Source organism: Diabrotica virgifera, chromosome 3, assembly GCF_917563875.1.
Source record: "Diabrotica virgifera virgifera chromosome 3, PGI_DIABVI_V3a".
NCBI classification, from domain to species: domain Eukaryota; kingdom Metazoa; phylum Arthropoda; class Insecta; order Coleoptera; family Chrysomelidae; genus Diabrotica; species Diabrotica virgifera.
The window spans coordinates 179,214,146-179,358,324 of record NC_065445.1 but is presented as its reverse complement, the minus strand read 5'-3'; the positions used below and the strand labels follow the sequence as shown (position 1 = coordinate 179,358,324).

General features: G+C 32.8%; 2 protein-coding genes across 2 annotated transcripts in view; one reads left to right on the top strand and one right to left on the bottom strand.

The window, feature by feature from the left end:
- The window catches only part of LOC114344544 (growth arrest-specific protein 2-like), a 389,075-nt gene extending 346,590 nt beyond the window's left edge, over positions 1–42,485 (top strand). The window contains exons 7-8 of the mRNA XM_050647073.1: positions 1–155; positions 27,233–42,485. The exon at positions 1–155 is cut by the window's left edge and continues 84 nt beyond it. Coding sequence (XP_050503030.1) covers positions 1–155; positions 27,233–27,430 — 353 coding nt within the window. The 3' untranslated portion in view covers positions 27,431–42,485. The remainder of the gene's footprint in view (positions 156–27,232) is intronic.
- Positions 42,486–84,370: 41,885 nt separating this feature from the next.
- On the bottom strand, positions 84,371–130,492 carry LOC126882247 (uncharacterized). Its single transcript, XM_050647072.1, has 3 exons — positions 130,268–130,492; positions 105,284–108,742; positions 84,371–85,597 (listed from the first exon to the last, which is right to left on the bottom strand). The coding sequence occupies exons 1-3, from the start codon at positions 130,292–130,294 to the stop codon at positions 84,446–84,448; spliced, it is 4,638 nt and encodes a 1,545-aa protein (XP_050503029.1). The 5' UTR covers positions 130,295–130,492; the 3' UTR covers positions 84,371–84,445.
- Between the last annotated feature and the right edge of the window lie 13,687 nt (positions 130,493–144,179).

Sequence of the window (144,179 nt, the reverse complement as noted above, 5' to 3'; positions counted from 1 at the left end):
CAACACCAACGAATGAACTGGACAGGAAAGTACAGCTCGCTGCTAGACTTATGCAGAAAAACTGCAATTGTTCTAGTGGCAGATGCGAAAAGTTGAAAATCCGAAAAGTGGGCGAAGGAAAATATAATATTGCTGGCAAAAACGTATTTGTTAGGGTGAGTATATTAAATTGGAAAATTTTCTTTCAAATTTGTAATAAATGAAAAATTATATACGAAAAATTAATCTATTTTATACGATATTTATATAAGTAATTGGCTGGAATTTTATTCTCCACTATGTTAAAAAGATACCGTCGATAATCAAAATAATAAATAATACAGTAGCATAAAAAGACTACCACTACGAGGTACTTAAAGGAAATAAAATAAAATTGCAGGGAACGTCGTTATAAAACTACAAAAAATTCAAAAAAGTACTAGATGACAATAAAGTAAAACGACACGCATATACATTAGAAGAAAATAAAAAATTCAGATTGATACTACGTCACCTGCACCATATCATTAATCATAATTAAAATAAGAACTGCATTCTAGGAAAAAGGACACATGGTGCAGAGTATAAACAGCACATACTTAAAAAACCAGCAAAGCTCTCCAAGAAATCTTTTCTGCGTTGATCTTGAAAAGAAGGGAAACCATAATAAGACATTTAATATCACCTTACTGATAAATGCAGTAATGAAAATTCGAAGAACCCAAGAAAATGTCCCAAACTGGTACAATGCATGAGATGTTGCTGCTATGGATACACTAAAACCAACTGCACACGTCCAATTAGATGCTACAAATGCGCTGGAAATCAAGATTACAAAACATGTGAAAAGAAAAAAGAGGATAGTAGAGACCCGAAATGCACATTATGCAGTGGAAACCATCCTGTCACTGCAAAAATTTGCAACGTGTACCAGGAAATAATAAAACGACGTTTCTGAAATGAAAACATCGTACCAGTGGTATTACAAACACAACGACAACAACCACAATAACAACAAAAGAAGCAGCTTATGCCTGTACCCCCATCACATCAAACAATCCCGCAACAAACTAGTCCACAGATCCCACAACAAACTAGTCCACAAAATAGACAGGCTACACCAACACCCCAACAACAATACGGGTCAACACATGCGCAAGTTGCCAGTGACAATAATATATTATCTATTCTTCAAAATACAATTACAAACCAACAGCAAACAATGAACCAAATTGCAGCAGAAATAAAATCACTTGGAGAACAACTCATACAACTAACAAATCTCTTAACTAGAAAGGGTCCAACAGTATAAAAATGTCCTTTGGAACGTAAATGGCCTTACCAAACACAAACAAGAATATTTAATGTACCACACAACACACCCTGAAGCTGACAGGTTAGCCAGAGGAGGAACGGCAGTGCTTTTTAGACACCAAGTTAAACACTATAAGTTACCTAAATTCAGAAAAAACTTTCTACAAGCAACCAGTATCGTAACTGAAGATTGGCTAGGTTCATGAACAGTATCAGCGGCCTACTTCCCACCAAATTATTCACCAAATAAAGAAGAGATGGAAAAATACTTCTTGTCTTTAGGTCACAAGGTTCCTAGCAGGCGGTGATTACAATGCGAAAAACATAGCATGGGGCTCTAGACTAACAACGCCAGGTAGAGGTAGAGTACTATATAACATCATCGAAGAACTGCAGTTGAGTTACCTATCCATATACCCTCCAACGTAACGGCCTAAGGATCCAGCAAAAATACCAGACCTTCTTGATTTCTGCATAGTTAAAGTCATAGGAGCTGGTTACCTAAATGTAGAATCAAATCTCGACCTTTATTTTTATCACACACCAATAATATAGCACAAGTTAGTGTTAGTGCCACAATTGTAAAAAAAAGAACTTCCTGTGATGCTCTTCAACGACAATACCAATTATTGGGAACAATATAGAAACCAAATTAATGCAAAAATTGACTTAAAAAATTTGCAAAAAAATTTTACATTAAATCACTTAAAAAACATCATCTACACTGATGTGAAAAATGCAATATCAGAAATATCAAATCACAAAAAAATCAAAACTTCCCAATAATAATTAAAAAGAAAATAGTTGAAAAAAGAAAACTCCAAAGGATTTGGCAGCGTAATAGACACCCGAGACCCCCGATAGGGGCTTCACGACCTTGATGTTGATTCAAGGGGTTAAGCTGACTGTTCAGATAGGGCTGTAGTTTGGAGCAGGAAGTGGATCAAGTATGTGTGTGTGAATGAATGGGATCTCCCTAATAAGGAGCTCTCCGTTGAATGAAGGCACCCCCTATAAACGGGTAATGCCTGGTGAATGGTAAGTATGAAAGGATGTGAAACAACCTCGCTAGACCAGTTCCTGTTACGACTTAGCTCTCTAGAGTATCTGGGAATCTTTCCTAGGTACACGAGAGACTAGGAATGTATGAACTGCTTCAGCGACCAAGAAGTAGCCCACACTAAGTTAACCCACCCATATCTGGTTGTACCACTACCCTGGCGTAAATTTAAGTAGAAGACCCTCTGGCCTTCACTGCCACATCTCCAGTCTACGGCACTGCTCACATCGCCAATATATAGTCAACCGACCCGCTATTATCTACCAGTTGTATCTATCCTACACTCAGAATACAACCAGAAAAGGCCATCCCTCCTTTATCCCTTTTCCCACTAAACCTACACCCCCAACACACAACGTAAAGGTGTACTTGTACCGTGGCCAGGCCTGCATGGCAGTTGTGTGCCTAAATTGAACTGTCTCAAACGGTCGACTGGGGGAACCAGGCCACACCCCCTTTCAATTTAAGGCCTTATACCGGCACAGAGAGCACTTCTGGTATAGACAGTTTATTTTTCCCAAACTCGTGGGATCAATATGGAACAATGCAATAATTTAAAAAATTTAACCCTAGGGGTTTCACAGAAGAACCCAACAAACACTCAAACTTCCACTGAGACTGTTCGGCAAAATCTGGAAGAAAATATACCCACCACATCGGGTAATAAAAATACTGAAGACGCAATGCGGACTATTTTAAAAGATACTAAGAAGGATGAGGTTTCTCGGCCAAAAATATCTGAAGCACAGAGAAGGAAGCTTCGAAAAATGAGTGAACAGGGAATTGACACTTCTAAGGTCAAATTACCTCCTAGACCTCAAAATAAGTCTTCTGGGAATGTTGAAATCACACAAGCTGTTAAGCGGACTGTATCTGATAGAAGCACTTCTGAGGAGAAATTAACAAAAAAGAGCAGAACTGCTGCTGCCTCTTTCGAAGAGCTTAGCAGCAACTACAAAGCTGCTCTTACGGAGGAAGCTTACTGGACTGAGTGAGCTGAAATTACTTGGAGAGGTACTGGAAAGAACCAATGAGGTTAAGTATCTAGGAGTAACCCTGGATTCGAAACTCAATTGGAATACTCATATTACCAATATAACCAATAGAGCTAAGCGACTCTTCTGGAACTGCAGACGAGTTGTAGGTAAAACCTGGGGATTGAAACCAAAGGTGGTCTGTTGGTTATACACATCAGTGATACGACCGACAGTCACTTATCGGTCAGTACTCTGGTGGAGAAAGACGGCTTTGCAATCTTGTGTCGCCACTCTCACCATCCTACGAAGACAAGCGCTTCTAAATATAACAGGAGCCTTGAATAGTACAGGAACGGCTTCATTAGAGGTTATTACAGGTCTCCCTCCGCTGGAATTATATATTTCGGCTGTAGCCTTTATGACCATCCTGAGACTCAAAGCAAACAATACTTGGAGGCCGAATTATGTATTGAATAGCCACACAAACATTACTGGGACTATACTGGAGGAATCCATCTTTATGATGAATTCAGATATGATGACACCAGGACTAATCTTCACAATTATACCATCTAGAGAACAAAAATTCCCAAATAATAATGGGGACTTTATATAGTTCACTGATGGATCTAAAACTGCCCATGATACTGGATCAGGAGTCTTTGAGCAAACATGTAACTACAATAAATATTACAGCCTAGGTCAACATACTACGGTGTTCCAGGCTGAAGTTTTTGCTTTGGTGGCCTGAATTGATGAAATTATTGATGAAGACCCTAAAGCTAAGAGAATCAACATTTACACAGATATCCAATCGGCTATTCTAACTGTAAATAACCCTCTCATCAAATTAAAACTAAAGAGAAACTGCAAAGACCTCCTCAATAACCTGGCAAAAGACAATAAATTGTCATTAATATGGGTGCTGAGTCATGAAGGGGTGCATGGGAACGAACGAGCAGATATGTTAGCGAAACAAGGCTCGAGAGAAACTTTTGAAGGCCCAGAACCTTTCTGTGGCATCACTAAAGATGCTACGAAAAACGAGGTTCAGAAATGGCTGATAAAGAATCATCAAAATAAATGGAGAACCACTCAAGGGCAAATCCAGACTAAAAAAATAATCAAGAATATTGATAAAAAAAGTCTCGAACAATTTGATGAACCTCAAGAAACGAGAGATTATAACCATAGTGCAGAAAGTGCGAAATGGAAGAAGAGACTGCCATACACATACTATGCCATTGCAGTGTGCTAGGTGACGTATGGCAGGACTTCACTGGTCAAATGAGGTTTGAACCAGAAGAGATCCTAAAACTACCAATAAGAAAACTGTTTGCCTTCGTTGAGGCCACAGGACTTATTAGAGTTTAAGGAGAAGAACAGGGTTTGATACAAAGGTCTAATAACCATGTGCTAGAGACTAACGAGTCTCGCCTGAGTTAAGAAGAAGAAGAAGAAGAAGACAACCGAGAAACAGGAAAAATTATGACAAAACTTCTAGAGAACTAAAAGAGCTCATAAACAATATAAAGAATTGATCGTTTAACAAATACTTAGAAAATTTAACAAGTGGGTACAGAAGATACAGACTATTCGTTATGGAAAACGGTTAAGAACTTGAAAAGTCATACAAACTCAAACATAAAGACATTGGAACGCTTTCATTCGAAGGTACTACGGGCCGTAACAAATGCACCTTGCTTTATACCAAACAGGGAAATCCGAGACAATCTCCAAGTAGCTACAGTTAAGGAAATAATAAGTGGATACAACAGCCGCTACTTGGCAAAATTGGAAAACCACCAAAACAATACTGCACTAAACTTGCTAGATAATAGTGAGCAGACTCGGAAACTGAAGAGGCACAAACCATTGGAGCTACCACATAGGTTCTAAACAGCAGCAGTGAAGTACTTAGCGTTAAAGGCACATTTCAATAATCAAAGAGACTAGTGGAGTTTATGTTATCACTGGATAACAAATCCAAATTTATAGGTACATACACCCTTTTGTACAAACAAAAAACATGCTTTGCATCTATTGATTGCACGTAGTAAATAAACTTTAATAAGCAAATCACGAAAAACAGTAAGGCAGAGGGGAAATGAAATTTTTGTGAACAATTTTGCAAGTCATTAACCATATTTGTAAAGGGTTATCACTAAAACTAAATTAGTATTCGATAAATAAATAAAACATAGGAAACGCTTTACTGCAACCAATTTTTTTTGCGTGTTGGTATAAAAAACCATATATTATAGAAGCTAATTACTGATGTTTATTTTGAAATAATAGTAGAAATTAACGAACTCTGCCATACTCTATCTAGTAGGTAGCTATCAACAAACAGTCAACAGTAGGGGAGACAAGTATGCTAAATTTGCAGTTACTCGGGCGTTATGGTGACCTATTGCGTTGTGAAGATTAGGTCCAAAAAATAAAAAAAGTTATGTTAAGTTTTCCATTTTAGTGGGGATTTTCCATTTTTTTAATTTAATTTGCCGTTTCCAACAATCGTTTTTTTCCGATTATAGCGCTATCTATTCATAATTAGAAAAAATATATTATCTAATAATAGTTACTTATTTTTACGTAAGGAATCCAAATCTGGCATAAAAAGTGGGGGCTGTTATTGAAGATTTTAACACGTTGACGGACAGAACTTATATAGACGTCTAATTTCCATTGATGATTTGTGACAAAAATCTGTAGATTTTTTGCCATATTACATCTACAGATGCATATGAAATATGACACGACATCCATGGTTGTCGTCGACATGTTTACAAAATATGTTAAAAAACTTATTGTTTCCAAAAACTATAAGCGCTAAAAGAAATTCAGCAATTTTCCTATTCTACTTTGCAAACTTCATATAGTGTCACAACACTTGCTTATACATTTGACGTACTATCCGTCAACGTGTTAAAGTAACTCTCCACCCCACCTCCGTGGGTGGTCGTGTTTGATGTCATTTGATAGATTTTAAAAAAATATTGAACATGTATTTTTCAATTTTTTGATCTGATGTTCATTTCGCGGAATATCGCTGAGTTTCTATTTAAAAGTTTAAAGTTACTCCCCACCCCTCTCTGTGAGGGTCGTGTTTGGTATCATTCGACAGATTTTTAAAAAATATTGAATATGTATTTTTCATTTTTCCGATCTGAGGTTCATTTTGCAAAATATTCGCTTTTTTGTGAAACTTTATGACTCACCCATTTCAGATTTTTGAATTAGATACTGTTCTGCATGTAATTAACTTACCTTATCTTAATTTGACGATTTCTAGTCGGTTTTTCTAAGGATAGTTTTTTTTTTCGGAACCCCCTTAACGAACTCCCCCATATTAAAAGTCCATATATGGTAGGGGTACATTTACGGGGTACAAGGTTTCTCCCCATGTGATTTTCTGACGCGCTCGAGTAACTGTAAAAATCCCCGCTTGGGCTCCCCTACCATTATAATTTATGGAAATAGTTTGTACGATTAAATAGTCTAAGAGCTAGTGAACCCTCCGACTAACGGTCGTCCTGTAAGGCTAGAAATTTGTCTAGTGATAAAATTCATAGCACACCAAGGCTAAAAACCATGACCTGACAGGCATCAGCCGTGCACGTGTATCTACCAGGTGAATCGAAAAGTGCATAGTTTAGGGGTAAAATAAATTTTCTCCTGTAAGGTTTAAATTTAAGTATGTGTTTGAGTAAGCCATTTAGAAGAAATGTGTACAATGACAGGCGATTCTGAAGAGCATAAGACCTTGCCAGGCGAGGGGAAAGATTAGGGGTTTTTCCTAAAATTATTTTTCTTGCATCGAACAATTATTTTTTTAGGTTTTTTGAGTCCCTCCAAACAGAAAAGGACTTTAGTGATTTTTCTCTTAAGTTAATAGTTTTTGTTATATAAGCGATTGAAAATTTTGAAAATTGCGAAAGCGGCCATTTTTAACCCTAAATCGGACAATTACCTAAAAATTTCAAAGTTGCCAAGGTAGATAGATATTCTTTAAACATTGATTGATGAAATCCCAAAGAGTTTTTTGCAATACAATATCGGAAACCCCTTTGTTTTTTAATTGCTAATCAAGCGGGCGCGACACTATAGTATAAGTGAGGACGTTTGAGTTGGCATAAATTCATTATCTCGAGAATGGGCAAATTTCAAGAGAAATCCTCAGACAGGTCGATTTTTATTTTTAAATTAGGACTTTTTGGCATATATATAATAATATTGACGTCATCCATCTGAGCGTGATGACGTAATCGATGATTTTTTTAAATGAGAGTAGGGGTTGTGTGATAGCTCATTTGAAAGGTTATTTAATTCTCTATTCAATAATATAAACATTAATATAATTATTTATACAGGGTGTACAAATTTTTTTTTATTAAATTAACTTTGATTAAATTTGACAAATAGAAGAAAAATTTTTATTGTACACCCTGTACAAACATTTATGGAAATGTTTATATTACTGAATAGAGAATTAAATAACCTTTCAAATGAGCTATCACACAACCCCTACTCTTATTTAAAAAAATCATCGATTACGTCATCACGCCCAGGTGGATGACGTCACTAGTATTATATATATGCCAAAAAGTCCTAATTCAAAAATAAAAATCGACCTGTCTGAGGATTTCTCTTGAAATTTGTCCATTCTGGAGATAATGAATTTATGCACACTCAAACGTCCTCACACTTATACTACAGTGTCGCGCACGCTTGATTAGCAATTAAAAAAACAAAGGGGTTTTCGATATTTTATTGCAAAAAACTCTTCGGGATTTCATCAATCAATGTTTAATACATTGATTGTTTAATACATTGATTTATACAGAATATCTACGTACCTTGGCAACATTGAAATTTTTAGATAAATGTCCGATTTAGGGTTAAAAATGGCCGATTTCGCAATTTTCAAAATTTTCAATCGCTTATATAACAAAAACTATTAACTAAGAGAAAAATCACTAAAGACCTTTTCTGTTTGGAATGATTCAAAAAACCTAAAAAAAGTTTGTTCGATGCAAAAAAAATAATTTTAGGAAAAACCCCTAATCTTTCCCCTCGCCTGGCAAGGTCTTATGCTCTTCAGAATCGCCTGTCATTGTACACATTTCTTCTAAATGACTTGCTCAAACATATATTTAAATTTAAACCTTACAGGAGAAAGTTTATTTTACCCTCTAAATTTGCACTTTTCAATTCACCTGGTAGATACACGTGCATGGCTGATGCCTGCCAGGTCACGGTTTTTAGCCTTGGTGTGCTATGAATAATCACTAGACAAATTTCTAGCCTAACAGGACGACCGTTAGTCGGAGGGTTCACTAGCTCTTAGACTAAAAATGATAGAGTTATATTAGCGAAAAATATCGAATTTAAATAAAATATATTAAAAATGATCGGTTTTGGAGATCGTCTTAGAACTCATGAAAAAATATTTAATATAATTAAACGATTTGTATGCTGAACAAATACATCACATTCAACCGTTCACGTACGATTTTCAAACATTTTCCAAAAACTGGAAATGTACAAAGTTGTAGACAAAGCGTTGCCATTGAATTAGAGGAATCACCTCTCGAAATTGATTACTTAACTCATCAACTTACAGGCCTGGATCCCGCGTACCAAAAAAAAGTTGATTAATAGCAAGCTGAACAGGTTAAAAATTTTAAACGTCAGACTACGAAAACGTCCCATGTATTTAGTCGGACAGAACTTCCAATTGATTTGCTACCATTTCATTAAACTCTCATGCAAAAATCAGACTGGTATTTATCACCGACATATTTCCTGTCATTTAACATATTCTACGTGGCGGACTTGTTAAAATGCCCCGTTGGTGATAAATATCAGTCTAATTTTTGCATGAGAGTTTAATGAAAGAGTAACAAGTCAATTGGAAGTTATGTCCGACAAAATACATGTGACGTTTTCGTAGTCTGACGTTTCAAATTTTAACCTGTTCCACAATTAAAACTTCCCCTGTTCCGGTGTTCCCATACATCAAAGTTTGTCCGACTAGACACCGTTAAACTATTAACAAATTTTCAACTTGCTATTAATCAACTTTTTTTGGTACACGGGATCCAGGCCTATTGGATCAATATGAGTTGATTAAATAATTTCGCTATTCGTCTTCCACGCTTTTCATTTTCAAAAATATGGAATAATTTCAAATGAAAAAAAGACTAAGTTTTCACTCTAATGGCATATAAAACAACATAATGCAATTATACATCCCACCAGAATGAAAACAATGGGAACATTGGGAAATTGAAAATGGTTATTCATTTTTAATTTTTAATTTCAAATGAATTTAAAAAGTACTTATTGAATACCTATTGCTATTAAGAGGCTACAGTAGCGATCAACAGGTAGCAACAAACGCGTTCCAAGATTGCGGCTGTAATTTTGAATATTTTGTCGAGATATTTGGCACACATATTCGTAATATAATAAAGAATGGCGGTACAGAGCCCAATTTTAGAAATATGTGAGTACGTGGAAATTACTCTATAACTAATAGGTCTGGATCCCGCTTATGACAAAAAAGTTGATTAATAGCAAGCTGAAAATTTGTTAATAGCTTAAGGGTGTCTAGTCGGATAAACTTTGATATATGGAAACACTGGAACAGGGGCAGTTTTAATTGTGGAACAGGTTAAAAATTTGGAACGGTCAGACCACGAAAACGGCACATTTATTTTGTCCGACATTCAGAAGAAAAAAAAAATAAACTTTTTTATCCCACGCCTAGATTTTGTGTAATCTTGGAGCTACTAAAATTTTTTTATTTCTAACAAGAAATCGAATATGTTATAACTAATTAGCCAACATAGAGAAATTATCACTGTCATTTTGACAAACTTGCGTCAGATTTTCTCTAATCTGTTCTGTCATCTTTATCGATATCTGTTCAGTGCAGTAGTGTGTTAATTTAAGAATTCGTTTTTGTTGTTTCATAGGAAAGTAGTGTTTACTGATAGTTAATTTATTATACATTCGGAAAAATGAAAGAATACCCGTGAACGATCACATCAATCAATTATTTTGTATTTACTATCTATTTTTATAACAAACGTTTGTTGTTTATAGAAAAAGACAGCAAATATAAAATAAGTGATTGATGTGATCGTTCATGGGTATTCTTTCATTTTTCCGACTGTATATTAGTTGTTGTTGTTGTTGTATAAGTTGTTGGCCTCATAAAAGAATAGATTGTTGTTAGTTGTGAGTTTTAGTTATATGTAGGTAGGTAAGTATATTTTACTTAAAAATATTTCGAATTCTAATGCGAGTATATAAAGTTTTAGGAGGATTTTTTATTCTAAAAATATTATCAATAGTTTAACAAAATGGAAAAAGTAAATCAAACGAAAAATAAAGTGACACCATCCAAGAAAAAGTCCATTAAAAACCGTGCCAAAATTATGCGAAAATCGAAATTTGTTTCGCTTCACAACAAAAAATGATTATTTATTATTGTTTTATTATTAGATATATAATGCAAATACCTTTCTAAATACCTATCTTAACATAAAATTTTCACCCATTTTGGTTTATTTTTATAAATGTCTATTTATTAATAATAAAATCGTTTTCTATTACTTCCATTTAGCGCGACTATGATATTGTCAAAATATTAATCTTAGATAATGTCAAAGATTACCACTGTTGCCAAAGTTTATGATACTATCTCCCGAAGTTATATTTTGTTGCTACCTGTTGATAGCTACTGTTTATTCTTAAACGCTACAATTCAAATAACAAAGGTTTTTGCAAATTTCTTTCAATGTAGTACAAATTCTCTCACTGTAGTTTTTGTGGTGACGAAAAGATTTTTTGTCATTATCAGTAGCAAAACCTAGAAGAGGTGTATCGCTTTTAATAAATTGACACTTTTTCAAAAGAACAGAGGTAATATGAAAATAAATATCATGGATGCCTGGATTATCGAACGAAATACCTATCTAATAATTTGCCACATATTATGGTATAATCCCTATTAAAAAGGCTTTGGGTGCTGCAAGAGAATGCGTTGACAAATAACAAATGATAGATTTCTACATATATTGTTAAGATGACCATTTTAGAATAAAAATCGACCTGTTTAACTATTTTCACAAAATCTAATAAATATTACGTAATATCCCGGTGGACTCTTTTGAATGCCCAACCCTGTATATTTTACGTTTGATATTTCCTGGCTAAGTTTTTAATAATAACACCTACTTTTATCTAAATTACTTGGTTGGGTTGTCAGTCTGGGATTAATAATAATATCTATCTATATTATTTAACAAGCATGATAATAGTGAATGTTATTCACGCGTATGAAGTTTATAACACGAGCCGTAGCCTAGTGTTATAAATCATACAAGTGAATAACAGTCATTATATCCGAGTAGAATACTTTACTTTATCTAATACTATCAAATAATTTTGGCTAAAATTTATATAAATCAGACCAATAAAACCGATTCTGAAAAGGTCACGTTTTCTTGTCAGTTCTCCATTGTGTGAACGATTCATACGCAGAAATATAGAGTTTTCTCGATTTTTCAGGTACTAGCAATTTAAACTAGCAATTTTTGCAGCTTCCTGTATATCTGGAGGTATACAGGATATCTGAGTTTCACTGTCTGTGTCCATTTTTTCCAACTAAATAGTTCTTCTTCTTCTTCTTCTTCTTCTTCTTCTTCTTCTTCTTCTTGTATGCATGACTCTGTCTGTTTTTCCAGTGTGCCTCTAGTAAGTTGTCGTTCCATCGTTTTCGTGGTCTTCCCACTGATCGTCTTCCTATTGGGGAACCATCTCTCGCTGTCCTGACTACCCTATTTGTTGTCATTCGGCTTATGTGGTCATTCCATTCTATTCTTCTGTTTCTTACCCAGTTATTAATGTTATCCACCTTGCATCTCCGTCGTATATCTGTACTTCTAGCTCTGTCCCATAGAGTCTTACCATCGATTTTTCGAAGGGTTTTCATCTCCGCTGTTTCCAGCAATCTTTTTGTCCTCTCTCTGTCGGGTCGTGTTTCTGCCGCGTATGTCATTATTGGTCTGATGACTGTTTTGTAAATTCTGCCTTTCATTTCTTTTCCAATGTTTTTATTTCTCCATATTGTGTCATTCAGGCAACCTGCGGCTATGTTTGCTCTATTCACTTGATCTTCCACTTCTGTTTCGAGCCTTCCGTAACTAGATAGTGTGATGCCTAGATATTTAAACTCCATCACTTCTTCTATTATCTGACCTTCCAGCTTCAATTTACATCTTATTGGATCTGCTGTTATAACCATGTATTTTGTCTTTTTTGAGGATATTAACATGTTAAATTTTCTGGCGATTATGTTGAATTGGTGCAGCATACGTTGTAAATCATCTTCACTTTGAGAGATTAGTATTGCATCGTCCGCATAGCAGATTATTTTAAGTTGTTTTTCTCCCATTTGGTATCCTCTTTCAGTTCTTACTTTTTTTATTATTTCGTCCATGATCAGGTTGAACAATAAAGGACTCAAGGAATCCCCTTGTCTTATCCCATTGCCGGCTTCAATTGGGTCAGTTAGTTCATCTTCCACTATTACTAAATAGTTTAAAACTGATAAATAAATCCAACAACTTTTTGAGGTTTTAAATTAAAATTAACCGCTACATTGCTTTGACGTGACATTTCATAGCAAGCTTTGCATTTTATCTTGTACCTACACAACGTTATTGCAACCAGTGAGTAATGAAATCATTATTCACTGTAGCGAATAATAGTTATTTATGTACCAAGTCAGTAAAGTGACTCTTTATTGAACGAGTCTGATATTACGAGCAGAGGGAGCGAAGCGAGGGAGGCGAATAACCGACAAGTTCGATAAAGAGTCTTTATTGACGTGGTGCATACAAAATTTTATCGTTAATCATAAAAAACAATAACACTTACTTAACACTTACTTAATTACGTCCTTCTAATGAAAAAAATTAAATTAATAAAAAGAAAAATTAAACAGGCCAAAGAATCAATCCTGGCTCGAGAATTCATGTAAAGAAATAGAAGACCTCCAAAAAAAGCATGACACTTTCAACCTCCACAAGAAACTTAAATATACCTCCGGAATTAGAAAACAGAAAAATGCTCACGTACTTAAAACCGCAGACGGAAAAATTTGTGATCACGAACAACACTGTAAAGAATGGGAGAGACACATCAGTGACCTTTTTGACGATGCTTCTCGAGAAAATACTCCAAATACTACCTGTGACAACCAATTAGACAGAGGTCCCAGTATACTGAAGTCAGAAGTCATAAAAGCAATACAACAAGCCAAAAACAATAAAGCACCTGGACCAGATCAAATCCCTGTTGAGCTACTTAAACTTTTAGGTGAGGAAAACATTACTTACTTCACTACTTTCTTTAACAAAATTTACAACGAAGGAAAAATACCAGATGATTGGTTGGAGTCACTGTTTATAACATTACCAAAGAAAAGCAGGCCCACCAAATGCAGCGATTTTAGACTAATCAGTTTGATGAGTCACACACTTAAGATACTTTTACGTATTATACAAAACCGAGTATTCCTTGTGTGCGAAACTAGAATGGGTAATAAGCAATTTGGATTTAGAAATGGTCTAGGAACTAGAGAAGCACTATTTTGTATGCGCGTTCTATTACAAAAAAGTTGTGAATTCCGAAAGAACGTTTATGTTTGTTTCATCGACTTCGAGAAGGCATTTGACCGAGTACAACATGATACACTTTTCGATTGCCTGAAGGCAGCAGGACTTGACCACTACGATATAAGACTGCTGAAATACTTATATTACAATCAAGTAGCCTCTATCCAAATTGGAGACAGTCGTACTGAAAAACTTCCGATAAAACGTGGAGTACGACAAGGTTGTGTTTTATCACCCACCCTTTTTAATCTGTACTCTGAAGAAATCTTTAGGGAGGCTTTGGATGACAGACAAGAGAGAGTAAGGCTAGGCGGAGAAGTAATCAACAATATTAGATACGCTGACGATACAGCCATTCTTGCTGAAAATTTACAAGATCTTCAGACACTACTAAATCTAGTCAGTGAAGCAAGTTATCGGAGAGGCCTTAAAATCAACATTTCAAAGACAAATTGGATGGCAGTTGGAAAGATTAATATAGATCAAGGTCAGCTTTCTCTTGATGAAGAGGAGTTAGAACGGGTAAATCATTTCAAGTACCTTGGCAGCTGGTAAAATGTAAATTGTGACTCTGATGAAAAGATAATAACTAGGATCGAAATATCACGGAAGGCTTTTATGACCTGGAAACCAGTTTTATGTAACAGAAACCTGTCGATGAATATTCGAAAGAAGGTGCTGAAAGGTTATGTGTGGTCTATCATATTGTATGGTTGTGAGACATGGACGTTAAAAACCACAATGCTAAACAAAATAGAAGCATTCGAATTGTGGTGCTATCGACGAATCCTAAAGATATCGTGGGTTTCGCACACTTCCAATGAAGATGTTCTTCAAATGCTGAATTCAGAACGTCTGCTATAAGCATCATAAAGAGGAGAAAAACAGAATACTTCGGCCATATAATTAGAGGACCTAAATACCATCTGCTTCGCCTTATAATACAAGGAAAAGTGGTGGGAAAGAGATGGATTGGTCGAAAGAAACTTTCATGGCTGCGTAATATTAGACAATGGTGTGGCTGCACAGTAGAAGAATTATTTCGCGCAGCAGCCGATAGAGAGAGATTTCAAGAAATTGTAAACATGATGACGGCCAACGTCTGAATACAGACACGGCACCTAAAGAAGAAGAATGAAAAAAGAGTGTGTGTACTTTGTACGCACGTAAGAAGTTATAGGTACTTCTATTATTATGATTTCACCGAAATAAATACAGTCGAATTAGCTTATTGGAATAGCCTTCGTGCCAAGAAAAAGTATTCCTATAACCAGGATATTCTAATATAGTATTTTTACTACAAAAACGTTATTACGTAGGTCAAAATTTTTGACGTAAGAGAACTGTCAAAACATTAGAATGTGACTTTTCATTATTGCCGTGTTTATAATAAACGTAGCAATAATGAAAAGTCACATTCTAATGTTTTGACAGTTCTCTACGTCAAAAATTTTGACCTACGTGATAACGTTTTTGTAGTAAAAATACTATAACTGATCATTAGTGGCTAGTAAAACCGTTTCGGGACGTCAAATTTCTATTCCTTAAACCGGGATATTCCTATAACCGGTATTCTAATTAGCGGGTTCGACTGTATATTTTAAACAGTTTAATTGTATTTTTATTTAAATACTAAACTAATTTTAATACTTAAAATATTACCAAAAATTAAAAATAACATTAATAGTTACAATACGTCATTGCTTATGAACTGTAGCCTCCCCGCAATGACTTTTCCCTTGATGAATCGTAGAAAATATAAATAATATATTTACTGGCAAATTATTGTCAGTAAATATTTATCACCGTTCTATATATAATCGAACTAACAAAATGATCATTTCACACTTTATTTGCATTAATACCTAACTTAAATGATTTAAGATTTTTTTAAAATTTTACATAGACGAAATATAAATTTCGTATGACATTAATGGCAGATGGTTTTGTGCATGATGGCCGGTTTCGATGTTTACCCGATAGTTGTTATCAAATTGAATACCTAATTACTAAATCTGTAATGTTGTGATTTATTTTGTATGAATATAATTGCAAAATACTACAGAATTTCACTTTTTGCCATTTTAATCAACAGTAACGTCATTTTTGTACAATATTTTTAATAATTAAAGTAAATAAATTTTAAGTTCACTCAAATAAATAATCGATTACTGCCATCGACCACTTACATTCAATCTCGGTTAATTTGATTAATAATCGCGGCAGGTAAAACACTTCTTCTTTCAGTACAATAAAGTGTTACTTTACTGCGGCAAATGTGGGCAAAAGAGTACAATAATGAATGACTTTAGTGACGGTTGGCTATAATAGATATTATTATTATTATTTTGTTAACTCATGTACAATGAATCAGTTATAGATTAGTCTTAGATAAAACACTTTATTGCTGTTTAACACGTTGGCTGCAGTGAGACATAAATGTTGTGTCTCATGTTGTTTTGAATAACAGCCGCGTGACACACCGTACGTTCATTTAACCAACTTACACCTCTAAGTAACATTCACAATGTATGTAAGTAACATTACATTCACAATGAATGTAATCCGTTAATCCTTTAGAGGTGTAAGTTGGTTGAATGAATTAAGTTGTCTTGTTAGCATAGAAACGGGTGCATTGTGGCCGTAGGGACTCAGTTTTTTAACATTACAGCAGCCAACGTGTTAAACGTTTCGGCGAATTTCCATTTTCAATTGCCACTTATTTTTATTTTTTATGCTATACAGTGCGCTTTAAGTTATGATATTTAACACTAAAGTGATCTTGTTTATTGAAAATGGCAATTCGCTAAAACGTTTGTACAACAATGAAATATTTTATTAAATCCCATACCCATGAGCCAGGAAATTCAGACAAAAGTATTTTTATTATGTATGCTTTTTTACATAAAAAAAGTTATTTAAAGTTGTATTATTTTTAAGTGTGTCAATGGAATCAGAAAGCAGTATGAGGTAAATTATTGACAAAAATATTCTTTTCACGTTTAAGTAGACTTATTATTAGCTTACATTTATTTAATGGAACACATTATTTTTCAGTGACTACACGGTCAATAACTTTGCACGTAACGCTTTAAGCACAAATTCAAATGCTTTTGAAATTTTCAATGTATTAGGGTAAGAACATAACAAGTAAGTCGAGGTGGATGTGTAGGTCGCGGTAGATGCCACTAGTTAAGTCGCGGTCGATGTCGACAGCACATAGCAAGGAGGTCACCTGCGCTGTCAGTCGAGCTAGAACCACTATCAAGTGAAGTAGTTTAATGAAATTTAAATGACAAAAAGACTGTGCTTTTGCGATGTTGTGTCAGTCAAGTGATGATAGTGATCATCAGCTGTAAATAATCAAATCCTCCTTCATATTTCAAAAATTTACTGAATTTAATTACTTTACAAATTCAAAAACAAACTGAATACAAAAAAGGGATTATATTATAAAAAAGTATAAACTCAGATAGCGCAGTTAATGAGAACTTGGCTTCGAACGGACCAATCACAGAAAAACATCCTTGTAGGCCGCGCAGTAGACATCCATGTAAAACAAACTCATTTTATTTTCAAAAGCATCGATGTAAACCTCCTAGATGGCATCGCGCTAAACCTCCACCGCGACTTACTTGCTCTGTTATCTTTTATTTAGTACAATGTGTTTGTTTTACATGGATTTCGACATCGACCGCGACCTCCGCATCCACCTCCACCGAGACCCACTTGTTATGTTCTTACCCCTTACGTTTGCTTTTATTTCGTCTAATATGAACCAGGGATAAGGCCTCTTACTAACTGGGGGCCAAAATCTTTGAACTACTCGCCATTTTTGTTGTCTTGAAATATTCCTTGGAATATTTAATGCAGTGTTTCCTCTGGTCTTCCGTGTCCATATGCTGTTGGTAAAAAAATTTGTTCATCTGCCTTTTGGGATATTTTCTTCGGCACAAATGAGTGGCCTATTACTTCTATACTCACCAGGGTATAGCGAAAAAATGATTCAGATATAATAGAACCAGCATTACACCAAATGTATATAATAGATATGAATATACGTCGGTAAACTGGTCATACAGTGAAGATTGATGACTATTTGCCAAGAAGCGATCTAGCGATCTCTATTAACATCGCTCTTTATATTTTTGTTATTTTTTTTTCAATGGTCTTTAATATATTTGATTTTTCCTACACGTTGATCTCTAGTCCCCATTTCCTGTATTCCTCTATCAGGTTTCTTGTCATGTTACAGATATCATCGTAGTCTTGTGTTAAATGAATTTCACTTCTACAAAAAGCTTTATAATCTTTAAACCTTTAAGTTTAGCTAAGAATATTTTGACAATGGGTCTATTGAATAAAAAGGAGTCTTTGCTTTTACTTCCTCGTATTTAAGTATTTACTTAATAGCAATTGAATAAAGAATAAAGCATTAAAGAAATGACTTTATTCAATTAATATTAAGTAAATACTTGTAAGTAAAAGCAAATACTTCCTTTTATTCAATAGACCCAATGATAAGTGGAAATTATTAAAACCGTAAAGTAGGGATGGGAAAAACCTACCGGTTTAAACCTAAAACCGGTTTTTTTACTTCGCAATAACAGGTTTTACCGGTTGTTTTTTGTCCCGGTTATAACCGGTTTTTTCTTTTTAAAGTAAAAACCGGTTATTAGGTTTTTACGGTGATTAGGATTAGGTTAGGTATTATTTTGGATCCCATTTATAATTATTATTCTCAAGTAATTATTCCAAACAAAACCATAATTCAAATTTTATTTTATTTTATAAAATACCGAAGCAATCTGAAAGTGCATTCTCACATCAGCCAGAAACAATTATTAAGTTTTATTATAATATTTCCTTGAAAAGGTATTTGTAATCATAATATTTACATAAGAAGTGATCTAGTTGAATTAGACGCCAACATCATCTATTTTTCACACTTAACTCTTGACATTGAAAGTGGGTGAATGACTTTTTCTGATTGCCAAAAATAATGCTCTGGCTATGAATATCGAATTACTGATTACGAATACGAATCTCCAAGAATTTCGCTACGTTTTCAAAATGATACACTCATATAGGAAGTATTAAATGAGTTAAAATGTATCTATTCTACAAATATAAAAACGTGTTAAAAGTAATACTAATATACAGGGTGTCCAGAAACTCTACCTACAAACGAAGACAGGAGATTCTTCAGATAATTTTAAGATAATTTAACCCAATTCACTTAGTCCGAAAATGCTTCCTAAGGGAGCTAGAGCTCTTTGAAGATGGCGTCTTGTAATTAGTTTTTCTTAAATACCTCCAGAACGCTTTTATTTAGAAAAATAAAAATTGGTACGCGTATTTATCTTCAAGATATAACTCTAATCCATCCATTGCAAATTTCTAGTACAGATCATAGGCGTCCGTTTTGGGTAGGGCAACGGCTATTTTACCGCATAACTTTTTTATCTTTAACTTTTATGCATTTCTGACACTGGATTATTAAATTGTGAAGTATTCTAGTACAAAACGGTACTCTTGTTTTAAATCGGTAGGACACACCGTTTTCTAGAAAAATCGATTTGAAAATTTTTCGCTTTCTAAATTAAAAAAAAAATAAAAAAAAACTATTTAGAAAGACGAAAACTGGTACGTTTATTTATATTCCAGAGATAAATCAATTTCATTAATTGCGAATTTCTAGTACTGGTCATAGGCGTCCGTTTTGGGTAGGTCAACAGTTATTTTATAGCATAACTTTTTTGTCTTGAATTTTCGAGCATTTTTGACACTAGATTATTAAATTATGAGGTATTCGAGTACTAAAAGTTACTCTTAATTTATGTTGTTAAAATACTTCGTTTTTTGTTGGAAAGTTCTTTCAATTTTTTTTCAAATTCCAAAAACGAAAAACTTTCAAATCGACTTTTCTAGAAAACGGTGTATCCTACCGACATAAAGCAAGAGTACATTTTAGTACTAAAATACCTCACAATTTAATAATCCTGTGTCAAAAATGCATAAAAGTTAAGGGCAAAAAAGTTATGCGATAAAATACCCGTTGCTCTACCTAAAACGGGCGCCTATGACCAATACTAGAAATTTGCAATGGATGGAATCGATTCCTCTCTGAAAAGTAAATATGCATACCAATTTTCGTTTTTCTAAATAGAAGCCTTCTGGAGGTATATAAGAAAAACTAATTTCATGACGCCATCTTCAAAGAGCTCTAGCTCCCTTAAAAAGCATTTTCGGACTAGGTGAATTGGGTTAAATTATCTTAAAATTATCTGAGGAATCTCTTGTCTTCGTTTGTCGGTAGAGTTTCTGGACACCCTGTATAATAATAATACCTTTCGATAGTACTAATTTTGATCATATTGATATTAAATGGAATGGAGTATCGCAAACTAAATATTGTAAATAGTGTATTGTAAATGTAACTTTGTAACCTAGTGGACTAAAAAAAACCGAAAACCGGTTTTTCAAAAACCGGTTTTTTTGACCGGTTATAACCGCCAGGTTAAACCGTAAGCAAAAAAACGGTATAACCGAAAACCGGTGTTTTGTCAAAAACCGCCATCCCTACCGTAAAGTACAGAAAAGTGGCTTACTTCGGCCACATTATCCGTAATAGTAATTACCGATTTATACAGTAGTTGATTCTAAAAAGCTAGATTGAGGGCAAGAGAGGTCCTGGACTATATATCCTGGCTGGCCAATCGTAAGAAGTGGACTTGTCTAACGTCTACTGATCTATTTCGAGCTGAGGTGAATATAATAAGATAGGGCAGGACTGTATCGGCGTCCTTACAGTGCATTGTACAACCGCATATTCGAAGTATTTGGCTACATGTTTTCAGCAAGATAAAAACCACTTATCCTTGTCAGAATTTTCTAATTTGTACTTAAAGGTTTAAAAATTATAAAGCTTTTTGTAGAATTTAAATTCCGGCCAATTGGAATTTTTTTTAAAAATACATTTTAACTTTGAAAAATATATTTTATTTCCACGAGGAAAAATTTCCTGTAGTTGGCTGTATACCATTACAAAAACATAAAATCCTTTATAAAAGGTATATTTGTTAAAATCCCTATACAGGGCTACATCAAAGACAGAACTAGTTTTCGATCGGTTGACCGATCATCATCAGTGGAATCCTAAAATGTGTTCAACCAGATAAAATGATGCAAAGTATTTAAAATGTTGACTAAGGTTATAAAAAGTTATAGGTTATACTCACTTAGAATCTACATGCAAGCCACCAAAGTAAAAATAACAGGGTAAAAACCCTTTACAATTGATCCGTCATCGGAACATATGACAAAGATGTGAATTATAACATGGATGATTAAGATATCCGATGTTTTTCGCCCGAGGTACCAATGAGCTCTATCTGACAAGTTCACATCATGACTGTACGGAAGCAAGTGATTTTGATAACGGAAATTCTGAATGGTGACATGACAGGAATGACAGTTCCACAGGAAGTTATAATTTCCCTGTTGTTTTGTGGTATTTATTGTAAAATTTGTTAAATTAATAACAATAAAAACAGTCGTTCCCACTGTGGTAGATAGTCTGTAAAAATGGAAATAGACTTGATGTAAATGTTAAAATATTGTAACGGAGGAAGTAGGCAAACCACATTACACATTTACAGAAAACTTAATAAACATTATCAAACCCTTTATATGTGATATCTAGGGCTTAGAAAAGCAGTTGTGTGTTTATTTAAAAGTTATCAATTATATTACAATAATTGGAAGTTGTTATAATATGTGGAAGTACCATAAAAATCACTGTGTGGGTGACAAAGGTGTAGAACTGTTTTCTGATCTGGGAGGGATATATAATACAAGCTAAGATACATGCCACCATTTCTCAAGATCCCTGCATATCGCCTGGAACTCTAAGGGTTCGACAAAACAGACCAATATATGAGATAGCTAACATAGGGGAGAGGGGTGGTGTTATAAATTTATGAGAATATAATTAAAATGTAACATGAACGGGACCCAGAAAGAGTAGTGAGACTATTAAATTTAGTTGCAGTGTGATTATATGGGGTGGATATAATTAAATTATTGATGAAAGTTTAGAGATGAAACGGTATGTATGTGGGTGATGATAGCAGCTATTGGTTTGTGTGTGTATAATTGGATAGTGATAGTGGTTGATGGATAGAGATGAATAAAGAAAGAAAATCATTATGAATTGTGTCAAATCAACTGTAAATGTGGCTATGTGAAAGCTATAGAGTAATAAAGAGGTGAAAAGTACTATTGTAATTAAAAAGAAGTTAAGAAAAAAGTTGTCGATGAAGTAGATGGAAGTCCCGGTTAAACGAAACATGGCGGTTGACACAATTTGGGCTTTTTTGTTTTTCTCTGACTATTTCTAGGTCCTCGTACAAGTCCAACTTCAGAAAGTCTCTTTGGGGGATATTGCGTAGAAGAGAAATATCATCTGGGATGTTCAGAGTATGATTTTTCTCTTTGAGATGTTGTGAGAAGGTAGAGGTATTCTCTCTTCTGATGTGTTCAAGAGAGCGAGAAGCAAGTGATCTACAAGTTCTTCCTATGTAGGTGGCATCATAGTCAGAACATTGTAGTTTGTAAACACCACTACGATTCATATAGTTGATAATATCTTGGGTGTTAGATATTTTCTTTCTTTTTCATCTCTATCCATCAACCACTATCACTATCCAATTATACACACACAAACCAATAGCTGCTATCATCACCCACATACATACCGTTTCATCTCTAAATTTTCATCAATAATTTAATTATATCCACCCCATATAATCATACTGCAACTAAATTTAATAGTCTCACTACTCTTTCTGGGTCCCGTTCATGTTACATTTTAATTATATTCTCATAAATTTATAACACCACCCCTCTCCCCTATGTTAGCTATCTCATATATTGGTCTGTTTTGTCGAACCCTTAGAGTTCCAGGCGATATGCAGGGATCTTGAGAAATGGTGGCATGTATCTTAGCTTGTATTATATATCCCTCCCAGATCAGAAAACAGTTCTACACCTTTGTCACCCACACAGTGATTTTTATGGTACTTCCACATACTATAACAACTTCCAATTATTGTAATATAATTGATCACTTTTAAATAAACACACAACTGCTTTTCTAAGCCCTAGATATCACATATAAAGGGTTTGATAATGTTTAATTAAGTTTTCTGTACTATGTGTAATGTGGTTTGCCTACTTCCTCCATTACAATATTTTAACATTTACATCAAGTCTATTTCCATTTTTACAGACTATCTACCACAGTGGGAACGACTGTTTTTATTGTTATTAATTTAACAAATTTTACAATAAATACCACAAAACAACAGGGAAATTATAACTTCCTGTGGAACTGTCATTCCTGTCATGTCACCATTCAGAATTTCCTTTATCAAAATCACTTGCTTCCGTACAGTCATGATGTGAACTTGTCAGATAGAGCTCATTGGTACCTCGGGCGAAAAACATCAAATATCTTAATCATCTATGTTATAATTCACATCTTTGTCATATGTTCGGATGACGGATCAATTGTAAAGGGTTTTTACCCTGTTATTTTTACTTTGGTGGCTTGCATGTAGATTCTAAGTGAGTATAACCTATAACTTTTTATAACCTTAGTCAACATTTTAAATACTTTGCATCATTTTATCTGGTTGTACACATTTTAGGATTGCACTGATGATGATCGGTCAACCGATCGAAAACTAGTTCTGTCTTTGATGTAGCCCTGTATAGGGATTTTAACAAATATACCTTTTATAAAGGATTTTATGTTTATGTTGAAGATATTTTATTTATTATCCCGGCTTGTTATAGCGTTCTCCGCCTTCCGGTTCCTAGTTCCCAGCTTCGTCGGTCGTTACATTCGCCAGAGTGAAGGTTCCTTTCCTACATTGTCTTTTGAGTGCAGCCTTGCCAGGATTGTTTCGGCCTTTCTCCCTTCCTTCATTCCCTTGGCGTCAATTTTAAAATTTGTGTTGGCAGCCTGGCGTCGTCCTTTCTTTCTACATGACCATACCGGATCAGTTGTCTCCTTGAATTTCATCTATGATGGTTGTCCCATTATGTTTTTGATTTGGTCATTTTGTATTTTTTCAAGCCTTGATTTTCTAGCTGATCTTCTCCAGAAGTCCATTTCCAATGCAAGTAGGCGTCGTTCCAGGGATTTGGTAAGATACTTTTAAAGATGGAGTTAAAGATAAGATGTTGTCTTTGATTTGATAGTTCTTTTGACAATAGCATCAGCTTTAGGCATCCAATTACACTTTTTCCTTTCACGATCTTTTGCTCTATCTCTTTTTCGGTGCGCCCACTCTTTTTGATTATTGTTCCCAAATATACATATATTCCTCCTCTGAAAAATATACCTACATATAGAATTAAAAAAAAAGTTTGGTGTGGTAGAAATGCTAAATAAATTAGTCGGTATATTCCGTTTCTAAGCATCTTTTCAGAAGTAAACCGTCTCGCCTTAAGTCCATGTTTGCAGTAAGATACAAATCATATATATTTGTCAAAATATTCTTACTTGTACTTCAAGGTTAAAAGATTAAAGCTCTTTTTGTAGAATTAAAATTTATTTTGTAGCTCTTTAGAAAAAAAATCCCAAAAATCACTAATTTTGAAATGTTTTTCTAAAAAACTACTAAATGAAATGCACTTCTACAAAAACCTTTATAATCTTTAAACCTTTAAGTACAAGTAAGAATATTTTATAAATGAAAATTTTTAACACAGTAAAGGACAGAAAATGGGCTTTCTTCGGTCGCATGAGGCATTTTTTCAACAACAAATTGGAAAAAACTCGAAATATAGCATTTTTCGAAAAATTGTTTGATTTTTCTGTCGGATATTCGTAAGTTAAAGTTGATTTCATGTAATCGAATGAACTATCTTTCCAATCTACCCGTAAAGTAATCTACAATCTACCTGTATAAAATATATTATAATGGTCAATATGAATGAGACAGATAAAATTAAACTATAAGAAGAACTTTTTGCCCAGCAACAAAAACAAAATTTGTTTAATTTATTAATGTTTTTATTTTGATAACCATTTCCGGAGTGAAATCGAAAGGTCTAATTTTACTTTAACTTAATTTAAAGTAAAATTGTGGCTCATTCTATACCAAAATAGTAAATTATATGTTAATAATAATTTCCATCCCCCTTGGAAAACTAAAAAATACATTTAAACTTTGAAAAAAATTAATAGAATGGAAAAAAAAAGTTTTGGTGCCGTAGAAATGCAAGAAAAAAATTCAGAGAAATGCAAGAGAAAAATTAAGACAAGCGTCTTTTCAGGAGTAAATCGCTTGCCTAGTAAGAGCCGATTTCTTATATTGAAATAACCTGAACTTTTATTGAACGTCAGTTAAAAGTCAAAATCGTCTTTCTCAATTCTCTTTCAACTGGTTTTGGTAGTTTAAACCGCGTTCAGTTTGATCGCTGAAATTCGGGCGTTCAGAACCCAGTTCAGATTATTTCAAGGATTACGCATGCGTTGTGGTATTGCAATTTGACATGAAACGCTGTCATAAGATAAATATAACGTATAATATTATCAAATACTATGGACTATCTAATGTATTTGATATTATATTAAGCATAACGATAAACGATGACATTATTATTATTTTTATTATATTTATTGAAGTTATACTTCTTTACGATCGAGAGTGAAATTTTATAATGCCGGGCGCATGCGCACACAGACAGTAGGTATTTCGTTGCTAATCTTTCAAGATATATGTATTATGTATGTATCAGCGCTGTCAGCGCAAATAAGTCGTATTATAGGTATCATAAGTCATATTATAGGTATAATATGATTATTATAGGTATAATAAGTCATATTATAGGTATAATATAATAATATTATAGGTCATATCAATAAGTCATATTATAGGTATAACTAAAAGGATATATTAGTATTAGTGTTCTTAGTAAATGTATTATTTATTATAATTTTTGTGTCTTTGGATTTGTCTTTCTCGGGAATAAGATATTTTATAATAATAGTAAGTATATTTAAAGTATTTTTGTATCCTTCACTTGGTCTATTAAATTTGTCAGTATGTATGAGAAATCTTGTAACCTGTCAAAGCGAAGGGAATATAGCTCAGTGGGAGAGCGTGTTACCGGATATCAAGAGGTCCTGGGTTCAAATCCCGGACGATTCATATTCTTTTTTTTTTATATACATTTTTGGTATCGTTTTAATAAAATATTTTTAATAGTGGTGTTTTAAAAGTTAGTTTAATATTTAAATAAAATACAAATAACCTGTTAAGTATATTAATTTCGTTGAAATCATAATAAAAGAAGTATAACTTCTTACGTGCGTACAAAGTACACACACATTCTTTTTTTTATAATTATTAAAGTGACTGACTATAAATATTTAAATTTAACTTTATTCAGAAACAGCATAAAAAAGGTCATACAAAACGGCGATATTTTTACCTTTTGTCATCTACTGGTATTTCTCGAAAGCTACTAAGATCTAGGGATTTTTGTATTGCCAACAAACATTAAGGGGTAGAACGTGCAATGACAATGATTATTTCATTCATAGGAGATTCTGAACAATAAAAAGCTAGAGAAATGCAAATTAAGCTGATAATTTTTGATAATATCCCGTCGTCAAGTATGTTACGTCAGATGCCCTTCGTTGCTACGAAAAAATACATTCAGTGACATTAATGACAATTAATGTTTTAATTTAAAAGTTATAAAAGCGATGACTTTCAACCGTAAAATATTTTATATCAACTGTGTGTTTAACAGTACTAATTTGTACTTACATAAATAAATTACAATAAAATTTTGGTTTTGAACAGTTTTATTCATGAAATAATCGCAACAAATTGCACTCGATCTCTAAAATTAATATAGAATTTTAGAGCTCTTGTGCAATTACTACTGATAATTTCATTTCCAAATAAAACCGAAGTTCAAGAATGAACCTGAGTAACTATAGATTAACTTAGGTATGAAAAATCGGCCCTAAGGGGGTCACATGCGTTAAAATAGGTACAATTTACAAATCAAAAGATTGAGGATTTAACTCCTCAGCAACATTTACCTAATGATAAAAAAACACTAAATATGTAAGTTGCATTAAATGTTGAAAATAATATTTTTTTTATATTTCTTTTTAGTTACTCAAAGGTCGCCATATGATGGTACGAGTGGGTGGTGGCTGGGACACTCTCGACCATTTCCTGCTTCGCCACGATCCTTGTCAAGTGAAGGTTGTTTCGAGGGAATCCCAAGACCGTCCAAGCAGTGCTTCCAAGTATTTACATATTCGCGCCAAGTATAGGAGTCCACCTCCTAGAGAGAGTATCACGCGCTAGGGTTTAGTCACATTGTTGTATGTACTGTAGGATTAAGGGAATTATTGAGTACTAGAAAATTTAAACATCTATACTAAAATCACAATAACGATGCACTAGAAATAAACAAACCAGGAGACGGTGAATGTTACAAAGAGCACTCCCAAATCATGATTTATGCCTACATTGTAAATCCCAAATCATGATTTACAAAGTTTATACATTGAAAATCATGATTCGGGAGTGCTCCTCGAAATATTCAACGTGTCTTGGTTTGTTTATATCTAGTGCATTTTTATTATGATTTTAGTAGATATAATGTAATAGTCTGAAGGAAAGTTGATACATTGATACTTATTTGCTTTCCACTTGCATTACTGAATGAATTGCCACAATAAGTTTTACAGTGAAAACAAATGAATAATTATTGTATGACTGTAAATACTGAAAACACCCTTTTGTCTCAAGTAAACTCGACCGAATTCGTGGCCATAAAGCTACTGCATTTAGAAATGCGTTAAAGGCAGTTTTCTTTGTTCATTTTGATTGTGTCTTATAATCAAGCATCATCTCTTAATACGTATCTCAAAGCATTATATCTAAAATGACAATGGTATCTAGACTACGTATTTGTTAATTTGAGAGTATTATAAGGTAGGTATGCATGTAAATTAATGATTTTATGTAAGATAAGTCATATCGGATACTAATATATTTTACTATGCCAAATAAAATTGCTGTAAAGTGTATTTTTATTTTCAGTGGGAAATAATGTTTCCTTGGGGTAATCGAGACTCTTATCATATGGCTCCATATTCTTATTCATTTTCCAGTTCTATATATTTATATATTTTTATATATAAGTATATAATGTATATAGTATATATGTAAGTATAGGTTTCTGATCTCTGAATCTACTCTTTCAATTTTCCTTCTTAGCCGCACTTATTATTTTTATATGGTTCACCTCAACTACGCCATTTACGCTCAAGAGAAAATTAATTCTGATATATTTAAATAAACACATGCTAGTCCTAGTAGTACTAGTTGATGCACCTACATATTTAGTACAATTATTAAGTAGACTCGCTCTATAACGATAACTGAAATGGCAGACTAATTACCTCGTTATAAGCCGATCTCGTTATATCAGACAACAAGTATATTGCGCATACATATTAACATGTAGTTTTTTCAGAGCTTAACTTCCTATTGTGAAGCCGTTCCGAGCAATATAAGATGCTAATATTGTTTAAATGGAGCTTTTGAAAAAAAGAATCGGTGGATGAACAGGAAGAAATTGATAGTGGAGTTTACTACATCACTGGCCTCGATAAGCACACAGATTTTAGGCATTTCTGTGTACAGGCAGCTGGAGTATTTATTTATAACCGTCACCTCGAAAAACAGTAAAGAAACATGTTCTTCGATTTCATTTTCCCTCGTTGTAACCAAATATGCCTCGTTATAGAGGGTTATAGTTCAATATGTATTTCATGGAACAGCTAATGTACCTCGTTATAAACGAAACCTCGTAATACCCGTGTTCGTTATAGAGAGAGTAAACTGTAGTAAATTACTTTAAAAGACCGGAAAGTGAAAGTTTTTTAGGTCAAAACAAGCAGATTCTATCGCGAGTCGTGGAAACTAAAGGAGACCTGAAAAACACTAATTTTCAGTCGCGTGTCGCATAGGTGCACATACCCATGGGCAGGGGGGCGTGGCAAGAGCCTCCTCCATTCTGTTTATTTCGTTATTCCATTATTTTATTTTATTTAGTGTCCATTCCTTTATATACTGTACGTTAAATTTTCTTCTAAGGATGTCACTCTTCTTACGATCTCTCCCTCGTTTCAGTAATTCTCCGTAGTATTCTATCTCTACCGTTTCCAGTTGTCTTTATGTTGTTGCTGTGTTAGGTCTTGTTTCTGATGCATATGCCATTATTGGTCTTACATGGAATTTATAAATTCGTGAATAATTCATCTCAGTATTAATATGTCGGTTCAGGATGAAGGTACCCTACCAGTCCATTTGCTTTTTGTACTTGATTTCTCACTTCTTTGTCCAGGTCTCCATAGCTGGACTTTGTAATTTCCAGGTATTTTGTTTCCAGTACTTGTTCAATACCGATGCCATCAATTTATATTTTACTTCGGATTGGGTCTTTGCTGATTTTTTTTTTTAGTTTTCTAAAATGAGATTATCATATCAAATTTTATAATATTGTATTTTATATAAAATGATTAGCACATACTAAAACTAGATACTGAATACAACTGCCTAAACTGAATAAATACATCACTTTTGAATATTAATGATAACTGTACAATTATAAACGTTAAATATCTGAAGTGAAGATGTATCTAAACGCGGGGAATATTTTTTGTAGTGGTACTAAGAAAATTAGCTTCCTGTATTTTGTTTTGGAACATCCTGCATGGATTTTGTGTGCTATATCAGCTTTATTTTATTTTACTTTCAAGATGGCCTTTTGCTACAGTAGGTAAAGCATTTCCATCCTACATTTCATGTTAAATTTATAATATTACCACAGAATGCAATCCTATAACTTGGGTTGAAAATTCTCATTTAAGAAAAATAAATAGCTTTTCAAGGTTTATGATTTTATTGACAATAAGCAATAAGTATATTGTGTAAGTCGCTTTCCTTGCTGCTTCCAATGTCTCTTCTGGAATTTCCTTTTCTGTGTCGAACAATTTAACAACAACATTGGACAACATTCGACAACTTTAAATTGGACAACAAATTAAAAATCAATTGTCACTTCATAATAAACGGCAACGTTTCTATAATAGTAACGAAACCAAGGAAGACTATTTTTATCCAACATCAATTGGATAGATAAAACCTAGGAATCGGAACACGCTTTAGCGGTCTGTAGGCCATTTTTTTTATTTTCACCGCTAAAACTTTATTTTCTGGAAAAAATTGTCCAAAATATGTCTACTTTCTGGTCGGTCTTAAAAATATATTTTTGAAAAATACGTGCAAATTTACACCGCACAACTAAACAATAATTTTAAAAAGTTGGATTCAAAGTATATATTTATTGTGGCATATTTATTTAAATTATTTATTTACAAAGAAGCAATAGTTTGTTTTTTTATTAATTAGCATTAAATTTTCTAGTGCTTGATGACAATCTTCTACAGCTGGGGTAAAAGTGTTTTATTTGTTAAGTTGTATTTTCGTTATTGTACGACATTTTTTGTAAATATATTTATAAACGTAAAAAGGATGGCTGAAAATGTCAAAGTCAGAAATATATTTCAAACTGAAAACGAATAAATTTCATACTTCTTTTAGTATTCAACACCTTTTATATTTTTGTTATAAACTAGATTACTTAATGACTTCTTATATCTTAGAATGTATTTAAAGTATTTTTACTTTATATAGGTATATCTAATGAAAATTTTACTTCGAAATCTATCTAGTGATCATCGATGTTTATGTTTGGTCTATTACCTATTTTTCTACTATCCTTGGTTCATTTAGGATCAGAGCACGTTAGTTTAATATGTCTGGCTATCTTGTTTAACACTGTTTTCCTTCCTTTTCTATCTTCATACGTAAACTTTTTCTTTATGTTTAACTTAAGTAGGTAACACTTTATATCCATTTATTTCTTTGTTGCCTCTTTATCTTGGGAAGTACAAGCTTTAACGGTATCCAGGTTAATAGTTTCCAGATTAATCATGCTGCGTTGGTTTACTTCCTTGTTTGCTTCATATGCTTCATATTCTTAGACAATTCTTGTCCCACGACAAGTTGGGAAATTGATGGCCACATCCGGCAGAGCCCCACATATGCTGTGGTTCCCATCCTCTTGGTCAGCCAATTAAGGCAAGCCACCACTTGTGTAAACACTTCCTTTTTACCAAGGACCTACTAATAAGATATAGTTATACTTGATTCCTCTAGCAGTCTTGAACAATAATCTAACACTGCGGCATATTATGCTCTGGCATAAAAGTTACACTCCTCGCTGTAAGTCCCGGTGTTAAAGAACGATATAGAGCTTCTTTTGTCAGAATCAAGATTACCTGCTTAGAGACCTGGATATCCACCCCAAGTCTAGAACTAGCGTGGAGAAGTTCCTCACTTCTCTTTTTGAGGAAATGGTAGATATTATTTCAGTCTGTTTGCGGCATAATATATAACGGGAAAGTACTATTAGTTGAGTTACTAGTGACTCCACTAGTGGACTCCTTCACTGGAGTGAAGGTGGATATGAGCTATTACCTCCGATTTCGTTCAACCTTCATCGATTTGCATGAAAATTGGTGAGTGGTTAGAGGATATCTCAAGAAACAAAGGTGACATGGTGCCAATTTGCGCTTTTACCCTGGGGGTGGATACCACCCCTTCTCGGGGTGAAAATTAATTTATTTAAAATAACTCCATAATTAGATAGGGGGACAAATTCTAAGCAAAATTTGTTATATAAAAGTTATTAAAATAAATTAAAACGTTTTGAGTTATTAAAGATCAAATTTTTTAATTTTTCGTAAGAAAAATGCATGTTTTTAACCGATTTTTCATAGATAACTCAAAAAATGTACGTTTTTACAAAAAAGTTATTATTACCAAAATTGAAGCTAATAAAAAATTAAATAAACTTCTTACTAAAAAAACCTCTTGATATTAACTAAAAGTGAGTTATAGGTAATTGAATGCATATTTTTTTGGCGAGTGCCCAAATCTAAGTGTTCAAGCTTAAATTACGGGAAAATGATGCATTTTATAACATAAACTTATTAAACATTTGTGAAAGTACTTGGAAATATCTATCAAATGAGATACCGAACAAGTTAATAGCATTAAAATTTATGATCCAAAAATTTTTCAAACTGTATTTTTTAAAAAATTTTCCAAAAAATGTTATCGTTTTTTTTTTAATAACTCCGTTAATTTTTAAGATATCAGGTTCACCTAAATAAGGTTTGGAAAGTAATTTCATAGGCTATTAAAATGCGTTGAATTTAATCTTACAGACCCATTACTCTTTTAAAAATCAAAGATTAAATGGCCACGGTTACATGGTTCTCGCAGCAAAATTTAAGCTTTAAACGTTTCTATCTCGGTTATTTTTCACCCTACAGAAATGGTAAAGAAGGTATAATATTTGATATAGAAAAAACTAAAAAAAATTTATTTACCTTTTTTTACGTATATTGAGTATTTTTATAGTTATTATCAAAAGAAAATGAAAATGACGATAATTTTAAAAATTATGATTTTTTTAAATTATACCTTCTTTTCAAAAATATGCATTCTAAACCGGTGAAAATTGTTAAAATCATTAGCTATGCTAATAAAAACAAATTTTTGTAAGGATTACTATAAATTATAATTTTTGTGGAAATGGCGTATGTTTAATTTTTCACTTTTTCCTAAGAAATTCGAAAGGGTTCTCTTAGCTTCATCATAACTTGCTTAATTTTGATGCTATTAACTTCTTCTGGAGCTCATTTGTTAGGTATTCTGAGATACTTTAATAAGTGTTTAACAGGTATATTTTATAAAATGCATCGTTTTCCCGTTATTTAAGCTTGAATACTTAGATTTGAGTACTCATCGAAAAAAATATACATTCAATTACCTCTAACTCACTTTGAATTAACATTAGTTTAGTACTTTGAGTGAATGTGTATTCATTTTTTCATTATCTTCAGTTTTGGTAAGAATAACTTTTTTGTAAATGCTAATAGTTTTTGAGTTATACGTGAAAAACAGCTATAAAACATGCATTTTTTTCGAAAAAATAAAATTTTTGATCTTTAATAACTCAAAAAGTATTGATTTATGTTAATAACTTAATATAACAAATTTTGTTTAGAATTTGTCCCTCTATCGATTTGTGGTATTATTGTTAATAAAATAATTTTCACTCCAGAAAAGAGGTGGCATCCACCCCCAGGGTAAAACCGCAAGTTGACATCATGTCTCCTTTGTTCCTTGAGGTATCCTCTAACTGCTCACCAATTTTCATGAAAATCGATGGAGGTTCAACAAAATCGGAGGTGAAAATCTTCAGTGCCTGCACTATATTCTGACGATCCAACGACAGAGAATAAGTAAAGTAAGATGAGAAGTTTCTATAAACACTGGATTTAAATACGTATAGGAAAATATATACATTATTTTTACGAGTAATGGTATAATATTTTCAAGAAAAATTAAATATGTGGTGTGGTGTAATATATTGGAAAATTTTAAGGACATGAGAAACTATAAATTAAAGGTAGGACTGAAGGTTCCTATTTTTCAAAGAAAATACAACGTTTTACGATTAAGTAGTTGTGGATTGTACTATAATTAATCCTGGGTGATTTCAACTCAGCCAGTAACAGAACTATTTTCCTGAAATCTTAGTAATTCGACTCTCATCAGATGATCTGTGGTTATTATATAAATTTATAATTCCAAAAGATACGAAATCTTGTTTGATAATGTTCTTCTGAAGCTATTTTCTTGTGGAATTTTTGCAATTAACTAGTTTTGATTGGAAATAAGCCACAATTTTACTAAAAAAATGATTTTATTAACATTTCGACGCCCAAATCGGGTGTCGTTGTCAAAATACAAAAAATATTAATGAATTAAACAAAAATGTTGTTGCTTAGTACAAAAATAAAAAAATTCTTCTAATAATTTATTTAATCTTACTCATTTATATCGGCAATTCAGACATATATTATACATTTTAAAGTAGGAGACTTTAAAATGATTTTGCCAATATTTATGAGTTGCGTTCATGGGACGACTTTATTGAAAGATAGTTCATTCGCGAGAATTTTACTGTCACCATTGCATGTGGTTGTCTTTTTAAAGACAGATCACATGTTATGATTTTTTTGTGACGGATATTCTTGAGTTGGGGTTGATTTCATGTAATCGAATGAAATATATTTCAATAAAGTCGTCCCAGGAACGCAACTCATAAATATTGGCAATATCATTTTAAAGTCTTCTACTTTAAAATGTGTAATATATGTCTGAATTGCCGATATAAATGAGTCAGATTAAATAAATTATTAGAAGAATTTTACTAAGCAACAACATTTTTGTTTAATTCATTAATATTTTTTTTATTTTGACAACAACACCCGATTTGGACGTCGAAACGTTAATAAAATCATTTTTTTTAGTAAAATTGTGGCTTATTTCCCATCAAAACTAGTTACTTCTTTAATAAAAATTGAATTTGAAAAAGTGAGATAACTAGTGAGTAGCAATAAATTAAAAAGTTAGCGTAAATATGTGTTTACAGAAACTTCTTAGAATAAAATGTACTAATGAATATCCTAAAACAATGTTTTAGTAGATTATTGTATTATTGCGTAGAAATAGGCTAAAAATGAAGATTTACTGGACAAAAATAAGATAACAGGAAACTGAATGTCAATCATATTTCGACATGCATATTATAGTGTTCCTCAAGATTCACCAATGATTCACTGTTGTTGATAAGAAGATGATGGCAAACAAGAACTATTATTTACTACCTATCAAAAGTTTATCATAGTAATAAGCAGTCAATATGTAAAATAAAGTAATTGTGCAAACAAATATAGTTGAATTATTATGAACATAATAAAGATAAAACGTATAAAGTAAAAGAAAAATATATCCTAATAGGAAAGACAATACATACATAAGTGATAAAAATCACAATATATAGGTATATAAAAACATAGAATAACGGTCTGTAAGCTAATAATTTAGTAGCAAAAATGGAAGACCTTTGAAACTATGGATATAAATGTATAAAATGACCTGATTTAAAATATTATGGTACTTATGACTTATAAACCATCCCATTTAATTTTCATCTGTAAATTTTACAAGAGGAGAATGTTAATGATAGTAACAAAACATTTAGGAAAACTGTCCAGTGACAGTTTCTTTTACTTTTCTAATGATGAATTTCTACTACATAACACTATACTATAGAACAGTACTAAGATTCGAAAATCTGACAGATAGATCAAATAGAAGATGCCTTCTTAATCTTCGCTGGACGGGATGTCTCATTAAGGGTTGAGCCAATGCATTGGGATGATTTTCTTTGCATTCGTCATATTTCTGGGAGAAGTAAGATAATTTTTCTTCGACAGATTTCATTTTAAGGTCACGAGCAATAACACTCTTGGTTACATACAATGGAGCATTTATGATAATCCTAAATATTTTGGACTGCAATCTTTGTAGAATTTCAATATTTAGTGGGAAGCTGTCACCCACAATTGAATTCCGTAGCTCCATATCGGTTTTAGGACGACTTTGCCAATAATCATTATTGGTAACTGATAATTTTGATTTACGATCTAATATCCAGTACAATGTGCTATGTTATAAAACCAATTGCTTCCTCTCAGCAAATATATGAGTCATCCAAGTTAATCGTCGGTCCAGATGGATTTCCAGATATGTTACAGCTTGTTTTTGTTGCAAGAACTAGCCATTTAATGCCACAGTTGAACAAGCACCTATTCGTAAGGTGTAGATGACATGGATAGATTTAATTTTATTAACTTTAATTAAGAGAATTAACATCCAAGTCAGTCAAGCAATATTGTGTAAAGAGTTGTCAAACTTTGTCGAACGCTTGTGAGAGGTCTAAAAAGAGCAGTATTCTTTAATCTTAACAGTATTTGTACATTTTTTTATATAAAAAAAAATACTACTACCGTAAGTCCATCCAAGAATCTAGAAATCAATAGTTTCTATATTATTTTTCTCATTTTAGATCCTTTAGTGTTTAGAAATATGTTTCTGATATAGATGTTGTCACCATCATTACATACGTTTAGATGTTCGCAGAAACGGGAAGACTTGCCATTTATATATTATTATCTAATATTTATCTTAATTAATACTTATTTAATCGTTACAAATAATTCTAGTAGCTTGACTGAATATAGCAACTTAGCCAATTAGCAATAAACAATCAGGCAATTTTAATATAAAGTAGTTGGTTCTATGATAGTAAAAGGGGGAAAACAATATTTAAGAGTATATCAGCATTTACTTTTTTCATAAAGCATTGTACAAACAATTCCCACTACAATTAAAGCACATAATTATACCGTTTCAGAAATTGATGTATACCTACCCTACATAAAGAATTCTTGTGAGTGTTACTCGAAGAATAATTTATTTTACAGCATTTTGTACTAATTCTTCATCCGACTGAAATCAATTATCTTTAACACCTTTAAGTGGCCCAAAGATGTGAAAATCGCAAGGTGGTGAATCGGAACTATAGGGTGGTTGCTCTAATATCCTCCTTTTATTTCTTTGTAGATTTTCTTCCACTACTTTGACAACATGAGGCCGAGCATTGTTGTGTAGAAGAATAGTACAACCTGAGAGCTTCCTTGGACGTTTTCATCTTGTTACTTGATAAAGTTTATTCAATCTTTCATTTTACAGATTTGCATTGATACTTTACTGCTTAAACCTTGTCGTTTTTTAGTGAAGAATTATTTCTATGAAAACTATGCCCTAACGTAGTATAAAAATTGCCAAGTGTGGGATCTCTCTCAGTGAAAAATCCAAGGTAAACGTGATCCTGGTAGAAAAAGAACATCATGGCTGGAAAATCTAAGGCAATGATATGGAAAATCGACTACCTACATCGTTATTCAGGGCTGATGTTAATAAAGTTACGATAGCGAATATGGTACCCAACATAATATCCAACGATCAATAATGGTCATGGAACCAGAAGATTAAAGGGAAATCTTTATCATTTTGAAGATACTGTGGTCGTAAACTTAAACAAAGATATACCTCATTTTTTAACATATTCGGCTTCTCTGTTTATGAACCGTATATTATAACTGTAGCTTACTGTTTGTGTTAGGTAGCTAAATTTTTCGTTTACTATTTCTCGACTTTTATCTTTATCCGAATATTTAAGCTACGGAGCACAAAAGCGTTCTTGTTCTTTCTGGACCGTGCTTGTTTTAAATCGCTGGCTATCGTGGTATGTATTAACAAGCTGATGAAGTGTTTATCGGTCGGCAGTTAGATGAAACAAATCCTCGGCCGTTCGAACTATTCATTGTCTAATGTTACGCGGCCAGAACAGTTGTGTTCTTCCCACCTTCCGTTTGCTTTCGATTTTACCCTGAATGATTTCATCATCATCTTGATGATGTTGGTCAATTCTTGCTCTTTGTGCATGGTGTCTAGCACACCTTCGTTAGATATGTGTATGTTCACATCCATAAAACAAAGTGGACCAGACGTAGCCTAGCACTTTATTACTCTTAGACGTGTGGTCAATGACAGACTCCCACTGTGCAATAATGCTTTTTACTCTGCAGTCAATCCAGCTAGTCAGATATCTCAAGTGTTCCAATATTTCCAGGAGTTTGTTATCTAATTTTAGTACTGAGTCTTCGATATTAATATTTTCGACCTTCATCCATTTTGTTTTCTTTGCGTTAATTTTGAAGCCCTTTTTAGTGCATTCTTTGTTTACAGCGTTTAACAGAGTTTTAAGGTCTTTTGGACTCTGTGCCATTGTAGCGGTGTGTAGCTGGTGTAGCATTAAAAGCATTGAAGGCCTGTAAATTCAGGATATTTAATTATTAAAAGTAAATTTTGATATACGATTAATAAATATGTTCTTCAACAATTTCATAAAGTTTTAAAATTTGCGACATACTAGCTACCAAAACTGTCGGAAATCAACAGCTTGATTTATTAAATAATAATATTTAATATAATCTTTGCTTTTGCTAGTACCAAAAGAATGATTTATTGTATTAAAATCGACGTTTTGGTATATAATGTCTATTAGACACACAGAAGTAAATTTTAGAACTTGATTTACTTACATACATTTGTGGAACTACTCTACTTATATTGGTTTTGCACATTTTTGAGCATACAAAAACTTGGTGCCTGTAATTAAATAGAATGTGATATTTTCTATCACCAAATGTGATCACCAAAATAACCGTATATATCTTTTTCACAATATAACAAAGTATAACAAATATATTACTCATAGAGAATAAGACAAAGAATATTTTGAAGAAAAAAATGTTGGCATTTTTCGCCGATTAAGAGCTAATAAGCCAGAAAATCAAAATCCAAAACTTTTATGCCATTTTAAAAGAAACGGAATACTTACTAATAAACCATTCTAAATATTTTTAATGTTGCATACTTTATTCTAACTATAAATCCACAAGATATTACATAATTATATAATACTAGGGCGGTTCGGTAAGTATTTAGCCTACAACAGAAAAATGAACATTTTGGGAAAAGTGATGATTTATTTCTGAACACAGTTTCCTTTTAGCTTGACATACTTGACGCAGGGGCTGAAAAATACGTTTTCTCGAGGTCTGTCAAGTAGGCTTTCGTGGTGGCGATTCGACTACAATTTCTGCCCAGCGAATGACTTTTTCAAGTTTGGTCGCACAGGGCCAAATCTGGAGAATACGAAAGATGGGACAACAGTTCGTAGCCCAATTCGACCAATTTTGCCATGACGACGCGCGACGGTCATGGTGGAAGAGTATTTTTTCTTCGCTAATTCAAGCTGTTTTTCTGCAATTTGGAGACGAATCGGCATAGTAAAACACTGTGATCGTTTTGTCCGTTTCTAGAAAGTGATATAAATCACACGTTGTGAATACCAGCAAACGGTGGCCATCACCTTTGCGGCCGATAAGACAGTAGCTATTTGACTTCTTCGGAAGATGTTCGCGGAGTGACATCAACAACTGTTTCGCTTTCCTTGGTCTCTCGTGTATACCAGTGCATCCATGTTTCGTCAACGGTTATGAAATAATATAGAAGCTCCTTCGCCTTACGCTTAAAGAGTCTCAAACACTGCTCCTGAAGTGATCTCATGGATGCGCTTATTGTCCTGAGTGAGATAATGCGGCACCCATCGCGTCGACAGCTTTCTCATGCTCAAAATTTGACCCACGCGATCTTTTGGGATGCCTACAGTCTTAGCTATCTCGCGCGTCTTCAGTCGTTGGTCCGTAAATACCAGATCGTGGATTTTTTCGCGTTATCCTCCTTGGTAGCCGTTTTCGGGACACCTGGCCAAGACTTACCAAAAACCGACTTGCTAACCTGTTACGACTCGGTAAATCATTTTTTGACGTTCGCTATGGAAGGAGAAGAGTCACCGTACACGGCATTCTAGCGCTCTTTGATTTGATTTCCCTTTTAAAAACAAGATTTAAATCACCAACAGATATTGCTCTTTTTTATTTTTCTAAAATCTTAAATACGCTCACTTGTGAAAACAAAACTACTAGGCCGATTCCGCTGAGATTTTGACACAGGCCGTCAACCCGTCAATTGCGATAGTGGCGCTCTCTAGCGGAGAGGCTAAGTACTTATCGGACCACCCACGTATGTATCTTCTTCTTATGGTGCCTATCCGTTACGGATGTTGGACACTAACATGGCTATTCTGACTTTGTTGACTGCTGCCCTGAAAAGTCCGGTAGTGGTTAAGTTAAACCATTTTCGCAGGTTATGCAGCCAGGATATCCTTCTTCGTCCTGGACCTTTTTTCCCATGCACTTTGGTATGTATCTAAACCAACAATATTATTATAATGGATTATACTCTCTAATTAATATTTTCGGTCAGAAGCAGGAATTTGAAATAAAATCTTGATGTTTTCTGTTACTTTATTAACTTTGTAATTCATGGTTGATGAGTGGTCTTACTCAATTTTTTCATTTTTATAATTATTCTTATCTACTTCTTGGTCCTTGGTCCTTGTTATATCAAATGACCTTGTGCAAATCTCTTGTTCTGGTTACATGGCTTGTTATATCGATTTCAATATTGAGGCCACCATTACGGCGTCTATGACTACGGTTATATTTCATAAATTATTATTGTTATTTTAGGTATACCGGAAGTTGTGTTTAGTTCTTCTCAAATTTCTATACATTTTGTGAGATTTTTTATTATCGCATAGTATGTGTCTTATGTGCTTAAAGTAGTCTTTCTTGTATATTTATTTTTCATCTTCTTAGCCTTCTATCATCCATCCTCGGACATAGGACTCTCCCAACTTCTTCCATCCATGTCTATCCATATTTCCAATTTCTTCCAGCTATTCTTCTTTTTATATTAACTATCTACCCATCTCATAATATTATGTGGTCTTCCTCTTGGTCATTTAACTTTGTAAGGTCTCCAATGTTGTATGGTGGCGTTTCAACGTTTGTCTTTTTGTCTAGCAGTGTGGCCAACGAAGTTCCATTTGAGATTGGTAATTTATGTTATGATGTCCTCGACTTTTGTTTGTGAGCTTAACCAGTCGTTCCCATTTTTATCTGACAGTCGTATAATATCTAACATTGCTCTTTCTGTTGTGGCTAGTTTACTCATATTTGCCTTGCTTATTGTTCAGAGCTGACATCCATATTATATCATGATACGAAGGATGCACTGGTTGAACACTTTGTTCCTCAAGTACTGGGGTATTTTGCAGTTCTTAAGTATCCAACTAAGTTTTCAAATCCTGTCCATGTCAATCTTACTCTTCTAGCTATTTCCGCACTTTGGTTCTCTTTGTCAAGTTTCAGAATTTGGCCTGAAACCCTTTGGTTTCAGGTTTATTCATGAACTTTTTATATTCATTTTTAGGCCGACGTATTGGGAACTCTCTGCGCTATAATCACGATGTCGTCTTTAGCTTTATTTAGCTACTAAGCACTATTTACATTAGGGACGGACTCACACCGGATCAAGGCGAGCTTTTGACATCGAGTTAGAGGCTCGGCCTGAACTTCGAGCTGCAGGTTGAGCTCGTGACTTGTGTCGACTCGGCTCGAATAGTTCGAGCCGAGCCAAGCCGAAATCGAAAACATAATAAAGAATGTACCTAAAACATAGCATTCGTAGTATTTTTTTTTACTTAGTTTAGCCAAGCAAGAGAATAGTCAAATATAAAAATAATAAATAGGTACACTAAATTCTTTTCACGTATAGCTAACCTGTCATAGTAATGTCAGAAGACAAGACGAGTGAGTATGATGCTCACGCATCCAGTTGGGTTGTTCTTTTACCTAGTATCTAGAATTCTAATGGTTGACCTTGCCATTTAATGTGAAAGTGGCTCATCAAAACAAATATTGTTTTGCTTCGCAAAATTGTATTCTTTTATCTGGATCATCCTCGTTTAGTTCCTATACACACAAAGGTGCACGTAAAGGTATGCCATTTTTCAAATTTTTATACCGTTGTTTTGCTACCATTGAGATCACGACTAACCTTACGAATAAAAGTTTGTGCATCTTCTTCAAAAGTAAGTTGAACATCCAATACTGTATCATAGTTTACATAGGGATGACGTAATTTGCGTGCATTTTCAACCGTACCAATTTCTCGAAATTTCTTTCCAATCTTACTGTGAACTGCCTTATTGTCTTTCTGGATATTTTTATCAAGCTCGTCGCGGCTCGAAAAAAATTTGATTCGGCGCGAGGCTCGGCTTGCAAGAAACAAACCGGCTTGAGCTAGAAGCTCGGCTCGTCAAACGAGCAGAGCCTCGATGTAAGCCGAGCTATAATATAATCTAGAGCTTGTGACCATCCCTTATTTAAATTACATACTTTTAACTATTATAAATCAAATCAATACTTAAGAAATATTTATTTACGACTTATTATACCTGCTGAAAAATGTTGTTAAAGTATTATTACTTAAGAAAGAACTAAATAAGTAAAAGTTTTCTCAAAATATTCTTTGTAAAAATAGAAGTGCATATTATCAGCCTTAATAATATAACCTTACACTGTCAGTTTTATAGCGCACCTGTGATTTACTCACCTTCCAATACTTTAATAATACGTAGAATAAGTACGTTATTTTGTATATTGCAATTTTTAACGTTAAATACACTAGATAATCAGTAGCGTAGATTTTTATACCAATTCAATCTCGAGTTCAAATTAGGTACTAAGTCTAATCAAAGTGTACTATTATTACTAGGAACTTCATTTGTATTATATTTATACGAAATAAAGTACAATAAGTAATCCTACTGGTGTATAAATTATTTCTCAGTTTCGTAGATTCATAACAGTAAATGCTATGTTTACATCGGATTAGCCACAGTTTGACGTTTTGATTTCTACTCCGGAAATCGTTTTCAAAAATAATGCCTCGATGGTCGTATGTAACAGGCAGCTTTGGCTGGAAAGATACGAGGGTGGTTGTGTTTATGCCCTTTGATACATTAAATTCTGATTATTCTTGTGTTTTGTACAATAATTATACAGTATGATGCAAATGAAAGGAATAAAATCGTTATTTCGTAAGCCGGCGACTGAGGGTAAAAACCCCGAAACAGGCCTGTTTTTATTTTTAAATTATGATTTTTTGTCATATATATCGTACTAGTAACGTCAACGTCATCCGTGCAGGCGTGATGACGTCATCCATGATCTTTTAACTAACAATAATAGGGATCCTGTGCTAGCGTATTTAAAAGGTTATTCAATTCTCTATTCAGTTATATAAACATTAACATAATTATTTATACAGGGTTTCAGACAATTTTTTTAATTAAATTAATTGACACAAAAAGAAGAATGTACGTAATATCCCATTATATACAGGGTGGGTCATTAGTGTGACAAAGTCCAATTACTCGTTTGACGTAAGAGATACGAAAAAAAGTTATTCAGGTAAATGTTGGGGCACAGATAGTACCATAAATTTAAAAATATTTTCAAATATACATGGGCGTGCGTATTGACAGGGTGACACAAACTTATGTTTTTTAAATGGAACACCTTGTATATATTTACATTTTTTGGTAGGTACTTTAAAAAATAATTACGTTTTTTTGTTAATTTCGTAGCAATATTTACACCCTGTAGAATTCTAGTGATTTGACATCAAATTTTTATTTTATGTTTAAACGATTTTTAATAAAATCTACTATTGTTAAACATTAACAGTATAGCGAAATGTTTAATTTTAGTATATAGGGTTGGTCCAAACTCGGAATAAGCATTTTTTGAGTTTTTTCTTTAAATGTAACACCCTGTATTTTAGTATTGTAATAAAATGATATTTTATGGTACTTTTTTATTTCTTAAGCATTCTCTATACCTAAGTGCTTTAATTTGTAAGTTATTCCTGATTATTCAAGCCAAACATTAATTGCAACAAAAATTACGTGAAATTTTATTAGGTGGCCGTGAAAATATTCAATCAAAATTAATTTTTAAAAAAAAATGAATCATAATCTAGCCTGATCCTTAATTTATTAATATTGGGTGAGATATCCAAATAAATTCATAGTTAAGATTGTTGGTGCGCAAAATATTAATAAAAACATACAATATTCTACGTAGTCGGTTATGGCACTACATTTGTTTTAAAATTTGACATTGTACTATTTTTATAGTTCTATTTGCTTTGTTACCATTACTAATATGAATTCTTCTAATGAGGAACTGATTAATTTTAATCTGTGATCTCTGAAAAATATTTTTGTGCTAGTGGAGTATAACAAAAATGTGCTACTAACAATAAGAATTTTTCATCAGAAATTTACTGATAAACGACAACCAAGAAGAGAAACGTTTGAAAATATACTAGAACGGTTTCACTGAACTGGACACTTATATTATGATAAATCTGATAAAACAAAAACTATTGTAAATAAAGAAAACAGGAATTAAATGTAATCCTTAGTGTCACTGCGGATCTGCATATTATTAGTAAAACCGTTTTTACAATCTAAGTATCTAGTCTGTTGTGACCATTTTAGTATACTTTCAAAGTCTCTCTTCTTGGTTGTCGTTTATCAGGGAATAGCTGATGATAAATTTTTATTGCAAGTAGGTCATTTTTGTTATACTCTCCTAACACAAAGCCATTTTAATCAGTTCCTCCTTAGAAAAATTAATATTAGTAATAGTAACAAATCAACTGAAAATATATATAAATAGTATAATGTCAAATGTTTAAGCAAATTTTGTGTCATAGCCCAACTAGGGAGAATTTTGTTTGTTTGATTAATATTTTAAGCACCAACAACCTTAACTACGAATGTATTTGGATATCTCATCCAATATATAAAATATATAATATAAATTAAGGATCAAGCTATATTATTATGTATTTTTTTTTGGAAAATTATTTTTGATTGGATATTTTCACGGCCACCTTATAAAATTTCACGTAATTTTTGTTGTAATTATTGTTTGGCTTAAAAAATCACGAATAACTTACAAATTAAAGCATTTAGGTATAGGGAATGCTTAAGAAATAAAAAAGTACCATAAAATATCATTTAATTACAATACTTAAATACAAGGTGTTCCATTTAAGAAAACTCAGAAAATACTCATTCCGAGTTTCGACCCACCCTGTATACTAAAATTAAACATTTCGCTATACTGTTAATGTTTAACAATAGTAGACTATAATTAAAATCGTTTAAACATAAAATAGAAATTTGATGTCAAGTCACTACAATTCAACAGGGTGTAAATATTGGTACGAAATTAACAAAAAAACGTAATTTTCTTTTAAGCCACCTCGTATAATATTACAAAACCCTATATTTTAAGAAAGGAAACACTGAGGAGAATCCAAATATGTAAAAATATACAGGGTGTTTCATTAAAAAAAAACAAAAGTTTGAGTCACCCTGTCAATATGGACGTCCCTGTATATTTGAAAATATTTTTAAATTATGGTACTACGTGTGCCCCAACTTTTACCTTAAATAACTTTTTTTTGTATCTCTTACGACAAACGAGTAATTGAACTTTGTCACACTAATGCCCCACCCTGTATATCAAACAGTACTGACAATCTCGTCGGCGCCTTTGAAGTTTTTGAAGTCTCGTTTTGTGGAGCTAGCCATCTTGTTTTCTGTCATCTGAAATGAAAAGTTACGACCGGACTGTCTCAATGAAAAATCTTTCTGGTAATCAGAATTACTAAAAGCCCTATTGTAGGGATTAGGGTTAGAAATATTAGAGGAATTAAATAGGTCAAAAAATTATCAAATCTTTGAATGACCTGAGTAGTTCCAACAACTTCAAGAGGCATCATATTAAAACTGTGATATACTGGGCTTAGGTTATTTGTATTTCGCGCGGTGTCACTGCTCATTTTGACATCATTGACCATCCCACTTCACTGTAGTAGTATATAAAGAAATTGTAACCTATATCGCTCTCTTGTATGTTACTTCAATTAAACAAATATACTAGTCCGTTAAATGTCCGGCTTTTATTTAAAGTAGTAACCTCTCCCCAGGCAACCAAGTGACATCAACAACGTCGAGGAAACGTCAGTATTTGGTGGAATATATACACGTGGTTGAACATTACGTCATATCGACGTCTTTTGTAGGTGATTTTAAATACGTAAGATTAATGACGTTAAAATACGTTTAAAAGACGTTTTCATTTCAGCCAGCCTAAGTCTGACGTCACGAAATTGGGAGGAGCTTGGAGCTTAAAAGTTACAAAACTAAGGTTATGTTTTATGTTTGTATTTGTATCGTCGTTGTGGTTTGTTTGTCCTAGTATTTTATCATCCTATTTTGGATTCATTTGGATTTTGTTGGCTGTTTTGTATGTATTTTTTAAAACTTTTGTTTGTCATTTGTAAATTTTATAAATTTACCACAATGCAAAGTGACTATTTAAGGAAATTATTATTGGAAACTCCGCAGATGTTTTAGAAAGGTAGGTGAAACAATTTTTATTTACTATTCATTTTTCCCTGATATTTATCAATAATGATGAATTTTGCAAGCAATAACATTATTTCTTTTATTGTTTTAGATAGTCATTGAAGCTGAAAATTATTGGAGATTTAGATCCATATACAATTCAGTCATCAGAATTGGATTTTACAGTGCATTCCATCAATTACTGTTATAATGCTATTATAGATAGACTGGTAGAGTCCCACAGTTACTACTTTAAGCAGCAGATGAAAGCATACAAAAGCCTTCAGACACATAAAAGCCTTCACAACTGGATTTGTTTTGAAACATTTGATGTTTTGATGATTTCTATATTATTGTTGGAAAGGTAAGTCTTTATTTTATTTATTCACCATTAAAAAATATATGGATAACAGTATTATGCCTGGTTGCACCAACAGATCTTAAGCTCCAGCTTAGCTAAGCTCTACTTATAGATAGGGCCTCCTTGAGTATCACTTACGTTGCACCATAATTTTCAATTCTTACCTCATTATCAATTATATCTATTACTATATTATGATATTTTTATTATAATATATTATAATTATATTATTTTAATTCTTATGTTATTCTCGTCTTAAGCTTAAGATATGTTGATGCAACCGGGCATTAGTGTCTTTCGGATAAATGGGTTTTAAATATTAGATTTATTTATGTTTATATATCTGTATGAAACCAGACATATTGTCGTCCTAATTTGTAAATTGTGTAACTCCATATTTCTCTGAAACTGAGTTATTACTGCCATTTATTTGAAAAAAATCCCTACTCGTTTAAAAAAGGATGCACATGCATATTTTTACCAGAAGAGTAAATAGTGACATCTTCGTATACACCGATCTCCCTTGCAGCAAATTTAGTACGAAAAATATGTAACTCCCCATTTTGTCAAACCACACGATTGACCTCACTGTTTAGAAAGTGATATTTTCAAGAAAGAGTTGGTGGTAAATAATATTAATACACTCATTAAACAATATAGGTACAAATGTTAGTACGTATCTATAAAATATTCCATTTTAGCATTCTATCTTTTAAAATGGGATATACGTAGTATTCGCATTAGTAATATTTAGAGAAATAATTTTTTGTGCCTCTGTAAAATTTGGATAAATGGAGTTAGACAGTTTACAGATTAGGTCGACGACATGTAATTGCTATGATAGAAAAGAGAATAATAAACAGTCATGATTGTTTGTTCTAAAATTATATTATATGAATGTCTGATTTTAAAATATTCTCAATCATTGTAAAGAACGCAAATACTCTAATGAAAATAAATTTTTATAGTTGAAGCATTCCCACAAAGATAAAATATTTTTTTTAGGTGAAGAATTCCCAAAAAGCTAATGCTAACCCACTAGATGCTTGGGTGATAGCCAGTTCCAATGGCATAGCAAATGCACATTGTATGTGTATTGCCGGTAATAGTGAAGTTTGCAGTCATATTGCAGCAATCTTATTTGCAGCTGAGTATGCCCACAGCAAGACAGAAGAAGAAGAACCCAGTGCATGTACAGATGTTACAGCTATGTATATTCTCTGGTGAAAAACTAATGAGTTTTCAAGCTGTTCGGTCAGAGTGCTTGTTGCGCTCTCTAAACGAACTGAAATATAAGACGGCTTTGGCTTCATGTTGCAGCGATATGAAAATGGTTAGTCATTTTTAATTATAATGTACTTCTTCATCATGAGTATTTATGTATAGGGCTTTTCATTCACAGTCATTTGTTTTGAGCTTCTGTCATGTGTCACATAATATTAATATTATATCTATGTCATACGTTATTGGTATATACCAATGATACACATCAAAGACATATGGCGTAGATATATTAATATTATGTGACACATGACAGATGCTCGAAACAAATGACAGTCGATAAAAAGCCCTATTAGTCTTTTAAGTGTGTATTATCAGATATCACATGTAAATTGTTTTTACCATTTTCATTTGGTCATTACAGTCCCTTAATCAAAAAATATATTTTTCACGTGTTTGTGGATCTTTTTGTATACAAAAATTTGTAATAATTATTTGAAATCGTTTTGAGGATTATAAGAGTATGGAAATATATGTGAGAACACAGACCATTATAGTTTTGTCCTATTTTTTATTATTCAATCGTCTTCTTTAAAATTTATAAATATAAAGCAGATAGTTTTCATTGAAATTCAATATATTGGGTCTTATTTGTATGTATTCATTTTTGACTAAAGGTACGATTCCGATAACGACTGCAGACAGCAACTGCAAACATCAGTTGCAGTTCTCGGCGTTATGGACGTTACTACTTTGCACTATTTATCTGTATGAGACTGATTCCAACATCTGACTGCAAGTGCTGTCTGGCAGAACATCAGTTGCTAATAATTATGCAAATTATTAGTGCAAAATAATGACGTCTGTCATGGTGACAACTGTAACTGCCATCTGCAGTCGTTGTCGAAATCGTACCTTTAAAGTGTGTGGTATAATTATAATTATTATATATATATATATATTATATAACTTAAATGGTTTAAACTTAAGTTTGTTATTACATTGTGACTTAAATGTTTAATTTGTTAATAAATGATTTATTAGTTTATATGTTGTTTCACTTTTGACACAGTAAATACTTATAATATAAAAAGTGAAAATTCTATGTATGTTATACATGTTGCATTGAGGATATTGTAATTCTATGCATTTTAACAAGCCTTCCATTTGGTTTTACTTAAATGGAAAAATTGCAATACTAACAATGCCCATACGAATAATTGAATGGGCCTGCCGAATAACGTTGTAAACGCCACATGGTTTGTTTTTGAGAAGTCATAGAAAAAGTTTTAATATTGTGATGATGGTGAGTTTATACATTTTAAGGGTAGTAATACAGTTTTTAAATACAAAATACAAACTGTATTACTCACCTTTAAAATGTATAAACTCACCATTATCACAATATAAAACTTTTTCTTTGACTTCTCAAAAACAAACCATGTGGTGGACCCATTCAATTATTGTGTATTTCTAAAACCATAAAATGAAAATTAAATCTAAAAAACGACGCAAAATCGACGTAAAAACTACGTTTTTCATATCACGTATTTAAAACGTAATAAAAATGACGTGACTTATGGTGGGACATATTCACGTGATCTTCGACGTCGAAAAAACGTGATAAACTGACGTCGTTTGATGATAATTATGACGTTTTTTCAACGTTTTATAAACGTTATTTGGTTGCCTGGGTCGAGCACATGTGTGTGTCAGCAGAATAGTTAGGATTGATACATCACAAAAACAAATGTACAAGGTTAAACCAGCAGCAACTGTGCTACTAGTGCTACTCCGTACCTGAGCTGCTAGTCAAACCTTCCATATTGAAAGCCCATTGAAAGTATGCAGAAGCGCAGTGAGTTCTGTGACTATTCATTTGAAGTTGTCAGCGCAGAAAAACTGCGTGACTTCTTCAAGGTCGCAGAGTTTCATTACTGTTTAATATGCAGGGTGTTTCATTAATAAAGATAGTTTTGTGCTGTTGTAACGTTACAAACGCCACATCTTTGATATTTTATTTTCTTTTTTCTTCTATTTGTTTTACCAGTTTTCATCGTTAAAAACTCGTTGGCGCCCTCTTTTATTATCCTCTTTTATTACCCTCTTTTATTACCCTCTTATTATCTTCTATTTAATATATCTCTTTTCATCTAGCATCTAAATGAACATACTGAACGTACCCCATACATTCTTACTCTGTAAGTATCTGTCTTAATACGGAACATGCCCGCCACTGCCTACGTCGGATTGTCATGAAAGTGGCACTTCATCCCTACCCGCTGACACAAAATGAAAATGGAAGGGACAGGGAAAATAAATATATTTAAAGAGATGAGCTCGTAAGGCCCTATCTATTTCCAGACTTTCACTCCCTTGAGTTTTTGAGAATAAGATCACCATTCTCCCTCCGGGAGTTTCAACAACCCTCAAAATCGCCGGCGATAGAACAACGAGGACCATGTCATCAGTGCTGCAACCACATTACCAAGACTGCAACGACCAACATCCGTAGGCCTGGTGGAATACAACACCTACCCATACAACCAAGTGACGTCAAGAACGTCGAGGAAACGTCAGTTTTTGGTGGAATATATATACGTGGTTGAACATTACGTCATATCGACGTCTTTTGTAGGTGATTTTAAATATGTAAGATTAATGACGTTAAAATACGTTTAAAAGACGTTTTCATATCAGACAGCCGAAGTCTGACGTCACGAAATTGGGAGGAGCTTAAAAATTACAATACAAAACAAAGGTTATGTTTGTTGTTTGTATCGTGCGTAGTTTCATTTCATTGTTTTGTCGTCCTATTTTGGATTCATTTGAATTTTCTTGGCTGTTTTTTTGTGTATTTTTTAAAACTTTTGTTGGTCATTTGTGAATTTTATAAATTTACTACAATGCAAAGTGATTATTTAAGGAAATTATTATTGAAAACTCCGCAGATGTTGGAGAAAGGTAAGCGAAACAATTTTATTTACTATTCATTTTTCCCTGATATTTATCAATAATGATGAATTTTGCAAACAATAACATTATTTCTTTTATTGTTTTAGATATTCATTGAAACTGAAAATAATTGGAGATTTAGATCCATACCTATACAATTCAGTCATCAGAATTGGATTTTACATTAAAGTAAAGTGCATTCCCCCAATTACTATTATAATGCTATTATAGATATTTATACATATCTGGTAGAGTCTCACAGTTACTACTTTAAGCAGCAGATGCAAGCATACAAAAGCCTTCAGTCACATAAAAGCCTTCACAACTCTGGATTTGTTTTGAAAGTTGGAGTAAAAATTGTTAATGATTTCTATATTATTGTTGGAAAGGTAAGCAAGCCTTTATTTTATTTATTCACTATTAAGAAATATATGGATAACAGTATTAGTGTCTTTTGGATAAATTGGTTTTAAATATTAGATTTATTTAGGTTTATATATCTGTATGAAACCAGACATATTGTCGTCCTAATTTGTAAACTGTGTAACTCCATATTTCTCTGAAAATTAGTTATTACTGCCATTTATTTGAAAAAATCCCTACTCCTTTAAAAAAGGATGCACATACATATTTTTAGCAGAAGAGTAAATAGTGACATCTTTGTATACACCGTATCTCCCTTGCAAATTTAGTACGAAAAATATGTAACTCCCCAGTTTGTCATACCACACGACTGACCTCACTGTTTAGAAAGTGGTATTTTCAAGAAAAACTTTAAAGAAAATAATATTAAATACATTCATTAAACAATATAGGTACAAATGTTAGTGATATGTGTAACTATCTAAAAAATATTCCATTTTAGCATCCTATCTTTTAAAATGGGAGATTAGCATCCTAGATTTTAAAATGGGGTATTCACATTAGTCATATTTAGAGAAATCATTTTTTGTGCCTCTGTAAAATTTGGATAAATAGAGTTACGCAGTTTACAGATTAGGTCGACAATATGTAATTGCTATGATAGAAAAGAGAATAATAAACAGTCATGATTGGTTGTTCTAAGAGTATATTATATGAACGTCTGATTTTAAAATATTCTCAATCATTGTAAAGAACGCAAATACTATAATAAAAATAAATTTTTGTAGTTGAAGCATTCCCATAAAGATAAAATATTTTTTTTAGGTGAAGCATTCCCAAAAAGCTAATGCTAAACCACTAGATGCTCGGGTGATAGCCAGTTCCAATGGCATAGCAAATACACATTGTATTGTATTGCCGGTAATGTTTTCAGCCATATTGCAGCAATATTATTTGCAGCTGAGTATGCCCACAGCAAGAAGAAGAAGAAGAACCCAATGCATGTACAGATGTTACAGCTATGTACATTATCTGATGAAAAACTAATGAGTTTTGAAATTGTTCGGTCAGAGTGCTTGTTGCGCTCTCTAAACGAACTGAAATATAAGACGGCTTTGGTCTCATTTTGCAGCGATATGAAAATGGTTAGTCATTTTTAATTATAATGTACTTCTTCATCATGAGTATATTTATGTATTAGTCTTTTTGGTGTGTATAATCAGATATCACGTGTAAATTGTTTTTATCATTTTAATTTGGTCATTACAGTCCCTTAATCAAAAAATATATTTTTCAGGTGTCTGTAGATCTTTTTGTATGCAAAAATTTGTAATAATTATTTGTAATCAATTTGAGGATTATAAGAGTATGGAAATATATGTGAGAACACAGACTATTATAGTTTTGTCCTATTTTTTATCATTCAATCGTCTTCCTTAAAATTTATAAATATAAAGCAGATAGTTTTCATTGAAATTCAATATATTGGGTCTTATTTGCATGTATTCATTTCTGACTAAAGGTACGATTCCGACGACTGCAGACGGTAACTGCAAACATCAGTTGCAGTTCTCGGCGTTATGGACGTTACTACTTTGCACTATTTATCTGTATGAGACTGATTCCGACATCTAACTGCAACTGCTGTCCGGCAGAACGTCAGTTGCTAATAATTATGCAAATTAATAGTGCAAAATAATGACGTCTGTCATGGTGACAACTGTAACTGCCGTCTGCAGTCGTTGTCGGAAGCGTACCCTTAGAGTGTGTGGTATAATTAAAATAATTATATAACTTAAATGGTTTAAACTTAAGTTTGTTATTAAATTGTGACTTAAATGTTTAATTTGTTAATAAATGATTTATTAGTTTATATGTTGTTTCACTTTTGACACAGTAAATACTTATAATATAAAAAGTGAAAATTCTATGTATGTTATACAGGGTGTAACGAAAATACAGGTCATAAATTTAATCACATAATCTGGGACCAAAAATAGTTTGATTGAACCTAACTTACCTTAGTACAAATGTGCATATAAAAAAAGTTACAACCCTTTGAAGTTACAAAATGAAAATCGATTTTTTTCAATATATCGAAAACTATTAAAGATTTTTTATTGAAAATAGACATATGGCATTCTTATGACAGTAGTATCTTAAGAGAAAATTATAGTGAAATTTGGACACTCTATAAAAATTTTATGGGGGTTTATTTCCTTTAAACCCCCCAAACTTTTGTGTACGTTCCAATTAAATTATTATTGTAGTACCATTACTTAAACACAATATTTCTAAAACTTTTTTGGCTCTTAGTACTTTTTCGAAAAGTCAGTTTTTATCAAGATATTTTGAATATTTGTCAAATCCACCACATATTTGTACATGGTTAAGTACGATTATGAAGACTTTGTAATAATATGAAAATTGATGTATGATTTACATTTTTAGATATATTTTGAACCGTATTAAAAAAGAAGCCATATCTCGATAAAAGGTGCATTCTCGAAAAAATACAAAGAGGCAAAAAAGTTTTAAAAACATTGTGTTTAACTAATGGTATTGCAGTAATAGTTTAATTGGAGCGTACACAAACATTTGGGGGGTTTAAAGGAACAAAACCCCCATAAAATTTGTATGTAAACATATTAAAAAAGAAGCCGCAACTCGATAAAAACTGTATTATCGAAAAAATTCTAAGAGCCAAAAAAGTTTTAAAAATATTGGATTTAACTAATGGTATCACAATAATAATTTAATTGGAACGTACAGAAAAGTTTGGGGGGGTTTAAGGGAACAAAACCCCCATAAAATTTTTATGGAAAGCACAGATTTCACTATAATTTTTCTTTAAGATGCTCCTGTCATAAGTATACCACATATCCATTTTCAATAAAAAATCTCTAATAGTTTTCAATATATTCGAAAAAATCGATTTTCATTTTGTAACTTCAAAGGGCTATAACTTTTTTTTTGTGCATATTTGTACAAAGGTAAGTTAGGGTTATTCGAACTATTTTTGGTCCCAGAATATGTGATTTAATTTATGACCTGTATTTTTGTTACACCCTGTATATGTTGCATTGAGGATATTGTAATTCTATGCATTTTAACGAGCCTTCCATTTGGTTTTACTTAAATGGAATAATTGCAATACCAACAATCATCATCATCATCATGGTGCTACAGCCCTTAGAGGGCCTCGACCTTCTCAAGCGTTCTACGCCATTCTGTTCTGTCCCTTGCCTGCACTTTCCAGTTGCCGACTCCGATCTTCTCGGCATCTTGTGTTACCCCGTCCATCCATCTCAACTTTGGTCTACCCCGTCTTCTCATTCCCACGGGTTGAGCTGTTAGAATCCTTTTTATCATGTTCGATTCAGGGGCTCGGGCTACATGTCCTGCCCACTGCAGGCGATTTCGCTTAATTATAGTGATAATATCTTTTCCACCAAACGTTTGCTTGTAGATATGCTGCAGTTCAAAGTTATATCTACGCCTCCATATTCCGTTCTCACAAACCGCTCCGAATATCTTGCGTAGTACCTTTCTTTCAAAAATTGATAGAGCGGATTCATCTGTTGTAGTTAGCGTCCATGCCTCTGAACCATATGTGAGAACGGGGACTATCAATGTTCTATACAGCCTTATACGAGTTTTTTGAGACAGACGTTTGTTAGATAAGTACTTTGATACAATACTAACAATGCCCATACGAATAATTGAATGGGTCAGCCGAATAACGTTGTAAGCGCTACATGGTTTGTTTTTGAGAAGTCAAAGAAAAAGTTTTAATATTGTGATAATGGTGAGTTTATACATTTTAAGGGTCAGTAATACAGTTTTTAAATACAAAATACAAACTGTATTACTCACCTTTAAAATGTATAAACTCACCATTATCCCAATATTAAAACTTTTTCTTTGACTTCTCGAAACAAACCATGTGGCGCTTACGTATTCGGCGGACCCATTCAATTATTGTGTATTTCTAAAATCATAAAATGAAAAATAAATCTAAAAAACGACGCAAAATCGACGTAAAAACTACGTTTTCCATATAACGTATTTAAAACGTGATAAAAATGACGTGAATTATGGTGGGACATATTCACGTGATTTTCGACGTCGAAAAAACGTGATAAACTGACGTCGTTTGGTGATAATTATGACGTTTTTTCAACGTTTTGTAAACGTTATTTGGTTGCCTGGGTACAACCCCAGAGCCCGTTGCAGAACCAGCAGCAGTACCATTCGACGTCAAGAAGTTACCCTAATAGCACAAGGACGTCCAATGGACGTCCTTCACGGACTTTAGGGACGTCCCTTGGACATCCGTTTTCGTCCGAGGAACGTCCTTTATACATTCTATTTTGGTCCAAATGTCGCGCTACCGAACGTCCATTGGACGTCCATCTAAAGTCCGAGGGGACGTATATTGGACCTTAATCGGACGTAAATTGGACCTTAATCGGACGTAAATTTTACCTTAATCGGACGTAAATTGGACCTTAATCGGACGTAAATTGGACCTTAATTGGACGTAAATTGGACCTTAATCGGACGTAAATTGGACCATAATCGGACGTAAATTGGACCTTAATCGGACGTCCTAGGGGACGTGAATTGGACCTTAACAGGACGTCCTATTTTGGTCCAAATGCCACGTTGCCAAACGTCTAATGGAGGTCCACCTAACGTCCGAGGGGACGTTCGGTGGACGTCAATTGGGCCTTCATAGGACGTCCCAGTTTGGTCCAATGTCTTGCTGCCGAACATCCATCTAACGTCCTGGGAGGACGTTCGGTGGACGTCTAGCGACGATATTTAGATATGTGGAGAATGTATTGGGTGAAATAAAAATATATTTTTTAAGGAACTTATATTACACCTTATATTAAATTACAATTATTGGATATTACATTATTTACATTAAATTACAATACACTTCTCCAAGAAATTAACGCACCACTTTAAATATGGGGTATTTTTGATGTCTCGTATTTCCTAAACCTGTTGTCCTATCTAAGTGATTTTTTATAATATTATAGCCTAAGCTATAGGTTACCTCCTTAAGCTTGTCATACACAGGGAGCTATACTGTAATATATTATGTATATTATATCATATCGCTCTCTATAGTAATGAGTGAGCCTGCATACAGGTAACTAATGGTTCCGTATGTGCAGACTCACTCATTACTACAGAGAGCGATGTGATATAATATATATTACAGTATAGTTCCCCGTGGATGCCAAGCATAAGGAGGTAAGCTATAATAGCCTAGGGCCTAGGCTAGAGTATTATAAAAAAATCACTTAGATGCAACAACAGGTTTAGGAAATTCGAGACATCAAAAATGCCCAATTTTTAAGGTGGTGTGTAATGGGCTGTATATACAGGGTGTAAGAAAAATACAGGTCATAAATTAAATCATCTATTCTGGGATCAAAAATAGTTCGAATGAACCTAACTTACCTTAGTACAAATATGCACATAAAAAAACTTCAGCCCTTTGAAATTATAAAATGAAAATCGATTTTTTCTATTATATCGAAAACTATTTTTTATTGAATATGGACATGTGGCATTATTATGGCAGGAATATCTTAGAGAAAAATTATGGTGAAATTTGTGCACCTCATAAAAATTTTATGGGGGTTTTGATCCCTTAAACCCTCCCAAACTTTTGTGTACGTTCCAATTCAATTATTATTGTGGTACCATTAGTTAAATTCAATATTTTTAAAACTTTTTTGTTTCAGATATTTTTCAGATAAGGCAGTTTTTATGGGGGAGAAATTATTAGAAACTAAAAAAACTCCGTTTAGGCGATTATTTTGGATATAATTCAAAACATAGCTAAATCTGACAACTTTCTGTAGTTTTTGGAAAAGGGCCCCGCCACAAACATTGATACGGGGCCCCTGTGGGGCTAGGCTGCGCCACTGTGTATAGGCGTGAAGAGATGTAAAAATAGAACATAGGCTTTTGCAGTGTATTGGCGTATCTGCGTATGAGATTTTTTTCGGTGAATATATAGATTATTTAGCTCTTTATTTTTTATAATTAAAAGGAACGGGCCCCTTCGGGGCCCGGGCCCTGGGCTGCCCCCCCAAGCGCCCAATGGATAAACCAGCACTGTGTGTACGTTCCAATTAAAATATTACTGAGGTACCATTAGCTAAACACAGTGTTTTTAAAACTTTTTTGCCTCTTTGTATTTTTTCGATAAGGCACGTTTTATCGAGATCTGGCTTCTTTTTTAATATGGTTCAAAATATACCTAAAAATGTAAAGCATAAATAAGTTTGCATATTGTTACCAAGTCTCCATAATCGTACTTAACCATATACAAATATGTGGTGGATTTGACAAATATTCAAAATATTTCAATAAAAATTGACTTTTCGAAAAAGCAATAAGAGGCAAAAAAGTTTTTAAAACGATGTGTTTAAATGGTACTACAATAATAATTAAATTGGAACGTGCACAAAAGTTTGGGAGGGTTTAAAGGAACAAAACCCCCATAAAATTTTTCCTCCGCTAAGCGTCGGGCAGTAAACTTCATTCTCGGTAGGAAAAGTAGCACTTTCCTCCCTTGTTATACAAATGGCTATATGTCATTGGTATATTCGAACACTGTATAGTGAAATTTGATTTTATATTTTTATTTATTTTTACATTAAAATCTTTTAGATATTAATATTCAGACAGATACATATTTGTCTAAATATTGATATTTATAGAAATATACCTAAATATAAATATTCTGACATTATTAAAATCCTATATGACGTCAAAATTAACGACGCACTGAAAAAATGGTTTGCGGTCATCATATAAAACACAAAGATTATATGGTTTTTCTCATGAGCATTTTTCAGTGCGTCACAGTTTTTCGATTTCTTTCCAACGCATTAAATTGTATATAACAGAAAAAACGGCACGCCGGTGATTACTTTGGTAATTATTCTAGTTCGGTGATTATTCTAGTTGTCGATAGATGGCGCTATCATAGAAAAAAATTTATTTACTAATTATATAATATATCTACGAATATAATCTGTACAATGTATAAGACTATACAAATCAAAGAAAATACCATTTTATAAATGCAATAAAGACAATTGATTTGTTTTTATGCCCAATTGCAAATAAAATTTGACAACTGTTAGATTTAACTAAAATGTCATGTTAGAATAAATGTATATTATCACGGACTTACTTTTTTTCTATCATTTGTGACGCACTGAAAAATCCTCTTGAAAAGAACCATACATACATTATAAATATGTATATACCGCTGTGCGATCGTCTAGAAAAACTGAAATAATTATTCTTATCATGTTCAATAAGAGTTGAGGGTTTTGGCTTAAAAACTCATATGTAAATTATTTTTCAGGTTGACAAGTGCCTAAATTGAAGGTTATAGATCCAATTTCAACATTCTAGCGAGTAATCGGGGCGTATTTTAATATAGGTCAAAACGGCAAACAGGTGTATGTTCTCAAAAAATTTTTGATCGTGTGTAAAAAATGTTTTATTATCAGCAGATAATATTAGCTGATAATAAAACATTTTTTACACACTATCAAAAATTTTTTCATAACATACACCTGTTTGCCGTTTTGACCTACTTAGAAGTGTGTACAAGTCATACAGTATTTTTCCAATTTATTTTAATATAGACCGTTGTTTTATAATTGTTAATCGTCGCACGTCGCACTTTATGGTGCGTCTCCGTCGCACGTATAGCTACATATTATACGTACTTCTGCGAAAAATTCCCAACAAATACTTGACATTTATTAAAATTCTATAATATATTATTGACATATATTTTTTTAAATAATGTATTTATTTATTCAATTAATTATTGCCAATGTGCTAATTAAATACGCCAATCATATAGTACGATACGCAGTAGCCTGGGCCGAAAAAACTGTTTTCTAAAATTCAACTTACCGTAGTGCTAAAAATATATCTTTGCTGCAAAAAAAAACATCCTAAAAAAAATTGGGGCCTTACTCCAATATTTAGCCGCGCCCCTGGGCCCCCAAGGGGGTCAACTTTTTTTGTTCTTTTTTTTTCACCTCCGTAGTAAAAAAATTGTTGTAAGTAATATTTGTAGTATCATATCAAAAAATAACATTAATATTCGAATATTTAACCGCGCCCCGCGCCCCTTCAAAAGAGTCCTCTCAAAAGAGACTTTTCAAGTTCAATCATCTATAAATAGCGCAACGCATATCTCGGTATTTTCGGTGTTAGAAGACGCCGCGCCACGCCGGCTTAGACTTGTCAGTCCCTCCTTTCCCTCCTAGTGTCCCTCTTACACAACTTCACATAAATGCACGAGAACCGATCAGCCGAGTTCCTTATCAGTTTCGAATTAGTCGTCGTTGTGAGAGCTTTGGTGAAATAAGAATAAAACTATATTTTAAAATGTCTTTTATAAAAAGCCGGGCGAGTGACAGTTGTCCTCTATTCGGAAATGTTAAGGATATTTGTGTGGACAGTTCCGTTCAACTTCCGACTTACCAGGACATAATACAGTGTTATGAAAGTGTTCGTCGTGAACTTATAAAGGGGAAGGTAGCAAACAACCTTCTGCAAGTGAAATCGCTAATACCGTGGCAAAAAAAGTGAAAGACATATGGATTCGTGCATCACTTCCAGTTCTAGGACATACGCGTATTTGCGAGATGATTGTAGCTTACAATAAAAAATATCGGACTATTCTTAAACCTTTTAAAAGTAGAAAAACCCCATTTCTCGATGAAAAGTTAAACAAGTTTAAATTAGACTCCCTTAAAATTTTTGACATTTGTGCTTGTAAATGTGTGAACTTAAAGAATTGCAAGTGCGATAAATCACGTAAAATACCAGAAGTAGAGTGGGAATTTATTACCGATCAACGAAATGACAGAAGAATGATAATAGGAGGTATTGATAAAGTTAAAACTGCACAACTTAACAAACAAATGTTAAGAAAAGAAAAAGAGGCAAAGAGATACACTAAAAATGAAACTGATTTCTTATTAAGGAATCATAAGGAATCCTTACCTGGTACTAGCGGCACACAAAAGGTAACTGACATTATTACGGATTCTGATTTGAATGAAACTTCTTCAGAATCTTCTCTTGTTGAAGATAGCGAAGAAGAATTTAAATGTCCTTATGTTGATAAACCTAAGAGGCTTAAAATACTAAAAACAAAGCAGCAAATGAGAACGCCATTGCCTTGTACTGCACAAATAGCGGACCTAACTGGTGCATCTAATAGAACTGTAGCTAAAATTGCATCTGCAGTACTAGAAGATATGAAGATAATAATTGCTCCGGATAAGTTATCTAACGTCATAGATAAAAACAAGGTCCGTTGAGAAATAGAAAAAAATCGAAAAGCTCTTCAGCAGATACCTCTCGCTATCACAGTAAAAGGGTTATACTTTGATGGGCGCAAAGATAAGACACTGCATCAAGTTGACGGAAGACGAACTACGAAACTTGAAGAACATATTTTAATAATACAAGAGCCAGGAAGTATTTACTTTGGACACGTAACTTTACAGACTTCCGGAACTGCAGAACATATTTTTAATGGACTAATTTCATCCTTAGAAAAACAGAACACAGATCTTAATGAAGTAGTAGTAATCGGCTCTGACGGAACCAATGTAAATACAGGATGGAAAAACGGAGTCATTCGCAAAATTGAAAGTCACATTGGCAAACCATTGCAGTGGAGTATTTGTTTGCTACACGCCAATGAGCTCCCTCTAAGACATTTGTTGCAAGAGTTAGATGGCATCACAAAAGGACCTTACACATTTTCAGGTCCGATAGGCGCACTTCTTAAAGAATGTGAAACAAGGTCCGTGGTTAAATTTGAATCAATTTCTTGTGTACTCCCAGTTGTGATACAACAAGATTTAAGTAATGATCAACAATACCTTTATAACATTTGTCTGGCAATTAACGCGGGATATTGCCAAGAAAGCTTAGCGAATAAAACACCTGGAAAAATGAGTCATGCTCGCTGGCTTACAACAGCTAATAGGTTGTTACGGTTATATGTGTCTACAAATGACCCCTCCGAAAATTTAAGAGTGCTTGTAAAGTTCATTATAAAAGTATATGCGCCAATGTGGTTCCAAGTTAAATCTAAACCCGTAATAGAATACGGTGCAATACATTTATGGAATGCAATTAAAGCATCAAGAGAACTTCCAGGTAATGTGCAAAATATATTTCAGAGGGTAATTTCAACCAACTCATATTTTCTGCACCCTGAAAATTTACTCTTAGCAATGCTTTTTGATTCTCGTGATCATGTTAGAGAACTAGCAGTGCGTCGAATTATTAAAGCTAGAAAACAAAAATCAACAGAAGTTGTACGATATTTTAAAATTCCAGACATACAGTTTGACGCTGATGATTATATTTTTTTAATTTATTGGCAAAAGTGTTTTTTATCAGAGCCTCCTTTAACAACGAAGCTTACTGACGATTTCCTTCTTAAGCTAATCAAGGATAAAAGGGCACCCGACTTTATTGACAAATTCCCATGTCACACACAAGCCGTAGAACGGTGTGTGAAAATCGTAACAGAGGCTTCGGAAAAAGTATGTGGAGAAACGACAAGAGACGGCTATATTAGGGCGAAACTAAATGCTAGAAAAAAGTTACCAGAATTTGAAAACAAAAATCAGTATTTTAAAACAGAAGATTTAAAATAGAAAAATAAGACAGGTGGGTGGGAGGGAGGAGCTTGAGGTGTAGCTACCTCCACGTGGTAAGCTCTGGGTTGGTTTGATCTATTAAAGTATTTTTTTGCAATGCAAATAAAAATTAATTACAAACAGTACATTTAAATGATCAAATCAAGCGAAATGCTACACAAACTAGTCTCTCTTTGATGTTTTCACTACACTTAAACTGTGCGGGGCGCAGTTTAAAATTCAGATATCCATTTTATTTTTTAACAGCTTACTTTTGACAATATTTGAAAGGATTTTTTCACTACGAAAATAATCAGTAAACGAAAAAAAAAATTGGGCCCTTGGGGGCCCCAGGGGCGCGGCTAAAAATTCGAATACCGGCCTGAGTTTTTTTCTGTCTTATTTTTATTACAAAAGACAAATTTTATACTATACGGAGTTCCACTTTTACAAAAAAATTTTTTTTTGCCCATTTCGGCCCAGGCTAATACGCAGCATATAGTGTGACGCGTCGCAGCACGACTTAGCGAACGGCTCCACGGGCGAGAAATTGACGCTAGCAGTAGCCGTAAAACGAACTTAAGGTTCCGCGGAACTGAATAGGAATAGCCGAACTGTACCGACTACAGGACTTGCGCGTAGTCGGTTCAGTTCGGCTATTCCTATTCCGTTCCGTGGAACCTTAAGTTCGTTTTACGGCTACTGCTAGCGTCAATTTCTCGCCCGTGGAGCCGTAGCCTTAGGCTAAAGGGTCTGGTAAACGCGCATTATTAACAATTAAAACAACTTAAATGTTTAAACTTGGATTTAGGCACTTGACAACCTCAAAAATAATAATTTATACATGACTTTTTAAGCTTCGAAAATGCTTATTTTCGCATTTTTCAGACTTTAAATTTACCCCCTCTGTGGTTCAGTGGTAAGAGTGCCTACCTTTGGATCGAAAGGTCCGAATGGTCGTGAGTTCGAATCTCACCAGGGTCAGGAATTTTTCGTTTATTATAAATTAATAAATGAAAATAGTTTCTGTCCTTGTGGGATCGGTACTCACGAGGGACCGTAGACGTTGCGATAAAATTAGCGTCTCTTTGCAAAGACAATGACGTCGACTTTGCAAAGTAACAAGACACTTACTCAACACGCACACTACATATTACTCCCCTGAGTTAGTGATAAGTTATAGTCTAAAAAATCATTATGAAATTGACTGGCCAGTTGGTTGTGAAAACCAGTGCCAATAAAACACAAAACACACACAAGACTTTAAATCGCTTAAAACTCGAAATCTATCAACTTTTGAGAAAAATGACAGATCTTTTTTGTTTAACCCTCGTAAGGCAATGCGGGGTGCTGCTGCACCCCAGACCTCGTTTTTCTCACCTATCTTTTTTAATAAATTTTTTTGAGTTTTGTCCATTTTTTTATTCGCATTAAATTTAATTCTGACTCTAAGGTCCATATGATGAAAATTTCATCCTGACTTAGACGTTTCTGCTGTTCTACCTGGAACTAACAGAGCTATGGGACAATGTCAGTGTTAGTTATATCGGAGAAAAAAGACTGAAAGTCCCGGCATAACTGTATTGTGTGTAAAAACTTTGTGTTGCTCACACTGTGAAAAATTTCATGTGTTTGTCTTGCAGCGATAATATTTTTTTAAGAAGAAATGAGTAATTTGTTTGTAAAATTATATTTCATAATATGAAAAACAAGTCCTAATTATCTTTCAAATCAATTTCCCCAACGTTCACATATAAAAAAAAATGGATATACGGATGGGGTGCAAATCCACCCCACACCGTTGTTTACGTAAGAATCTAAGCACCGCCTTACGAGGGTTAAGATCACCCAAAAATGCTGAAAACATATTTTCAGGGTTAAAAAGGTGATGTTTTGAATTTGTTAAAAAACAATTTCTGTTAAAAAAAAATTCCGGCACTCTTCTGATTTGTTTATAGAGAATATTTTTTAACAAGAATCCGCAAAGAAGCCGAATCAGAACAACCAGACACAGGTAGCATTAGATCCGGACCCCGGAAGTGTCATATGTTTTCGAAACGGTCCCTCGGGGAATATAATTGGTGACCCCTGCCCTATAGAATCTTTATTTTTTTATTATATCTGGGAGCATTATCTTAACCGGCTAGATGCTTTACAATTTTTGTTGCAGACCCTGAATTGCACAATTATTGTGCAAAAACTATTAAACCGATTTTAACAAAATTTAGTACACGTTTGAGACATGTTATAGAGTTTTTCTAGACAAAATATTCTGGCTGTAAGTTATGTTTAAAAGGTCGAAAAAATCTTAAGAGGAAATTCATGTTTTTCACTAACCAATTCACTAACCAGTCAAATATTACGTGAAATGGGCAAACGGATCTTTCTTTGTTTAATATATTTTTTCTTGTAGAAGCAATATCTCCAGATGAATTACAACAGGCAATGGAAAGGGAAAATTTGTGATGAATACAGCCTGAGCCTCAACTTCAAGGAGACAAAATGGATGCTGATAAGCAAAAAGCAACAACCTGCTCGACAGTTACGAATAAACAACATACTGTTGACCATGTAGAATCTTATGTATACCTTGGCACCAACGTAAATGTAAAATGGGAACAGGGCACAGAAAATAAAGCGAGAATAGAACGAGCTAGAGCAGCATTTAAAAATATGAAAAAACTCCTTATAAGTATGAATTTTTCTCTTCTCGTAAAACTAGTTAAATGCTACATTTTTCCGATCTTACTATATGGTGTGGAGACCTGGGCGCTAACAGAAACGCTCACAATAAAACCAACGCGTACCAACGGAATATTCATATATCCTGGACCGAACATGTCACCAACACAGAAACGGAAAAGAGAAAGAGATCGTGAGCACAATTAAAAAAAAACCTTGAATATCTAGGCCACATATTGAGACACGATAAATACCGTCTACTGCAATTGACTATCCAGGTAAAAATAGAGAGTAAGCTAGGGCCAGGTAGGAGAAGACGCTTGTGGGTCCAAAATCTGCAGAAGTGGTTCGGGCTCACATATCGGTCGAACTATTCACAATTGCCGTAAGCAAGATCAGAATTGCCATGTTAATACTCAACGTTCGCAACGGACAGGGCACTTGAAGAAGAAGCAGTATCTCTCACGTTATAGGCAAATATATGGGCTTAAAAAGTCAACATTTTTGATTATTTTCATATGTTGTTAAATAAAAAATTAATAAATGCGTTTGCAAATGCTAAACCTTAATTATGGATACAAGATACATCCTGAAGTGATTTCACCAAAACAATAGAGTCTTTTTCGTCCTCTTCTTCTTTTTTTTATATAGACATGACTCTGTCTGTTTTTTCAATGTGCTTCAAGTAAGTTGTCGTTCCATCGTTTTCGTGGTCTTCCCACTGATCCTGTTCGTATTGGAAAACCATCTCTCTCTGTCCTTACTACTCTATTTGTTGTCATTGGGCTTAATATGGTCATTCCATTCTACTCTTCTGTTTATTGCCCAGTTATTGATGTTCTCCACCTTGCATCTTCGTCGTATATCTGTACTTCTAGCTCTGTCCCACAGTGTCTTGCCATCGATTTTTCGAAGGGTTTTCATCTCCGCTGTTTCGAGCAATCCTGTTGTCCTCTGTGTGTCACGTCGTGTTTCTGCCGCCTATGTCACTATTGGTCTGATGTCTGTTTTGTAAATTCTGCCTTTTATTTCCTTTCCGATATTACTATTTCGCCATATTGTGTAATTCACGTAACCTGTGGCTATGTTTGCTCCACTCACTTGATCTTTCACTTCTGTTTGGAGCTTTCCGTAGCTAGATAGTGTGACACCTAGATATTTAAACTCTCACTTGTCCTATTATTTAACCCTCCAGTTCCAATTTACATCTTATTGGATTTGCTGTTATGTATAACCATGTATTTTGTCTTTTTTGGAGAGATTAACATATTAATTTTTCTTACGGATATATTAAATTGGTGCAGCACACGTTGTAAATCATCTTTACTTTGAGATATTAGTATTGCATCGTTCTGCATAGCAGATTATTGTAAGTTCTTACAATAGTTCTTACTTTTTATTAGTCTTCTTACTTCTAGGGAAAATATCCATTATTGTTTTCTTTTCGATAGATCCCGCTTTGACTAGGAGAATAAGCAGAACTAAAAATCAGTTTTTAAAATAAATGATATTTATTTCTTTCTATGTGTGTATACAAATACAGAAATACATATTTATTGTTGTTAGACTAGAATGTAACAGAAATATGATAATAATCAGTATGATACAATTTTTCTTATTAATATTTTTTACAGAATTAAGTCCCTGTTGAAGTTTATATTCTTAATTAATAAATTATTATTAAGACATAAAACAGACTTAGGAGAAAAAGATAAACTACAAATATTTTTTTAAACCCATAAGCCAGTGGCGAAGCGTCCATGTAACCACTGTTACCATTGGTAACAGTTACAAATATTGCAAATAAATATTTTATGACTACTACGAAATAATTCCATTTATATTTTTTACAAACAGAAACACTTGTTAATAGTACCTAATTCAGTAAATAACCAACTAGACGCACGAAAATATTGGCGAGATATGTGAATCCATGGCACGTTATCATATGCTGTTACCAATACTGGCACTGGTAACGGTACGCACAGGTACGCAGGAGAAACCTCGCTATCGCTCGGGACTAGCTCTGAAAATTTTGAAGGGGCGACGGGTCTAGAGACGACGCGCGGGCACGCTGTGCATATCAGTATTGTAATTGTAACCATTTTGAAGATTGGTAACGTTGCATTAGTACCTATTACAGATTACAGTGTGCGTGCATTTAAACATGGAAGAGTGTTGCTACGTATTGCGTAATTGGTCAACTACTTGAAAAGTCATTCTACCAGTGGCGGCTCGTCAGAGGAGGCAAGGGAGGCTCAGCCTCCCCATAAATTTTTTACACACTCTATACTGTTTTGTTTATCATGAATCGCGAAAACAACAATTACTCTCACTATTATACAACGTGTAAATTCCATATTATCACTAATTATCCATACGTACGGAGCAAGAGCATTAGAACGCATGATCGCGTCTCAGTTTTATTACATATTATTGTAGGCAGGACCCTGGGTTATCCCGAGATGCACGAACGGAGCCGAAAAGCCCAGCATTATCCGTTGCTAATGCTCCGTGCAGCGCAGCAGGCGTTTAAGGAGACCCGGTCTCCTAACAGTGGCATCTACGGCGCCATCACACGCTGCCCGGAGATATACCAAGGGAGGCAGTGTAGCTTTTCAGCTCCGTTGGGTGGTTGGGTGCGTCTCGGAACAACGAATTTTAGGGTCCTGACTAAAAATAATGAAAAATCTAAAAGTGCGAATTTTGTTATGAAATTTGGTATGTGGGGATATAATGATATTTGGAACAACTTGCTCAAATAACTTTTTCCGATATCTCTAACTCAAAGCAAAATATCGGTAATTTATCGTGTTTTTGAATTCGCAGTAGGCCGCGTTTAGAATTAAAAAAATTCAGTTGAGTATCTTAAAAAATTTGAAGCTTCATTATCTATGGACTGCAAAACTTCAAATCTGTATTTATTTTGATATGCATAGGTATCTATTTACAAATAGATGGAATTGTTAACAAATAAACGACACAAACTTTGGTATTAAACTTTTACTATTAGACTAACTATTTTTAAAATAATGATATCATGAAATTATGAATTAGGATGATATTATGAAATGTAAATAAAAAATGGTCAAAAGATGGGGCCTTAAATTACATTTTTTGGCGCATTTTTTTGCTAGTGCAAATTTGTCTAGATATTTTACAGTTAGGTATAGCCTCCCCTATTGTAAAAATGACGAACCGCCATTGCATTCTACTTGTATATTTTTTTAAAGAAAAAAATCATATTATTGAAAATGGAAGAATTAAAATATAAACAATAGTTTTCAAAATCTGTTCTTTTTCCTACTTGTTCATTTTTTTATGTTAATTTTATTATTGTTTATTATTTATTGTTATACCTGTTACATATACATAATTACATACATATAATTTGAGAATAATGATTTGTTTAATTTTATCCCACAGGATTGAAAACAAAAACTTTGGGAGATTCAAAATATTTTTTTTAAATAAGATTTTTTTACATCTAGTTTTGGTAACACTTTAGAAAAAGTCACGCGTCGCCACTGCCATAAGCAAAGATAAACATATAATGTTTAATTTTAAGAAATACAATTTATTTTTTTATTTTTTTTTCCTTATTTAATAGATCAAGAGAGCCCGCCATACATGTTTTCTACTACTTTTATTTATTTAGTATTAATATGTTTAAAATGTTTTTTTGTTATTTTAATATAAATATTAAGTGATTTTGCCTTTACTAATAAGTACACCAAAGGTATACGCTCTGAGCTTCACTGGTGGAGCTCCTAGAGGATTACTAATTCAACTTTCACCGGTAATTTTTAAATTTATTATTTAATTGTTATCGTTTAATATTTACAACGCAAAAAAGTAATTAAATTGTAATCGATCTTTTTAAGATTTTGCTAATCATTTTGACGTTCTATTGATAAAATATGAATTTCTTACTTCGGATACTTTCACAATTATCGTGTAGATGGCGCTAAGATTAATACATTAATTTATAATTACATATTACGGAACATTAAAAAAACTTAAATTCAGTATTTAAAAGATAAGTATATTTAAGGTAAAAATATATACCACAGCTTTGACCAACTAATATTTTTTATAATTAATGTTTTTAATTTTAATTTTAAATTAATCACTTTGACATTTATGTCAAATTTCCGGTGTGAGCTCGTACGTAGAGGGGATATTTTACAAATTCGCGAGCGCCAGTAGTGGCAAGTCTGTAAACGTTTACCGGAAATTTGACATAAATGTCAAAGTGATTAATTTAAAATTAAAATTAAAAACATTAATTATAAAAAATATTAGTTGGTCAAAGCTGTGATATATATTTTTACCTTAAATATACTTACCTTTTAAATACTGAATTTAAGTTTTTTTAATGTTCCGTAATATGTAATTATAAATTAATGTATTAATCTTAGCGCCATCTACACGATAATTGTGAAAGTATCCGAAGTAAGAAATTCATATTTTATCAATAGAACGTCAAAATGATTAGCAAAATCTTAAAAAGATCGATTACAATTTAATTACTTTTTTGCGTTGTAAATATTAAGCGATAACAATTAAATAATAAATTTAAAAATTACCGGTGAAAGTTGAATTAGTAATCCTCTAGGAGCGCCACCAGCGAAGCTCAGAGCGTATAGATAAAATTTAATAAAGTGGTCGATATTGTATCGTTGCAAAAGATAGTAGGTATGTACTAAAACAAGCTATCATAATTTTACACTGGAAATAATGACATATATACTGTTAGAGATATTTATAGCAGTATACTGGAAACAATGTGAGAAAGAGGGACTAGCTCGAAAATATGTTCAAAATTGCAACACAGGATGATTTAATCATGAACGTTGATTCAAAGAAGAATCTTGAAGAAATGATGAAAAGATATACTTAAAGTATAGTTTTAAGAAGTCGTGAAAGAAATTCCATCTTAAGAATAAATTTATGATAAGAAATTTAAACGTTATCGAGAAGTGTAACTTGTTGCTAATGCTAATTTATATATAGGTACCAGTGACTGAAGAGTGATAGTGACAGTGTATGAAGAAATCAATATTAATGAGAAAAAATGTTAATAAAAATATTTCTACTGTTTCTTCTAAACATAACGTACAACATAAAATCAATAATCGATTACATTGTAAAAACAAAAAACCTGACTGAGACTACCAGAACTATAAGTTCAGGGGGAGAAACATATAATAAGGGACAGCAAACCGAACAAAATATAATATCACAAGCCTAGCCAGATGAAAAAAGTGCCCAAAAATTATACAAAAATAGATTGGATGAGAAGCTACAAATTCCCGTCCCTAAAAATATTGACTAATTAGACGAATATCTAAAAATTGTTTATAGTGCAATCACTAAAGATTTTCACCTCCGATTTCGTTGAACCGCCATCGATTTGCATGAAAATTGGTGAGTAGTTAGAGGATACCTAGGAAATAAAAGTGATATGGTGCCAACTTGCGCGTCTACCCTGGGGGTGGATGCCGTCCTTCTCGGCGGTGAAAATTATTTTATTAAAAATAACCACACAAATCGATAGACGGACACATTTTAAGCAAAATTTGTTATATCAAGTTATAAAATAGGTAAGTCATTACTTTTTGAGGTATTAAAGATCAAAGATTTTATATAAGACTCTCTATAAGACTTTCTTATTTTAGCATAAGTAATAACCTCAAAAATTTTAACCGGTTTAGAAATCATGTTTTTGGAAAAAAAATATGATTTAAGAAATTCATAATTTTTCAAATGTATGTAAATTTTATTTTTTTTTAATAGAACCTCCAAAAGTAATCGATATACTTAAAAAATGATAGAAAACTAAGTTTTAGTTTTTTCTTAGACAAATATTTTACTTTTTGTATTATTTTTGTGGGATAAATACCTAATAACCGGAATAGAAACGTTTTAAACATAAATTTTACTACGAGATCCATGTAACCGGGGCACGTTTCCCTTTAATCTTTAATAAAATAAGGGATATAGTTTATTACTATTTTATAGTCCTTGAAATTACCTTTAAAACAGTTTTTAGGTAAACCTGATATCATAAAAATTAATGGAGTTATTCTAAAAAAAAAACAGTAAACATTTGTTTGGAAAAATTTTGGAGCATTAATTTTAATGCTATCAACTTCTTCGGGAGCTCATTTGATAGATATTTCTGAGTACACACTTTACAAATATTTAGTAATAGTCCAGGGCGCATCGGTTTTGAGATGGACGTTGAGAGGTGACTCAATTTTTTTGCAGAAATTGCTTGAAAATAACTCAAATAATAATATTTGAGTTATCCTCCCACTCAAAATGGTCCGGAACATTGTTTAAATAATCCAAATGTCAAAATATGAAGGAAAAATTCGATTTTTTTATTGGTTTTTTTATTATAACTTTAAAACTGTTCATTTCTGAGAAAATTAATTTTTGGTGCTACGCGCAGGACAGCGGTGTTCGATTCACACAAGTTAATTTCCACCAAAATTTCTTCCAATCATTATCTAATATATTAATTTCTTACTATATATTTTGTTGTATTTTAATATTTTAATTCCACAAAAATCAAACTAATTTTATTATTGTTTGTGAAATATTGTTTAAAACATTGCATATGTTTACAAATAATTTTTTTATTGGTTTTTTGATTATAACTTTAAAACTATTCATTTCTGAGAAAAGTTGTACTAACATAAAAGTTGCGTAATTAAATTTCCTACAACACAGAAGTGATTAAAAATTTAAAAAATAGTTACCTTTGTTGCAAAATAGCAATAATTGCGAAAAGAACCATACAAAAACAAGTATTCGAATTTTACGTTTTTAAACAATTTACGCTACACTTAAAACCTTCATATTTTACCCAAAAAAACTTTATGATACAGTAAAGTAATACTGTAAATTTCATTAATATCGGTTTAATAGATTTTGCAAAATAAATTTTGCAATCCAGCTTTCGCAAAAAAAAATTCATTTTTTCAAAATGTTACAGGACTGAAAATAAAGTAGATAGCAAGTTGAATTTTTTTTTTTTTTTTTTTCGTATAAAAGTGTACTGTAACTTTCACTTGTAATTTGCAAAATTAAAATCGATTAATTACCACGGCGTCAGGAATTTTTTTAAATAAACATTAATTTTTGGTGCTACGCGCAGGACAGCGGTGTTCGATTCACACAAGTTGATTTCCACCAAAATTTCTTCCAATCTTTATCTAATATATTAATTTCTTACTCTATATTTTGTTGTATTTTTATATTTTACTTCCACAAAAATCAAACTAATTTTATTATTGTTTGTGAAATATTGTTTAAAAAATTGCATAAGTTTAAAAATAATAAACTTTTATTCTCTAAGTTAAAATATATGAACATAGAAAGTTTTTCCTAAAAAAAGTGTTATTTCAAAATACAGAGTACCTATGTGTTTTTATTTTGCAATAAACAAATTTATTTATATATATATCGAAATGTAATAAAAATTAAATTGTATCAATCATTATCAAAGGTCATTGGAATGCCCAATCAGAGCAAACTATCCGCTGTCCTGCGCGTAGCACCAAAAATTAATGTTTATTTAAAAAATTTCCCGACGCCGTGGTAATTAATCGATTTTAATTTTGCAAATTAAAAGTGAAAGTTACAATATACTTCTATACGAGAAAAAAATTTCAACTTGCTATCTGCTTTATTTTCAGTCCTGTAGCATTTTGAAAAAATGAATTTTTTTGCGAAAGCTGGATTGCCAAATTTATTTTGCAAAATCTATTGAACCGATCTTAATGAAATTTACAGTATTATTTTACTGTATCGTACAATTTTTCTGAGTAAAATATGAAGGTCCTAAGTGTAGCATAAATGGTTGAAAAACGTAAAATGCCAATACTTGTTTTTGTATGTTTTTTTCGCAATTATTGCTATTTTGCAACAAGGGTGACTATTTTTTAAATTTTTAACCAATTCTATATTGTAGGAAGCTTAATTACGCAACTTTCATGTCAATACAACTTTTCTCGGAAATAAATACTTTTAAAGTTATAATCAATAAACGAGGAAAAAAATCGAATTTTTCCTTCATTTTTTGACATTTTAATTATTTAAACAATGTTCCGGAGCTTTTTGAGAGAGAGGATACCTTAAATATTATTATTTGAGTTATTTTCAAGCAATTTCTGCAAAAAAATTTGAGTCGCCTCTCAACGTCCAAATGTACTAATATTTTTACAGATGCGCCCTGGTCTATAAGTATATGTGATAAAATGCATCGTTTTCCCGATATTTAAGCTTGAATACTTACATTTGGGTACTCACCGAGAAACAAAATAGGTATACATTCAATCACCTCTAACTTACTTTGAATTAATAGTAAAAGATTTTTCAAGAAATTTATTCGATTATTTGTTAGCTTTAATTTTGAAAATAATCAGTTTTTTTGTAAAAAGTTATAGTTTTTGAGTTATTTATGAAAAGGCGCTTTAAAAGATGCATTTTTTCACGAAAAATTAAATTTTTTAATCTTTAATAACTCAAAAAAGCTTATTTTATTTTGATAACATAATATAACAAATTTTGCTTAGAATTTGTCCCACTATTGATTTGTGGGGTTATTTTTAATAAATAACCCCGCAATAAAATTTTCACCCCCGAGAAGGGGCGGCATCCACAACCAGGGTAAGAGCACAAGGTGGCAACATGTCACTTTTTTAAGATATCCTCTAGCGATTCACCAATTTTCATGAAAATCGATGGATGTTTAACTAAATCGGAGGTATTAGCTCATTAGTCCAGTCGAATTAGACGAATAACAGGCCTAACCTTGCATTAGGAGCTGCCACAAATTTTATTTTTATAATCTTTAGGGAGGGTCAATAGTAGTGTAAATTTTAAATCTCGACTGAATTCCACCATTGCGTTAGCCGCCATCTTGATTTTAAACGAGAACCGTTTATTCTCAATATCTCCGCCATTTTCAACTTTTCGACAAAAAGTATAACAACCAAAATTGTTGAAAATGTAATTTTCTATCATTTCTATTTTTACAATTTTTTCGTGCCATCGATATTTTCCGAGTAATAGCGGAAAATAGTGACAGTTATATATAAATAGAGCATAATTATTGAATTATCTCGTTTATTGGTAGTTTTACGACAAAAATGTTCTTATACAAGAATAGAGAGAATTGAATTCTACACAATTTTAGTTTCTTTCATTTTTTGCTAAAGTTAATATTTAAGGTAGTATGTATGCGATAATGGCGCAAGCGTAAGACCTGATTGATTTTGTTGCAATTGTTTTTGTTCAATATCTACGCCATTTTCAACTTTAATTGTTCCAAATATGATTTCCTACAATGTCTTTTTAACAATTTTTTTCATGCAGTTGATATTTTCCGAGTTAAGTGGGAAAATAGTAAAAAGTGGTAGGGGGGCATAATTACTGAATTGAATCTTTTTTCCGAGCTGCCCCAAATTTTATAATTCTATCCTTTAGGGGAGATCAATAGTAGTGTAAATTTAAAATCTCGACTGAATTCCGCGGTTGCATTAGCCGCCATATTGATTTTAAAGGAGAACCGTTGTTGCTTAATATCTCCGCCATTTTCAACTTTTCGACAAAAACGGTAGGAACATAATTGTTGGAAACGCAATTTCCTACAATTTCTTTTCTACAATTTTTTTATGCGATCAATATTCTCCGAGTTAAGGAGGAAAATAGTGGAAGCGGAGGGGAAGCATTATTATTGAATTGTCTCATTTATTATTTACTTTACGACATAATTGTACATAAATAAAAATAAAGATAATTATATTTTATACAATTTTTAAAACACCAACCAAATTAAGTACATAAAAGACATAAATAATAACTTATATGCATTAAGTTCATTTAATTTTATTAACTAGCGGGTTTTATTGGTTGAATTTGTCTGTCGATAATTAAGTTTCATGTCAGCTAACATATTTTAATATTTCAACAATTTTTTTTAATATTGGACCCCGTTGGGGGAATTTTTCCATTCCCCCTCCCTCTTAGATCCGCCACTGGTTCTCTCGAAAAATTGTAGTAAATTGTAATTGCAACAATTTCAGTCCTTACACTTTTTGTCGAAAAGTTGAAAATGGGGAAGATATTGAACAAAAACCATTGCTTTAAAATCAATCGGGTCTTACGCTCGCGCCTTTACCGCATACGTACTATCTTAAATATTGATTTTATCAAAAAAAATGAATGATATCAAAATTTTATGGGGAGTGGCTTTTTTTCGTAAAATTAATGATGAAAAAGTTTCCCATGTGTTTCCAACTCAAGTAGACACGCTGTATATATTTGGGTGTCACATACAGCAGCTTAAACTTATTAGTTCCTTTGTTTGTGTTTTATTATATTATGTTGTATGTTCAATTTTGCAATTTATAGTAATTTTGCAATATATTGGTTTTTGTTTTTTTACTTCACTTTTTTAACTTGTTTATGTTTTTTTTATTGACGATTTATCTAATTTTATAAAATTGTATTTGTTATTGTTATGTATATCTTTTTCGTGAATCTATGTTAAGCTTTGTCCATAAAATTGTATAATTTTCAGTGACAATAAAGTATATTTCTATCTATCTATCTATCTATAATTGTTCAAAATTTAATTCTCTTCATTTTTGTGTAGATTAAAATTTGTTGTAAAAGTAATAATAAACGAGATAATTCAATAAATTAATAATTATGCTTTAACTGTCACTGTTTTTCCCCATAACTAGGAAAATATGGACCGCACGAAAAAAATTATAAAAAACGAAATTATAGAAAATCGCATTTTCAACAATTTCAGTTTGTATATTTTTTGTCGAAAAGTTGAAAATGGCGGAGATATTGAGCAAAAACGGTTCTCGTTTAAAATCAAGATGGCGGTTAACGCAACAGTCAAATTCAGTCGAGATTTTAAATTTATAATACTATTGATCCCCCCTAAAGATCAGAAAAATAAAATTTGGGGCAGCTCCTAATCCTAGGTCAAATGGTATCCCGACTGGGCTACATACCCACCTTCAGTGAGTGCAATATTACACGAAACAGTATTTGCAGTGCGATATTACGTAACATTCGAAATAAACGAACCATATTGGTTGAATGGCAAAATAGAGGAGGAATTCAAATATAAAAGACAATTATTATACCAACAAACTTTAAGTTCCAAATTAGTTAATAGAAGACAAAATGAAATATAAAGAAAAACCAGCGGATGTGCAAAAACATTCTAAAAACATGAGCGAGTCCTGGGAAAGACACTACCAACAAATAATTATTTATATAGGAGGAACCAGAAACACAGAAAGCCGAAAATTGCTAAAAATCTTGAGAAAAGAAAAGACTAAAACATAGGAAGAGTGCTTCAAAGACATAGTAGAAGTTCAAGAACGTGGAAACCAATACCAAGATAGAATTGCAACAGTAGGCTTGCCAATTAATCTAGCTAGCCAAGCAGAACTTAAAATATAGAGGCGTGTCTTGACAGTGTCATGATTAAAGACATCTAAAAAACATGGAATGCATATTTCTATCGAACTAAATTCTGAAGGCACAAAGCTCAGTAGATGGAACGGGACGAATTTTGATATAGGGACTGTTGCTTCAATTGCAGTAGCCATATCACTCATTATCCCAATTTTGTTTTAGACTTTTCTTGCGAGTAGCTATTAGATCGCTTATATCTAGCCAAGTTAATTCTGATACTTTTAAGATCGCTATTTTAGCAAAAAAATCTGCTTCGGTGTTACCGAAAATACCACAGTGTTCCTTTACCCAGACAAAAGTTAAAGGCTTTGCTTTAGTTGGTTTTTTTTTTTAATTTTGGCAACAAGACTATAGTAGGGGAGGAAAGTATGCTAAATTTGCAGTCACTCGAGCGTTATGGGGACCTATTGGGTTGTGAAGATTAGGTCCGAAAACCAAAAAAAAAGGTAAGTTAAGTTTTCCATTTTAGTAGGGACTTTCCATTTTGTACTTTAATTTTCCATTTCCAACAATCGTTTTTTCCGATTATAGAGGCATCTATAATTCGAAAAAATGTCTCGAATAAAAGTTTCTTATTTTTACGTAACGAATCCAAATCTGCAATAAAAAATGGGGGGTCCTATTTAGGATTTTTAAGTAACCCCCACCCCACCTCCGTGGGGGGTCGTGTTTGATGTCATTCGATAGATTTTTCAAAAATATTGAATACGTGTATTTCTCAGTTTTTCGATCTGATGTTCATTTCGCGAAATATCGCGGGGTTCGTATTTAAAATTTTAAATTCACCAACCACTCTTCTTTGTGGGGGGAGGGTCATGGTTGGTATTATTCGATAGATTTTTGAAAAGCATTAAGCACGTAATTTTTAGTTTTTCGATCTGTCGTTCATTTAGCGAAATATTCGCTTTCTTCTTGTGAAATTTTGTAACTCACCCATTTCATTAAGCACCGCTCAAATCGTCAGATTTTTTAAATATACACTTAACTTAGCTTATCTTAATCTGATGATTTCGAGTTTTTCTAAGGAGAAATTTTTTTCGGGCCCCCCTTAACGAACTCCCTTTATTAAGAGCCAATATACGGTAGAGGTACATTTACAGGGTACAAGGTTTCTCCCTGTTGTTCTGAAACTATTTCCATGTGGCATTTTTATAACTAAGTATTTTCTATGGGAAATAAGCCACAATTTTACTAAAAAATGAATTTATTAACGTTTCGAAGCCCAAATCGGGTTTCGTTGTCAAAATACAAAATACTATTAAAATAAACAAAAATGTTGTTGCTAAATAAAAAAATTCTTCTAATAATTTATTTTTCGTACTTCCGGGCCTAAAGTGACAACTTCACTCCCTTGTGACAGGTACTAAAGTGTCACATTTAATCCCTCCGGGATTAAATATTGACGAAACTCCCGGAACGATTAAATCACAAACAAACGAATTTAAGGGATATTTTATTGAAAAATATAATTAATTAGAATGGTAATTAACGTTAATATTCAAATTAATGATGGCACTGTTTTCTGAATTTTTGATCACAAAATTTCGGTCAATTTTATTTTTGGTGTTTCTAATCGCAATTAGGAAGGAATCGCCCAAATCTCTCACATCGTCGATTTCTAAATCAACCAACTCTTTTCCACGACAAGCTCCCGCAACGCCCAAAATAAGTGCAACCTACAAAAAAATTGATTTCTCAAAATTTCTGAATATAAACAAATTTCCAAATTTACCTTAAGCATTAAATATTTATCATCCGGAGCCTCCCGTAAGAACTGATCTACCTGCTCAGACGTGAGAATTCTTGACTTCTTTGGCTTAAATCCCTCATTTCTTCTCTTCAAAAAAGCTAATAATTTTGGAAATTTACTTATATCAATATCTTCTCTAATGTTAATAACCGATTTCAGCATTGAGTAATGTGCCCAGAGAGTTGAGGCACAAACCGCTTTTGATTTATCATCGAAGTAGACTAACAGCGCATTTTCAGTAGGTTGTCTCACATTTTTTAAGCGGCACCACTTTTTAAAAGCATCGTACTGCTGCTCGTATAGTTTTCTAGATTTCGGTGGTAACAATTCTTCACCTACTTCGGCTGCTCTTTTATCAATATCAGATACACCTTCTTCACTCATGATACCAATAATTATCAATAACAATGTTTCTTTACAATGACACTAGTAATGACAATGTTTCTAAATTATAACTGTCACAACGCAATGTTACTATGGTAACTTATTTTAAAGACAGTTTATTAAATGAGTTGAAGAGAGAAAAAACTGATTGAAATTATTGAAATAATTAATAAAATCATACCGGAAGTACGAAAAGTATCGTATATACCTTGCGACTGAAGTACATTTAATCCTTCAGGTAAATTATGGCCCTCCCTGCGGTCGGGCCATAAACTTTACCTTCAGGATTAAATGTACTACTTCAGTCCCGCGGTATATAATGTACTATAATCTGAATCATTTTGTATATAAATGAGTTGCCGATATAAATGAGTCAGATTAAATAAATTATTAGAAATTTTTTTTACTTAGCAACAACATTTTTGTTTATTTTAATATGTAGTATTTTGTATTTTGACCACGGAACCCGATTTGGGCTTCGAAACGTTAATAAATTCATTTTTTAGTAAAATTGTGGCTTATTTCCCATAGAAAATACTTAAGGTTTCTCCCCATGTGATAATCTGACGCGCTCGAGTATCTGCAAAAATCCCCGCTTGGGCTCCCCTACCACTATTTTTGTATAATTTTTTAGGCCGGTATTTCCAACCGCACTTAGGCCAAAGTTTACTTTAAGCCTGAGCTTAAGCTTCGATGCCTGTATTCCCATTTCAATTTGAGGCTTAAGCGTAGGCTTAAGCCTCATAAGGAAATAATTTTAAGCTTGCGCGGGAGTTGGTTTAAGCCTTTGCTTAAAATTTGTTTTCTGGTTTTTTGAGGTTATTTCTATAGATTAATAATAATTATAGAGGTATTTTAAAAACCAACTTTTGCGTAAATGTAAAGTTATTACGGATTATTAACGAGTATTAAAATTCTTACTCCTTTTGGAAGGTGTGGGCACCTGAAAATTTTTTATTTGTACAATGCTTGGTATATTTATTTTACAAAAGTAAACTTATATTCCAATTTGACATTTTAAGGAATATATCCAATAAACAAAACTACAAAAACGGATCTGTTGCTTATGCAAAATACCAATAAAAAATATATTATTGTGTTTCAATTTATCAATCAAAGATAGAATAAAAATTTTAATTTTTTTAATATAACGCGGGCACATAAATTTGATACACCCTGTATATTGATTTGTAAATATTTATTAGAAGTTAGCTTTCAACGCAAAGTGGTTTCTCCTTAATGAATTTTTCCATGAAGAATATTAAAAACATTTTTGTAAATAAAAGTGAAGTGAAAGTTATTTAGGATTATTATTTTAAAGAGATTGTTTACGGGAGATGTAAAACCACAGGTAGATGTAATTATTAGTTCTTAGAAAATGAAGGTAAAGAAAGTTTGGAGTTTTAATCTCTTTTTGTTTAACCCGAGTATTTTGTAGAATTTCCCGAAAGTAATTTATTATGATGGTAGGAATATTTTTGAAAAGTATGAGTGGGTGTTCCGAATGAAAAAAAGAATGGGGAAGAAGAAATGTCTCTGATTTGGTTTGGCAATTTGGAATGGGAAGGAGAGAAGGTTGAATTTTCAGATAGTTTTGGAAAGAGGGATATTTGTGTCACCGGCAGCCGAGAGGAGCAGTCAAAAGTTTTCGTGAGTAGTCCAGAAGCAAGTACTAGTGATTGTGTTGATAGGGAGAGTAGCTGAAAAGTGGAAGGAGAGACAAATCAAATTGAGAAGAAATACCTCTTTGATTCTGTAAAGTCCAAGAGAGTAAGTTACAAGAATTTTCGTTATTAAAATTATTTGTGACACCAAGTGAAAAAGATACTTGGGTCTCAGGAGATTATTGTTGAGAGAAGGAGAGGAGAGAGTTTTGGAGTTTATTGAACGAGTGCTATCAAAAAGAGGCCTGGCTTGTGTTTGGTATCCTGCTGGATTGTTTGCTGAGAACGGAGAAGGCTTTGATTGGTAGCCTAACATAATCAACAAGGAGGAGCTGTTTGGGTCAAGAGGAGACATCATTGTGTGTGAATCAAAAAGGTCAGTCAATAACCTATGTGATAATTTTTTTTATAATCAGAAGTTAATTTTTTTACGTAAAAGCATATGAATTTAAGATTCCAACATTTCAAAAATTTAATAGGATATAAGTAATTTTGCGAATACCAAATTTGTTTGTTTAGCTGGGTTTATTAATGGTATCAAGAACAAAAAGATAAATATTTGTTTGAATTAGATTAATTTATATGATAAAAATTTACAGAATTTACAGAACATTGCTTTTGATAATAAAGGTAATTGTATGTTTTTATTTATGATTTTTCTATTTATTTCCTTTTCCTATTTTATTCCGATAAGGATCAACTAAGAGGTACTGAAACCACGAGAAAAGATAAGTATAACATAAGATAATTTAGAGATTTTTTTATATTATAAAAAGGCACCCTGAGATTCTTTCTTCATTTTTATATATGATTTGCGTTAATTAAATAATTGATCAAGTAAATAATAATTAATATAAAAGTAATAGAAAGCAAATGATAACAATATACAGAGAAAATATAGACAATATATTATGTATAGTCCGTCTAGAAAGTATCCGGAAAAAAGAAAGCAGAATTATAATTTTACGGTATTTATTTTTATTACTTGAAATATAAAATTTCAACAAATCATTCATCTCATTTACTTATACAACCTCCATTTAAATCTAAACACTTAACTAAACGTCCAGGTATACCCGAAACTAGGTCAAGGCCATAATTTTCGGTAATGGTGTTCCAGGCCTGTAAAACTGACAGAATCAAACCTTCTTTATCTCGTGGCGCTGCTAGTTCCACTTCAATCTCCACCAGTCCCCATATGTTTTCAATGGGGCTAAGATCTGGAGATGCTGCTGGCACCAGAATTGTTGCCAATTCGTGTTCTTGCATCCAAGCTTGAGTATAAGTAGAAGTATGGCATCTTGCATTATCTTGCTGAAAACGCCACCCCTATGGATATAAAACATGAGCCGTTTCTATGAGCCGCACTATCAACAGTACCATTCCCTATACAGAGAGATGTAGCACAACGCTGAGATATTGTTCCCCATCCATGATTTTAGTGGGAAATTTGGAAATTTGAACGTTAACATTTTCTCTTGATAGGACTTTTAGATGATTTGCACCAAGCTGTACACAACTTTCATCAGATATAAAAACGTTATTAAAATTATCTTCTCGAAAACGTTGACAAAAATCTATTCGTTGCCTTTGCAGAGGTGTCATTGTAGGGATATTTTTTTGATTCCTTGATATGTAGCCTTGCTTTTTCAGTGACATGCGGACAGTTTCTGGGCACACTTTTATTCTTCGTTGATTTCCAAATCTGTTCGCTAATTTTCGAAACCCTAGGCGCGGATTTTGTCGTTCTAAAGCCACTAAAGCATTTAAATTGTTTCCGCGAATCTTACGCGGTCTATCCTAAACTGGTCTGTGTCTCATATCTATGCCATTTTTTATCCTCTTTATTGTCTCATACACTGCACTTTTTCCGAGTTCAGTCAATTGCACTAATTTTTAACGTTTCGGACACCCTTTCTATACAAATATTCCACCAATTTTCTTTTTTCTACTTGCGACATTATTTCACAAATCGTCTGTTTACAAACAACAATATTTGACAGATGGTGTTGTCATGCGATTTTGTCCATAACCTACTATCGGCACAACCTACTTGATGACGTTTGTCATAAAATGTTACAAAAAGGAAATCTATTAAAATTAGGATAAATCTAAAATTCCCGATATTTTCTAGACGGACTATAATAACACATGTATCATGTACACAAAATTATGTGAAGTAAATGACACAGCTACAGATGACAAGATAAAATTAAATATCAACAGTAGTGGTTTTTACCTCAGAAGTTAGTTCTGGCATTTTGACGTATTCAGAGGTAGCAAACCAATTAATTTTACAGTTGAGGACCAGTTTCTTATTTTTTTTTACGGATACGTGAAGAGACCGAAATATCCGAGAATCAATTTGTCTTTATGCAGGACAGATCAACAACAGATGCAATTTTCATTATAAGGTAGTTGTTGGAAAAATACAGGAGTAAAGAAACAAACGCTCAAATGGTATTCATTGATCTTGAGGAAGCATATGATAGAGTTCCTCGAGAGATTCTATGGTGGGCACTCAATGAGAAGGGAGTCCCTTGTGAATATGTAAAGATATTGAGGGATATGTATGAGGTAGTAACGACTAGTATTAGGACAGGTGTGGGAGAGACTGATAAATTTCATGTGAAAGTAGGATTGCACCAAGGCTAGGTAATTAGTGCGTATTATATTCCCATTAGTTTTGGTCGAGATAACAGCGAAACTACAGGGTAACATTTCATGGTGCTTAATGTATGCTAATGATGTCGTGTTAGTAGGAAATAGTGAAATAGACTTAGAACAAAAACTGGAACAGTGGGGACAAGCTCTGGAGGAAAAAGGTTTAAAACTTAATAGTACAAAAACAGAGTATTTGGAATGTTCATTTAAAGATGGAGTTACTACAAATAAAATGGTATCTCTGGATGGTGAACTGATTGTAAAAAGCAATAGTTTTAAGTATATGGGATCGGTATTACAGAGTAATGGAGAAATATATGGAGATGCATGCAGTAGAATTAGGGCTGAATGAATGAAGTGGAAGGAAGGAGTGGTGTGTTGTGTGACAGAAAAATTCCAATAAAGTTGAAGGGAAAATTCTATAAAACAGCCATAAGACCGGGTATGATGTACGGAACTTAATGTTGGGCAATGAAAAAGAAAGAGGAACAATGAATGCATGTGGCGGAAATGAGAATGATTAGATGGACAAGTGGAGTGTGAAAAAAACGATAAAATTAAAAATAAGTATATTGGGGGAAGTATAGGTGTGGCACCAATTGATGCCAAAATGAGAGAGCATAGGTTGTGATGGTTTGGTCATGTTCAACGTCGAAAAAACACCTAATACGAAGAACTGCTGAAGTGCAGATTCCTGGAAGGAGTAGGAAAGGAAGACCAAAGGAGACGTGGAGGGACACGATTAGGCAGGACATGGTAAAGGGGATTAATATTGATATGACCCAAGATATAATTGTGTGGAGAAATACAATTAGGGAAGCCGACCCCGCATAGGGATAAGGCAAAGAGAATGATGATGAGTTGAGGACCAGTTTAGTTAAGGAAATGATGGAAATACGGCACCCAGTTTCAGCTTCTCCATAACTTTTGACACAAGCTTAGCTAAGCAAAAGCTTAAGTAGCTGTTGAAATACCGGCCCTTAAGAAATATATCCAATAAACAAAATTACAAAGACGTACCTTCTATTGCTTAAGCAAAATAACAATAAAATATATAACCAGAGAAAATATAGACAAATATTGAATAGAAAATATAGACAATATACTAACAACACATGTACCCTGTACACAAATTAAGTGAAGTAAAAATAAGACAGATACGGATGACAAGATAAAATGTCAACAGTAGTGGTTTTTACCTCAGAACTGTTAGTTCTGGCATTTTGACGTATTCAGATAGAATTCTATTTTAGTGACGTCACGTTGCCTAGCAACCGTTGATTCTTCTATTGTGAAATTCGAATTTGTGACGTCAGCAAAATAGAATTCTATTTGGCGTGCTCTCACCCTATAGTTAAGGAAATGATCGAAATACGGCACCCAGCTTAAGCTTCTCCTTAACTTTTGACACAGGCTTAGCTAAGCAAAAGCTTAAGTAGCTGTTGAAATACCGGTCCTTAAGTTTTTCTAAAGCTAATAACTTATTATAACTTCTTATTGGTTATTGGCAATCATCATGGCTATTCTGATCTTAGATGCTGCTGCTTTGAATAGGTCGATTGATGTGCATCCGTACCATTACCTCAAATTACGCAACCATGAGATTTTTCTCCTTTCTACACTTCTCTTGCCCTGGGTTTGTCCTTGAATTAATTGAAGTATGTTGTATCTCTTATTATGCATAACATGCCCCAGGTATTGCAGCTTTCGTGTCTTGGTTGTTTGTAGGGATAATTAGGAGAATTATAACTTAGGGGTGAGAACTTTTTTTTGTCGACAATCCATTCAACAGCTTGATACGTTGCAAGCATTTCTGCAGGTTATATGGAGCACCGTTTGTCTAACGTTAAAATTAGGGATTGTTATATAATTATTAATATATTTATTATTATAAATTGTTATAAGACTAAATAAATTATAAAAAAGCCAAATTTAAAATAGGTTGCTTATATTTGGTGTTTTTTGTAAACATTTTAAAATGTTTTACGTTTTTGTGTTACAAATTTTTACGTGGTACAACATCCCATTTTAGACTTTTCATTATACCTACTCATTTCATTCCTCCTAACTAGCTCCTCATTGAGGATCTTGTAACATTCCAGATGTTTCTTTTTCTTACATATATCTAAAGCAGAACATTTCCACGCTTTTGAAAAGTATTCAATATTTGCATTATTTTTTATTAATAACTTAACAATATCGACCAAATTTTTATCGCAAGCTAACATTAGAGCTGTACAATCGTCAGCATTTTTGGCATTAGTATCCACTTTTCTCTCAAGTAAATATTTTACAATATCAATACTTTTACCGGTTACAGCAAGATGAAGAACACCCATTTTCCTTTTATTGATTTTGTGAATGTCAGCTACATCCGCCAATACTTTAAACACTTTAGTAAAGTTGTTCCTACATGCTATCATCAAAGCTGTCTCTCCTTCATTGTTAGTAATATTAATTTCTACTTTATGCTTTAGTAAAAGTGTTACAACTTTTTTATTATTACTTTTGACTGCATGGTGTAAAGCAGTCCAACCATTTTGGTCGATATTTTGAATATTAGCATCATTATTTATCAAAATTTTTACCAATGCTACCTGTCTTTTGGCAGCATCCATTAAAGGTGATATGTTATACTCTCTGATTGTATTTACGTCTGCATTCCAGTTTATCAATAATTTAAGAAGTTTTTTATTCTTCTTTATTACAGCTAAGTGTAAGGGTGACAATCCTTTTTTATTGGAATGATTTATGTTGGCACCATGTCGATAAAGAATGGTCATTATTTTCTTACACCTATTTAACACACTTATACTGAATGGAGAATTTCCATTTTTGGTATCAGCACAATCTATTTCCATATCTTCTAATTTTATAAGTATATTTGCAGCTGCTATGTTTTGTGCTTGCACAGCACAATATAAAGCGTTCTGGCCATTTTTATTTTTATTGTTTATCATTTGAGGTGAGCTATCTAAAATCTGTTGCAAGATGGTAGTATCTGCCTGTCCAGCTGCCAAATGTATTGCAGTATTTTTTTCCTTATCTTCTCCAAACATATGTGCGGGAAAAACACTTATCAATTCTTTAACACATTCTGTTTGTCCATATTTTATTGCTAAGTGTAGTAAACTCATCTTGGTATAATAATCTTTTATCTAAAAAATAAAGAAATAGTTAGTAGATAATAAACCAGTAATAAAGACGGGTTCTTAATAACAATTTTGAAAAAATAATAGCCTTTTTTATTTTAAAATTGAAGCCTTAAAGAATCGATTGAGATTTGCTATATACGCCAGTCAATTGAGCAAGAACGGGATATTATCTCCGATTTAATGAGATGAATTACCTCCGAGATTTTAATGAAATTTTGGGAATAATCTCACGACACGAAAAGTAGTGAAATTATGTTAAAGTGTCACGAGGGCAACAAGTCGATAATAATTTTAGAGGTCGAGTGTAATTCTCTGAGAGTATTTCATGAATAAAACTGTTTTTTAAATCATTTTAACTAATATTTTATTGATATATTCGCCTAAATATTTGCTAAACCTGTTCCTGGTGTTCTCTTTGACACCTAAAATATGATATTTATTAATTAATAATTACATCATTAATATTTTTTGTATTTTGACAACGGCATCCGATTTGAACGTCGAAACGTTAATAAAATCATTTTTTTTTTGTAAAATTGTGGCTTATTTCCCATCAAAACTAGTAATTATAAAAATGCCACAAGAAAATAGCTTAAGAACAACACCTAAAATGCGAATTGTCATTAATGTCACTGAATGTTAATCTTTTCGTAGCAACCAAGGGCATCTAACGTAATACTTGTCGACGGGATATATCAGTAGTAATTGCACAAGAGCTCTGAAATTATTGAATTTTTCCCGAGTGACACTTTGACAGTTTTAATTTCACGAGCCGAAGGCGAGTGAAATTATGTTAAAGTGTCACGAGAGCAAAAATTCTATATTAATTTCAGAGGTCGAGTGCAATTTGTTGCGATTATTTCATGAATAAAACTGTTCAAAACCAAAATTTTATTGTAATTTATTTATGTAAGTACCATTAAACACACAGTTGTTATAAATATTTGACGGTTGAAAGTCATCACTTTTATCATTTTTAAAACATTAATTGTCATTAGTTAATTGTTCCTTGGGTGTTCCTGGTCCATCTGCAGGTAGGAAGATATACATTTTGTGTTGGAATGCACGGTTATTTTTATGAGTTGCTGTTTCGCAACTCCTTCCTTCGCCAATTTTGAAACAGCCGTCGCACGTAAAGAATGATTGGTAATTTTAACTGACATAATTAAATAAACAAAGCTGTTGTTAGTATGTGGTTGTCAAATTCAACAATTACAAACATGACTGTGCAATTTTCGATTTCTACTATGCAATTATCAGTAGTAATTGCACAAGAGCTCTAAAATTACCGAATTTTTCCCGAGTGATACTTTGACAGTTTTAATTTATGTCAAATTATGTCAAAGTGTCACGAGGGTAACAATTCGATAATAATTTTAGAGATCGAGTGCAATTTGCTGCGATTATTTCATGAATAAAACTGTTCAAAACCAAAATTTTATTGTAATTTATTTATGTAAGTACAAATTAGTACAATTAAACACACAGTTGTTATAAATATTTGACGGTTGAAAGTCATCACTTATATAACTTTTAAAACATTAATAATTGTCATTAATGTCACTGAATGTATTTTTTAGTAGCAACGAAGGGCATCTGACGTAATATACTTGACGACGGGATATTATCAAAAATTATCACTTTAATTTTTATTTCTGTAGTTTCTATTGGTCAGAATCTACTATGAATGAAATAATCGCTGTAATCAAGCGATAATTGTCGAGTAGACACATGGGTGAGTGTAATTTTCAGTAGTAATAATTGCACAAGAGCTCTAAAATTATTGAATTTTTCCCGAGTGACACTTTGACAGTTTTCATTTCACGAGCCGAAGGCGAGTGAAATTATGTCGAAAGTGTCACGAGGGCAAAAATTCTATATTAATTTTAGAGATCGATTGCAATTTGTTGCGATTATTTTATGAATAAAACTGTTAAAAACCAAAATTATATTGTAATTTATTTATGTAAGTACAAAATTAGTACAATTAAACACACAGTTGTTATAAATATTTCACGGTTGAGTCATCACTTTTATAATTTTTAAAACATTAATTGTCGTTAATGTCACTGAATGTATTTTTTCGTAGCAACGAAGGGCATCTGACGTAATATACTTGACGACGGGAAATTATCAAAAATTATCGATTTAATTTAGATTTATGTAGCTTTCTATTGGTCAGAATCTCCTATGAATGAAATAATCGCTGTAATTTTTATTTCTGTAACTATCTATTGGTCAAAATCTCTATCAACGAAATAATCTTACAAATCTTCCCTCCATGTTAACTTGAAAATGATAAGAGATACAGTCATGAAATTTAAAAACAGTTTTTATCAAAAAAAAACTCTACATTTTTGTACGGTGTCTTCTGTTCTCCTATCATTTTTGAGTTACCTACATGGAGAAAAATAAATATTTTTAAGGGGATGGGTACTTTCGGCTTCAACGCTATTTATATGGGGTTCATTTTTTTTTCGAATCCTGAGAAAATTAATAGGTATTTTTGAAAAATTTAAACGCAGAATGAAAGATTACGTTATTTCCGAGGGCCAAAAGTCCCTGAAAACTCCTATAATGTTTATTTTAATAAGTTACAGGGGTGAAAGCTAAGAAAATTTAGAGTTATTTTTAATTTCAAATACCTCGTTCAAAAGAAACTTTTTATTCATTCTAAGGGACTTTCGGCCCTCGGTATAAAGTAATCTTTCATTCTGCGTTTGAATTTTTCAAAAATATTTATTAGTTTTCTAATGATTCGAATTACATTTAAAATACATTGAAAATTTTGACAGGCGTCAAAATTTTGCATTTTGTTCCTTTCATCTTAAGAATATTTAAAAATGCGCTCTATAATTTGATATTTTTTTTCAAAAACCATTCATTTTAAACCCGTCCAACTTTTTGAACAGAGAAATAACACTATAATAAAAGGTATTATAGAAGGAAAATAATGCATTTAAATACTGTTGGATGAGGGGTTAAATATGCGTCTTATTTTTTCTTAAAATACATTAGTCATTCAATTTTTTCAATCGGCATTTAATATTGCTCATTTTAAAGGTCTTTTCAGGCACTACAAAAGGTATTGGTAGCATTATACACCTAAACCATGACCATGAAAATGGCCAATTTTCAACCACAATTAACTCAAAAAGTATTTCGAGTTTTCAAAAAAAATTATATAGGCCATCAAATAAAGCATTTTGGCTCGCAATTCTTTCGACCAGCATGGATTTACTTGAAATTTTCACAGAAGGTAGGGAATGGTCCAAGGATCATTTTCGATATCATGCTGCTGTACGCTAAAACCTTGGGGGTGGTTGCCACCCCATCTCGGGGGTGGGAATTTTTTATTACATTTTAACCATGCAGTTTGATGTAGAAAGTAATTCTAAGAAAAAAATGTTTTTCACATTTTCTTCGTAAAACTAATTTTTCGAGTTATTCGCGCTTGAAAATAACAGTTTTTTGACGAAAAAATCGACTTTTTTAGAGGGTTTTTTGAGAATAACTCGAAAAATATGCATTTAATCAAAAAACTGTACATGTTAAAGCTTGTATCTTTTAGTAACATAAACCAATGTTTTTACGACCAATTCAAACCGAGATACGGCATGTTAAAGGTTAGCTTTTTTCGTCAAATACATAATTTGAAATATTCAAAGCAAAATAACTGGAAAACTTTGCATTTTTTGAGGAAAACTTAAATAATCTTTTTTTAAGTATACAATTGGTGCTTTCAAAAAAATAATAAAAAGTTTCTAGCATAAAAATTGAGCGACTTATGTTAAAAAAAATTCGGTACCTGCTTTTCTTTACGAAAAAAATCAGTGAAAACAGCCCCCTAACTACCCTCTTAAATAAAAATTGATTTTCACCTTTATGTAATTCTTTTTATATTTGTATTATCAATACTCCCAAGGAGTTTGACCTATTTAAAAGGCCTAATTTTAGAAAAATTGGAGTTTAAAAAAAATTGATTTTTGTAATTTCGTATTTTTCCCCATTTTCTTCAAAATATCTCCGAAAATACTGGAGATACGAAATAATAATAAATTGTAGCTGTTTTAATAACTAAAATTTCCCTTTACATAGATTTTCATTACAGTGAATAGTTAGCAAGATATAGCTGTTTAAAACCCCTCTTTACGAGCAAACACTCCCTTATTCGTCCATTAATCACGTGATGTTTTTTTTTTGGCATTTTTTAACCTACCCTCGCCCTTGGTGATACATGGTGAGGTTTAAGACCTCATTATGTATATTACGTGTTATCAAGTATATTCAAATGGGAAATAAGCCACAATTTTACCTAAAAATGATTTTATTAACGTTTCGACGCCCAAGTCGGGTGTCGTTGTCAAAATACAAAATAATACTAAATAAACAAAAATGTTGTTGCTTAGTAAAAAATTCTTCTAATAATTTATTTAATCTGACTCATTTATATCGGCAATTCAGACACGTATTATACATTTTAAAGTAGACGACTTTAAAATGATATTGCCAATATTGATGAGTTGCGTTCCTGGGACGACTAAAAGATAGTTCATTCGATTACATGAAATCAATCCCAACTTAAGAATATCCGCCACAAAAAATCATAGCATGTGATCTGTCTTTAAAAAGACAACCAAATGCAACGGTGGCACTGAAATTCTCGCGTTAGAGATTCCATAGTAAATCACGAGGGAAAACCAGGAAAAACCTCGTGATACTATCCCGACATCGTAAGTATTTGGGTTTACATTTAGTTTACTCTCAAAACTAATACCGAATTCTGACTTGATATTTTAAATTTTAAATAATACTAAAATAATCAATGTACTAACTCGATATGTTACTGATTTACTAATTGTGGTATTTTCTTTCTATTGACTTCCTTCTTTAATATGGGTAACCACATCCTACTGCATTCTACCGAGGAATTTGCGACACAATTGGTTTCATTTAGCATAATTAGAGCCGCTTCTTTGATTTTTCTCTTTTTACTATCTGCTTCTTTTAGGACTATACTTGAATCTCTCCACTGAACTCTATGTTCATTATCCCATGCGTGTTGACATATTTGAGATCTATCAAATTCTCTATTTTTTATATAAGACTGATGTTCATTTACTCTAACGTCTAATGGTCTTGACGTCTCACCTATATAAAATTGTTCGCATTCACAAGGTATTTTATAAATACAATTCTTTGTTCTTTGAATATACTTGATTATAAAAATGCCACAAGAAAATAGCTTCAGAACAACATTATATTACGTGTATTGTGACATTTCGTGATTTTTTATGGACCCCTCCCCCCACTTTCGAGCCTCATGTGATTAATGGACAGCCCCTTACGGAACTTAATTTACACGGTCTTATAGCTCTTCAAAAATCCTACAAAACCATTTTTGAAAAATCGTTTTATCGCCAAAAATGAAGGAGCTATGTATATAAAAGGAATTTTTTTTCGAAAAATACGAATAGTCAGTCCCCTTATAGAGCATTTTCAATTGTATATAATACCACAGAACCGGTTCGTATACTGGAAGATGACTAAAAAACTATTTATATTTGTATTTTTACATATTTGTAAATTCGTATATTTGTGTAAATAAATGTTTTTGTAATTCTTTAATTTGTAGAAAGGATGTCTTCAATTTCTTAAGAAATAAAATAATACACCATCATGGTTCACAACTTTATTCTCACCTCATGTCTTACAGTCTTCTTCTATCATCTGTCAGCTGTCATTACCCCTTGACAACCTGACAGAACATCAAATTTAAATTTAAAAAAAGGCGGTAACGATAAGAAGCCTACAACTCGGCCAACCGACAACAAGAGCGCCCTCGCTCTTCCATATACAAAAATACAACTATTTGGAAGTACATAAACATGACAAAAATCATAACATTCATAAATATTTGTCATAACATGCCATCTGTCATAAACTGTTATCGATAGTACATAAACATGACAAAAATCATAACATTCCTAAATATTTGTCATAACATGTCATCTGTCATGAACAAAAATATAACTACACTGAAAGTGAAAGTACATAAACATGACAAAAATCATAACATTCATATATATTTGTCAAACATTATTTCTAATAAACATAAATTATCATAAGCACCTTTCAGGAATTATTCCTCATAAATGTAATTCATCATAAGTTCTTAAACGTCCTATACATAATGGGTAATTATAGATATTAATTGTTTTGCACAAATATAAGTTGTAGTTGCTAAACATAAAGTAAGTAATTTAGTGTGAATAAAATAAGAATCATAATATAAAAGGTTAAAATACTTAAATAAAATCTAAGACAAGGCAAATGGATAAAACCCTTATAGAACTATTAAGTCATACAGGAAGACTTAGTTTAGTGTGATGATTTCATCAGTAATCTGAGATGATCAGCATCAAATACACCTTCGAATGGTTTCTGAGTCACCTGAAAACCCTCAACATCAGAAATTAGATATCTGTCATTAGGTAATATTTTCTTAATAATATAAGGTCCCTTAAATTTAGGTAATAGTTTCTTATTTACACCAGGTGTAACATCAACATTAGGTGTCATGACATAATCACCAATATTATAAATTGAAGCTTGTTTATGTCTTGAATCGTAGTACAGCTTATTGACTTCTTGGAATTTCTCTATCTTGTCACATGCATTATGTCGTAGTTCGTTAATATCAGATTTGTCTTTGTTAATGGATGACAGAAAATACTTTAAATGATCTTTGACATTACCTACTTGGTTCATTCCAAACAATAGTTTAGAAGGTGTTTGGCCTGTACTTCGATTAACAGTATTGTTGACGGCAAATTCAACTTCATTAAGTACTTGATCCCAACATTCTGGGCCCTTGGTTAGTTTCGCTATCATTGGTATAATGAACCGGTTGAACCTTTCAATCTGTCCATTGGCTCTTGGTACGCCGGTAGCTACAAGAACATGCTGTATTCCATTATCGGTTAAAAATTCAGTGAATTGTTTGGACGTAAATGCTGAGCCCGATCGGTGACTATTTTTAAAGGTTTACTGTAAGTAAAGAAGTATGAGTTTAAATACTTAATAACCTCATTACAATTAGTTGACTTGCAAGCATACAATTTCAAGAATTTAGTAAAGCCATCTACAATTGCAAAAATATGTTTATAACCAGTTCCTTTAGATTTTTCAAGAGGTCCACAATGATCCAAATGTAAAATATTAAATGGTTTGTCTCCCTTTGGTATGCTGTGTAAAAATCCTTCCCTTTTACCACTGTTAGGAGCAAATACAATGCACTTCAAACAATTTGTAATATAAGTTCTTACCTTTTGTCTCATATTAGGAAACCAGTACGATTCTTTTTTTACGCTGAAACAATCTTAAATGAAGTCTTGGAAAACGCAAAAGAGGGAATACTCATTAATGGTATGCTTATGAACAATATCAGATACGCAGATGACACCTTGTTGCTGACTGGATCAATTGAACATCTTCAAGCGTTATTGAATCGAATGGTGGCATTCTGCGCGATATATGGACTCAAACTCAACGCAAGAAAAACAAAGTTTATGGTTATTAGTAAACAGGCAGCCGTAAATAATAATAACTATAACGTAACAATCGGTAATGACTCAATTGAACGAGTAAGTAATCTTGTATATCTGGGTACTCATATTAATGAAAGCTGGAACCCTAGTACAGAAATAAAAAGTAGAATTGCCAAAGCAAGAACAAGTTTTATGAAATTTAAGAAAATCCTGTGCAGTCATGATCTAAATTTGGAACTTCGCATAAGAATGGTCCGATGTTATATATTCCCAGTACTACTTTACGGGGTTGAAGCATGGACACTGACAGAATCGCTTTTGAAAAACCTAGAAGCATTTGAAATGTGGGTCTACCGCCGAATTCTGAAGATCAGTTGGGTAGAAAGAGTCACAAACGAAAGGGTTTTGCAACGTTTGAATAAAAGTTGCGAAGTAGTGAACACGGTTAAAAGGCGCAAATTGGAATACTTTGGTCATATAATGCGTCACCCAGAAAAATATGACATACTTCACCTTGTCATGCAAGGTAAAATAATGGGAAAAAGAAGTGTGGGCCGCCGTACAACTTCTTGGCTTAAAAACCTACGCCAATGGTTTGGGAAAACTAGCACTGAACTATTTCGTGCGGCTGTAAATAAGACAATGATTGTTAATATGCTGCACAACATGAGAGCCAACGATCGACAAGCGGTCTCGGCACCTTAAGAAGAAGAAGACGATTCTTTTATGGCTTCACAACATTTACCTAAGCCCACATGTCCTAATTCATCATGGCAACTCCGAATCACATTGTTTTCCATTGATTCAGGTACATAAAATAGTAGTAAATTATTACTTTTTCTATAAAGTATGTCATTATTTAATTCAAACAACTTATGCTCACTGGATTGTAATGTCTCCTTTAATTTACATATAATATCATCTTGCCCTTGTTTAATAGCTAAATTATGTTCAAAAGTGTTTTCCTCAATTATTAAAATACTTCCAAAGCACCTACTTAAAGCATCAACATGCTTCATGCTTGTTCCACTTCTGTGTTCTATAGTATAATCAAAATTATCAAGAACGAGACTCCATCTCATAATTTTAGGGCTAACATCCTTCTTCTGTAAAGCTGTTGTTACACTATTACAGTCTGTCAGTATCTTAAATTTAATTCCATATAAGTATACTCTAAATCGGTTAAGTGTGTTGATAACGGCTTTTAGTTCCAAAATAAAACTATGCTGTTTAGATTCTGCTTGAGTAGTTCTCTGACTGTAAAAGAACACTGGATGAAATTTTTGGTCTGCTTGTTTTTGGAGTAATATCCCACCATAACCACTAGAGCTGGCATCACAATGGATTTGGGTTTCAGCTGTAGGAGAATAGAGAGCTAAAACAGGTTTGGACACTAAAATTTGTTTTAAACTATGAAAACTTTTCATTTGTTCTCTTCCAAATTCAAATGAAACATTCTTTTTTAATAAATCATAAAGTGGTCCAGCAATTATTGAAAAGTTGGGAACAAATTTTCTAAAATATGAAGTAAGGCCTATGAAACTGTGTAACTGTTTAACATTTCGTGGTACTGGGTACTCTTTAATTGCACTAATATGTCGATCACTTGGTCTTATCTCATCACCATTAATTATGTAGCCTAAATGATTTATTTTAGTCATTAAAAAGGAGCATTTGTCAAGACGGAGATTCAATTTGTTTTGAACCAATAAGCAAAATATCTCTTTTAGAATGTCTAAGTTCTCTTCAACAGTTTTTGTTGCTATTAATAAATCATCAATATAAATTAGTAATTTGTTATGTTCCATCAAGTCCTTGAATATAGTATGAATGTATCGCATAAAAACAGATGGTGAATTGCGCAAACCAAATGGCATTTTCAAAAATTCATATTGAGCACTGGGAGTTACAAATGATGTGTATTTAATTGAAGATTCCTCTACATTAACATGATAAAAAGCACTTTTGAGATCCAAAGTTGAAAAATAATGTTTATCTTTAAGTTGACAAAGTTGATCTTCAATTAGTGGGATTGGAAAATTATCCCGTAAAGTGATTTTGTTTAATGAACGATAGTCTACACATAGTCTGAAGTCATTAGTTTTCTTTTTAATTAAAACTATTGGTGAACTATACTCTGAATTACTCTTACGAACAATATCCTTATCTAACAAGTCATTAATTAATTCTTGTACAGCATTTTTTTCAGCATATGATAACCTACGAGGTTTATAATAAAAAGGAACATGATTTGGATCTACAACAATTTTCATTTCACATTTAGTCATAGGTTCATTAGGTCTTTCTGGATTTACATAATCAGTCATAAAAATATCAACTAACTTTTGTCGATCTAAATTATTTAAATTAGGATTGATATCAATATTAATTTCATTTTTATCTACATAGTCAATATGTAAAATATCATTGTCAATATTTGTATTTTCAATATCTTTAGAAGAAATCTCTACTTTATTACCTGAAAAAGATATGGTAAGTTTGTCGTTCTGCATAAAATCTCTACCTAACAGACATTTATATGGTATGGTTTCATTTGGTACAACATAAATGAGTAAATCAATAAGTATGTCATTAACTTTCATTTTAAACAACACAGAACCCAAAATTTCTAGTTTACTTTGGTTAATACCCTGGAAAGTTTTCTCAGGAATATCAGAAAATTCAAAATTGAAAGATTTTACAGTATCTAAAGTTATTAAGGATATAGCACTACCTGAATCTACAATAGAATCAATATAAATAGAAATTTTGTCCTTCAAAAGACAAATTGGTAACATATACCCACTTGCATTATGCTGTTCCACAAATAGCGCAGTGTTACTTTCTACTTTGACCTTGGGTGGATTCATCCTGAACTCATTCTTGGGGCAATTATTTCTTTGGTGATCCATTGCTCCACACGTATAACACGAACCCTTTTGTCTAGCTGGTTGAGTACATTGAACTGCGGAATGTGCAATCACATTACAGTTGAAACATCTAATAGCTTTGCTTCTAGTAGCTGGATTATTTTTAAAAGTAGTTATTCTTGGCAAGTCGTATTTTGAATGTTCACGTTTTGTATTATAGTTTTCCTTTGCATTAGGTTTCTCTCTTCTATCGCTTATTCTACATTTTCGAGCACTAACAATTCTTTCATAACTCACAATGTCTTGATACAGGGTGTCTTCATCACAATGCTCTTTTGACATAATAAAATTACTTAATTCCTTACTCCACAAACCAATGGCAATTTGTTCTTTTGTTTCTTCAAATGGCAGTTCGAGTGATTTGCATAGAGAAACTTTCATATGGAAATAAATGGAAACATTCTCATTTTGATTTTGAGTACACTCTTGCATCTTTCTCCATAAATCTGTTTTATTTTGTGAAAACAGAAACGTTTTCCGGAAAGCTGTTTTGAATTTGGACCAATCTGTGATTTCTTCATTTCGGCCTATAAACCAGAACTTTGCAGCACCTTCGAGATTGCTTTTGGCTGTTTGGTATATAAATGCATCTGGCCAATTGTGTAGTACCGCTGTAGACTCAATTTGCTTTAACCATACTGCTGCTTGGCTGGAATCACCTTCACCATTAAATTTCTCAATAGTTTTAGATAAATCTGGCATTATATTAAAATTTGGTACAGGATTACTTATTGTTGACATGCTGTTTTGTAGTTGCAACATCTGAAGCATCTGTGCATTCTGTTGGAGTAATGAATTAACAAGGTTTACCATATTATCATTCGGATTCGGATTCACATTATTATTATTTGAGCCGGGGCTATTCGCTTGGGGTGATAACACAGGTGGTGGTGTAGGCGGTGTACCTGGTAAGTTATTTTCGAGGTTATCCATAACGAAACATAAAAAATATAATTTCCTTCTGTCCTAACAACACAGGGGGAACATAAGTATAACCCCACACCTGATTCTGTAGAAAGGATGTCTTCAATTTCTTAAGAAATAAAATAATACACCATCATGATTCACAACTTTATTCTCACCTCATGTCTTACAGTCTTCTTCTATCATCTGTCAGCTGTCATTACCCCTTGACAACCTGACAGAACATCAAATTTAAATTTAAAAAAAGGCGGTAACGATAAGAAGCCTACAAATTCTACTTTTTTTTTTCTGTATAGATCTATGAAATTATCTACTTATAAGCTAATATATAATAATAATATAAGATCTATAATAATATAATATAATAATATAAGATCTATGAAATGTTATTAAGGGTGGTCTTTAAGGCTTGAAATATATATTTTTATATTTATATAATTTTTGACAATAAGGGGTAGTTTACACCCCTAAAAATAATCAACGCAATTGAGCATGATATAAAATATTAACTACAGGGTGAGATGATCCTAATCCCAAATTTTTATGTAAATTGATGCAAGCCGAAATTAATCTTTTAGAATAGGTAATTTTTTATATATAGCTCCAACAAGGGTGATTTTAAGGGTTGAAATATTATGATATTATATCTTAAAGCATAAAACAATCGTTATGTAACTAATAAAAAGCAAATGTTGACAATATTAAAATTTAAAATGAAATTTTATAATTTTTTACAATTAGAGGTAGTTTTCACCCTTAAAAAACCAAAAGCGTACAACGGCTCAATATAAAAAATAAACTAGAGGGTGAAATGAGCCTAATCTAAAATTTTTGTACAAATCGATGCTGGATGAAAAAATTGCGAGGTTTTGCCATTTTTAAGTTTTATTTCCTCGACTAATAGAACGGTTTCTGTTTAGAATTAGGTTCTCTAGCCACTTCCGTGATTATTTTGACCAAAAACTTTCCACCCCTTGCAGTACATATTAATGGACGAAAACAGAGTCATTTGAAATATGCTGACGACATTTTAATATTCGTTATACCTAAGTTTCGAAGAATTACAGACCCTAAAACAAAAAATAATGATGAATACACCGAACATTAGAAAAATAACGTTGAACGATATAAATTTAGAAACAGTAAGCGAATACATTCACCTGGGACATATAATGAAAGGAACAATGAAAATCAAATTGCCGAAACTATCACAAGAATAAGGTTAGCGTGGGCAGAATTTGGAAAACTGAGTTGGATCTTGAAAAACCCTAAAATAGAACAATATTTGAAAATTAGAGTTTACTATCAGTGTATCCTCCCTATACTCACGTGTGATTCCCAGACGTGACCACTCACCACGGCCAATATGGATAAAATAGTAAAGGCATAGAGAGCCGTGGAAAGATCGATCAATGATCGGGGTGAGGCTTATAAACAAAAAAACAAACAAATGGATTAGAAGCAAAACCAAAGTAAAAGACGTAGGAAAATATGCTACCAAATTAAAATTAAGGATTTTAATAGGATTTGTAGTAGGTGATAATTAATAGGATTTGTAGTAGGTTAGTTAGGAAGGAGGTATATCAGTAAATGAAGTCAAAGTGTCCAATCTTCGTTTTCCCGATGACACCTTGTTTACATTTCAAAATGAGGAAGAGCTAACGTTATAGTCAAAAAATTAAAAAGATTGAAACAATTAATAATAAACAAAGTATGACAAAAGTAATGATTATTAATAGAATCATTGTTATTAGATGTTAAGTAGTCATCATCATCATTGGCTCTACAGCCCATGGTGGATCTTGGCCTGTTCCAGAATCAGCTTCCATTCCTTCCTATCTTTCGCGGTCTTCCAACTTCGTACTCCTAACACTCGCAAGTCGTCTTCCACCTGGTCCTTAAATCGTGCTCTGGGCCTGCCTCTTCTCCTCGCTCCATCCAGTATCTGACTATAAATGTGTTTCGACGGCCCTCGGCCTCATTCATTCTCTCTAAGTGGCCTAGCCACCGCAGCCTGTTTATTCTGATAGATCTACCAATACTAGGCTCACTAAAGCCCAAAATTATATCGTCCACGCTACAATCCTTTTCCCTATAGGCAGTGGCGGCTCGTCAGAGGAGGCAAAGGAGGCTTAGCCTCCCCATAATTTTTTTACACATTTTATGTCATATCTGGGATATAATATTTCTAGAATTATTGATGAAATGTCACTGTTTTGTTTATTCTGAATCACGAGAAACAACAAGCGCTCGTACTAATAGAAAGTGTAAATTATTGCACACTTTTGTAACTAAATGCATCTGGAATGCATCAATATGTCCACCTGTATGCTGTGAGCAGCTCCTCATATCCCCCTACCAAGGGAGGTAGAAGCCAGACTCGACTCCGTTGTGTTCTAAGTTACGACAAACGTCTCGAAACCAGCGATATAGTTTCCTATGCGTACAATAATATTCGATAGAGAAACGTAATAATATATCGCTTCATGTCAAACTACCCAGAAATATATCGTCGGCTTACTGCCAAAACCAACTAACTCCACTTTTTGTCGATTCTGAATTAAGTACGCCTTTGTACTTAATAATTATCAAAGAATGTACTGATGAAACCAGACACTTCAAAGCAGATTTTAAATGTGGAAAACAGAAGGGTCTCAAAACAACTAATTCCAATGATGACACTTTTATTCAGCCAAAAACAGATATGTGCAGTTGTCTGCACATCTCTGTTTAAATAAAATAGTACTTTTTCATTTACAATATTCTAGTTCTGCCCAAACAAGACAAGTGCCTGATATGGAGGACAGTGATGTTCAAAGTTACCTAGAAGTTGACTAACTTTGTACAGCCAAAACCCGACAAGTGCCGAAAAAAAAATGTATTTTGTACTTTTTTTTAACTTTCACTTCATTTTAATAATGTTTTAACAACATGTTTCGTTTATAATGTTATTTACTTTAATATTTTTCAGTCATTAAATCATTTTTAAATTCAAACGATTTTTCATTTCAAATTAAAGTTTAAAACGTTGATTCCTCAAAACTTTAAAAAGTGGAGTTAGTTGGTTTTGGCAGTAAGCCGATGATATGCCAAGGGAGGCAAAACCAGAAGGCTCACTTGTGGTTTTACTTATATTCTATAAGGAAGTTAATAGTCAGGGTATTTCTTGGTGTGATTTTATCATTTTATTTCTTTTAATTAGTGTTTGGTGAATTTTTGTATTTCATATATTTTTATTTGTGTTGTTATTGGCTTGGTAAGGTTATTTTTACAATTTACGTACCGTTGTTTGTTTATATAAAATGTATATAAATGAATAATTTTAATACTTTAAGTATATTATAATAAAGCTTATATTATTAAAACCTTAGAAAGACCACAGCCAAATTTAACTATTATTAAATCCTCAGGTAATCGTCAAAATCGTGCATTTAATATTAACTGGTATAATAAATGGGACTGGTTAACCGGGTCTATTAAGAGGAAAAAAGTTTTTTGTGTAAATTAAAACTTTTTACTAAACAGAATATAGTAACTGCTTTAGATGCAGCTCAAAAAGAGGCCATAATTACTTACAATAATCAGGTTTTGGAGAATAGGATGAATTTAAAAAGGCTTATCGATATACCACTATATTTGGCTTCGCAAGAATTAGCTTTTCGCAGACACGATGAAAGTGATGATTATTCCATTAATCGCGGCAATTACAAGGAACTTCTATCGTTGTGGGGTAATTATGACTCAAAATTCGAAAAATTTCGTTAATTTTAGATTTAATCATGTTTTTATAAAGTTGTTTTAGTAACAATAATATTATTATTAGTTACAAAAGCTATTCTACATCTCAGTTATCAATGCAAGCATGCAGTAAGGGACCGTTCAAGTATTACGTAACGCAGGTGGGGGGGGGGGGGTGTTCAAAAATCTTCAAAAATTTCGTTACGCAATAGTTAAACGCCCATTAGAGTGCGTTACGTAGGGGGAGGGGGGGTCAAAAATCTTCAAAAATCGCGTTACGTAATACTTGAACGCTTCCTAAGAGGGAGGGTCCCCGTAAGGTGAAATGTAAATAAAAATGGTCAAAAACAAATGGAGCCTTAAATTACTTTTTTTGGTGTATTTTTTTGCTAGTGCAAATTTGTCTAGATTTTTTATAGTTAGAGCCTCCCCTATTGTAAAACTCACGAGCCGCCACTGCCTACACGCCTTAATAGATATCTTTTTGAGGATTTTACGTTCAAAATTGCCTAACCGTTCTTCATCACTTTTTGTTATCGTCCATGTTTCTGACGCGTAAGTGAGGACGGGCTTGATTAGAGTTCTGTATATCTGTTAAGTAGTACACTTCGCGTCAAAAAAAACTGGTACAAGTCATATAACCGAAAATCGTGTTTTTCCAGTTGTGTTATTGGTCTTGTCACATATGTCATTCTTATTTCTATGCAACGTTGCCAGTTCAACTAAAATATTATATCAAACCAGGTAAAAGCAGGGCTGTGCGGCAGACAGCAAGTTTTTAGTAGGTTTACTAAAAATTAAAACAACATCGAGCATTCTCGATTAGTCAGTCACATTTATTTAAACATGCATCCTAAAAAATTCTCTTATTAATTTTGTAATGTTCCATCATCTCAATTAAGTACCCATAAATTAATTCGTGTTCTATTATAATTTATGACAGATATGATATGAATGACAGATAATAACTCTAGCATAGAGGTATATATTAACATAGAGGGAGCCTACCTTCCGCGCTTCCTGACGACAAGATTTCATGGACTGGTTTGCTGCATCTCTTTCTAACACATTGTATCGAAAATCTATGATGACATTTAGTGTGAATATAGGCACGGAAGAGGAGGACCACTGTAGCTGCTTTACTATGCGTAAGAGTGAAAGAGCACTAATCCAAATAAAAAAGATGGTGTCGTCACTTCGCTCTGAATGACACTCTCTCTATGCTAATATATAACTCTATGAACTCTAGACATGACAATAAATTATTATGTTTAATTTAAAATCGAGAAATGTGAAGGGTTTCTCGTAAAGTTGTGGGATACTAATAAATAAAACACACTGGAAAAATTAAAATTTGAAATTAATACAAAATAAATAACTTTTAAAGTGAACAATTGTGAAACTTAAATATTATGTATTACAATAAAATTCGAAACTGCTGAAATATTAATTAAGCACATAGGTGGAAAATGTCGCCTGTCAAAATGTTCAATGTGTTTTATTAAATGTATTCATTTTTTTTTCGAATCATGAGAAATATAATAAGAATTTTTCACAGAAATACGCCAAAGTTAGGCCACACACATTACCATAATGTGTATCGGTTGCGTTCCGTCACAGTGGAGTTATTATAAATATTGACAATTTGAACTGTCAAAATTTTTATTTTATCATTTCTTGTTTAAAAAAATAATAACATTGATAAGATAGCCTCAGTTGAGGAGAAAGTAATAATAATAAAGATGTTTTATTCAGTCAATAGTGTGCGAACAATAAGGTAAATAATAACGTGGGCCTAACTTTTACACACATGCCTACTGTGGCAAATGTAGGTATTTTTCAAAATGTTGGAATGTGTTTAAATCCTAGAACAATTTTAGCTTTTGTTTTTAATACCGATTTTAATCCCATACAAATAGCTTCTCATGATTTTTGTTGTAAAATGATTAGGGAAGCAGGAATTTAACAGTTTAGAATTTTACATTGAGTTACCTATGGCCCGTTTTACGATTCACCACCATGATTTTTGAACGTTATTTTTTGTATTTAGATTTAGTGCAATTCCATTATCTGTGCTGGCAACAACGCCGTGATTCACGAGCCATTGTGTCCAGTCTGAACACAGGTTTACATTGGAAAAAAAAAGTGTACCAGTTTTTTTTGACGCGAAGTGTACCATCAATAATAATGAGAGCTGCGAACAGAAAATAAGTAAACCACGTATACTTATAGATGAGTAGAGCCGCTTTGCCCAGCCACAAGAAAAAATGGAAAATACATACACAAAAACACTTGATCAGCATGCAGGGTTATTTTTTTCCGATATTTAATCTGATACCGATATGAATCGTGGACCACTTGAACAGCATATAGAAAATAAAATAAGGTATTTGAGCTATGGAGTTGCTAAGAAGGCTTCGAATGTTTTGGAGAGCCATAAAAACAAATACATCTGTTGGAATTAAAACAATTAAAAGCATCACTAAAATTGTATATTTTCAATAATATTAAAATTCTTAAAATAAAAATGTATGAGAAGGCACTACGAAACCTACAAGAACGGCAAGAACATTTTTAGTCTACGTATATTTGTCCTTGTTGAGAAATCCAAAAGAATAATTTGATTCAAGCTCATTAGAGGCATATAGGCTAATCAGGTTAAAATAGCGATAATGAGTTGTGATCTCTACAGAAGAATGAACCTGAAGGAAAATCATTTGATCTAATCTATTCAGAGTGCCGGATTAATCAATAGGAAAAGTAGGCAGTTGCCTAGGGGCCTCGGCCTCAAAGGGGGCCTCGCAGGGCCCATAATGAAAAAATAATAATTAAATTTAAATAAACATTATAAATCATATTATGTTGAAAAATTCAAATATCACACATTACCATAAAAGTGATGGTGGGCGTATAAAACTACATTACAGTGCATACTGTTGTTCACATAGAAAGCCTATGTTGTGTGAATAAGTTGCTAATGAATGCCGTTTGGTAGAAGGAACAGTATTGCCTATCGGTCTGCACGGTTTATTAGAAAAGTAGTAAGAGCAAGAGCAACAAATGAGTCAGCACCCCCTCGCTACACTCTGTTTCATTACCCATGCCTTTCGCTACATGTCAGGTAAATACAGTAGTTTCCAGACTCATTTATCTAAGATTAACAAACTTCCTATTTATATTTTTTGTGCCGTACACTCGTTTTAGTTGGAGTAAGTGCTGATAAAAATTGCGTTGGACCCGTTGGAGCAATATTGTATTTTGGATTTGTTTAGCCGGTGTACAATTTTTTTTAGCCTCCACCCACCGTTGGGAAGCTACGATCAAATGCTTAAAAGAAACTCAACTACGCGATCCCATTCGGCACGATCTAAACATTGTCCTTAAAAGAACAAGCAGCACTAAATGGACTGCAAGGACTGATGCAACAAGAGCTTTGTCTAAAGGTTACAACGCCTTCCAATCTGCTCTTCATACGCTTGCTGAAGACCCCAAATCATTACAGAGGGAGAAGAGATTGAACTTGAAACTGCAGATCGGCTTCTAAAATGACTTTTGGAGTTCTTACAATCTCAAAGAGATCATTTTGCTTACTACGAGCAGAAGGTCTGCGATCTACGATACTCTGAATATACCGACGAGAGTAAACAAACGCGAGCAAGTAAACAACATTTTGATGATGCTATTTCCAATGAAGTTTTTTTACAGGGTGGAGAAAAGTTAAAGATTGAAACGAATCTACCAATTTTGAATAAGCTAATTATTGAGCTGAGTCGTCAGTTGAGAGCGTACGAGTCCGTAACTTAGTATTTGGTATTTTGTATGTATTTCCAAAACTGAATGATACTCAAATAAAGGAGTGTGCTTCAAAGTTATTATTTACCGAGCATGTAATCATGGTTATTACTCACGATGATGTAGTTTGCGACACCAGCCGAAGGCGAGTATCGTTATTCATCAGAGTGAGTAATAGCCACTACATGTGAGTAGAATACTATACTTTATTAGAAAAATTATTATATTTTAAAATGAATCGTTCGCTTGTTGGTAACTATAACAAAAAAAAAACTAAAATAATTTTTTATTGCAAAATTATCTAAATAAACACTTTCTTGACTATTTCTTTGTTTTATTTCTTCAAGCAACACGTTTTACAAAATGAAAGAAAAATTTAACTCTAAATCTACAAAATGTCCACAAAGCAATACTGCTCGGAGATGGAGGGGTTATCCGAGGTTTTGGAGGGAAAAGACAAAAGTTTCTTAAGGAGCCTCCTAGCTTGGGTTGCCTAGGGGCCTCAAGATTCTTAATCCGGGACTGTCTATTGACCACTAATTGCAAAAGAATCTTGCTTTCATAAGTTATCAATAAAATAATCTGTATTTATCGCGGTTTATGAAATATTTTTTGGGTGCAATGAAATAATTATGGAGGTATCTCCCATATTTTTCAATATGTTGAATCCAAATATGTTTTATTAGAAAATTACTAGATATGTAATAGAAAAAATTTAATTAAATCACATTCATAATAAATCAAATTATACTTACTCTTATTACATCATTCTTAAGGTTATCGATGGTTAGCAGCTTTTTTATTATCGTGCTGAATCCATTAATTGCAGAATAATATAACATAAAATACTTTTCGTTACCTAGATTAGAAAAATCTACTGCCATATATATTATATTATAACTTAGCACCTTTTCGATATTTATTAAAGTTCCTGCCAAAATTGCGTATTCCATTGCGGATTTTCCAAGAACATTATCACTTTCATTCAACAACAATTTGTGAACAGTAGATGTATCAGAAGAATGATGGTTATCACTATCATCAAAATACTGGAAAAATTTTACAGGCTGTTTATTTTTGCTGTAGTTTCTATTATGAAAATGTTGAAAGGTAAGGTATATGTTAATATCGTAGCTCTCAATAGGAATTCCAAGTACATTGTTAGCAGAAAAAAGTGCATTTGGTTCATCTTGATTGAGTTTAGTTGGTTCTATTTGGGATACCTTTAAAAGAATTGTATTATCTCTGCGAGTAATAGTAGTATCTTCCGGTTTTTCAGTTTTAGTATGAATATCAAATGTCTTCCCGTAGCTCATAGTATAGTGTAATTGATTTCTTCCAATTAAATCGGACCAATACGTGCAATAACCATTCGTAGGTAACAAAATATGTTTAGGATATTTTAAATTTTTTAACAAAATCGTATCAAGGAACCATCTTGTTGTTACTAGTCGTTCTGTGTATATTTTTGTGTACATGGTTTTAACGTCAACCCGCGTATTCATATTAAAATGCTCACTTAGCCACTTTGCAGCCAGAAATTCAGCGTAAGTTTTGTGGCTGAATACTGGAAGAGACACTTCGAGGGACTCTGTAAGTAAATTTCTCTTATTTGCTTTTTCTAACATTTTAACATGTACTTTAAATTCACTCCACTCAATTGCTATTTTAACTACATTTTCTGTAAAAATATTTACTAATGCTAATTTGCAAATAGTATTATAAACGAATTGACGCTCTAGATTAGTATCTTTATATAAAACTGTATTGATATATTGTTCATACAGATCAATTGTAGATTTTACTTGAGCTTCTTTATTATCTTCAAAGATTTTAGCAAGCATCATAGTTTGTTGGCATAATCCAATATTTGACGTTTCAAATAGACTAACACTGCCTTTAAAATCATTTAATATATTGGAAGCATCTTTAATTTTATGCCTTTTAAAAAAATTCTCAAAAAAAATATATTGGTCTTTAACTGTAAAGTCAGTAATTTCCAATGAAAATACTCCAAAAATATTTTCGTACCTTTTTTTAAAATGCGGTCTTGCAACAATCAATAATCGTAATCCGAGGTTTGCCGCTGTTTTAAAAATATCTAAAATAGCTGTTTCTTGTATTTCCTCTAAATCGTCAATAAGTAAAACTAATTGATTATTCTTAATGTACCAATCTAAAAAATAATCAGACATTTTGTAAATGCCTTTGGGTTCATTTTTTACAAAATTTTTCTTTAAAAACCTAACGAAATCTTCAAAGGTCCTCAATAAGTTTATTTGTTTTACCCATTTACTAAGTTCAATGTAGATAACATATTCTTCTGGTGGAAATTTTTTTAAAAGGTATCTAAGAAGCATTGATTTCCCCATACCAGCATTATTACAAATAATATTGACTTGAGTCTGTCGGCAAAAGTCCAAAAAATATTTGTCAGAAATTTTTTCAGTCTCTAGATATTTTTCAAAATGTTCTACATTGATTGTTGACTTTAACAAGGTGAAGTAATATTCTGCTTCTGGTAAACTCGTAAACTCGTATTGCAAAATACAAAACTTTGAACTAATGAACGGTTCATTTTCCTTAAAAATGTTAAAACTGTAAGACGATGTATGTGTTATCCAAAACGTTTGAAGATGTTGGAATGTTATAAGATATACTTTAAAACCATCCTTTTGATAATGAAACTCAAAACGATTGTTAATTTTGTCTAGTTGCAAATTTTCAGGAAAATTAAAAATAATACAGGATGGAATATTTAAGTTGTGTAATATGTTTTCATTTATTATAGATCTTGTTAGGGTTCTGTTAATATATATTTCTTGTTTGTTAAAGTGTTCGTTGTTCATGTATAGGATTTTATTGTAAAATTGTACAAACTGATCCGTAGAAATACATTCTCCAATTCCACTACTCGCAATCAAACTACTTATGGGCAACTCCGTCTTTTTTCTAAGCGAAATAAAAAATTTGTTAATGTTTTGGTCAAATAACTCTTTAGGCATATCCATCATAGATTTGAAAACAGTGCAGTTTTTCGGAAAATTGATTTCCGTACATCTATCTGTATTATAAATTATAGTGTATATATTTAGTTGTGTTAGTAATTGAAGCATGTGGGTCTTAAGTTGACAACTTTCCGTTTTTGTATAAAAAGGTGCTAGTCTAGTTGCTACCATAAAGAGATACAATAGTTTTACATTTAAGTTTTCATAATTTTGCAGCCTCTGTTCTTTTCCTCTGATAAATTCTTGTACTTCATTTGGTAAAGGGTTTTCCCAATAGTCAAATAGTTTGTTATTTTTGATATTTAAATTAAAACACATTTTTAGTTCTTGCATAATTTGTCCCCAAATGATGCGTTCAGACTCTAATTCATATATAACAGAAAAAGAGAAATTGCTAAAAGTTTCCAAAATTTTTGCACTTTCAAATACTATATTGGAAGATGGAGTAAACGCTCCAAATGCATCCAATGATTTTAATAATAGTAACTTTACATCCAGCATAGAAATTTTTTGTATTAATTTACTAGAAGAAGAATAATCGTAAAAGTACTGAATATAAGCATTTCCAATCGTAGACTCCTTACTTCCAGTCAATATTTCTTGAATATTTGCTTTTATACAATCTAATTGAATTTGGTATGGATACAAGTAAAAGCTGCTTAAAAATTGTTCATCAAACATTTTTTTCTCATTATTTTTCCCAGTTTTATCAATAAATTTAAAGCCAGAAGATAATTCAAAATTTACACTTGTTATGAAATCTCTAAACTCTTCAATCCTTAGCTTCTCAAACTCCAGCTCTTCTTTTCCGTGGGCTACTTCCACTTTAAAATTATTCAGATGAATAAAAAATAATCTACTATTTTCGGTATAGTCGATGAGAGATTTTATTTTTTCATTTGTGGTAATGTTTAAATAGCCATCTTGATAGTGTTTAAGTGAAAATTCTTTGCGTGTTGTAAGAAATTTCTCGGCAACTATAGAAGAATCGGATTTTCTTGTTTTAATTTGTATTAAAAATATCTCTTTACTACCATCTTGGTACGTTATATTTATTACAATGTCGTCGTATACATCCAAACCCGCTAAATTTGAGGCAATCCAGAAGTTCTCGATACCTGAATGCAACAGACATTTCAATGTAATTAGTGCAAACATATGTCGTTCGTACTGTTTTCCCAATTCTGCTTCACTTCTCCTTTCCAGCTATAAACAAAATTTCTAATTAAATATAAATACAACTAAACATATTTTTTATAGTTTGGTAAAAATCGTGTACGATATTAATAGCAGGATGGAAACTGAACATATTATGGATAGCATGTTTACAATGTTTTTAAGTCCCGTGGCAGAAAAAATGGTTTGCCATCCGCTCGATAATGACCATCAAAAATTGTAGAAATAAATGGAAGATTTGTTGAACAAAAATATAGGAAAAAGAACAACAAATTAGGATGGCGATCTTACTACCAATTAGAAGAGCGTAATAAGCAATGACCACCCACTAACGTGGAAAATAAAGAACACAAGCATTAACAAATATGTAATTTAATGACGAACTTTGTTACCGTAACTAAACTAAGACCTGGTCGTCAAAGTTTTAGCGCTAAGTTCTTACATTTAAACCACCGATTTAATGTCCAATTTACACTAGTCTTCAACACACCACACGAGAGCACTGTTACAGTTTAAATGCCACTAATAAGTACATGAACCAATGATATTTTCTTTAGTTATTAATAAACTGGATTAATAATAATCGTTTGCGAAACGTGTAGGTTTTAAATTATAAGCTAGACACACAATAACTATACGAAATACGCGAGAGTTGACAACTCTAAACAATAAAATGCATCGACAAGACTAGCCGAATACTAATAAGATATTTTTCACTACAAATACGCGAAAGTTGAAAACTCTAAACAATAGGCGTCCAGCTACGCTGGCTTGCAAGTGGATACTAACTACTTAACATTATAATTTCAATGCCTAGCCAAGCCCAGGTAGTTAGCGGGGAACAATTTCAAAATTTCTATAAGAAAGTAGGTCAAACCACATCTTTTGAAGATGTTAGAAACATCTTTAAATGCTTTATAGCCGGGATTTCTTGGGAATTTATTAATAATATTCATACTAAACAGATTTTGGATGAGCGACCCAATTTTTTGAGAGCTTTAGAAAAGTTTATATACAGGGTATTACAGTACAGTATAGTAAAGGTACATATACAGGGTGATCAACTTTTACGACAAATTATGTTATATTTGTTATTAGAGTAGATTCCAAAAAAAAATATTTACGAAACTAGAGGATAGCTGTAAGCTAGAAAAACATTAATACATTGTATGATTTTCTAATTTAGGTAATAAAAATTAGAAAATCATACAAACGTTTATTATTGGGAGACACATTCAGTACAATAATTTTAAAAAATTATAATGTCAACTAATATGTAGTTAAAGTATTATTGGTTTTATAATAAAAATAAAAGAATAAAATAAAAATTTTATTTTTAATTCAGTTGCAATGAGAAGGCAAAACTATATTTAAATAGAAATAAAAATATATATTGGTCTTTACTCCTTCGAGTAACTAGGTCCATTTTCTGTTGGAATTTACTAGCTGAACAGACGGGGTCGTGAATTGTAAGTTTTTTGAATACCCTCTTGTCTTCTTCGCTTCAGCATCCATTTGGCTTGCAAATTTTAGAAGCCTTGGAGGTGTTACCAAGGAAATGGACCAATAAGTTTTCAGTTTAAAAATCTTTTAGTAATATTTTAATATTTTTTAAATATGATTAATAATGCTATTAGGATCGAAAACTTCATCTTTTAATTGCCAGATGACGCTAGTCACCTAATATTTTCACTTCAGTTGCAATGGGTGGGAAAAGCTCTCTAATTGAAAAGTAAGATTGTTTTGCCTTCGCATTGCAACTGAATTAAAAATAAAATTTTTATTTTATTTTTATATTGGTCTTTACTCCTTCGAGTAACTAGGTCCATTTTCTGTTGGAATTTACCAGCTGAACAGACGGGGTCGTGAATTGTAAGTTTTTTGAATTCCCTCTTGTCTTCTTCGCTTCAGCATCCATTTGGCTTGCAAATTTTAGAAGCCTTGGAGGTGTTACCAAGGAAATGGACCAATAAGTTTTCAATTTAAAAACCTTTTAGTAATATTTTAATATTTTTTTTAATATTATTAATAATGCTATTAGGATCGAAAACTTCATCTTTTAAAAATAAAAGTTTTAATAATTATTTTCAAAAGGTGCAGTTGACCTACTACATGGTAAACATCAGCCATTGTTTGTTCCGTACTAAGGCCGATGCCACATTATGCGTTTTGACCGGATGCGGTGAAAACGCATCCGTTTCCAACACAACCGGACCGACCTGTCACACTATGCGTTTAGTCTGGTGCAGTTTGTAAGCGCGTACCGATGACTCAAAACGCATCCGTTTCCAACGCAACCGGATCGATCTGCCACACTATGCGTTTTCACCGGATTCGGCGGAAACGCATCCGGTCAAAACGCATAATGTGGCATCAGCCTAATACCTCAAAAATAGTGAATTAGCATAGTTTTAAAATAGTGAAAGTGGTCCAGCAAGAACATTACACTATCTACTAGCTGGGTAAGTGTTTGCCAAATTCAATGTGTCCAAATAGACTATTAATTAGAATTAGAATTACACAAAAGCTATATAGACTTTTTATCAGCAATTTATTTTCGAATGTTTTTATTTTATTATTCTTGGGTGCGACTCAATTGCACTAGACAAGAAATATTAATCATCCATTTATAAAAATGTTTTTGGCTGGAAATGGGAACGGATCCGGTCCAGTCAACAATATATAAAATGCAGAAATGAATCAACCCTCAAATACAATGATACCAATGCAACCAAATCATCAATATATGCAACAACACAACTCTGTATCAGCAGACATGATGAACTATTATCAAAATCAATTCCCACCTCTTCCAAATATGTACACTCATCCATCTAATTTCCAAAATTTATCCTTACCTCAAATGAGCCAAAACTCAGTTCCTCCACAGCCAGAGATACACTCAAAAACTTTCGAAGAAGGAATAGATTATTCCCTACCGTCCTCATCAAGTGACGATGAAAACATGGAAAGTGATGCAAATGTTTGTCCGTGGCAACAACTAAAAGAGTCGAGATCAAAAAGAAAACGTAGAAAAATAGCAGAAGCTACTGAGCAAGGTGCTTCAGTAAGCACATCTAATAGGTTTCAAACTCTCTCAGAAGAAAACGCAGATACAAACCAAATCCATACCAGTAAAAGAAACGATGACAACCCAAATACCCAAACGAAAGATCCCAAGCCGCCCCCTATTTATGTTTACGGAGTAATAGACTACAAAGCAATGACTGACTCTATAGCGCAAGTTACTGAAGATGAAACATATTTTACTACCACTCTTCCTGAAAATGTTGTTAAAATAAATGCTAAAACACCTGATTCTTATAGGAAAATAATAAGTTACATGAGAGAAGAAAAAATAGTACACCATAGCTATCAACTCAAACAAGAAAGAGCATGTAGAGTCGTCCTAAGAGGTTTACACCATTCTATACCCTTCGAGCAAATAAAATCTGAATTATTAAGGCAAGGCCACACAGTCAGAAATGTTTTAAACATCCGGCACAGAGTAACAAAAGAGCCCCTACCATTATTTTTCGTCGATTTGGAACCAAAAACAACAATAATAAAGTTTTTAATGTGAAATTTATATACAATACCAGAATTAGAGTAGAAGCTCCGAAACACAAGAACATAATTGTGGAATGCACTCGATGTCAGGCATACGGACACTCTAAGTCATACTGTTATAAACCTTATAAATGAGTTAAATGTGGAGGATCACACGACACCAAAAGTTGCACAAAACCGAAAGACACACCTGCAACTTGTACTCTTTGCAAGGGCAACCACTCAGCGAACTATAAAGGCTGCACTGTTTATCGAGACTTATTAAAAGCAAAGAACAGGAATAACGACACAACTAGACCTAGAAACACACAAGGATACAAAAATCCCAATCCAGCACTGCACCAAATGACTCAACAATATGCGCAAAATGGAATCAATTATGCTCAAGTAACCTCAGGAAACATCAACAGACCAAATAATGGTGAAGATTTAACACACATGATGACAAGCTTCTTAAATGAATTCAAAAATCTATTTAATCAACTTCTGAACCAAAATAGCATGATCCTGAACATGCTAACAACAGTCATTAGTAAAATAACAAATTAATGGCTCCATCAATTAGAATAGCCGCCTGGAACGCCAACGGGTTACCAAACCATGTACAGGAAATCACAGCATTTTTAAAAGTAAATAAATTAGATGTTCTTCTCATCTCAGAATTACACTCAACCGAAAGAACAGTAGTAAAAATCCCTTTATACACAACGTACCTTACTCATCATCCTGATGGAACTGCTCACGCAGGAACAGCAATTATTATTAAATCTTCTATTAAACACTATTTCCTACAAAATTACGCCACACCTAAAATACAAGGAACCATACTAAAAATAGAAACATTTACATGGCCACTTGCCATTGCAGCAATTTACTGTCCTCCTAGACACTCAATATTAATTGAAGAATACGAGATCTTTTTTCAAGAACTAGGACCCCGATTTATTGCAGCTGGAGACTGGAACGCCAAACACACCGTATGGGGATCAAGGCTTATAACACCAAAGGGTCGAAATTTATTGGCGTGCTCGCAGAGAAATAATTTAAACTTCCTTTCGACAGGTCAGCCAACGTATTGGCCGACCGATCAAAACAGGATTCCTGACCTGCTAGACTTTGCCGTTATCAAAGGTATCTCAAATATACATTACAAAATAGAACCCAGTCTTGATTTAAGTTCAGATCACACCGCAATAATCATAACAATAAGTACAACTGTAATATGGAAGGAACCTGTGGCAAAACTCTGCAATAAAAGAACCAACTGGGAACAATTTCAAGCTATTATTAACACAAATATAAACTTAAAACATCGAATTAAAGAACCCCATGAAATAGAAAAAGCAGTGCAACATTTAACAGAAGTAATACAAGATGCTGCATGGAAGTCAACTCCAGATGATAAAAAAATTACCACCTATGATCATAACATTCCTTTACAAATTAAAGAAATTTTAAATGAAAAAAGAAGAGCTAGAGCCCAATGGCAGCGGTCAAGGAATCCCCGGGATAAAACACAATTAAATCGGTTAACACATCAACTGCGTACAGCTTTAATCCAGGCCCGTAATGAGACTTTTAAATATTACATCTCCAACCTAACACCTAATGACCATTCATTATGGCAAGCGACCAAAAAATTCAAGAGACCAATAGCATCTATTCCACCAATTAGAAAATCGGATCTAAGCTGGGCAAAAACTGATGAAGAAAAATCAAACACATTAGCACAACATCTCGCCCAGGTATTTAGTCTACATACAGAAGTCAATGCTGAAGATGAAGAAGTATACACATTTCTCAACGCTCCTTGTCAATTATCACTACCACTGAAACCATGTACACCAACAGAGATCTGGAAGGCGATAAATAAAATAAACCCTCATAAGGCTCCAGGTTATGACTTAATTAATGGTGATGTACTAAAGCATTTGCCTAGAAAAGCGATAGTCCTGCTAACTATTGTATATAACAGCATGATAAGACTGTCACTTTCCTATTCAATGGAAATACGCACAAATAATTATGATTGCGAAACCGGACAAACCTCCTGCAGAACCCTCCTCCTATCGTCCTATAAGCCTTCTACCAATAATGTCAAAAATTTTCGAAAGACTTCTCTTAGTCCGAATTCTCGAAAGAATAAACATAAATAACATAATACCTGACCATCAATTTGGCTTTCGACAGAACTACTCAACAATACAGCAGTGCCATAGGATTGTAAATTATATAGAAGAAACTTTAGAGGGAAAGAAAATGCGTGCGGCAGTATTCCTTGATGTGGAAAAGGCATTTGATAAGGTGTGGCATAAAGGCCTGTTGTATAAAGTGAAAAAGAATATGCCTAATGAAATATACCTGATATTAAAATCATATCTGAGCGAGCGATTTTTCCAAATCAAAGTAAATACCTCACTTTCCAAATATCATCCTTTACAATCCGGAGTACCTCAAGGTAGTGTCCTCGGTCCCTTCCTTTATCTCCTTTACACTGCTGATATACCTGCTGATGATGACATTACTATGGCCACATTTGCCGACGATACAGGAATCCTTACATCAGACGATAACCGAGATAGAGCTTCTAACAAACTGTAAAACTATTTAAATTCACTTCAAACATGGTTAACAAAATGGAAGATTAAAGTAAACGGTGAAAAGTCTTCACAAATTACGTTCACAACAAGAAGGATCGACTGTCCACAGGTTCATATTAACAACATTCCTATCCCCTTAAAATCAGATGTCAAATACCTGGGACTCCATTTGGACCGAAAGCTGACATGGAAGAACCATATCAAAACCAAGAAAGCTCAACTAAATTTAAAAGTCAGACAAATGTATTGGCTGCTAGGTAAAAGATCCCAGTTATCATTAGAAAACAAAGTATTATTACACAAAATTATACTAAAGCCGATATGGAGTTATGGTATAGAGTTATGGGGCTGCAGCAAACCGAGCAACACTAAAATACTGCAAACTTTTCAATCAAAGACGCTGCGCATGATAGCGAATGCACCATGGTACGTTTCCAATATAACTATCCATAATGACCTTGGGATACCATTCATCGAAGATGTTATTAAACTACAGGCTAACAAAGCCCAAGAAAGAAATTTCGCCCATGAAAGTCAAACTATTCAACAACTCTACCAGCCGCCACTTGTGGGAAGAAGACTGAAAAGAACATGGCCAGAGGACCTAACTGATTAGGTGTATTGGAGAACCATCGATGGATGGTGCCCAAAGCATGCCAGGATTCAAGACTTTGCTACTATTTGCTAAATACTCTGTGTTGTAATTGGAGTAGATTGTAAATTTGCACTTAATAAAATGAAGAAAAAAAATAATTATTTTCAAAATATTCGAAAAATTTACGATGGTGTTATATGTATGTATTACATATCAAAACAACTACTACAGTATTCTAGGGTTAATGAATATCAAATTGTTCTAACGTCCACTATAAAGATGCTCTAGAAATAAATAAACCAAGACACGTTGAATGTTACGAGGAGCACTCCCAAATCATGATTTACATTGTATAAACTTTGTAAAGCATGATTTGGGATTTATAATGTATATGTTACTTGAAAGTCCGAAATCCAGTAAATGTTGAGATACACCAGTGTATGTCGACATTCACCAAGTTGATTGGTGTATGACCGAATTATTGGTTAAATATCATATTTCCTAACATTCACCGGTTAATGTCGATAATAATCATACATTTTTGGTATATGTTAGAAATATATATTTTTTTGTCAGGTAAAAATAATTTTTTTTATGTAATTATGTTTATTTACAATCTACATCATTAAAAAAGTATTAAGTAAATTTGTTCCATGTTTTTGGGCATGAAGAAGAGACTTCCAATGATGTTATTCTATTTATGTTAAAGTTTTAAAATAGGTCCTGAGGCCAGGTTCTATCTAGTCTCCTTGTGACAGGGTCCGAGGCTCGATGGATTTCTTCTCTGATGAAAGGTATATTTAAGTCTTCGTGAAGTGTTTCATTAGTTACATACAATGGTGCATCCCCTATTGATCTTAGAACTTTAGACTGAAATCTTTGGATGATATTCAGTGATGTTAACTTTGCAGAGCCCCAGAGGTGTAGTCCGTAGTACCAAATAGGTTTGAGTATTGCTTTGTACAGAAGAATTTTGTTTTGGATGTTGAGTTTTGATCTGCGTCCAAGGAGCCAATACATTTGCCGAAATTTTAAGTCTAGTTCTCTTCTTTTAGTCTGTATATATTTTTTCCAAGTAAGACGTTGGTCAAGATGGAGGCCAAGGTATTTAGCGTCTGTTACTGTTGGTATTCGTACATTTTCCATTCTTACAGGTGAGCATGTGTTGTGGCGGTTTGTAAAGGTTATTTGAGATAATTTTGTTTTATTTACTTTTGTTCGCCATTTTGTGTACCGTTCACTGAGTATGTCCAGATGGTGTTGCAGGTCTTGTGAGGCTTGTATGTGATCTTCATTTACCGCTAGTATTGCTACGTCATCAGCAAAGGAAGCGATCTTAGTATTATGAGACTCTGGTATATCGGCTGTGTAGAGTGAGAAAAGCAGCGGCCCGAGAACACTACCTTGCGGAACTCCGGAGTTAATAGGACAGAGACTGGATTGTTGGTCTTTGAATTTTACTGAGAAATATCTATTTGATAAGTAGGATTTGATTAGGAGGAAATAGTTACTAGATAGTGCTAATTTTACTTTGTAAAGCAGACCTCTGTGCCAAACTTTGTCAAACGCTTGTGAGATATCTAGGAATACAGCGTTGCAATATTTCTTTTCTTCGAGAGTTTTTGATATTTCATTTACTATTCGATGGACTTGTTGTGTAGTAGAATGATTTTCTCGAAAACCAAACTGATGTTCTGATAAGTAATGTTAGGAATTCATGATCTGCGTATATTCTTTGTAGCAGCAATCTTTCAAAAACTTTGCTAACGATTGGGAGTAGGCTGATGGGTCGATAAGATTTTACTTCATTGGGTTAAGGATCATTATGATTTCTGCAAATTTCCATATTTTTGGAAAGTATGATAAACTTAGCATGCGATTAAATATTACTGTTAGCATAATAATGGCCTTACGAGGAAGTTGTTTTAGTACTTGTGCCGAGATTAAGTCATAACCTGGAGCTTTTCGTGAGTTGAGTTTGGTTATTTCTTTCTTGACTTCTATAGGAGTAAAACTTTTGATTGGAAGGGACATTTGACATGCTGCGCTAATTAGTTCTTCCACTTCTTCATCGGGGTCTGGTGGCTCGGTTTGAAATACACTCGTAAGATGTTCAGCAAAGACGTCCGCTTTTTCTTTGTTGGAACGAGCCCATTCACCATTTGGTTTATGGAGGGGAGTAATAGTTGTGTATAGTTTTTTGAGTTTCTTAGTCGCCTTCCATAACGTCTGATCATTTGCTGTAAGGTTTGTAATGTAATGTTCGAAGGTTTCGTTGTTTGCAGCTTTGATGTCTACTCCAAGTTGTCTACGTAGTCTATTGTATATATGTTGATCTATGTTGTATCTAGATCTTTGCCAGTTTCTTCTCGCACGACGTTTTTCAGCAATGAGTTGCTGAATGTGTAGGGGAACATTTGTTGTATGTGTCGGTCTGCGTTCAGTTCGTGGTGTAGATTGCCATGCCGCTTCTTGCACAAGTGTGGTGAAATATTGAGCTGCTGTATCTATCTCGTCTGGAGATTTGATTCGCAAATTAAGATTAATGTTTTCTTCTAGGTAGTATTCAAAATCTGCCCAGTTGGTGTTTTTTGACGCTAGTCGCTAGTCGCTAGACGCTGGTTTATAACTGTGGTACTCTTGTTCATAATAACTGGTATATGATCAGATGAGAGGTCATAGCTGGATTCTATTAGACAGTTGTTTCTGGATTCTCCTTTGCTTATGTAAAAGTCTAGCACATCTGGAAGTTTTCTGGGGTCACTTGGCCAGTAAGTAGGGATTCCGTTGGTGTGGCAATCATAGTTGTTGTCGGTCATTGCTTTTAAAAGGTTACAACCTTTTGTTGTTATGAGTCTTGAGCCCCAATGTATGTGTTTCGCATTCCAATCTCCCCCGGCTACAAATTTACTGCCAAGTAAATAAAAGAAGGCTTTGTATTCATCTGTGGAGATTGCCATGGCGTTGGAGATTGCCACTTGAACAATTGCTGCTTGAATTTTTTCTGTTGTATACTTTGGCAATTCATGATGTAATATACAGCTTCGTATGATTATGACCGAGCCACTATGAGCTGTACCATCGGGGTGAGGTGTACTGTATGTAGTATAGAGCGGAATATTGAACGTAGTTAGATCAGTAAAGTGGGTTTCTGAAACAAGCAGTACATCGATTTTATTCTGGTTTAAGAAAGTGATTACTTCCTGCTTATGGATTAGCAGGCCATTAGCGTTCCATGTGGCAGTTCTAAGTATGTTTAACACTAACAATTCCTTCGGTTAATGACTTGTGTGGGTAAGTTTAATATTATACTATTTTGACTCATGAGTTGTGAGAACATGTTTTTGAACTCGTTAAGGAATGTTATTAGTTGTAGTTCTATGTTAGTTTTAGGTTCTTGGTCGTGGTTGATTTGATGTGCTGTCACATTTGCATATGTTCTATGATGATTTTGTAGAGTAGTGTTTAGCTGATTTGTTTCATTCCTTACATGTGGGTTGTTAAATATTGTTCTTTGGGGCTGTTGGTTTCCTCTTTTTGGCATATTTCTATTTTCTACTAGTTCCATGTAGACAATACAGCCCTTATAGTTAGCAGGGTGATCTTGTTTGCATAGTGCATACTTAGCCGGAGGGTTTCTAGGTTTTTTACAAGATTTTGTATCATGTTGTTCTCCATATTTGACGCAGTAGTGTGGTTTAGTGCAATATGTTTTACTATGGCCGTAAGCTTGACAACGCATGCATTGGATGATCGAGTTTCTCTTCTTTGGTGCTTCCATTACTATTTTGGTGTGACATAAGAATTCTAGAGATTAAATATGTCTTTGTTGTTACTCTTGGGTTCAAGGTCTATGAAAAAGAAGGATAAGGGTTCCTTTGTTTGTTAGTGTCGGACGTTGGTTGTATTGTGAACTTTATGGCCGGCATTTTCTTTGTTATATCTGCTGTGGGTATAGAGTGATGGATATGTCTTATTACCACTCTGTAGGCACGTTCTTCCTTTATTTGGTAAGTGTGATGAACGATTTTTTCGTCTCGTAAATGTCTTACCAGTTGACGATAGGTATCTGTTGTATGTGTTATAACTTTGACAGTGTCGTTTGGCAGGGTTCTGGTATAGTAGGTTTCTTTCTGTATAATTTGTGCAAAGTTATCAAGCATATCTTTAAAGTTTTTGACACCATATATGAATATTGGAGGTGGTCTTGTTACCGGTACCTTCTGTTGTTTTTCTGTTTCAGTGTGTTCAGTTTTCTCGTCGTTTGATAATGAACTGTATCGATTTTATATTTTTGTTGGTGGTGAACTGGAAGAATTAGAATCGGTATTTTTAAATTTACGTTTTTTGACTACTTGCCATGAGTTCTTATTTTGGGCTTCTTTGTCTTCGTCTTTCTTCGCTAAACTCAATATCCGAGTTTTCTGAATGTATATTTTCAAGATTTATCTGTCTTTTTGAGGTCTCCTCTGCAGTGGATGGGTTGTTTTGGACGTAGTACATTGGTGGATATTGTAGTGGAAATTGTTGTAGTTGAGCTGGAAAAATGAAATGATTTTGTGGAATGTTTGCTATAGGAGTATTTGCCTCTTGACTGTAGTAAACGGAATTTGGTGCATTTTCGGAAGTGTTTTCTGGGGGCGGATATTGTTTGGGAGTTGGGTACATGTTCCTGGATGTATATTAATACTGGACCTGCGGTTTACCTACAATTTCTGCTAATACCACAATAGACACTGGTTGTATGTATTCCGTATGTGTGAATTGTTCATTGTAGAAAAACAGAATTTGGTACGTCACTGTCACTTCACTATTTATTTTATAATTATATTTTTTTGCAGATTCAACTGCTGAAGTTAGATAAACTTAATTATCATACAAAACGTCAAGACGAACTCAAACAGTATGAATAACGAATTCGAACTGTTTTAAGAATGTCTTTAAATCACAAAATTTGCAGAGAACTTTGAAATGTATGTTCAAATATTGGCAGTTATTTTGACACAGGTAAAAATAATGAAAAATTAGTTTGGTACGTTTTTTATTTGGAAAAATGGTTTTAATAAACATAAGACGATTATTGCATTTAAAACAAACAGCACAAATAGCGATTGGTAATATTAACTATAATACAGTGATGAGCGCACTAATAAGCGGCAAAATAACGCAAAAGATGGAAAACGTATTAAGTTGTGAGATAAAATGAGATGAACCTAGTGGAGGTGGTAAATTTAGCGATAGTAACTTATAGATTGACATTATATTGATTGTTTCGAACCTTTGGACGTATCGAACGAATTTGAGAAATGTCACTGTCACAGTGACAGTTTAAGTTGACATACTCCTCTGATACGTCTAAAGGTGGGAAACAATCAATATAATGTCAATTTATATGTTACTATCGCCAAATTTAACAACTCTACTAGTTTAATTTCTTTTTATCTCACAATTTAATATGTTTTCCATCTTTTGCGCTATTTTGCCAGTTATTAGCACGCTCATCACTGTATATCAATATTACAGAGATTTTTTTTAATTTTGATATATAATTTAAAAAAACAAAAATCACTTTCAATCTTATTACTATCATCACACTTCGAATTGCACAAAATCACCTTGCCTTCACAACTACATTTAGCCGACGAACACTTTCTTTCGCAGTTACAACGTGTATAGCCTTGTCCTTCATTTTTTGAATTAGCACAAGTTGCTTCTCTTAGCGACATTTCATCAGTTATAATCTTATCTATGGAAAGCAATTTTTCTTTAATAATTGCGTACTAATTACGTGTGAAAAGCTGCTTGAGGGTACCATTAGTCTGAATCCTCTATTTCAACATCAACAGCTAACACATTTCGTGGGTATGTGCGACCACGTTTAACATCGGGAACTTTAATTCTGACAGTATTGCCTATTTGGGCCGGAGGGAACTTTTTTCTGAGGTTGGCAAAATTTGTATTGCTTGAAGTAAAAGATTATTTTTTGCAGCTGCTCGCTTTGAAGAAATTTGTTCGTGCTGTTCAGTCAGTAGGTACTTGAAATGAAGACGTGCTGGGCTGCGAAACGGTTATCTCTTCAGATGTAGAAGTGCTATACTGCGAAACAGTCGGTGCTTGACTTGAGGTGTGAGCGTGCTAGTTTGCTGATCTGTTCCAATCGCATTTTTTTGAAAAGTATTTACATAGGCGTCTAGAAAGTTTAGAAAGACTGGAGACAACAAGAAATAAAACAGGCCATCCATAAACCATCAAAAACTAGTTACAACTGCTTATTTTCGACATTCGCCAAAACTCTTTTTCGTTTGGCGACATTCACTGGTGATACTCCGAAACTATAAAAAAATTAATAAATGTTTAGTCTTTTACCAAGGTATTTGGTGTGTATCGACATTTACCACTGAATGTCGACACACACCAAGTTCGGAATTTCACAGTAACACATATACATTCTAAATTCTAAATCATAATTTGGGAGTGCTCCTTGTAACATTCAACGTGTCTTGGTTTGTTTATTTCTAGCTAGTTCATCTTTATTGTGATTTTAGCATAGTTTATTAAGTGAATAAATAAAAGACCAAAATAATAGTATTAGCTAAAACAAAATTAAAATGAATTCTGAAATCCTGCTTATCAAATAATTTATCATTATCTACAAATATCGAAAACAGATAAGAGAACAATTTTATTAGTATCTATTTTAACCATTTGTTACTATGCATTAATAAAAAGTAATCAACAAATAAAAAAAATAACGACCACAGGTAATTCTCACAATATGATTTTAACAAAAGTTAAAAGTTATCAACCATAATTAGAAAGAAGAATTGGAAGTACAAAACTAGAAAAGAATATAGGCATAAGAATAATAAAATTACTAGTCGAGATTTAGTAAATATAAAAAACTTATTAAAAAAAATTTAAAAGACAGATATTCTAGATTCTAAAAACTTATTACTGTAATATAATAATTGGTAGAATATACAAGCAAAAAAATAAAAACCTACCAACATGTCGCACCAACCACTACACACTTTATGTTGTATCACCACCTAGTGCACGTCTTAACCTGAATCTCACATCCGTCAGAAGCATATCCCATCTATTATTATCCCATAATTTTTTTATTCTTTTCAATACTCTCTATGTAAATAAGATACTTTGCACTCTTAACGATAAAGTCATTAGTTTTAGAAATATTTGAAGTCAAACATGTAACGGCAGAGATATTAATGTATTGTGCCGCTTAATTTTAAAACTTCAAATATTCGCTGTGTGCAAGTACTTGGAGGGGATACGAGAAACGATCGTGCTCGGAGAAACCTTGCAGCTTTCTAATATATTTTTTAAATGAACCTCGTGATCTCTTCTTCATAAATTTAGAAAAAAAGCAAAACAACAATGATATATATAAAATAGGAACTCTGTTAAATGCAGTAATCCGATTTGAAGCCCCAAGGAAGAAACAAACCATAGTCCAATGTAAAAGATGCCAAAATTATGGTCATACACGAAATCAATGTACACTACAATACAGATGCGAAATCAATGTACACTACAATACAGATGTGTCAAGTGTGCTGGACAAGACGACTATCGTAAATGTGAAAAGAAAAAAGAAGACGGAAAACCAGTAAAATGTATTCTATGTAGGGGCGCTCATCCTGCGAATTATAAAGGCTGTCAAGTCTACGTTGAATTATTAAATAAGAAATTTCCAAAAAACACGAACAACAATAATAAAAATGAATTCCAAAAAACCGAATCAATTTATCCATCTACATCGCAGCAATATATTGGACCTAGACTTACGTCAAGCCCGCACCAACCAAAAACTGGATTAACATATGCACAAGCTAAATAAAAAAATATAGCTACAAATGATATCTATTCATATCTATATCAACAAAACATGTACCTGCAATAACAAAACTTATTTCTTCAACAAACTTTGGAAAAGCAGCAAAAAACTATAAACGAACTTACACATGAAATTAGAGAACTAAGAGAAGAACTCAAACATGCACTCTCTTTGAAAACAAATGGGTGAGTTACTTAAAGTAGGACTCTGGAACTCAAATGGACTAACAAATCATAAAAACGAATTGCAATATTTCCTGTTAGAAAACAATATTGACGTAATGCTAATATCAGAGACACATTTAAGAAGCAACCACAACCTTAAATTTTATAGATATATAATTTATAATGCACCACACCCTAATGCTGAAAGGCATGCTAGAGCAGGTGCAATCGTTATTATTCGAAAAAGGATTAAACACTATCACCTTGGTAACATAAAAGAGCCACACCTGCAGGCAGCAAGTATTATCATAGAAGATTGGCTTGGACAAGTAGCAATATCTGCAGCATATCTTCCACCAAACTATCCATCGAATAAAGAATCATTTACTAATTATTTTAATTCACTAGGTAATAAATTTCTTGCCGGTGCTGACTATAATGCCAAACATGTGAGTTGGGGCTCCCGACTTTCTCCACCAGGTAGAAGTAGAATCCTCTTTCAAATGATGCAGGAACTACATCTCAAACACTTATCTAATTACACACCTACTTACTGGCCCACTGACCCTAGTAGACTTCCGGACTGTCTTGACTTCTTTGTAAGTAAAGGTTTTGTAGAAGGCTATTTAAATATTGTACCGAATTATGAAATTGCTTCAGACCATACCCCCGTAATAGCGACGCTAAATTCAAGATTTGTTGAGAAGGACATCGAGCTAAACTTCTTCTTCTTCTTCTTTGAGTGCCTCTCTTATCGGAGATTGGATATCATTAGGGCGATTCTAATTTTATTTACTGCTGTTTTGAACAATTCGTTAGTGGTACAGCCAAACCACTCTCTCAAATTTCTCATCCAGGACATTCTTCTACGGCCTGGATTTCTTCGTCCTTGAGTTTTCCTGGCCTTATATTTTGTAGGAATGTGTACTTTTGTCCCCTCATCAGGTGGCCCAAGTATTCAAGTTTTCTCTTTTTTATATTCGGTAGAACTTCTGGCTCGTTATTTATTCTGCGGATTACTTCTTCATTTGTAATTTTATCCACCCAACTTATTCTTAGTATACGGCGGTAGCACCACATCTTAAAGCTTTCAAGATTTTTAATATTTTTTGTTTAAGAGTCCATGACTCAACACCGTAGAGCAAAGTAATGAATACATAGCATTTTAACATTCTAGTTCGTAGATGAATACTAATATCACGATTACAAAATAATTTTTTCATTTTTATAAAAGTAGACCTGGTAATTTCAATACGTCTTTTTATCTCGTGATTTTGGTCACCTGTTTCATTGATAAGGGTTCCCAAGTATTCGTTTACTTTTTCAAGTTGGTTACCGTTTATTGTGATACTAGTGTCATTTATTGGATTCTTACTGAAGGTCATATATTTGGTTTTTTTGACGTTCATCCTTATGCCGTAGTTATTACATATCTCATTCATACTTTCAACTAGATGTTGTAGATCTTCCGCTGTTCTTGCCATTATCACAGTATCGTCAGCATATCGAATGTTATTGATAACTTCTCCATTGACTATTATCCCTTCGTTTGCATATGAGAGAGCTTCTTGGCATATTTGTTCGCTGTAGATATTAAACAAGAGCGGTGACAATATACAACCCTGTCGTACCCCTCTACGTATTTCTATTTCGTCAGATGTTTGGTCTTCTATTTTTATATTAGCTCGCTGATTCCAGTACAGATTTAATATTATTTGTATGTCTCTGGTGTCAATGTTCTTACTCTCCAGGATTTCTTTGAGTTTACTGTGGCGTACTTTGTCAAAGGCCTTTTTAAAGTCTATAAAGCAGGCGTGTTCCTCTTGGTTAACATCTAGGCATCTCTGTGTTAGAACGTTCAAGGTAAAGGGAGCATCCCTTGTACCTAATCCTTTTCTGAATCCCATCTGTGTATCGTTAATATCGATGTCTAGTTTTTGATAGATTCGGTTGTGGATGACTCTAAGAAATATTTTAAGCAGGTGACTCATCAAGGAGATTGTTACTACGAGCTAAACTGCACAATCATAAAACCGACTGGAATTAGTTCAGGGAAGAAATACATCAAAAAATAAACCTTAATATTTCTCTAAAAACAAAAGATGAACTTGAATTGGCAGTATACGAATTTACTACACTTCTCCAAGAAGCTGCCTGGAATGCCACTCCAGAATGTAAAGATACACAGAATAAAAGAAACAATCCTATTTATATAAGAAACCAAATTAAAGAGAACAGGAGACTAAGAAAGATATGGCAAAAACACAAGGCAGCATCAAGACAAAATAAACTACAATAGACCCGCAAGACAGCTGAAAAATACAATACTACAGCACAAAACTCCTACGTCGAAAATTATCTTCATAATTTAACACCAACAGCAGATACCGATTATTTACTTTGGAAGGCCACCAGGAAATTAAAACAACCAAGTAAACATATACCAGTATTAAGAAATCCAAACGGCTCATTGTCGAGAACAGTTCAAGAAAAAGCAGAGGCATTTGGAAAATATCTTGAAGAAGTTTTTCAACCTCTACCCTCTGTCAGTGCTGAAAAAGATGAAGCTATCTATGAAAGTCTAGCAACAATCCAACAGCCAAGTGAGCAAATTAAACCAGTAACAAAAAGGGAGGTAAAAAATACTATTCAATATAGATTAAAAACCAAAAAATCTCCAGGCCACGACCTTATAACAGGAACTATCTTAAAAGAGTTACCAGATAAAGGTGTAGGTATGATAACACAACTTTTCAACTCCGCACTAAGGCTTAAAATTGTACCAACGCAATGGAAAATTGCTGATATAATAATGATCCATAAACCTGGTAAACCACCCCACGAACATACCTCCTATCGTCCTATTAGTCTCTTACCGGTACTAGCTAAACTATTTGAGAAGCTATTAGCGACAAGACTTATGAAAATAATAACTGATAATAATCTTTTTCCGGATCACCAGTTTGGTTTCAGAGAGAAGCATTCAACAATAAAACAAGTTCATAGAGTCGTTGATATAGTAAATAAAACTTTTGAAGAAAAAAAATACTGTTCTGCACTTTTTCTAGACGTCAGTCAGGCTTTTGATAAAGTCTGGCATGAAGTGCTGCTCTTCAACATAAAAATTAACGTTCCTGAGTCACTGTTTACTATACTGAAAACATATTTAGAAGAAAGATACTACCGTGTCAAGCACTAAGCAGATACATCAAAAATCTACCCTACACGATCTGGAGTCCCTCAAGGTAGTGTTGTGGGTCCTATATTATATTATTTGATATTTACACACGACATACCAACAAATGAAAATGTAACGATTACAACATATCAAGACGACACAGCTATGTTAGTCACAGATGAAAATCCCGCAACAGCTACCGAATCTCTTCAAAGGCATATTAGGGACATTGAAAAGTGGACAAAGAAATGGCGCATAAAGATCAATGAATCAAAATCATAACATATCATATTTACAAAATGTCGCAAAATATCGCCTAATATAGAAATAAATAACAAAGCAATTCTTCGTTAAATACCTTGGAATGCACCTGGACAAAGCTTTGACATGGAGAACCCATACATGTAAAAAGCGCCAACAGTTAAATTTAAAATTTCGTAAGCATTATTGGATACTGGGCAGAACATCGAAATTGTCTATACGTAACAAGCTGTTGCTATACAATACAATACTCAAACCGGTCTGGATCTATGGGATCCAGCTATGGGATACAGCAGCAAAATCCAACATATCCATAATGGAAAGATTACAATCTAAAGTGTTAAGCTCTATAACAGACACCCCATGGTTCGTGTCAAACAAAGACATTTATTGTGACCTTGAAGTACCTACGATCAGTGAAGTGATAGTTCAGTGCAGTGTTCGGTACATAAAACGCCTAGAAAGCCATCCAAATGCCCTGGCAATAAACTTGCTTGATAATAGTCAACAAACTTACAGACTAAAACGTAAAAATCCACTGGACCTTATTTATAACTAAGTTTTATAACTCACCGCAATTGTGTTTATATTTTAGGTACAGTAGAACGTCGATAATCCGGACGTCAAAAATCCGGACCGTCAATAATCCGGATTTGTATCTAGCAAAAATATCTGATTCCTTTAAAATAAATTAAGAACTTAGGTGCGAAAAACCGCTCTACCGCAGTTCAAAAATATTTTACACATTTTTTAAAAGCCCAAATAATGTCTGATGTTTTTTACTGTACACATGCTGCTATTATAAATTAATTACAATACAGTGTTTAAACATAAAAAAAATGTTTTGATTAATTTCACCTCTATTTTTAGACACTTTACTGTACAAGAGAAAACATACAATTTTAAAACGTTTGTTGTACTTTAATGTGTATACTGGCTTTTTTTTAGGTAATTTCGATATTCCGGATAATTTGATAATCCGGATGGGGTCCGGTCCCAACTAATCCGGATTATTGACGTTCTACTGTATACATATTTATATGTATTGTTTGTAAATGCGAAATGTATGTTTGTATGTAGCATATTATAGGAATGTCATGTTTGTTCCATACTAGAGGTCCAGTCATTGGACTGACCTCTCTAAAGTCATTTTTTTTACTTCAAACCTTAAAGACGCTTATTGTTAGAATTTTTATAACTAACAGATTGCTGAATAACGTTTCAAAAAAAAATATTTTTTAAATACATACTTCATATTGTCAAATTGACGTACATTTCTGTCATTGAAGAAAACGGGATTTCGCAAATGCTGTGTTATAAATTGTAAAAATTATATGTTGCTCCACAACATTGATATGATATGCAATTATTAAAGTGAATTTACTTAATTATATTTTGCTTGTAGTACTGCATTTTATTAATTAATTTTATTTACTACATACCTACAATGTTTACGTTTTAATAACATAACCTTAATCTTACTTTTTCTTCTTATTCTTTTTTTGGGCTATGGCCTTAATTATATAATAGGACTAATATAATTGGCCAATATAATTAAAGTGCTTAAAATTCTGCTGAGCTATGAAACCAGGTGTCGCTATTCCGAACTTGCACGGTCCCAATATCAAAAACTAATGATTTCATCGTTAAGAATGCACAATGTATTTTTCATTCTTCACGATAAAATCATTATTTTTCGAGATATTTGGAGTTAAAAATTTAAGCGGCACAATATATTAATCAAAACAACTGCCGTTACATGTTTAACTTCAAATATCTCGAAAACTAATAATTTTTTCGTTATGAGTGTAGAGTATATTACTTGCACAGAGAGTATTGTAAAATCAAAAAATTGCGTTAAAATAGCAATTTCGCTAGCGGCGTAGAATTTAGGAAGGGTCGATTATTCACTGTCCTCTCTCGTACTCCTCTGGTAGTAGCTAGAAACCTGCATTTACCATAATTTTGTAGGGTTACAGTACCTACACTTTCTGCCAGTTATGACAAGGCTATAATATGTCAAATGGTTTTAATTACTGGGTGCAAATAATTTTAAAATTTTTAAATAAAACACCCTGTAACTCTAAGGAGTCACATTTTATATAAGTAATTTGGGTTAAATCTTAATAATTTGGGATCTAGAATCTACAACTTAGAGAATGGACATTTATAATGAATCACCCTGTATATAAATACATAATGTTTTATTTTAGTTTACAAATTGTGGCATTCTGAATTATTTTTGCATAAAGTGGCTAAAAAACTGATTTATTTGTGAGCATATACTACTGAGCTGATCGATAAAAGTTCAGATTAAAAAGATAGAAACGGATAGGTAATAGGAAAATTTTTTTATTTAAAAAATGAAAACGGCAGTAATAAAAGGACGAATACCTTTGGATAATAAACAAATTATAGTCAGGGATCCCAGGCCTATTTTGACCATTTACTACTGACAAGCTAATTAAACACAATACTTTACAAAAAGGGCAGCCCTTCATGCAAGGTCAAATGCTATCCCGACAGGGCTAGGATGAAAAATGTATATGCTTAACACTCACATTATCCTACAAATTGTGTAGTACGTTGTCCTGGTCCTACTTTCAAAAGTTGTTAATACCAAAAGACAATTTTTTTATTAGTAACGGTAGGCCAAAGGTATCACTTTATAGGTTAGTGTATTTTTCTTCCAAATAAAACAATGTCCTACAAGAAAACAGGTATATCGCTAGTCGAACAAAAATCAATAATAAACGAAACAATTCACTAATTATGCTCTAACTGTCATTATTTTCTCCCATGATTCTGAAAATATCGACCACACGAAAAAAATTGTAATGAAAGAAATTCATCACATTTTCAACAATTTTAGTTCTTATACTTTTTGTGGAGAAGTTGAAAATGACGGAGATATTGGGCAAAAACGGTTCCCGTTTAAAATCAAAATGACGGCTAACGCAACGGCGGAATTCAGTCGAGATTTTAAATTTACACTACTATTGACCCTCCCTAAAGATTAGAAAAATATCATTTGGGGCAGCTCGGCATGCAAGGCCTGTTATTAGTCTAACTTGACTGGACTATCCCTGCTATCTTTGTTATCTACCACATACGGAAATTGTTGTAAGGAAAAAAATTGGGCGTCTCGTCAAAATGAATTAACTCACGAAAAATTAGCTTATTAGTAGTAAATAGTGAAAATAGGCCTGGGATCACTGACTATTACCCTGCTATGTACATAATAATTCATAAATTGTACTACTATTTTTAAATATTTCACATTTGATCCTAAACCAAATAAATTAAAATATAAAATGTTTTATACATACCTTGGATTTCTCTTTGTTATTTTCCATGTTGTATATTTATGTTAAAAAGAAAACGAAAAAAATCGAAAAGAAAACATTTTCACAATAAATATAAATTTAGATGTTTCATTCATTTTATATGCACTTTTGCTACAACTCATTGCAAATAATACTAAATATAAAACAGAAAGATAATACACAGTATAAATATTATAGTTATACCGCTGTGCGCTGGTCGAGAAAAACTGATAACCTTTATCATGTTCGATAAGAGCTGCGGGATACACCGAACAGTAGTAAACACTTACTAACTTAAAAAATATTAAAAATATTTCATACATTTTTCCTATTATCTAGCTCGTCATCTCTTGTAGTCTTCTTCGGAGATGTATTGAAAATCAGGCCAGATGAATATCTCTCTTTTCAACCCCAAGCGTTGTATAAGTTTGAGACTCATCTTATCGTTGGTTTGGAAGAAAAACGTCACAACACTAAATGTTAAACTTTATTATGGGAAAAATTGTCAGAAGTTGCACTCATGTAATTACCGCTAGATGGCGACATAACAGTTTGACTTTGTCAAATCCATGCATTACATTTTATGGAAGAGCCTCGCAACATAGTTGTGTTTCAGTTGTTGTGGAAGTTACCACGTGTTTTTATGGAGAACATTGTTACAAGTTAAAAAAGGAACGTATTTTTTGGGATTTTGTGTTTAATATTTAATGCAAGACAGTTACATTTCGTCTTACGTAAGTATTCCTTACAGGATGTGTGCGTTTATATAGAATTAATACGAGCAATAAAGTAACATTTCAACAAATTTTGGGAAAAACTGTTACAAAGGCTAATTACAAGTAGAAAGGTGAGAACAAGAAAGGTATTTCTATTTATATTTAAATGATAATAATGGGGTCTTTAATATTGTTAAAGATTTTACCTGTTATTTTTTACCTTGCCAAAATTATAATGATTATTTCATTCATAGGAGATTCTAACCAATAGAAAGCTACAGAATTCTGAATTAAATCGATAATTTTTAATAATCTCCCGTCGTTAAGTATATTACGTCAGATGCCCTTCGTTGCTACGAAAAAATACATTCAGTGACATTAATGACAATTAATGTTTTAAAAATTATAAAAGTGATGACTTTCAATCGTCAAATATTTATAAAAACTGTGTGTTTAATGGTACTTACATAAATAAATTACAATAAAATTTTGGTTTTGAACAGTTTTATTCATGAAATAATCGCAACAAATTGCACTCGACCTCTGAAATTACTATAGAATTTTTGCTCTCGTGACACTTTGACATAATTTCACTCGCATTCGGCTCGTGAAATTAAAACTGTCAAAGTGTCACTCGGGAAAAATTCAATAATTTCAGAGCTCTTGTGCAATTACTACTGATTATTTCATTCATATGAGATTCTGACCAATAGAAAGCTACAGAAATCTGAATTTAATCGATAATTTTTGATAATCTCCCGTCGTTAAGTATATTACGTCAGATTCCCTTCATTGCTACGAAAAAATACATTCAGTGACATTAATGACAATATATGTTTTAAAAATTATAAAAGTGATGACTTTCAATCGTCAAATATTTATAAAAACTGTGTGTTTAATGGTACTTACATAAATAAATTACAATAAAATTTTGGTTTTGAACAGTTTTATTCATGAAATAATCGCAACAAATTGCACTCGACCTCTGAAATTAATATAGAATTTTTGCTCTCGTGACACTTTGACATAATTTCACTCGCCTTCGGCTCGTGAAATTAAAACTGTCAAAGTGTCACTCGGGAAAAATTCAATAATTTCAGAGCTCTTGTGCAATTACTACTGAAAACTAGCACATTAAAATTTTAAAACGTCGGTCTTGAAAATTAGAACTTTTCGACTTGTAACAGTGTTCTTCCAAACCAACGTTATGTTTGAACAATGTAAAATCATTTTTTCTATTGTCACTTTTATAAGTCTAAATACTTTTTTCTACGGCCGTGCCAAAACAACCACTTTCCCGCACTAGTGCTCTGAAAGTAGAATAGGTACCTTGTAATATGGCTTTATATTATATGTATTATAATCAACGAACTGTCAATACTGATGGAATAGGCATGAAGAAAATTAATGCCGCCAACATACAAGAGAGAGGTCCTAGAGAGACAGAGAATTTTTCAGGTAAAATTTGACAGGCCGTGTAATTCCAGTTGCCTATATCAACTTAAATCGGGAAAATAGACCTCATATTTTTTAATTTTATTAACTTAACTTAATTTTTAAATACTGCCTATCAGCCCTGATACCAAGTTAAAAAAATATGAGGTCTATTTTCCCCGATTTAAGTTGATATATTATACGGCCTGTCAAATTTTACCTGACAAATTCTCTGTCTCTCGCAGGACCTCTCTCTTGTATGTTGGAGTCAATCTTGCTTCACTATTTGAATGGGACGGGGCTATTCCATCCGTATTGACAGTTCATTGATTATAATACGGCCAGTAAACTAATATTTAGATAGATTGTGTGTGTATTCACAATGAGGGGATGGCATTAATTTAGATAGATATTCTTTAGTAATTTATTTCTAATTTTTCTTATTGTATTCATGCTTTAATGAAATGAACGCGATTATTTCATTCATAGGAGATTCTGATCAATAGAAAGCTACATAAATCTAAATTAAACTGATAATTTTTGATAATTTCCCGTCGTCAAGTATATTACGTCAGATGCCCTTCGTTGCTACGAAAAAATACATTCAGTGACATTAATGACAATTAATGTTTTAAAAATTATAAAAGTGATGACTTTCAACCGTTAAATATTTATAACAACTGTGTGTTTAATTGTACTAATTTGTACTTACATAAATAAATTAACATAAAATTTTTGTTTTGAACAGTTTTATTCATGAAATAATCGCAACAAATTGCACTCGATCTCTAAAATTAATATAGAATTTTTGCCCTCGTGACAATTTGACATTGTAACAAGAATTATACTTGGCAGCCCTGCCGACCAAGTGACGTAGGTTCTCTCAACGGCTGACAGCTGACACGGCCGAGGCCGACTCTCAGAGTTCCTGTTTGTTTACGCTCCGAGCAGTGAGGAGCCATTGAACTATGTATTAGTAATCTAGTTTTAATAATGTAGTTTGTTTCTGTTTCTTTCGGTGATTATACCGCTCACAGTAAAGTTTGTGCCTATTATTATTCAACCCCGATGTGTAAGGTGCTTTCCATTATTTACAGTTGAAGTTCCAGTACGAGCAAAACCCCTATATATCCTGACTCCCACACCCCAAACTCCTTCAACCCCTTATATTAGGTTTGTTCCAACATGAACTTTTGGACGGCCCAAAAACCGTCACGAAACTACTTGTACCGTTTGTTGTGCGCATGTTCGTAATTGTATCGCCCAGTTATCGTCCCATGACGGTAATCATATATTTGTCATTTTTGTTGGTGACAGCTTGTGTGCTTTTAGTCGATCAAAGGCTCAAAAAATTTAAAGAATTAAATCCTAGTGCTCAAGTCAGTCCAACCAGCACATTATGCATTTGCCCGATTACTGAAATGATCATCACGAAACCGTCACCGAAAGATCACAATTCTTGTTGGAACAGTGGGAAGGACGATCCGATGACGATCATATTTTTGTTGGAACGGATTTTCTTTACTGCGCAGGAGCGTTACCGTTTCCTGACGGTTCTCGGTCGTGTTGGAACAAACCTATTGGCGTCCCAACTTAGTGACCAGGAATTATAGACATTGTTTCGTAAATGTTAAAGTACTTTTTAATACCAGAATTTCGCTGTAAGTATTATTTTAAAATCATTAACCCTACTTTCCATAGTGTGCCATGCATTATTTTCGCGCGGTTTTCACGTTTTACCGGTATATCGATTTTGCATTCACGATCTGAGTACAGGGAATCGATTTCGTATTTCGATTATTCGAATCAATATTCGCGTGCTTGTCGTTTTGCGCGGTGTTGCCTATGTCTAACACTGTTTCGTAGCGCTTCAAACTTTTTCAACATTTTGTTGCCAAATTTAAAATTTTACCGAATTTGCTCGGACTTTAAATTAAAATATAATTATATAACCTTTTCAATAAAATAACTTTATTGCATATAATTAGATAACTTTTTCGATAAAATAACTTTATTGCATATATAATTGTATACCTTTTTCAATAAAATAACTTTATTGCATATAACTGTATAACTTTTTCAATAAAATAACTTTATTTCATATACATAATTGTATAACTTTTTCAATAAAATAACTTTATTGCATATAATTATATAACCTTTTCAATAAAATAACTTTATTGCATATAATTATATAACCTTTTTCAAAAAAATAACTTTATTGCATATAATTATATAACCTTTTCAATAAAATAACTTTATTGCATATAATTATATAACCTTTTTCAAAAAAATAACTTAATTGCATATAATTATATAACCTTTTCAAAAAAATAAGTTTATTGCATATAATTATATAACTTTTTCAATAAAATAACTTTATTGCATGTAATTGTATAACTTTTTCAATAAAATAACTTTATTGCATATAATTATATAACTTTTCAATAAAATAACTTTATTGCATATAATTCTATAACTTTTTCAATAAAATAACTTTATTTCATGTACATAATCCCTCGTTATCCGCGGACTCATCAACCGCGGATTCACTTATCCGCGGTTGTAATATCTGTTGAATCTTTAATGAGAATATTTTATTATTTTTATATATTTTGAAGTTATACTTCTTTAGGCGCGATTGAGGGTGAACTTTTATTAATCTGCCCGCATGCGCACACAGGCAGTATGGAGTTCGTTACTAAATGTTTTAATTTATGTATATATCAGTCCAGAAAAGGTGTGGAAAAGATATATTAGTGTTTTTAAATATTTTTTCTATAAACGAGCTAAAAATGCAATTTATAGCACTCCATAGGAGCGTTAAAAATGCTACTTTAAAGCACCAGTGCTTTAAAAATTTTAAGGCACTTCAGTTAAAAGTGTATTGTCAAATTGTGAAACGTCAAAATATTTATATTTCATTTATTAACATTAATATTAATAATACAACTTGCGCAATTTGAAAAAGGTGGTTTAAAAGGTTTTTTTAAATTTAATTTAAACTGTATTATTGCATTTTTAACACGTTTGTAGAAAAAAACTATTAAAATTTGTTAGAATATACAAAAATAAAAGTAGATATTATTCTATAGTTGTTATGATTTACGTATTGACAGTACAGGCAGTTTTGATGTAATGTCAAGAAAAATATAAAAATGGAATGTCAGTCAAGTTCAAGTAAAAGTTTTTGTAGGTATTGTCCTGTAATTGAGAATGAATAAATTATAATTGTTGATATATAAGACATTTGTAGAAAAAATATTGTATGATATAGGTGTTAAAAAGTACATTTTTAAGGCATTCATGTGAATTGCAGAATGAGCGAAGCGAATCTTTCACATACGTGCCTTAAAATTGTGCTTTTAACATTTATATCATAAATAACTATTATTATAATTTTTGTGTATTTGGACTTGTCTACCTCGGGAATAAGATAATAAGTAATATTTGAAGTATTTTATAATTCACTTCTTATGTTTGTCACTATGTCTGAGAAATCTTGTAGCCCGTATAAACAAAAGGGTATAGCTCAGTGGTAGAGCGTTGGGCTGGAGATCAAGAGGTCCCCGGTTCAAATCCTGGTGTTTTCTAATCTTTTTTAATTTCTGGTATTGTTTTAATAAAAATTTTTGGAAAGTAGTAAGTAAAAATTAATTTAATCTTTAAATAAAATACAAATAAACTGTCCGAAAGTATATTTATTTCATTGAAATCATATTTAGAAGTATAACTTCTTACGTGCGTACAAAGTACACACACATTCTTTTTTTTTTTTTGTTTAAATTTGACCGGTCGCGTTAAATTACTCATGGTACGCCTCTGGCGCTTGTTATTAGTAGTAAGACTATGGCAATTAGTTTATAGTTCGGAAGGTTTAAAACGCCGTCTACACTCTCGCCGAAGTAAATCGGGGTTCAAGAAGTACGAGAGTGTAGATGGCCACCTTGTGCAATTTGCCTCGCTTCGTTCTACTTCCGTTCTCTGTCTGTCTCGAGCGTCCGAGTCAAAGGGATCTTTGTCGGTATCGCACCGCTTGAATGTGTTCCTCGCGAAGTAGAACGAGTGTGTAGTGAGGTACTTCGGACAACTTCGCCGAGAGTGTGGTGCGCGCATATAAAATACCGGCGAATTAGACGCTGATCTCAGCGTCTTTATTTTTATTGATGTGATAATACTATTTCACAGATATGCAATTTCATCATATTTCTTTCTATGTACATACAAATATATGTACATACGTATCCAAATTGGGATTATGTCACATTCTTCTTTGGATCGTGGATCCCTCGCCAACCACGGTTTCACCAACCACACCTTTCTCTTCGGAACGTAACCCCCGCGGTTGAAGAGGGATTACTGTAATCATATTACGATTTCGGTAGTTGCTAATTCTAACAAACAAGTATCTGAAGATATTCTGGTACAAATCAGAGACCTTAATAGAACTCCTACACATACGTCAGGAGGAAACTTCGTTAAATGTACTGCTCGCTTTGATGGTACTGTTAACGCTTATGTTGAAGCTTTTCTCGACAATGTGATCACTTTTAAGGACTGTTCCCAAATAAGTGATGAAAATGCTCTTCGTGGTTTATCCATGCTTCTTAATGGTAGTGCTGCTACATGGTGGCAAGGTGTCAAAAATACCATTCTCACATGGGAAGACGCTGTACAAGCCTTGAGAGATGCCTATTCGAGAAAACTTCCTCCTCATTTAATATTTCTAGAATTATTCTCGCCTGAACAAAATTTTAAGAAACCTACTGAACTGTTTGTTTCTCGTATTCGAGCTTTGCTTGCTCAATTACCTTATACCCTAACCGAAGAGGTTCAGTTGGATATGGTTTATGGCTTAATGGTACGTAAATTTGTAAAGTAATTTGTAAAATTAAAATTGATTAACTACCACGGCGTCAGGAATTTTTTTAAATAAACAATAATTATTGGTGCTACGCGCAGGACAGCGGTGTTCGATTCACACTAGTTGATTTCCACCAAAATTTCTTCCAATCTTTATCTAATATATTATTTTCTTACTCTATATTTTGTTGTATTTTAATATTTTAATTCCACAAAAATCAAACTAATTTTAGTATTGTTTGTGAAATATTGTTTAAACAATTGCATATGTATAAAAATAATAAACTTTTATTCCATAAGTTAAAATATATGAACAAAGAAAGTTTTTGCTAAAAAAGTGTTACCTATTTCAAAGGATAGAGTATGTGTTTTAATTTTGCAATAAATAAATTTAGTTATTTATATCGAAATGTAATAAAAATTAAAATGTATCAATCATTATTAAAGGTCATTGGAATGCCCAATCAGAGCAAACTATCCGCTGTCCTGCGCACAGCACCCATAATTAATGTTTATTAAAAAAAATCCTGACGCCGTGGTAGTTAATTGATTTTAATTTTGAAAATTGCAAATGAAAGGTACAGTACAGTTCTATATGCAAAAAAAAATTCAACTTGCTATCTGCTTTATTTTCAGTCCTGTAACATTTTGAAAAAATGAGTTTTTTTTGCGAAAGCTGGATTGCAAAATTTATTTTGCAAAATCTATTGAACCGATCTTAATGAAATTTACAGTATTGTTTTACTGTATTGGCTGTATTGGTTGTATAAATGGTTGAAAAACGTAAAATGCGAATACTTGTTTTTGTATGGTTTTTTGGCAATTATTGCTATTTTGCAACAAGGGTGACTTTTTTTAAATATTTTACCAATTCTATGTTATAGGAAATTTAATTACGCAACTTTTATGTAAATACAACTTTTCTCATAATTTCTCATAATTCTCATTTATAATCAAAAAACGAAGAAAAAAATCGAATTTTTTCTTCATTTTTTGATATTTTGATTATTTAAACAATGTTCCGGACCTTTTTAAGAGGGAGGATAACTCAAATATTATTATTTAAATTATTTTCAAGCAATTTCTGCAAAAAAATTTGAGTCACCTCTCAACGTCCAAATGTTTTTCCAAATATTTTTACAGATGCGCCCTGGTCTAAACGCCAATAATACGGATCATTTGCTAGCGTATTTAAACGGTTATTCAATTCTCTATTCAGTAATATAAACATTAACATAATTGTTTATACAGGGTGTCAGACAAATTTTTTTGAATTAAATTAATTGACACAAAAAGAAGAAAGTACGTAATATCCCAGTATATACAGGGTGATTGATTAGTGGGGTAAAGCTCGATAGATCCGCTATAGTAATAGATAACAATAAAAGTTAATAACAAAAATTGAAACCAAATTTTAGCTTCATATTTTAAAATTAATTAGAATGTTACAGGGTGTTCGATAACATCGTGGCAGACCAAACTTACGTTTATTTAAATAGAACACCCTATATTCTATCTTATATTCGAAATCGTCCTAACTTCCCTATTACAAAAATATAAAGGTCTGTTATGTTATACAGGGTATTTATAAAGTTATAACCAATTTTCTATGAAAATCGTAACAAGTTCAGTTCCCTGCATAAATAAAAATAAGGACAACAGCAATGGTTTATTGGTACCATATTTTTTTGTTAATTCTAAAAATTTTTAAGAATGGTCGATATTGCTAATTTTCTTTATATCGAATACAGGGTGAGCCAAAATGCAAGTACATTATTTTCTCAGTAATTTTAAATGGAACACCCTGTATTTTATGTAACTATCGAAAGGTACCGTTACCGTACTTTAATTTTTGTATAGTATTCCCTATGTCTAAATTAATTATTTTTTGAGATATTTTCACTTTTCAATGGACCAGTAGTGTGTCCACCCAGATCACCAAAATTTAATAAACCGGACTGATTCTTTTAGGTTACGTTAAGAATGAAGGTTATAAAATGCCTCTAACAACAAGGGATGAGATGAAAAATAGAATACAAAGTGTATTTAGAAGTGTTTCTTAGTGTAAATAACTCATTCACTCGAGTCATTTTGAACACCTTATGTAATTAAATATATAAAATATTTTGGATACTAAAAGTAACTTTTCATTTTTTTCAAAAATTGTATTTTGTGTTCATGTTTTTTTTGTAAAATTTTATGAATAAATTATTGATAAATTATTTTTCGGTCTTTATTTGTTAAGTTGTTACATTTACATGCAAACGTAGTTTTTAATTGTTTTCAAAAAATGTTGTATTTAGTGTTTGTGTCTTTTTTTTTGAAAAATTTATAACTAATAAATTATTTTTCTTTCATTATTGGTTACATTAACATACAAAAGTAGTTTTTAATTGTTTCAAAAATGTAGTACGTTGTTGTTGGTTTGTTTTGTAAAATTTATTACCAATAAATTATTTTTCTGTCTTTATTTGCCGGATTGATAATCAGTAATTATAAATTATCAGTTTTAACAAATTAAATAATGGCTTACTTAAAATTTGGAAAGATTTATAACCCTAATTAATAATTGTACTGAAAAATGAAAATATCTCAAAAACTAATTAATTTAGACATAGGGAATGCTATACAAAAATTAAAGTACTGTAACGGTACTTTTCGATAGTTACATAAAATACAGGGTGTTCCATTTAAAATTACTGAGAAAATAATGTACTTGCGTTTTGACTCATCCTGTATTCGATATAAAGAAAATTAGCAATATCGACAATTCTTAAAAATTTTTACAATCAACAAAAAAATATGGTACCAATAAACCATTGCTGTTTTTATTTATAAACTTACTAGTGCTCTTTTTACTCTTACGTGCATAGAAATCGGCCCACCTAAAAATTTGGTCATTTTTGAAGTCTCGTATTTCCTAAACCTGTAGGCCGATTTAAGTGATTTTTTTAATATGTTATAGCCTTATTCTTCAACAATATCGTTGTAATAATATTATTGTTAAACAGGTAAGTGTTATTTTATACCGGGTGTAACAATAATAGTGTGCTTTTTCCTGAAAGTTCGGAACACCCTGAAGTGGAATATTCTAGCGTATATAAAATATTGAAATTAAAACTCAACTGTAGCCTTAGGCCTTCTTAATATTCTGCTTTTTGATTCAGTTGCTTATGTTGGATAATAAAAAAGTTAGGTAGTTTAACAACTAGCACCGTTCTTCATCAATACAGGGTGTTTCTAAATAAGTGCGACAAACTTTAAGGGGTAATTCTGCATGAAAAACTAATGACCGTTAGGTTTATAATCACATGTTCGCAAATGCTTCGTTTCAGAAATACGGGATGTTGATTTTGTTCGTACAATTTGACGATTTATTTATTGCTCTAAAACCGCACGAGATATACAAATGAAATTGGGTAGGTTTTAAGAAGTAATTATTGCGCATTTTTTGGCATACAGTTAAGAATTTTATATTCACCATTGGCGTGCATACGGGTAATATGACCCGTATGCACGCTAATGGTGAATATAAAATTCTTAATTTTATGCCAAATATGCACAATAACTACCTCTTAAAACCCACCAAATTTCATTTGCATATCTCAACCGGTTTTAGAGCAGTAAATAAATCGTCTGTTTGTAAAAAAATTCAACATCCCGTATCTCGAAAACGAAGCATTTGCTGACATATGTTTATAAATGAAACGGTCATTATTTTTCATGCAGAATTTCCCCTGAAAGTTTGTCGCACTTATTTATAAAAACCCTGTATTGACGAAGAACGTTGCTAGTTGTTAAAATACCTAACTTTTTTATTATCCAACATAAGCGAATGAATCAAAAATCAAAATAATAAGAAAGCCTAAGGCTACAGTTGAGTTTTAATTTCAATATTTTATATACGCTAGAATATTCCACAGGGTGTTCCGAACTTTGAGATAAAAACACACTATCATTTTTACACCCGGTATAAAATAACACTTACCTGTTTAGCAATTATATTATAACAGCGATATTGTTGAAGAATAAGGCTATAAAATATTAAAAAAATCACTTAAATTGGCCAACAGGTATAGGAAATACGAGACTTCAAAAATGACCAAAATTTTAGGTGGGCCCATTTCTATGCATGTAAGTTTATACAGGGAGCTGAACTTGTTACGATTTTCATAGAAAATTGGTTATAACTTTGTAAATACCCTGTATAATGTATAACATAACAGACCTTTATATTTTTGTAATAGGGAAGTTAAAAAGATTGCGAATATAAGATAAAGTATAGGGTGTTCCATTTAAAAAAGCATAAGTTTGGTCTGCCACGATGTTATTGAACACCCTGTAACATTCTAATTAATTTTAAAATGTGAAGCTTAAAGTTGGTCACAATTTTTGTTATTAACTTCTATTGCTATTTATTACTATAGCGGATCTATTGAACTTTACCCTACTAATCAATCACCCTGTATATCAAACTAGTGACACTCTCGTCGGCACCTTTGAAGTTTTTGAAGTCTCGTTTTGTGGAGGCAGCCATCTTGTTATCTGTCATCTGAAATGAAAAGTTACGACCAGACTGGCTCAATGAAAAATCTTTCTGGTAATCAGAATTACTAAAAGCCCTATTTTAGGAATCACGGTTAGAAATATTAGAGGAATTAAATAGGTCAAATAAATTATCAAATATTTGAATGATCTGAGCAGTTCCAACAACTTCAAGAGGCAACATATTAAAACAAATGTACAAGGTTAAACCAGCAGCAACTGTGCTACTAGTGCTACTACGCAGCTAAGTTGCTAGTCAAACCTTCAATAAAGTATGCCGAAGCGCCGTGAGTTCTGCGACTATTCATTTGAAGTTGTCAGCGCAGAAAAACTGCGTGACTTCTTTAAGGTCGCAGAGTTTCATTACTGTTTGATATACAAGGTGTTTCATTAATAATTGTCCATATAGTAACTGGAGAAACCTTAGCACAAACTAGGAAGATTTAACCTAAAACACTTAAGTAAAATAGTCATCCTTACCGAGATACAGGGCGTTTTATTTCAAATATTCTAAAATGATTTTAGCCCATTGCTTTAACATCTTTCAATATTTTTTGTTCAAACTTGACAAACAGTTTACACATGTTAAGATACCTTAACTAGTGTTAAAAGATAGTTTTCTGCTATTACCATAGGCGTGCTGTAAGGATATATACTTCATTTTCCCGCTTTCCCCCCCTCACAATCTACGCCACTGTCGTTATAATCATTTCAGCATGTTTTTTTATTCTTCGTTATTTTATACGTAAATATCATCATTTTGTCTCAATGCGATAGAGTAAGTAGGTTTCAAGTTATTTGCGTTTAAAAATAATGGATTTAATAAGATTACGTATTTTAAACAACATTCAATAGTAGTTCAGAGAAATAAGGAAAAAAATATCCTGTTAGTGACACAACCCCCTCCAGGCCGAAACCAAATTTTTTGAGTAGTATGGACATCTATATAGTCCTGTCGCCAGGGGGGGTACAACGGCCTCGTTAATTCAGATGGACTTACTCAAGTTTTTTTTATGTATTTTGACCCGTAGAACACGAATTTTTTGGGTAACAGTTGATCCGGATGTCGATAAGATTGTTATAGACCAAGAACTTGAGGAATCAAATAACAGCGATTTTTGGCAAAACAAAACAATATTTTGTATTTTTTGGGCCATTTTAAGTAAAAAATATTTCTACAAGTTTTTTCGTAGGATGCACAGTTTTCGAGATAAACGCGGTTGAACTTCAAAAAAATCGAAAAATTGCAATTTTTGAACCCGAATAACTTTTGATTAAAAAATAAAATAGCAAGTCTGCTTACCGCATTTGAAAGTTTAAGTCAAATTATATCGGCTTTGATTATTTGCATTGGTAAAAATTTATTTTTTTATTGTTTAACAAAGCTATAAACACGTAGGGTTTCCCGTGCTTTTACATGCGTTTTAACGCATGTAACGTAGAAATAGTCTTGATTGCACTAGTACCTATTCTACCTACTCGTTCGATTTTAAATGAGAAATCATAGAAACATCACTCACGCACTAGTTGTTTGTAGCTTTGTTTAACAATAACACAATAAATTTTTAGCAATGCAAATAATCAAAACCGACATAATTTGACTTGAACTTTCAAAGGCGCTAAGCAGAATTGCTATTTTATTTTTTAATCAAAAGTTATTCGGGTTTAAAAATTGCAGTTTTGCGATTTTTTGAAAGTTCAACCGCGTTTATCTCGAAAACTGTGCATCCTACTAAAAAACTTGTAGAAATATTTTTTGCTTAAAATGACCCAAAAAATACAAAATATTGTTTTGTTTTGCCAAAAATCGCTGTTATTTGATTCCTCAAGTTCTTGGTCTATAACAATCTTATCGACATCCGGATCAACTGTTACCCAAAAAATTCGTGTTCTACGGGTCAAAATACATAAAAAAAACTTGGGTAAGTCCATCTGAATTAACGAGGCCGTTGTACCCCCCCTGGCGACAGGACTAATAATAATAACCTATATGTTTCCTGCAGCAGATTTTGATGATATACATAGTTATAAACAAATGAAGATCAAAAAACGGTAAATTTTCGTTTTTTTTCGTCTATAACCAAAAAGTTAAGTATTTTAAACAAATTTGAGAGTGAGAAACTCATAAATCGTATAAAAAACTTCAATATGGCGTTCGCTGAATATGCCTATCCTTATTGGTTGCTTAGAAAATTGCAAAATAAATCATAAATTTTGAGTTTTTATAAATATTCATAACTTATGTAAAAATTAACTTAGAACGTTCTTATTACACGGAATGCTGAGACTTCTGGTGCTTAAATTATACCCTAAATTTTAAAGCAATTGGTCAAATAGTTTAAAAGGTATTTAATTTG

Bases quoted from the DNA above. Each gene is read 5' to 3' on its own strand.
- LOC126882247 (XM_050647072.1), bottom strand. From the start codon at position 130,294: ATGGAAAATAACAAAGAGAAATCCAAG. The intron at 108,743-130,267 runs GTATGTATAAAA...TTTTGTTTATAG, and splicing joins ATAACAAAGAGAAATCCAAG to CTGGAAAGGAGAAGTGAAGC. The intron at 85,598-105,283 runs GTAAGTATAATT...TTTATTTTTTAG, and splicing joins TTAAGAATGATGTAATAAGA to ATAAAAGATTATTATACCAA.